This window comes from Zootoca vivipara, chromosome 8 (assembly GCF_963506605.1).
Source record: "Zootoca vivipara chromosome 8, rZooViv1.1, whole genome shotgun sequence".
Lineage (NCBI taxonomy): Eukaryota > Metazoa > Chordata > Lepidosauria > Squamata > Lacertidae > Zootoca > Zootoca vivipara.
In genome coordinates this window covers 53,816,458-53,960,636 of record NC_083283.1, presented here as the reverse complement: position 1 = coordinate 53,960,636, position 144,179 = coordinate 53,816,458, and the positions used below count along the sequence as shown (strand labels likewise).

The 144,179-nt window shown below is 41.5% G+C and overlaps 5 protein-coding genes across 6 annotated transcripts in view; 3 read left to right on the top strand and 2 right to left on the bottom strand.

The window, feature by feature from the left end:
• The window catches only part of DIPK1C (divergent protein kinase domain 1C), a 19,940-nt gene extending 8,160 nt beyond the window's left edge, over window positions 1-11,780 (top strand). The window contains exons 2-4 of the mRNA XM_035126365.2: window positions 1,978-2,655; window positions 7,585-7,749; window positions 9,683-11,780. Coding sequence (XP_034982256.2) covers window positions 1,978-2,655; window positions 7,585-7,749; window positions 9,683-9,925 — 1,086 coding nt within the window. The 3' untranslated portion in view covers window positions 9,926-11,780. The remainder of the gene's footprint in view (window positions 1-1,977; window positions 2,656-7,584; window positions 7,750-9,682) is intronic.
• Window positions 11,781-34,804: 23,024 nt separating this feature from the next.
• Window positions 34,805-46,665, bottom strand: C8H18orf63 (chromosome 8 C18orf63 homolog). The gene is made up of 11 exons (XM_060277926.1): window positions 46,532-46,665; window positions 45,399-45,477; window positions 44,463-44,519; window positions 42,622-42,733; window positions 41,284-41,325; window positions 40,247-40,323; window positions 39,735-39,844; window positions 39,020-39,116; window positions 38,848-38,924; window positions 37,431-37,614; window positions 34,805-36,795 (listed from the first exon to the last, which is right to left on the bottom strand). Exons 1-11 carry the CDS (start codon window positions 46,663-46,665, stop codon window positions 35,656-35,658), a joined length of 2,109 nt encoding a protein of 702 aa, XP_060133909.1. The 3' UTR covers window positions 34,805-35,655.
• A 3,868-nt stretch (window positions 46,666-50,533) lies between these two features.
• LOC118090027 (cytochrome b5) lies at window positions 50,534-69,775 on the top strand. Its single transcript, XM_035125309.2, has 5 exons — window positions 50,534-50,821; window positions 61,413-61,541; window positions 63,212-63,241; window positions 65,612-65,646; window positions 67,463-69,775. Exons 1-5 carry the CDS (start codon window positions 50,663-50,665, stop codon window positions 67,539-67,541), a joined length of 432 nt encoding a protein of 143 aa, XP_034981200.1. The 5' UTR covers window positions 50,534-50,662; the 3' UTR covers window positions 67,542-69,775.
• Window positions 69,776-84,972: 15,197 nt separating this feature from the next.
• Window positions 84,973-95,272, bottom strand: TIMM21 (translocase of inner mitochondrial membrane 21). Its single transcript, XM_035126205.2, has 7 exons — window positions 94,391-95,272; window positions 89,781-89,843; window positions 89,578-89,675; window positions 89,014-89,087; window positions 87,700-87,805; window positions 87,571-87,604; window positions 84,973-85,534 (listed from the first exon to the last, which is right to left on the bottom strand). The coding sequence occupies exons 1-7, from the start codon at window positions 94,686-94,688 to the stop codon at window positions 85,476-85,478; spliced, it is 732 nt and encodes a 243-aa protein (XP_034982096.1). The 5' UTR covers window positions 94,689-95,272; the 3' UTR covers window positions 84,973-85,475.
• A 668-nt stretch (window positions 95,273-95,940) lies between these two features.
• Window positions 95,941-110,310, top strand: FBXO15 (F-box protein 15). 2 transcript variants are annotated; one of them, XM_035126239.2, is made up of 10 exons: window positions 95,941-96,231; window positions 97,466-97,573; window positions 98,716-98,820; window positions 100,328-100,570; window positions 101,537-101,746; window positions 102,792-102,921; window positions 103,904-103,983; window positions 106,131-106,276; window positions 108,795-108,919; window positions 109,866-110,310. In XM_035126239.2, the coding sequence occupies exons 1-10, from the start codon at window positions 96,086-96,088 to the stop codon at window positions 110,133-110,135; spliced, it is 1,563 nt and encodes a 520-aa protein (XP_034982130.1). In that variant the 5' UTR covers window positions 95,941-96,085; the 3' UTR covers window positions 110,136-110,310. The 2 variants fall into 2 exon arrangements, with proteins under 2 accessions (XP_034982130.1, XP_034982133.1); XM_035126242.2 differs by lacking the exon at window positions 101,537-101,746.
• Window positions 110,311-144,179: the final 33,869 nt, after the last annotated feature.

Below are 144,179 nucleotides of genomic sequence, written 5' to 3'. Positions count from 1 at the left end.
CCCCTTCAGCACAAGGATTTTCACTTGCACAATGGGATTCCCCTTCCTTCCCCTGCATGTGCCCTGCACCCTCTGCTCCAGAGCGTTGGGGGAACCCCTAGAACTGATTTAGGGGTTGCACAGGGGGAGAGCATTCCATTGCACAAGCAGAAATCCTTGCACTGGCAGAATGTTTCGTGAACCCTGTGCTGGATTCTACCCTTATATTCTGTACATAATCTGTGCCGTTTGGAACTGCTCCAGATTTTGCTCTCTCCATCCCTTGCATGCAGAGTCCACAGCCAATAGAATGTAAGCTGGCAGAGACCTGGGAATGGGATGAACTGGCTGGAGAAATATGAGAGAGCCTCACGGGGCTTGCATTTTCTGGGGTCCAACATTTCTCTCATGTGAAAATATATTGTGGGAAATGCCTGGCTTGAGGAATGGGGTGTGTGGAGGGGAAATTAACACAGAAGTTGGTATCAAGCCACTAACTGTCTGTCCGATTTTCTTCATCTTCCACCCTAGCCCACGTCGGTCATCTTCTCCTCCAGAGAGTTGCCTGGAATAGACTTTGCAGCTGCACTTCTGGAAGGTCTGAATGGACACAGTTATGCAGATTGCTTACACTCCTAGAAACAGAGGGATGGAAACAATTATGGCTGGAGGAAGGGACTGGCAGGGGAAATCCTGTTTATTTATTTATTTTGGTGCATTTGAGATGACCACATAACTATAGAGTCCTGATTTCTTTTTTGTCTCTTTGGTCATGAACTTGCAGAATTTGCAAACCACAGAAATATATCCCGTCATACCTTTTGTCAGTGGACATCAAATGATTTACCAGCAGGTCTTGATTAAGAGACTGTCCAGCCTTGCTGTACAACAAGCATGTGGTTTTTGTTTTGTTTTACAAGACCCTGCATATTTTCAGCTTGGTAGATAACAATTGCTCTAATGCCATCACATTTTAGGATGAACAGAGGCAGATTGCAGCATTGAATTCTGTGTGGTCACAACTCCCCATGCATTTCAGTTGGTCCCACAAAATGTTTCCATAGCAAGTTTCTCCACCACCATAAGAAAACCAGTATCATAATGCCTTACAGCTGTTTTATCTTTATCACTGCTTTTAATCACTGTGTAAATTTTTAAGCTTTCCGGCTGCCAGTTTTATGTGTGGCAAAAAAGGTGGATGTGTGTGTGTGTTGAAGCAACAGGCTTCCTATTGCTCTCTATTTGAACCCTCAACCACCATCTGGGTGTACAGCAAAGGTGCTAGGCCCAAACCAATGAGGCACATTTTTATGTGTCTTTACACATGTGGCAGAGAGAAGGAGAAAAATGTTTCCAAAAGTACAGACCAAACTCACCCTTGGCATAGCATCCAAAGGAACCTGAACTTAGGGTGCCTCCTAAGGGATTCAAGTGCATACTAGAACTTTAGAAATGGACTTTCTGCATGTAGGAATGTGACAGGGAAATGCATTGAAAATTTTGGGTTGAATGAATGGCTAACGGGTAGATGTCAGCCCATAGAATAATCTGAATGAATGCTTAATGAAGTTCGGATATAAATTAACCAATACACAGACTTTGTGTAAGCAAATTGGGATGAATGCTCAATAAATAGGCCATCTAGAGGGAATCCTTAGAGCAAAAGTACAGAGCTTAAACAACATGAGATACAATTTACTGACCTTTGTGGGCTGTCTGTTTATGAGCTTGCCACCCTCGAAACAACAGCTAGCAAGAGTTTCTTGGGAGTTTATGACCTGTCAGGTCTGCAGGAAAGATGGAACAGCAAACATGAGCAAACATCTCCCTCAAACTTTCCTGACACCTTTGCTGTGGGTTAATTTTGTCTGTGTCATGGAGAACTTGAGTATGCAAAGCTCCTTCAGGGATCTGTCCTCTTCTCCTACTCTTGATGTGACTGGAGATGGTGGCTTTCTGCTGTCAATTGATTCTTTCTTTCTTTCCACATTTCTCCAGTGCCTTGACTATAGAAAAGGAGCCTTGACAGGAGACCTTTGCGAAGACTTGTGTGTGGCACAGAAGTTGATATACAAGCGCTGCCTTTATTACGACAGAGGTAAGAAGGTCATCCAAGCTGACTGGAGAGGCCGCCCAGTGATCCTGAAATCCAAAAATGAAATCTTCTCTAGCTACCACCACCTTGGCTTTCTGGAGGAAATGGAACCGCAGGGTATTCCAGAGGCAGAGCTCCTCCTGATGGTCGCTTTGGAGATCAAGAATGTCCTGGGTCTACAACTTCCTAATAACACTGTGGTGCCTTTGTGGACGAAGGGGAGGGGCCCGCACTGGAAAGCACAGCTGGCTAGCATGTGGTCCCTACTCCAACAAGAAGAATATATTTACTTCAGTGTGCTGCAAGACTTCAGTAAACATGTCCTAAGGGTCATCGGCTCCTGTGGCCACTTCTATGCTGTGGAGTATCTGACCGCTGGGCATACCTGGCACAAAACTCTCTTTTCTGTGGAAGATGCGGTCGGCGTTTCCTTTTCTGGGATTAAAAGCAAGGCGAAGGCCATCACTGAAATTGCCATCAGCTTCCTCGATATGGTAAAACATTTTGACAATGACTTTTCTCACCGGCTTCATCTCTGTGACATCAAGCCGGAAAACTTCGCCATCCGAAGTGATCTGACGGTAAGTGAGGACCTCAATGTCATAACTGTGTACGCCGGCTCCCTTGGCCAATAAAGCGAGATGAGCACCGCAACCCCAGTGTCATCCGCGACGAGACCTAATGGTCAGGGGTCCCTTTACCTTTACCTTCTTTTTTTTAGCATGCAACTCATAACCAAAGGAGGTCTTCTTCTCCATTGATATACCATATGCAGAGCGCTGTGTGGCACAAGTGTTCCCAAATGTTGACTGGCCTTGGAAATTTGGGCTGGCTGCTCGGAAACATTCATACCATTCATTTAAAGCACATGGGTCCTGTCCCCCCCCCAAAAAAAATTGGAATTGTAGTTTAAGGGTGCTGGGAATTGCAGCTGTGGGAGGAATAAACTACAGTTTTCAGGATTCTTGAAGGGAAATCATGTACTTTAAATGAATGGTGTGGGTGTTAGCCAATGACTGACTTGATGAATCTATCACCTATTTTGTTGCTGGAAATCACTTGCCTTCTGCAAGTGGGTCCTGCATTCTTGAAAAACTGCCTCTTTTGCAACAATATGTTCTGAACAACACAACAAGATGTTTTTTGACCATACGAGCTATGTACCAAAAATCAAATAACATATAGAACAAGTGGGACTTGCAACAAAATGTTGCAGTGTGAAGTATTCCTGTTCAGAGTTCTAGCCTTCGTGGGATACTTTCTTCCCCCCACTCTATTTTTCCCAACAGAGACTTAGTTTCCTTTGGTCACTGAGCACACTTGATTTGTTTCCCTCCCTGTTCTTTAGTGTTTCCCCCCCTGAAGGTTTGCGTGTGTATGTGTACTTCTGCTAATTTCCAGGTTCCCAAGCTGATATCTCCATCTCTACTACCTGGTGCTGTTTTAGCTACAAAATGGCTAGAACTTCCATATCTTGGAGAGTCAAGTACTTGCCTTGAGCATCTTCTAGAAGTCTGCTGGCTTATAGCTGACATACAACATAGAGGTTGGCGACAGAGGATGCTTTGAAAAATTTTGTTATTGATTTGATCCATTGTGAGCCTTTGGTGAATAGAAATCCAATTCAGTACTGGGCCTCAGCTGATATTTTTGTGTGAAGTTGGAGCCTTCTATAGAAGGCTCTTCAAATCATACCCTCAGTTTAACTTGGAGCAAATTAATTTCCTCCTGTAGAGTGAAAGTAGAATATGTTCATTAACACGGCTGCCAGCAGAGCCAGTATTTATTAAGTATCCACACAGAACTAGAATGTGCTGTGCAAAGGTTAACCGTGTAGTGATTTAAAGGCATAGGTGTGTTTTTACTCTCCAGTTTATTTTTGTGTTTGTTCAGGTGCGTAATTAGAAGCTAGGGAATGGGGTGGGAAGCAGCAAAAAAAGTGTGAATTATTAAGTGAAAGAGATTTTGTTCTTGTTTTTAAAAAAGCTCTGCTTGCCATATGTTAAATCAGATTCAGCACGGTCACTATATAGCGCCACTTCATTCATTTGAGGACCTCTTCTACCTGATCTGATTACAACAGCATCCTTCACCCATAGGGATCTGCTAGCTATTCACCAACATGGTGCTGACAGTCCTGCCCCCTGCCTGCCCACCCTGTCATGTCCCTCTTCAAGTCAGAACTGTTAATTTGCTGGCTGCCAGTTAATGGTGGTAGCCAATGACTGCCTCCTGTTCCATGCTGTGCTGGTTGCATTGCTAGTATAGTCCTATTGATTAGACCCAGACTGTGATTCATTGCTTTGTAGGTCCGTTTCTGAGACTGCCCCTGAGTCATCGGGCAAATGTCAGCCTTGGTGCCATCACACCTCAAGCTTATTCATGGGGAAATGAGTGGTGGTGAAGTTAGGCTTGATAGCGCTGCCAAAAAAGTCCCAAAGAATAGTGTGGGAAAGCAACCAGTCTCATGAAAAACGTATAACTTATTCCAGCAAGTGCCAATGCCTCGCCATTTTCATTAATCTAATACACATCATCAGGCTTTGCAGTTGGAGGGCAAACATGTAGAGATCGCTCTTGATTTCTGGATACGCCTCCTGGGAATGATACCAAACTACTGATGACTTCCTTGTTGCATCTTTGTTGTGTGTGTCTTTTGTTGACTGCTTTTTGGCACACAAATTGGCCCCGAGGCGGCCCCATGCTTGGGTAGTCTGCCAGCATGAGTCTTCTGTGTGTAAACTAATGGAAAGGCTGGTATATAATCCCGTTCTATTTATTTTCTTCGGCAGCCTGTATAAAGCTGAGTTTCAGCCAGGCCACCTCACGTACGGAAAATAAAAGGCAGGCCACACACATTAAGAAGATCTGGCCCATTTATGTTATGTGCGTAATAACAACCCGCCAAACAAAACCCAGTAGCTGGAATTTCTTTTATCAGTGGACCCACTTAAAAAATTAGGAACTCGATGAAGTTAGAGCAAGCTGCAGAATGCTACATACTAGATATGTTTCTGATATTGCCTGCATGAACTTGCGAAAGGCCCCAGGGTGTGTCAGTCTTCTAATGCTTTCCAATAAGTCTTCCAAAAACGCTTCAAGCTGTACTCTCCTTGAGGTCTGCTCAGAAAATGAGAGGGCCATTTCAAGTTCAGTACTTTCACCCCGTCACTCAGACAACTGCGGGTTTGAAAGCTGCCTTTTCTTCTCTCACTCCCCATTACTTTAAATTTTGTTGTTTTTCAAATGAAAAGAGTGTCCACTGTAGAAAGTGTTGCATTGACAGCTTGGAGACTAGAATTCACAGTTCACATTATCCACAGAATGAACATGAAGTTGGCAGGCAAATATCATTAGAAGCATTATTATCAACTCCTTTTGCTTTAAGGGTGTAATCCTATACTGAAAATCTGCTGGCTGAGGGGCAACAGGATTTTGCGGAAACCCTGCTGTGCTGGCTGAGTGCCAGGTATGCCCCTGAAACCCTCAGAACAAAGTCATAACAAACATCACCACTACCCCTCCAACCAGCTGAACTGAAGGCTTCCCAGATTCTCAATCTATTTGCAGTTTGTGGTATATTCTGGACACATTTAAATCTTTTTCTCCCCTTTTAAAACCAAGAAAGGTATGTGCAGAACAAAATGTGAATATCAGTTTTGTGAAGGATGGTTATCCCTGCCCTAGATACCTGACAAAGTCTCTGCAAAGTGGAGCCCTTATTCCTTCTATTGTTTGCAAGCACACACTCATACACACATTGTCAAAAGACTTGGCTTGATGAGGCTCACAGTTCAGCAGCAGCCCCACTTCAGCAAGTTGCACTTCAGCAAGTTACATTTCTAAAGCATTAAAACAGGTGAGGAACCCTTGGCCCTTTAGATGTTGTTAGTCTACAGCTCCCATCATCAGCTGGCTGGGGCTGATGGAATTTCCAAGCCAAGATTATCTGGAGGACCAGGGTTCTCCTATATCCCTGCTTTACAATTATCCCAGTTCAGAAGAGCAGCACTGATGTGGGTATGTGTTTTCTAGGGGATGTTAAATTCAAGTTCCCAAGTTCTCACTATTCCTGGGCCACTCACAGTTTCTCCTTCCTAATCTCCCTCACAAGGTTGGTAATAAAAAAATGGGGTCAGGGGTATTCTGCTTTGAGCTCCTTGGATTCCTTGGACTATACATAAAATCTCTGCACAAACCTTTGCTGATCTAGAGGGTGGAAATAGCTTACTTATTTGGATATTAAATGGTTTTCTTCTTGTTGCCCCACAGCCATGGAGAGTATCTGGACTTGGGGATTCCTCAGCAGTTGATGCCACCAACAGTGGAGAATGTAGCATCTCAGAAATAGGTTAAATGCATGTACTTGAAAAACAGACGTAATGGAGCAGTTCGTGAAGCAATTTCATTTTTTCATAGAAGGAATGAAAATATTTTATCTTGATGAGTTGAAAATGACCGAAACACTAAGTTTACCTGGTGACTCCAGAAGACCAAAAGGATGAGGTCTGTGCTATAGATGCGCCAGAAAAAGAAAGTTAAAAACCCACCCATAGTTGTCATGGGGACAGTGGAAATAGTTTCACCGACAAACACCCCCAGGCAAACAAACAATAGCTGCAGCCACAGTAAATGATTGAATTTATAACATGAAACTCTGCACATGGTCAGATGTTGACTTTATTTTTATTTTTTCAGGATTGCCAAGCTTTATTTTAACGTTTTTGCTCTAATGTGTTAGGAATGTAGCAGATGTAAAGCATGGAACAGTAGGAGCCGGGGGGAAGAGAAGGAGAGAAATCAGCACAATTGGAAGCAAATACCGTATTGTCTCAAGGGGGTTGCTGTACGTCCACTAAGTTCAGCATCTAAAATTACCGAATTGCACACAATGGGTGTGCCATTTGGTCACATGAACATAGGAAATTCTTTGATACAAGGTCAGGCTATTTGCCCATTGAGCTAAGCCTCTTATTTTGTCTCCTCTGGCTGACAGCAGGACTCCAGGCCTTAGAGAGAGGTCTTTCTGATCCGTTTAAATAGGAATATCAGGGATTGAACCTGAGACCTTCTGTATGCAAAGGATGTGCACCACCGCTGGGCTATGGGAAGGGTCAGCTTCCTATTGGATTGCTAGTGTTATACCTCTGAGGGTGGTGGGGCTTGCTAGAGCAAATGGAACAGAATTTATGTCATCACAGAAACCACTCCCCTTGTTAAGGAGAATTGACCTACCTTATTCCGAGGCTACCATTTTCTCAGTGATCTCCGAGAAGAACTTCCCCTCCTGTCACGCCAATGTTGCCTGTTACTCGTGCCATTCTGTTTCCAGCCTTGGTGTTGCAGAGCTAATCAGGGAAAGCTCTTCCACTTGTAATTTCTAATTTTCTCTTGCATTCATCTCGAAATGCTTGATTCAGCAGTCTTCAGGGCTCAGGAACAATGAGAGCAGAAAAGTGGCAATTTGCACGGACTGTTGTCACCCTTGAATGCATTATTCTGGTTTGCAGGTGGTGGCTATTGACGTAGACATGGCTTTCTTTGAACCGAAAATGAGAGACATCCTTGAGCAGAACTGCACAGGCGATGAAGACTGTAATTTTTTTGATTGCTTTTCGAAGTGTGACCTGAGGAGCCGAAAATGTGGAGCAGAGAGAGCTAATAACAACCTCCAAGTGAGTGGCTACGGGCTTATTTGTCTCCCTTACTGGGTGCATGTCTTGACTTTAAAATACCCATGAAAGTGCAAGTTTAAAATAAATGATGCTGCAAGCGACTGTCACTTAAGGACTTATTCACACATGCATGCACACCGCTCAATGACTGCAGCTCCAAGCAGTAGCTTCCATGGATGAACAAGCTTTCACAGATGTCATCAACACAGGGAGAGTTTCGCATCTTGCCGCATCATCGCCTCAAGCAATGTGTGTTTCAGTGAAGATGAGTGACATCTAAAGTGGCAGCGTTCCATGGCTGGTACAGGGTTGCTGCCAAAAATGGCACCCCCCTGGCAAATTTTGCTTGCTGCCGTAACATCAAGTGATACCACATTGATGCAGCGTCACTGCTTTGTCAGGATAGCTAACTTCCAACAGTAGCCAAAGGTGTTGCACAGAGGGTAGGAAATCTCACATTGTAATGGCATTGCATCACTTGTCAAGTCCTTCTAAGTCCCTTTCACTCGTTATAGTAAAGCTGGGTGATATCTCATTTTCAGCATTGTGATATATCATCTGCTAAATATCACAATATATCAATACAGCACGATGTCGGAAATAAGGATGTAACTATGTAGAGGTGAACGGGATAATGTGGCGGCAACTGCTACTACTTAGGGGTCTAAAACTGATACGTTTTTTTACTTACCTTTAACATATTGTTACAACTGTTATTTTATAGTACAGAGCAACAGGGGCAGCAGGAATCATGAGAGAAGCAATGGCCAGTTTCACGGTTTTCCCCACATCACAATATTTTACATAGTACCCACACTCACATTGTGAATCACGATATGTCACCATGTAAAATATTATGAAACCATTATCACAAGGTGGAGTTCAAACTGATTTTGGACGATGCACCAATACATTGCCCAGCCCTACATCATAGCTCCTGCATTGCTCTACACAGAAGGGGGCCCCCACCAAGCAGTGGCACCCACAACACTACATGGTAAGGATGGACCTTCACAAGTGCAGCTCTACATGTTCAAAGGCACAATTGCTACCTAGAACCCTGCATGACTGCGGTTCTGGATTGCATGGAAGCCTTTGCACATATCAACTGTACATTCATAGGCTCCAGATGCCCACACTGTGCGGATAGCAGGGGGCTTCCTTGTGTTCCTTTGCATAGTAATAGGGGAACGATCGGGAGCGAAGAGGACTCTAGACAATTATGCCATGGAGAAAGAAAAGCTTGCCACAGGAGTGCTGCTTTGGGTGGCATTCCCATTGTAGGTGTACCATGTAGCCTAGCTGTCAGCTGTGAGATCAAGTGATGTATGGACTTGTGTGTGAACTGGTGACTCCAGCTATGGATGCTTTTTTGGAGTGGAAGAAAATGGGCTCTTATACCTATCATTCTGAATGAATTAGAAGCCTTTGTTGTCACTAGGGATGGGCAGCCTTTGTCTGTCCTCTTTTAGTCTTGCTGGCACTCAATCATAGGTCATAGGAAATAATAGAAAATGAATATTCCCCATGAGACCTTCCCACTCAACATGGAAAGTTCAGAGGGTGATGGGGATGGGCACATGGGAGGCAGGGATTGTGTGTGTGTGTGTGTGTGTGTGTGGCTACAACACACCTTGTGTCTTCATGCATTGCTTAAATGCCAGGAGAGAGCATATACACTCCTTTTGCAAGTAAGGTGACAGAGTGCACTATAGTTTGCAGTTGGTTTAATCAACCATAGAATGCAGGTTTCCTGCTTCCAAAGAGCCAAAAACATTAGAACTTATTACTGAACTTAGATAAATTATATGACTTAACAATAGTCCAGACACATCCGCAAAATATATTTTGCGTGAAGATCTTAACCTTAAAGTTGGATGGGAATAAAAGATCTTGTGTGTGAATTACTGCTTCTCTCTCTCCCTTTCCACAGGTCATCTGTGAAAAAATATTCCGTCCCTGGTTTTCTCTCAACTTCATGGGATCTGCCGTCTCCTTTCCCCTACAGCTGCAGTTACAGAAGGCAGTGCAGGATTGTGCAGAAGCCAGCACCAAGGACATTGGCCATCATCAGAGCCATTCTTCACATTCTCTTTCAGAGTTATACCATTTGCTTCGAGCCAGTCAAAAGGAACTTCAGAAATCTGGTAGCTACCCTCATCAAATTCACCAATGATTACTATTCAGGGAAGAAGGACTTTCAGGTTTTTTTTGCTTCCATTCAGTAGAATTAATTTCCACTTAATGACTTCTGACTGTGCTTTTCAAAACTGTGATTGAAGAGGTAGCGTGTTTATTATTAATTCTCTTTGAAATGCAAAATAATTTTTTATTGGACTCTGCTTTTGCTTCGTTCCTGAACCCATGCTGCGTCTCCCCTGCTGTTATTTTGCATTATATTGTTTATCCAAAAAGCAGCAGCACCCATCCAAACTAATGTCTGACCCAAGGGTGGAACAACATTTAAATTTCAGATGTGCTTTGGAGATGGAGGAGGGGGGAGAACAGCCTGTGGAATGCCCTCCCACTAGAGGTCAAAGAGAACAACAATTACCAGACCTTTAGAAGGCATCTCAAGGCAGCCCTGTTTAGGGAAGCTTTTAATGTTTGATGGATTTCTGTATTTTAATGTTTGATGGATCTCTGTATTTTAGAATTTCTGTTTTGTTGGAAGCCGCCCAGAGTGGCTGGGGGAACCCGGCCAGATGGGCGGGGTATAAATAATAAATTATTATTATTATTATTAATTCTAGTTTGAAAATAAAGAGCTGGGGTGGAGTGGTCACCTAATTAATGTTTTATTCAATAGAGATTGTGTAGACTAAGATCTTTGTTAGCAAGAAAGGGAATAGATGTTGGAACGAAGGATAGTTTTCTCGCTGCCTGCCACCCATCACTATTTAAGTCAAAATAAACCAGCAATGTTTAGCCCAGTGGTTACAATAAAACTGTTTTGCCCATTGACTACAATAAAACAGCATCAAGCTTACAAAGGTTGGGATTGCAAGCCAGGGGTAAACTACCCTGTGCCCTCTGTTGGACTGCAACCCCCATCAGCCTCAGCTAGCATGGCCAATGGACAAGGATGATGGGAATTGTAGTTAGATTAAGCACAAAATTGGCTACCCCATGTACCTCATCCCAAGCTCAGCCTGGGCCATTACTTCACTATTTCAGTGAAACTGCAGCACTGATTGAACCAAAGGAATTGGCTCTTCCGGAAGGACTGGGACCAGAGTCAAGAAATATGGTGCCTTGCACTTGGCTTGTCAGGTTATAACCCAGAATGGTGGTCTACCTTAAAATCCCTGAAAAGGTGGGACACTCAGCGGCTGTGGTTTCTTTCACCTGTTTCTTTTCAGTCTTTTTAAACCCACCTCTATTCCTCCTGCTGTGGATTATAAAGATTAAGTCCTGATTATTACAGTAGGTGAACAAGAGGTTTGGTAGGGTTGAAAATCCAGACAAAGTTGTTGAGCTTTTTGGGAAAAATAGGAAAAATAAAGTCCATTTTTGAGCTTTTTAAAAAAATGGAAGATAGGCAAAAACGGCACTGCCGGCATGGGCTGCCATGCAATCCAGATTTTCCCGGACATCTGACACTGCTGCCGACTGCAGTATTCAGGATATGTCTGGGAAGTTCTGGACGTATGGCAACCCTAGGTTTGGGCAGAGGAGAAGACATGGCTACAGAAATGCCTCTCTAATTTGGAGTTAAACCATCAAAATGAATTTCAGCCTCCTGCACCCTAGTTAGAATTGTCTGAGACAGGAGTTCATCAGAAACCACCTGAACATCACAGAATTGCCACCAGTGAACCTCTGTCCAAACAACATCAAAGGGAAGTTTGCATCATTATATTGTTCCCAAATCGCCTCAGACCTCCAGCAAACTGGAGATGCGTTCAGCAGATACCTGTGCACAGGGTTTTAAAGAAAAATGAATGAAAGCATGCGTCATGACTGTGTGGGTTGTTTGGTAGAGAGGAAGGATTGAGAACTGTGTCCCACCATGTTTAATTGTCAAGGGTAGGCACTGATTGTGCATTGCACTAACTATCATCTTGATGGCATTAATCTGTGACACAAATGAGGGTGAAAGAGGATGTCTTGGACTGTGAAGGAATATGTTGCTGACACAACCTAACAATATTAATAAATGTACAGATACTGCCGTCTAGGGAAGGAAACACTACGTTTTTGGACAGGCTACTGGGGAAAACCCACAATCCTTTCATATTCCTATAATATACAGAGTGCTGTTATTATGCATGCTACATCTCACATGAAGAATAGATGGAAATGCTATTGTGTCTAATCTAACTGTGGAATTTGGGGAGAAGAATGAAATCTGTGCGCATCTAAGCACATTTAGTCAATGTCAGTCGCTCTGAGTCAAATGGGGCTTACTCAAAAGTAAGTGTGCCTGGGATTGTAGGTTAAAAATACTATACCAAAAAAAGAAAAATAATAATTGAGCTTTGGAATAAATCTTCTGTTTTTCATAAGATTGCCAGTTCTTGACAAGACTTAATAAATGTAACTACATATGGCAAATTTCTTCAGTGCCCTGAAGCTGTAAGCTGAACAATGTCACCTCATGGGTGTAGATTATGGTTCTGCACCACAAATTCTTTAGGTGTATTATGTCCACTCCATCTTGCCATTTGTTTAGTCCAAGAGCACGGTAATGTTAAACTATTCCTCACAAACTTTTCATTAGCAAAGCAAATTAATTATTTGTGTGTACCTGCAATACCAAACTGGAATTCACTGATTTTTAAAAAGGAATTATGCAAGTTCCAATTGTTGAAAATGTGAGCTCCATAAAAGCAGAGCTCTTGGCTCAGAAAGCACTCTGTTGCCTGGTGGAAAATAATAGAGCAACTCCAGGCAGCTGCCTGGAAGACTTGGCTGAAGAGAGGGCACTTGTCACACTTTCCACCAGACGAGGGATTGTTTCTTGAAACTGATTAGTTTCTTTGGCACTGTGCACTTCTGTGAGTAAAGATCATCATAATAGCTGCCAGAACCTCATTGAACCCAGACGCAGGTCCAAAGAAGACATGGAATGAATGTTTGTTTTAACCAATATCAGTCTCAGTAACCTTTGAGTTTGAGCAGACAAATAATGGGAGTGGGTGGGGTTGCTTAACCCATCTCCCCTGCCATTTTTTCACTCAAAAACAACACACTCCAACTGTTTTTCCATCTGCAGAGGAAAAGATATGCAATGGTGTGCTTGATTGTAATATGGGCCTTAGGAGATGAATTTCATAGAATCTTAGAGTTGGAAGGGATCCAAGGGGTAATCTAGTCCAACCTCCTGCAATGCAGGAATCTCAGCTAAAGCATCCATGACAGATGACCATTTTCATCCTCATACTTAGCGCATGAGCCCTTGAACATCTGGGGCTTCAGCCAGCAATTGACCAGAGCTGTGTTTATGGTAGAGTCAAGTAGCGGCAGGACTCCAGGGAGAAAAAAAAAGTGAGAAGTGTCTAATAAATCTGATTTACTTGGAGAACCGGAAACAACCAGTCTAAGCTTGGTAGTTGGATTGTGCTGAGTGCTTTTTGTTCTAAACCAGGCATCCCCAAACTGCGGCCCTCCAGATGTTTTGGCCTACAACTCCCATGATCCCTAGCTAACAGAACCAGTGATCAGGGAAGATGGGAATTGTAGTCCAAAACATCTGGAGGGCCAAAGTTTGGGGATGCCTGTTCTAAACTGTTGAAGCCTTTGTTTGGTCAGATTTAGCCATACAACTTTTTCCAGGGCTGGCCCAAGACATTTTGACACCTGAGGCAAACCACAAAATTCTCCCACAAGCAGAAGGAGGAAAGATCTACATCAGGAATGTGTGTGTCCTCTCCCAAGGACAATGAAACCTCCCCGGCTTCTGTACAAAAGTAAACCTGTATGCACTCTTATTCCAATATGACTTTCCCGCTGATACAATCACAGGTTATTGAGTACATTAAATGTTACATTGGAATAATCTCTAAGGGAGAATTAACTATGTTTACCCAATGGATTTATAGATGACATGAAATTTGAGAAAGGTATTTCCCAGCCAACAGCAATCTCTCATTTTGCTCATTCAGGTACATATATCTGGGTTAAGACAGCCTGGGCTTGTTGCAAGATTCCATCCATTTTACTGTCTAGGTTGCAGTGATGTCAAAGTTCCAGACCGCAATCTTGATTTTCAGGTTCCTATTGACGGTCTATAAAAACAATAATCATCTGAAACTGAACTGATATTCGATAGCAATGAACTTTGTCACTGCTGGGTAATTGAACTCTTAAAAAAATAAATCACAGTGCTTCAACACACAAATCTGCAGAGTGAGACAGGTAGACAAAACACACAACATTCAAATTGTGCTTGCCTGCCTGCCTATCTAGCTGCCTTGCCCTGGAGAAAAGCTCAGGGGTGTGTGTGTGACATTTTTAAACAGGAGCCCAGTTTGGATATGAACACTTTCCAAAGCTGGCTGCAACACTGTTTATTTCTGTTAGGATCAATCGCTGTCCTCGTTACTTCTTCCTCAGGCATCTGGATAAGATACAGTGGAACCTCGGTTTATGAACACCTTGGTTTATGAATTTTCGGTTTATGAACGCCGCGGACCCATCTGGAACGGATTAATTCATTTTCCATTACTTTCAATGGGAAAGTTCGCTTCAGTTTATGAACGCTTCAGTTTATGAACAGACTTCCGGAACCAATTACACCCATGCTTCATTTTATGAACATTTCAGTTTAAGTACTCCGCGGACCCGTCTGGAACGGATTAATCCACTTTCCATTACTTTCAATGGGAAAGTTTGCTTCAGTTTATGAACGCTTCAGTTTAAGTACTCCGCGGACTGTCTGGAACGGATTAATCCACTTTCCATTACTTTCAATGGGAAAGTTCGCTTCAGTTTATGAACGCTTCAGTTTATGAACAGACTTCCGGAACCAATTGTGTTCATAAACCGAGGTACCACTGTATGGCATGGTCTCTGTTTATGACCGCGTTAACTGTAAACATGCCCCAAGAAATCTTGCAAGAGATTGGTCATAAATGGTTTTGTTGCCACTGAATCACATGTTAATCTCTAAAGTGGGTTGGGGAACCTTTCTCATTCCAAGGGCTTCCTTCCCTCTTGGCCAACCCTTTGGGTGGGGGGAGGCAGATTCAATTAAGAGCCCCACTAGCAGACGCCTGTGCAAGGACTTCTGCTAACAAAATGGGCTTCCCTCCCCCCGCCGCCTCCTTTTGCACTTCCCAAATTGGCTATGGATGTTTTGGGAGAATTTCCAAAAGAGCTTGGGGAGAAGAGAGGGGATCGTCTGTCTGGCAAGCTGAAATGGTTGTCCTCACGGAACAATTGCCATAGTGCTACGCTGAATTCCTTCCTGGGTGTCATATGCCAATGGTGATCAGGGCCAAAAAGCGATGAGTGTGGCCAAAATGGGCACAGCCATCGCCACACAGAGACACACATCCTATGAGTTTATATGACTATCTAAGCCGGATGCACATTTATTTTTTGTCTATCAGTTATATATGTTTTCTGGAATAGCATCTCCTGACCCTAAAGGGGGATTTCTTTCCAAATGCAAACAGCAGCTTCAAATGAGGGTTTTTGGTTAGAAAAGCAACAGAGGAAGAAAGGGTTAAATTACCCTCCTTGCTTTCTGTGATATTGATAATTATAAAACACCCCCACCCCAGCTTCAATTTGCATAAAGCAAAGCAAAACAAAACCAAATGCATGTTAACTGCAAAGGCATGTTTAATGCTGCTTTCTATAGTTTGATCCTCGGAAAGGCCTTTAAAAATCAAACAGAAAAGTGCAAGATTTGTTCTGCTAGCCTTGGTGCTACAGGGACTTCTCAAACCGCTTGCTCAGATGGGGCCCCACGAAACTGATAGATCACATCACATACCAAGTGATTCAAGAGTGCAACCTAAATATAGCAACACATTTTGATGTTCAGACCATTGAGTTTTTATCTCACTCGTTTCATTCCCTCTTAACCCAATGAACTGTGGCTGTTTCCAGCTTCTGGGCTGAATCCCTTGACTGTAAAAAACGTGCACACAGCTCCAATATGAACAATGCCAGCTAGCAGCTACTTACCAGTAATAAAACTGACTCTGTAGAAGGCAACTTTATATGTTCATGCAAGTTTTCGCAATACCTGTGTCAGGATCTTTTAACGTGTCCCTATACTTAACCTGTATCCATCTGGTTTGAGCTGTTTAAAAATGTCTGTGTTGCAAAGGCCAAATCCAGCATGCTAGGATTTAAGCAATGACTAAACACCCTGATCCTAAACATGCTTTTCATATATGTCTGTCGAAAAAGCCCAAAATGGTACCGGTTTTTTTAGGACTCACCCTAAGCACTTGTATATGCTGTGGCAGAAGAATCAGGCCTCCTACCAGGTTAAAGTTTACTTCAGTCCATCTTGGTTGTAGATCAAGAAATTCCACAAATGGCCAAGAGTGCTGCTCGATTGATCTATCGTCCACAACTGGTGACCCCGAGAAGAAATGTGTATCCCCATTTGTTAAGGCCCAGAGCAACATAGCTATATGCAGGGCGAGGGTAATGATGATCATGGTTAATACTAAAGTTTTATGTAGTGCTTCCAAGTGTTCAAAGCACTTCTAATGTATTCTTGAGTTATAATCTTCTGTAACAGTCCCATAAGTCAATATTCTTATCTTCGGATTTGCAAGGGAGGCTTTGAGTGTGGCTTACCTTAGACCACATGCTATGTTCATTGCAGAGGTGAGATGTGAACCGGTGCAGGTTTGCTTCCCCCAAATCAACACATGGGAGACCTGCTGTCATACCATGGATCTGCCTTCTTTGGCCAGGCAGATGAAGGCTGCGATCCTATGCTTACACCTGGGAGTAAGTCCCATTGAATTCGGTAAGGCTCAGTTTTGAGCAGACGTGTATATGCAGTGCAATTTACATTAATCCTATTTGAAATCAGTTGGATTATTATTTGCACAGATGTGTGCTCTGCCACTGAGGTATGATTAGCTGAAACCCAGAACCTTTAAAACAATGAAGCCATTCCATTCAGCAGGATGTAGATTATACCCTTAGCGAATGCTAATACAAAAATTCATTGTTAGCAGCTTTTAAAAGGCTTTTCACAACACCTTTTCTACAGAAGATCTGGAAGAGGTAGTAAATTTAAAAATAATACTGCGCATGAAATGAGAAGGAGCTGCTGACCTTGAAAAACAGTTTTTCCTCAAGATGAGAAAATAATTGATTTTTTTTGAAAAATATGTTGTTAATCTTTTTTTATATAGCATTTTGTGGTAGTGAAAGCACTTTTATAGCACTTACAGCATTTATCCACACAAGCAACCATCCGAGCTGGGGTAAACTGAGAGTTGCAGCCCACCCAAGTAAGCTTTATGGTTAAGCAGGGATTTAAATGCAATGGAATTAATTTCTGTGGGAAGCCACAAGAATTTCAAGATGATTTCTTTCAATACATTATTAGGGTTACTAGGACAAACTGGTGCTGTTAATCCTAAGCATCAAAAATGTCTGAATGCCAGGCATTAATGAACGTTAATTTGCCTCCCCACATTTGTGAAGGTAATGACCTGCCCGTGAGAAAAACGCACAGATTCTTGATGTATTTCATCTATGAATGTACCTAAACAAGCCCATTTAGCACACCAGCACCCTTGTGCAGGCCCACCTCTCTCTGTTATATTTATGAATGTTGGGTTCAGCCCTGACTCTTCAATGAATTGCAATAGAAATGAGAGCAATTGAAACACACACACACACACACACACACACACACACACCCTTGCAAAAATGCAATGGCATCCTTCCTACTGCTCTGGATCCAACTTGTTGGCTTTGATACCTGCTCTATGCCCGCTAGCCTGCTTCCCGTTGTCAGTGTTCAAGTGACATTCAGGTGCCAGGTCTGGCCAGTTTCTGTATGTGAAATGGGGAGGGGGGGCACCATCTTGTCTGTCTAAGGCAGGTGGTGCCCTTTTCACCTGTCCAATGATCCTGTGACTTGCTGAGTTAAGAACTGCAGAACTCTAGAACCATTGCTTTGAAGGATTGTTGTCAGCCACCTAGTCCAATATGCTGGTCCAAGCAGCAGATCCAGAGGAAGAGAACCCTCAATAGATCTCTCTAGCAGCCTCTAAGGGTGGCCAAATTTGCCAGTTTGCAAAAGTCCTCGTGAAAATTCATCTGCATTGCAGTGTGAATTTCTCCTGATATACACATTTTTGTATGCACTTTCCCCTACTACAATATAGTTCTATGTTATTTTTCCACAAATATATACACTTTGCACTAGTATATGCATTTTTGTACGTGCAACTTGGGCTAGAGTATGGCATTCCAAAATATGGAGAAGTGTAAATTTTGAAGGATGGCTGTGTTTTGCTTCCCATATTATTAAGTATTTTTTCAGAAAGTGTATGCTCACCTGCATTATATATATTTTAGGTGCCAGGCGAAAAAGTTCCTCTTCAACCAGGCCTTTGGCTGATTAGTATCCTACAGCCTTTTAAATGTGTCTGTGGCAATAAGGGAGGTTATTGTTTTTCTGTTTTGTTTTACTTATTTACTTCTTTTTATCGTGTATTTTATTCTGTGAACTGCCCTGAGATCTTATGATGAAGGGCATTATTATTAAAACAAACAAACAAACAAACAAAAATACTAATACTGTAGTAATAATAATGTGAACCAAATCAAATTTCTCCTCCATCTCTAACATCCTTTGCTTGAAGACCACCAGCAAGACAGGAGACTGCTCTTTCCTTCAATATGTTCCTTCTAATGAACTATCAAAAGCTACCCTCCTGCATGTACAACACACAATCAGTGGCCTTGTTTTCCCCTGCATCTACAGCTTGTGTGATTAAATGGCAAAAAAGTGGTCTTTGAGACTGCTTGTTGTTGCTTTTGATACTCCATAATAATTGGAGGCAAAGAAGTTCCTGAAGAAGAAAAAGTGACACTTGTTCCTCTGGTCATCCCTAAATAGTGACCTCAAAGAAACAAATGGCCACTAAATTGTGGTTGCCAGGATTTAGCGAGGCATTTGCTTGAATGCATTTCCCATGCTGAAAAGCAGATTTCTGCACCATCCCCAGTGGAACTGATGCCTTCACTGCAGAGGCTGGATCTAGATACATGGAAAAAAAACATTCCAGAAAAACGCATTGTAAACCTCAAAGTGGGAAATCATGTTGGCAGATGAAGGGCCCCAACAGCGCCATCTGGTGTCACAGTATTATAACACATATAAAATGCTTTTTTAAGAAAAACTAATGTAGCTCAGAAGCAGCCTCAACACACAGCAAGAAACTAAAAGCAGCCCCTGACCAATGGAGATGGCTTGTGCCAGTGCTCAAAATGTTAATATAAAACAGACATTGATTTTTATAGGGGTGTTTCTCTCCATAAAATTCTTGCCAAAGAGTGTTACATTTTATTAAGAGGCGAGGGGCGGTGGTAGATTCTGCTATTACGTGTTTGCAAAGGCTGCTATTTATTGTGATATCACTGCTGTGTGATTACTGTGCCATAAAGCCCAACGACAACATTTAAACACCAATATGAAAAGAGTGCTGAACTTTTTGAAGCAATAAATCTCATGGAACCTGCTCTGGTTTCTCTTCATTGTGTTTTCCTTGGCTTCTTTCCATGCCTTTGAATAATCTGCTCTGACAACTCCCAAACTGGCTTCCTTTAAAGTTTTCCTCTAATAAGTCTCAAATCCCTCACACAGTCTCTCTGGTACTGTATCTGGTAATAGAATCAATATGGGGTTCCTTGCTGCAAATGTGCCAGCAGAAAAGGGGAGAAATGTGCTTCCGATTATTTCTAGGGTTTCCTGTCTTGTTTTCCAGGTCTGTATTTTGTTGAATTACAGGTGACCTCATTAGCAGATGGACAAAGCTGTCAATTTGGGTTTCTCATTTTCCCCAGTCCTAAATTAAGTTCCCCACACTTCCACACCAGTTTGCAAATCCATTTTAAAAGCTCCTCATGAAAATTCATCAATATTTCCCCTAATATTGTGTGTGTGTGTGTGTGTGTGTGTGTGTTCCAGTAAAGAGGAGGAAAACTCCTATGCTTAACAGCTCAGGAATAACCAACACACAAGGGGGGGGGGATCCCTACAAACGAAGAATTTTTTGCATGCTATTTTACATTTGCGTGTGTGTTACTTTCACTCGTACTTAAATTTGTATGCACTCTTTTTCCTAACATTTGCATTTTTACACGTAAGAGAACTGCATTGTAAAAGTCAGAGAAGTTTGACTTCTGAAGGATAGTTGTGTTTTGGTTCAAATATTGTTTCAGAAACTAAATTTCTCTTCCATCTTTTCAGGATGCATACCAGCAGAAATAAGGGATTTTCCCCTCCCCTCCCTGGCAACCCCTGATACTTACATATGCTTCTCTTCCTTATGAGAAGGCAGGAAGAGCCTGATGCTATGAGGGGGCAAATTCAGACAAGTTATTGATGGAAGGAGATGAGGAGAAAACAGATTAATTTATTGCAGTGCAGTACAAATTCACAAAGCTTTAGTGACTGCTATTGCTTGAACGCCATGCTCAAACTTAGATAGTTTTGAGAAAAAACTATCCTATCCTATACCATCAGGGACCACCTACATGGTGTCTATGGAGGCAAGTGTGTCTGCCAATACCTTCTATGGTATCTGAGAAAGGCCTCAGCAACTATCCACTGTGCAGGAAATACTATTTGCTCTTCCTGCAAACAATCATGCTGTGCCACATTGAACATGTGCTCGCATTCATGGGCTGCCAGGATCAGACACCCACCTTTTCTTCCGTTCTGAACAGGTGAGAGGTGCTGGCAACTTTTCTCCATGAGTAAGCACAGTGGTGGTGCCTTTTCCTACTGATTTCGGGAAGTGGTGTGATGTGTTGCATGCTTGCAGCTTTTTGTGGTCCTCTGCTCTTTTAGATGTGGCTGCCATTTTGTATCACGGCACACCTCCATGACAGCCATTTTGTGACTGGTCCCACTGGCCCCAAATGGTTGGCGATCCCTGTTCTATTATGACTAATGACAGGAGGCGAGAAAAGTCAGCTGTTTTAACTATACAGCTACTCCTGCAAGGGAATCCTGTGCTTTCAACTGTAATTTGTATCCTAGTTCCTCAACTGAGGGTCTTGACTCTCTCAATAAAACCATGTTATTATGTGCAAGGAACCTTGCTGTGTATTTTGAATATTTGCTTGCCTTTGTCTGCTCATCTCTGAGCCCATTAACTTTGGACTCGCTACCTCACAGGAAGGTCTGCCGTCAAAACAGCTGCTGAGGTCCACCTCCAAGGGCCTTCTGGCGGTTCCCTCACTGCGAGGAGTGAAGTTACAGGTAGACAGGAGGGGGGCCTTCTTGGCAGTGGCACCCACCCTGTGGAACACCCTCCCATCAGATGTCAAGGAGATAAAGAACTACATAACTTTTAGAAGAAATCTGAAGGCAGCCCTGTATCAGGAAGTTTTTAATGTTTGACGTTTTATTCTGTTTTTATATGTGCTGGAAGCTGCCCTGAGTGGCTGGGGAAATAATAATAATAATAATAATAATAATAATAATAATAATAATAATAATAGCACAATCCCCATACACAGATTATGGCACTCATCATTCCTTTAAATGGCTAACAAACTTGATAATTTGAGAAATTCGGATTCTAAACTAATACTCAGGAATGATGCATTTGGCCAGTGCTTATACTGACTTCATTTTTCTTTTTTTTAAATACAGTACAGTGGTACCTCGGTTTATGAACACAATTGGTTCCGGAAGTCTGTTCATAAACTGAAGAGTTCATAAACTGAAGCGAACTTTCCCATTGAAAGTAATGGAAAGTGGATTAATCTGTTCCAGACGGTCCGCGGGGTACTTAAACTGAAGCGTTCATAAACTGAAGCGAACTTTCCCATTGAAAGTAATGGAAAATGAATTAATCCGTTCCAGATGTGTCCGCGGTGTTCATAAACCGAAAATTCATAAACCGAGGTGTTCATAAACCGAGGTTCTACTGTATCAAGTTTCTTTACTGACTTCCCAGAATACAATACTGTAAAAATCTTAGCAAGAAATCAATTCCTCATTTATTTATCTATCTTGCTGTATCATGTTTTTAAACTTTGCATTTCAGGCTTGAACAGCAACCCATGGGACTAAAAAAAAAGTGTTCTAAAAGGGATATATCTTGGAAGAACTGCTCATTACTGAATTAAATAGTACTTTGTTGAGTAAATGTATCTCTTGACAGTCTGGGCCAGGAAGGGACTCAGGAAATCAATTTATGGTATCAGATTACCTGCAGCATAATCCCGTCTCTGGGTTTATGGTCACTAGGCAGGGTAGGAACACAAATAACTTCTGCTTTGTTAACAGAATGACGCTGCAGTGGCACAGCAGAGATATACTGACTTTGCAACACAAATGCCAGGAGAAAATCTAAGCGAGGATGTGAGTGTTGCAGGGGTGCAATGGAGCAAAGTGCAGGTTTTGAGCTTGGTTCTCACCCTGACACTGGCAGAATATTAGACCTGCTAAAGAGGTGGCATAGCATAACACTCCACTAAAGTTAATGCAGAAGCCTAGACTGAAGGGATTACAGTAGGGCACATAGTTCTAAGAATTTCCACCCCACCCACCCCCAGCAAGAGCAGGAGAGATGCTAGCATCATTACTTGGCATCCTTAGGCATCTGCCAGAACCCAAGACCCTGACAGCGACCACAGCATTGATAATTGCCCCACCCTGTGCACCTTGACAGATGGCTAGCAACCATTTTCCCACAATGTCTTGGGATAGTATTATTCCTGGGCATTTTAATGGCAGCCCATCCTGGAACACACTGGGGCATTATGGGAAAATTTAAATGGTGGTCTCCACTCGGGGACGGCGGTGGCGGCAGCATTATAGGAAGGATTCATGGAGTGCACTAGGACTCAAGCATCAAGCCTGGCTAGGAGAAGCCACAGCAATGCGGTCTTCCAATACAATGAACATATTAAAAGACACAAGGAAAATCTAACAATTTAAGAGAGATGTTAAGAACAGATTTTTTTTAAAAAAAATGCAGCCTACTACCAAAGCCAACTTTTTTTTTTTTACTTAATCAGTAAAAATCACAGCATTCAGAAAGAGTTTAGCCCCCTTTTTATTGTGGGAGCACCTTTAGCTTTTCGAAATGGACTTCTAAGAGATTAAATCATACTTGCATTGCTTTAAGAAGGCTTATCAGTCCCGGGAAATGGAATGAGATTTCCCATTGAGAAATGTTAATGCTTGCTAATGCTAGTAGAGTTCATTGCCACCCAACCTTTAAGCCATAATTTGGTGTCTCTGCCCCTTTTTTCCTCTTGGCCAAGAGCTTTTTCTCTCTAAATACTGACACTGCTTTTGGCTATTACAACAGAGACCCCAGTAAGTAAATGAACTAATTACTACCTCCAAACCTCGACTCATTTTTCATCTGAAGAACTGCTTTTTGTGGTGCGCACACACTACTTGAGCAGTACAGGAAAGTTGAAACACTTATTGTTTATAAATATTACATCTTTTTTTTAAAAAAAACACACCCAAGTATCTTTTTATTGCTCCCCTGTCCTCCAAACATTATTAAAAAAATAATATTTTGCAACATCTTAACGATTTGTACTTGATATACAATTTCCCTCTTGACGCCAGAGTGCTTCAGGAACCTATGTGATCATGACGTGTGGGAAATTTAAGTGAGGCTCCTAATTACAATTTCCTGGCAAAAATACAAAACTTATGTATGCATGGTCAGACAACCCTACTTTCTTTATAGAGAGAACAAAGGACATATCTACTGCCTTTACTTCATCCTGAGTCAGGCCATCTACCCATGGATGAACATTTTTTTCAGAGCTTCTGGAAGGAATCTTGCCCAACCTGCACACTGAGATTCTTTTAATTCAAGGAGAATGTGGAGAAGGACCACATTCACTCATAGACAACCACAGGGGGGGGGCTGTATTCCAGAGATGAGTGGCCCCAGAGGTAAAAGTGTGTAGGGCAATGGAAGTGAGAAGCCTGGGTATATAGTCCTCTCTTCAACTACCCGCAGTAATGAGGATCAGACCAGGTGTGGTGCAAACCCTCCAACATTTCTCCAATGAAAATAGGGACACCCTATTCAATAATAATAATAATAATACCCCATCCATCTGATTGGGTGGTCCCAACCATTCTGGGCGGCTTCCAACATATATAGAAACATAACAAAACATTAAACATTAAAAACTTCCCTATACAGGGCTGCCTTCAAATGTCTTCTAAAGGTTGTATAATTACTTATCTCCTTGGTTCAGGGTCGCATAACTCCATACCCTCCAACATATCTCCGATGAAAATAGGGATGTCCTAAGAAAAAGCGGGACATTCCAGGATCAAATCAGAAACCAGGATTGCTTTTGTAGATCTGAGACTGTCCCAAGAAAATAGGAACACTTGGTGTGTGTGTTTGTGGTGTGTGTGTGTGTGTGTGTGTGTGTGTGTGTGTGTGTGTGTGCTGTGGTGGGTCTAGAGCAGTGGTTCCCAATTAGCTAAATACTGCTAGACCCCCTACATTTTGACATTTTGATATCTCTATGGTTATTTTTGCTATGTGAATGGTTTCACGAACCTCCTGGGACCAGGGACCACCAGTTGGGAACCACTGAGTAGAGGAAATGGGTAGAAAGAGCCAGGGCCACAGATTCAGAAGCAGATTTAAAATAATTTGCTGTAATTTGCTTTAGACTGTTTTTAATGCTGTATTTTATATTGCTGTAACCCACTCTGGGACTTTCTGGTGAAAGGTGGGTAATAACAATAACAAAAGGATGACCAGTGGGTGAAAACTGATAAGTGGCACAGAAGGTTCTGTAGCTTCTCTTGTTTCAACATAGGTACAGTATTAGAAAGACAAGCACCACCTCTAGGTTGTTAGATGGCAATCCTAGGTGTGTATAAAAGACCCAGATTTTAAAGAGCCAGGGGCTGGAAAGAAGCAATTTGTATGTTAATAAAAGAATTGCACTTCTTCCTGAGAGTGCAATTGCTCATTGTCATGGCTATCTTGCATGATAAAATTAGCTCTTTAGGTTCTGTGAAAACACAGGGTGACCTTCATTTCACTCCCTTTCTGGGAATGCTGGTTGCATTAAACACTCTTGACAGAAGTTTCCTAAAGGATGCAGAGGAAGATAAAACAGATGATGGTTTGTGAAACCAAAAGGACATAAGAACTGGCCATATTTGTGTTTACATAAGCTGTTGTAGCCTGGCTGTTCCATATCCCAGTTTAGAAACCTGTTAGGTTAAAAGTTCCTGGTTTTAATTCCACTAAGAAAGCAGCTTCAGCCATTGATAATCCAAATAACAATGACTTTTAATAAGAATCTCTACTTTGTTGAAATGTCAAGCCAGTTCAAATTACCTAAGAACATCTCTGCCAGCATATCCTCTCAAACTCAGCAAAGCCCCCAAAACAGATGAACAGGAATGGATTCCTAAGACTGTGAGAGAGCATGTTTTGAAACATGGCTGTGGAAAAATCTAGTATAGCCCTATTGGCCTATGTTAATGACTTTTAGAGAAGACATGGGGGGAATTCCTGCATTCCCAAAACTATCAGTTGTTTTGAGAATTACCTAAATTAAGTCTAGATGAATCCTGTAAAAATATTCTCTCTTTCTTTTTCTCTCTCTTCCACCTTTTCAGCATTTAGCCCTCCCAAGGCAGCTAAAAAAATTAAAACAGAACTAAATAATGAAATTCATTAACACAGCAGCACAACACAGCTTTAACCCAAGGAAGAGTAAAACAAGAATCTATTTAGGCATACGGCCAATGCAGATTGGGCCAGGCATACGCTCTAGAGAAAGAATTCCATTCGTGTGAGGCTACCACCAAAAAGGCGCTGTCTATGGTACTTGTTTAATAATGATTAACCTTATCAGAAAGGCAGAAAGGAAAGCTTAAGAATAGGTTTGGTTTGTATGAGTGCAGGAAGGCCCTCAAGCAACTGATAGCTTAGCCTTAGAACTTCAAATGTTATAACCAGCACTTGAAAGTGATCTCATAAATGAATAGACAAGCAGTGCAACTAGCAACAATGCCTCCTACAAGCATTCTAGCAGGTGCATTCTGTACCAATTGATATTGCTGCACTCATATGTAGACATAACAACAACGTGTATAGTTGATGCAAGATCTGCTTTCTTCAGATAGGGCCACAACCCAAGCAGGAAACAGACAGTCATACAGCTCCATAGATAACACTGAATCCAGAAGAAGACTCCCAGACTCTATGCTTTGCTTTTTAGGCAAACCCCTACCCCTTTCAAAACCACTTGCAAACTTCATACATCATATATTGTGCAATGCACCAAAACACACACTTTCACTGAGCCACCAAGATGGGGGAGCCTTTTTAATTAAGAAAATAAACAAGATTAATAATTCATACATCGTTATTATATAAATATTTCATCCTTTCTGTATGCAATAACAAATAATGACTAATGTGCTTTCCCCTTCCCCAACAACTCTGAAGTGGCAGGGGGAAAGAGGATGAGCACACCCCAACACACACACATTATTAAAAAGGAAGCTGTGCAGAGAATCCACTTCTCTAATATGTGGCATTAAGCATTCTCAGCGGCTCTAAATGAGATGAGCTTTGTTTCATCTTTCCCATGGGCAACATTCAGAGCATTGTAGTATGTTAACAATCGTGCATCTTAAAAAGACACTGGGTATTCAGAGACTCCAGTCTCTGTGATGTTAAAATTTTGCTTTGGGTGATCTAGTTGGATGGGCCAAAGGTCAGCTGTGTGTTTTGTTTTGTTTTAATGCTGCTGGTCTTAAAACTTAACAATGTATATTCCTAATGTCAACTTGTTTCTGTTAGAATGATTAAGCACCAGTAAGGAGAACCTTACACGGTTTGGAAGGAGAGCATTATGGGGTATAATGTTTAAGTACGAGGAAAGAGGCCACTGTCACCTTGAGAGCAGAACAAGTCTGTTTCACAAAAGTGTACATCTCTCTCTCTCTCTCTTGCATTCCACTAACACTATACTGTACTACTAGCTAGACAATATTTCAACTGTGTTTTCCCTGGACTGGTGTGGTTGCTGTTGTGAAATGTCATTTTGAGATGAGAACCATGTCACCATTAACTGTTTTGTTTAGATTATATTTACGTTTAGACAAAGCAGGGCATTAAATTTTAGTCCCATACTTTTCTGCTCCCCTTTTTCTATTCTGTTTTGACCTTCAGTGTCCTTACAACAGCACAGTCACTCTTGTTCCCAACAAAATAAAAAAATTCCTTCCAGTAGCACCTTAGAGACCAACTAAGTTTGTCATGGGTATAAAATTTCGTGTGCATGCACACTTCTTCATATACACTGAAACAGAAGTATGCACACGAAAGCTTATACCAATGACAAACTTAGTTGGTCTCTAAGGTGCTACTGGAAGGAATTTTTTTATTTTGTTTCGACTACGTCAGACCAACATGGCTACCTACCTATAACTAGAAATCTTGTTCCCAGTTTTTGTGTGAATTTTTGCCGCAGTCTTGTTGAGATTCCTTTTCCCTGACAGCAGCTGCATAGCTTTCCAATATTCCATGACAGACTCACTCCCACCAACAGCTAGAATATTCATGAGAATTCCACAGACGTCATTGAATGCTGGGCTTCACAAGTAATAGGAGATAATCAAACCACTTTGTAAATTAATATGTAGGATGTGTTTGCAGAATTTATATAAATATATGTAAATGTCTCTGTTAAACTGCATTTCAGTACAAACAAATTTGCCTTTCTGTTACTCAGAATGAAATAGGATTTACTTTAGAATTTCCTTGAGCAGTGTGAGACTGAAGTTACTGAACAGTGTAATGGTATCTACACTCAGACCTGTTCAGTTGCTAAAGCTTCTTTCAAGACACGAGGAACTTAGGAGTTGTTGCACTTAAAGTTCTCAACAATTTCTCAAAGCTACCATTTTGGTCCCTTGATTAAAGCTAAGCCCACTTATGTTACCACAGCGAACATTTCTATATTTTAAAAAGACACAGTACCATCTTCAGATGATAATCCTGTCTGCTGAGTCAATGAGTGTGTTATACCACACTTCAACAGAGCAAGGGAGATTGGACGGGTACACCATTTCATGACCCTACAAGCAGGGGCAGAGGAAGGGGTGCTGTGGGTATGGGGCGCCCCGGGTGTCACCACTGAGGGGGTGACAAAATGCCAGGCGGCACTCACCGCGGGGCCTGCAGTGTGCCCAAGCCATGCGTCTCTCCGCGTGTGTAGGCTCTGCGCTGCCCAAATGGTCTGTAGGGCGGCTGAGTGGGAGGAGGCAGGCAGACTCTGGAGGCCCTGCGGTGCTCCCCGCCCCTATGGGCAGTTTGCCCCACCCCTGGGCGCGCAGCCTCAGGCGCCCAAGCGGCTTCTTCCGCCACTGACTACAAGCCCAGAGCATCTGTAATTTTAAGAGCTTAGATATACGAAGGAATCTGGACATGCTTTGCTTGTGCAAGTCCTGCATCAGGCAAGTTGGCTGTCCAAGGACTTAGGAGAAATAAAAAACTGCTAGGGCAGCGAATGTTCTGATAGATCAGTCACTGGAAGTGCCTCGTGTAACACACACACACACACACACACGAGAGAGAGAGAGAGAGAGAGAGAGAGAGAGAGAGAGAGAGAGAGAGAGAGAGAGAGAGAGAGAGAACACCCCTATAATTATACCTGTAAGGTTTTCCAGGTCATGATACGCTCTGTAATTACTGTACAGCATATTAAAAAGATCAGCACAATCAGCTCTCTAATAGAGGTACCCAAACATAGAAGGTAACAGAAAAATCATTTCCTAAGCTTTCCTAGTTACAGATGGTAGATGATAGTCTTTGTTGCCATGTTGAGGATCTTCACATAGATGTTGTGGATTAGGGAATGAAAATGTTGGCTTGTTAAAAAGACTTATGGGAAATAACACCCCTCCCCAGGTTTAATGTCATTGCTAATGACAAGAGGGAAAGATTGGGGTGTAATTATATATTGGTTAATCATCTTGAGTGCAGTTAGTGACTACCCCAAATCAACAATGCTTTTGGAATTTTTCTTTTTTTAGATAGAGTTTTGAAATAATGCTACTGTTAGATCTGTAGCTCCAGGATTAATGGAGACAAATGTGTTTCATTTGGCATAGCTTGGAGAGATGCCCACATGTAATGAGCCATACATTTCCCATTATTGCAATGCATTGACTTGCATTTTTTTAAAACAAACCTGTAGACTCTGAAGTTTATTGCTCCTCTTTCTTATTTTAAAACCCCTCAGAGACAGACTATCTCATTAGTCCTATAAACCCAAAATTCAATTGGATGAAGTTTAATCGATAGGGCAAAACAAGGTGTGTATCTGGCAGAAAGGACAACATGTGCCTCAAGCAGCTCTGAGGCTTAAGAAAAAGTCAAATGTTGCCATTAGCCTACATTAGGCTTCTCCTACCCAATAACCTGCATATTTGGGTATGAATTATAGCTTCCAGGAAATATCTTTTTACAAAACCTAGTGCAGAATTGCTAAATGAGAAAGGTCAGTTTGTTCAAGTGGCATGACTTTAAATTTCTGGTTGATTAGTGGAGCAGATTAACAACTGTATTGGAGTTACAAACTTTTACTCTAATTCCCTGGTATAAATCTGTTTTTTATAGGTCAGCCTTCCCCAATTTGATGCTCTCCAGATATTTTGGACTACAACTCCCATCAGCCCCAGACATGGCCAATGGTCAGGGATGATGGAGTTGTAACTAAAACATCTGAAGGGCACCAGATTGTGAAAGACTGAAATAGGTTATTCAACAAACCTGACACTTAGGAAGATGAACTCCTGATGATACAACTGAAGCCAGGAGAAAGCTTGCCACTGACAATATTATTGCAGAGCAAGCCTCAGCCCTGAAAAGTTTACAGTTCAGATAGACCAAGAGGTTTGACGTTATGTGTGAAAGGAGACAGGGAGAAGAAATAACAGGAGATGAGATTCTATATCATATCTCTATCATTCTGTGTGAATGCCACTGGCTGTCAGTTGAGTATTTGTAACATAAAATGGTTGCTTCAGTTGCATAGACTCCACAGGTTGTATCCAATTAAGTTCTACATGGAGTAGACCCATTGAAATAAATGGACCTTTTCTTCATTTTTGTTTTTGTTTTTTAAAGCTGTTTGATGTCATTCCTTTTTTTCCCTTTTCCTTTTGTCCTTTTGTCCTTTTTCTTTTCTTTTTCTTTTTATTCTAGTCCTTTTCATTCTTTTTTGTCCCTGCAATGGGGGGATTTTTTGTTGTATAATGTATGGGGAAAGTTTGTATGTATGATGCTTGTAATTACATCCTTTTTAAAAACAATAAAGATATTTTCTATAAAAAAGAGAAATAAATAGACCTTATTAATGGACATGATGAACTTTCAATGGGTCTACTTTTCTACTTTGAATATGATTAGTGTTGGATACAATCTAGTGAGTCTATTCCAGCAACCCACTGAGGACTGCCTTGCTAATAGAAGTATGGAATGTACCCAGCAAAACATTGGTACAGTACATCTGTAAGAAAACCCTGCTCACACAATGCACTTCAGTACATCTACAGGTGGGTAACATGCAAAATAAAGTTGTTTTTTCCTCACTTTGTTGCCCACATATTGGGGGAAATCTGAATTAAATGAGGACAAAGTGTGGGCTGCCACTTGAATGAGGACATTGTGTGGACAATGTGAAAAACATGCATGCAGGTGATGCCTCATATTCACTTTAAACTGTTGTGCGTACACAGCCTCAATACCAGTAGTTGGGGAACAATGGTGGGAGGGAACTATTGTCTTCATGTTCAGTTTCTAGCCATATAAACATCTGGTTGACCACTCTGGGAAAGAAGACAATATAGGCCTGTGGTTTGATCCAGCACATCTCTCTTATACTGATGAAACTGTGGACCAATAGGTATTGTGTGTTTACTTGGAAGCCCCACTGCATTCAATGTGGGTAAGGGTTAAACTATATTAAAGGCATGCTTGAATCCCATGCTTGAGAGTCCCCAGTATTTTCTTTACAAAAAAAGAGAAAAAAGCAGTTGCATTGCCCCCTCATCTGACTGCAACCACAATATGGTAGAGGGTGGGAGTTAATATTTTCCCCTTGCTATTTTCCTGCTGAAACTCATATCAAAGGCTACCGTTTGTGCTTGCAGCCACTTGGGAGGCAAATAACAGCAAACTAGACCAGATTGAGGTGCCGTTAGCTACTTTTTAAAAATACAGACATAGAATCTTGGGTTTAGGATCTCCACATCTGACACAAATTTAACAAGTAGCTTGATGCTTTTTAGCAGGTAAGGATGGCACTACTAATCCTGTCTGCATCCTGTCTCATATTAATATTCTTGTATGATTCAATTGAGTTCTTTAAACTAATGTTTTTAAACAGTGGATCAGATTTTGTTAAAACATTCAGTGTGCTTTTTGGTTATATTACAGCCAAATCAGAAGTTGTGCCAACTTCTGATTTATTAAGGCATTGTGCCTCCTTCTTTTTGCCCACTAAATTGAAAGTTCACAAGACAGGGTTCCAATCCTTTTAAAACAGAAGACAATTGTTTAATTAGTGGAATATTCAGTACTTAATTACAGTAGACAATTAAAGCCAATTAAATTTTGGCAGCCTCTTCACATAAGCATAAATGGGTCTTTCTGTGATAGATTATGACATGGGAACCCATGATACAAAATGGAAATACTTCATACAGCAGCACTTTGTAATTTGGCAATGAAGTGTGACCCCAAAGTTACTAGCCATTGTGAACTGTTTGCTTTAAAACAATGTTTTACTCTTTTCACATATTCAGCTTTTTAAAAAAGTATAGCATATGCATGTATATAGCTATACTTGGAATGAACTTTGGCTGGAATGAGAATTAAGTTGTTCAGTAAGTTAAAGGCTTCAAAACAGGCTAAGAACTCTGACTGAATTAACAAGTGAAGGATTAATAATTCAAGCTTCTCACCACTTGGTGACGATAAGGACTCCAGGAGACATTTCAGTACAGTACGTCTATAAATATTTGATTCCATAAGCAGCAGGTGGCAGCACAGAGCCCCTACTCTATTTCAGTCAGTATTATCCCTCTGTAACTACTGTACCTCAAAAATATATACTGGGCTTCCACTCACACAGGAGAGCTTTTCATACCCCCTGAAATGTCACCACCTCTTAGGGTTGGGGGTCCAAAGCAGTATTATGAGGTGTGAGACACCACCACCTCCCCATATGCATGCAGATACTGTACATAATGGAGTTTGGATCCTGACCATTTATAACAACTATGAAAGCTGTCTTTTAAAATTATTTATTTAATGAGAATTAGCCTTAATATGTAATGTTATGCTGGCTCTGTGTAATTAAATGCAACATATACATGAGAAAATGCATTTATACAATATAAAATGATTTCAAAATAATCTACAGTGGAGATGTGCATTGCAACATTTATTACCACATATATCAATTAAAATTAGACACATATGAGACTTACATGTGATACAAAGGGAAAGAATATCACAATGCAGACAATATTTTTTTTAAAAAACCATTTTTTCAGATGAAACAAACCTTATTAATGGAACAGTTTTAAAACAGGTAAAAATCAACTAGGTAAAAATCAACTAGGTTGACTATTCCACATCTTCTGAACAGTGTCTTTTGCAATTTGATTTTTTTATACAATCACATGGCCTTGCTTTCACAGCTGTGGAAAAATAAAATACATAATATAACTATGTTGTGCTGCTCTTTGCAATTTAGAACTATCATAAAGATATGGTGGCAAAGAGAAAAAATATTCAAAAGTTGAGTAAAACAATCAAAATAAGAACTAGTTAGGCAGCACCAAGAATGTTTTGTGTGTTTCGTACTACCCCTAATACAACACTATTTCTAAACATATTCTCACATAGCCATACAATGCTTCACATTGCATAATACATACACAAAAACTGCAGCTTACAAAAAACAAAGAGAGTTTAGGAGTTAAAGCACAGATAACCCAATTCCAATATAGCTCATGAGCCTCTGAGGGTGAGAGGGTTCATCTCTACCATACTCTAGCCCTCTGGTTTGGTTGCTGTTCCCACATATTGTGGGATAACTAGCCTCACGTAAATCTAATTAAAGCATGAAGGAATTAATGCCATATTTTAAAGGCCTAACAGCTTACAATATATTTCCATGGTTTACTTTGCTGCAGATTTTGTGATTTTAAACTTCTGCTGGGGTTCTCTCACCAAAGAATAGTTGCTCCAACCTTGTATCCTGACATCCAGGAATTCTCCTTTTGTATATCTATATTTTCCTTGTAACCAACACATATTGTTCTACAAGGACCACACATCTGTTTACTTTTGTTTTGAATTGTGCGTAACATTGCTATTTTGAATATCCTGCTCATGGCTTTGCGTAAGCAACCCAGATCTCTCCCTGCCCCCCCCACAACCTCTGACCATGAACTTTGCAGTGGAAAGAAGGTAAATTCATGTGCTGCACAGGGGGCTTTTTTGTATTTTTGGGCCTTTGTCATATTAGATTTATTTGCACATCTGCGTAGAGATGGGTCTTTGCACTCTAACAAAAGAAAAGTACTAGGAATACTTGAAAACAAGGAAATACAATTCTTGGCTTGTGGTAAGAAGTGCAAAATAGCTGAGAAGCACCATATAAGTAGAAATCTAGTAGTAAATAAAAAAACCTTATGTGATATTTATTTCATCAATAGCTATGATCATAGGAAGGGTTATACAGTACAGTAATAAAAGAAAGTACAATTTAGTGCTTACCTACCCGTTTTTTCTTTCTTTCATCTCTAAATACTTATTCTAGTTTGATAGCTTACTGGTTCTTAGTTTCTTTGGCTTTGAGTAACTCACTTGTTTTTCCTGCCAACATGTTAAAGCATTAAAGCAAATTACATTTACAATTAAGAAAATCAAAATACTTTGAACTGAGTTGCATTCAGCCAAGAGCTATCCTAACAAATGTCATTCCTTCCTATTACATATTTTTATGCTGAAATGTTGAAGTAATGAGCATATGACATGTGACTAGCAAAATATCTAAGATATCATTCTAAACGTTTTGATTAAGTTAAAATCAAAACCAGCCACATTGTTTTAGGCCATGAAATTGAAAGGTTTTACTATAAACAAGCAAATATTTCAGTCAAAATTACCACGTAATGGAGAATCAGAATATGGGACTGGGAAGTATGAATGATATTCTAGAATAAATTAATTTGCTAAAAACAACAACACCCAAACCTCCAATAAACATTTCTGAATAAGACCTTGTTCTTAATGTGGTGCTTTTCATTATCTGTTTTATACATGAGTCAATATGGCAAATTTCCCTCTCCTTGTTCTTGCACTAACATGCCTATAAATGCTATTACTAAACCTTTAACTGCTGTCTTTTTCCACTTCTGTTTGATGCAGATGTCAAGTGTGTTTCCATCTTTGACAAAATCTGAATTGAGTTTGTATCTTTGCAATGGGATGACTTGTTTGTCTTTGGTATCTTTAAAAAAAAAAAATTCCGCCATTAATTTACAATCATACATGGTTACAAATGTCCTTGGAAATAGAACTGTAAAAAATACGGATAGTATGATGTGTCTTATCATTACAGTACATTCTGTGGAAAAAATTCAATCTTTTTTTACTATTAATTTTAATTCTTTTTACTTGTTTTTAAGTTCTCTTATTGATCATATTTCTTGTAAACAACTCCAAGTTTTACTACAAACAAAGTGGTGCCGTATATAATTTTTGTTAAAATAAATAAAAGGAATGAGAAGAAAACTGGAAAGAAAAGAACATGTCTTTGGCAAGCCAGTATATATGTTCAGTGCTAGCCCTGAGTATAAGAAGGCTTTGAATTTTACAGAACCCCACTGAAAGTCTGATCATGCCGTTTAATATACTTTTTAAATATACATTTTGTAATATGTTTAATTCTCTTTTAAGAGTGTCATGCTAATGTCAAAGACAATATGAGCCTGACCTCGCTTTGCCATCTAAGGAAACAAGTGGTCAAAATGTAATCTATGCAGTGCAACCTAATAATACTCTTACTGAAGTTAATGAAAAAATGTTATTCATTTGTCTGGGAGAAAAAGACCAGCAGCAAAATAAATGAAAAGGGTATTATCACTTATCCTTCAAAAAGCACATAGTGAAAAACTCCCAGGCACTTTCTCATTTAGGCACTGATCAGGTTGAGGCCTTAGTTTTAACCATGCAGTATCAGTATGGTATTCAAATTATTTTCTAATGCAGAAGTAGCTAAACTGTGTTGCCCTCCAGATGTTATTGACTCTAACTCCCATCATCCCAGCAAACATAGGTAACAGTCACATAGCTGCCAAGTTTTCCCTTTTCTCGCGAGGAAGCCTATTCAGCATAATGGAAAATCCCTTAAAAAAAGGGATAACTTGGCAGCTATGCAGTCAATGATGATGTGGTTTGTGGTCCAGAAACATCTGGAGGACCACAAGTTCCACATCCTTTTCTAAGGACACATCTGCACAGATTTGTTTTCTTTTCTGTTGGGCTCAGCAGTGCTAATTAAGCCCATATGATTCCCACAGGCCATACAGCAAGCACACACAGCCTGAGCTAAGCACCTAATATTCAGATAGGGAAGGAAGGTATTTGTAAGAAACTGTTGGCTAAGCATGGGTGGCACAATCAATACCTAAGACATATACCTGAAATTTGACACAAAATGATCCCCCCTTCTTTCTATGCTGTCTTTGTATGAAGACAGTATGAGGAAACTCCTATGCTGAAATGGATTAAATACCTTTATTACTTGGTATACCTGTAGGCAGTTGCCCTGCAGATGATGACTAGAAGTCTTAATGGTATCTTGATGGGATATTCCTAGTGATTCTTTCTGACTTCCTTGTTTGGCCCTACTGTGTACTGAGCTGCATAAACTGTAAGCATTCATTTTCTCTTCTTCAGTTGAGCTTTGTATTTGATTGTGAAATATTTTGGGATTTCGCTCATCCACATCTGAGTGAGACATGCAGGGATGGGATTTCTTTGACTCAGTGGTCAGGGTATTCTGGCTTGTTCTGAAATTTGAAGGTGTATTCAGATGCTGATGGACAACTGATACATGATGCACCGCAAGGTCACTAGGTGATTTCAAAGAGGAATTTAGTCTTATGGATTTGAATTTACTTGAATCCCTGTCTAAAACTGCTCCATTAGCTAAAGCATAATTTGCCAAGTGTCCATAATTCTCATTTTTCTCTTTTAATGCAAGTTTAGTAGACTTAACATTGGCTTTTCCAGTCTGTATCTGAAGAGCACTTCCGTTTGTAATATTTTTTAATGATGCATCACGTAACAATTTGTTAACTTGATCTGTACTAGGCTTGAATACAGCCAATTTAGCAGCTGTGTTCATTACTTTAGAAGCATTCTGCCTTTTCTTTTCATGGGTGGCCTTTGTGGTTTGCTTATCCATCTGCAACAGCTTTGCTTTAAAGATGGGTATGATTCTGGTAGAATAATTTCTTAAAGTATTATTTGACGTTTTAAAAGATACATTTGAGTTTAGCATTCCTGCAGATTCTTCTGAAGTTTTTTCTTGTTTCCTACTGTACACTTTTCTCCCTGGCACCCCAATGTTCTTGTCTTCTGCTAGTGAACTGAGATTAGTAAAAATATCTGTTTTCGGTTGGTTGACTTTAAGCTCCATCTTGTGGCTATTTTCTATAGCACATGCTGAAGGACTGAGCATGCCTTTTTTTGGAATTACTTGAGTCAAAGTTACCTTGCAGTTCCTTTTTCCAGTGAGATTGGCTGGTTTGGAGCTAACTTTCTAAAAACCAAGAAACCACAGAGTAATTTGAAATACATTATGTACCATTAATAGGTTTTGTATACAACAATTTTGGGGGGAAGTGTGGGCTGCTACTTGAATGAGGACAACATTGTATGGATGAAGTAAAAAAACAAGCAAGCATGTGAGGCATCAAATCAAATAAACTGCATAGTTTAAGACTGCTGGGTGTCCTGTCATGTTGGGGGAGGATGCCATATAAATAGCACAATGATTAGTTTCTGAAGTTATTACTAGCTATTTCCCACAAATAAGTGGAAAACTGCTCATAATAATCACAGGTGCTAACTAGGAAGACCTGGAATCATTTTAGGCACATAACTATTCGCAGGTATCATGCCAGCAACAAGAGCAACCATCACATCTCTGGTTTTCACAGTAAAAAATATGTGGCCTGCTTTGGTTTCCACATGACTGCTGTGTCTGCTTTAGTTGTTCGCCCTCTTACTTCAGCCACTTCATATATTATCCCACTGTTATAAAAGCAGAAAGCATGTGTCACAATGGCAAAAACCAAAGTACAGTAGCTGTCTTCCAAAGTTTCTAAAACTATTCCCAAGATCCATTAACAATACGTCCAGGAATTTCAACAAGAATATTTAAATAGCCTTTACCTGTACAGATGATTGGGTAAGATCTTTGGTGGCATATAATGCTTTACTTATCATTTTAAGAGGAAGCCCACAAATGTGTGGAATGACAGTCTTCAGATCAGCAACAAAAGCACTTAGAACACCTCCTAAATCTACTCTAGGAAAGTACTGTACTGGCTGACTTCGGATGCAACTGAAAGGATATCTGAGTTGGTGTTAAGGACTGAAAGAAATTGTTAGAGAAATATACATAGAGAAGTTGTTGCTTCGTTCCTTGTGCATTGTGTATGATAAAGACAGGGGGTACAATGTACCAGGATGTTCTCCTGCACAAGGTCTACTGAAATGAATGAAAGCTGCACACAAGTGCCCCTTTCCAGCTCCTGTTTATTGCAACAAGGCTTTCACTGGGAAATTTTCCTTGATTAAGGCCATGCTATATCTGTACCTTAGCAAGAATTGTGAAGAATGGAATCACTTGGCAGTTAGCACCAATGACACTCAAAAGTGTGTGCAGACTGCAAAAAGGCAAACACATTACTAATTGTTGACACTGACCATTTAAACTTTCATAGCAATTAATGCAATTGACGCATCTGTGGTAGCAACTGATGCATCTGTGCTGATTCAACTTAAAACTGAAATGGAGCACAAATAAAGTGAAGACAATTTAAATCAAGATTTAACAAAACAAAACAAGTTATGTTCATATTTATTTCAGTTATCTAAAGAGTAGTGGTTCTATTCCATGCAGTGCTCTGCAGCTGCTGCGATTCTACATAGAACGTTACAGTGCAGCACAAAGAATTCTGTTTCTGGAAAAACCCAGCCTTTACTTACTTTAAAAAATAAATTTTGGGCCATTATGCTTTTTTCAAGCATGTTTTAACAACCGTATGGATTCTGCCTGCTGAAATATCAGAAGCTGGGTAAAATTTTCTAATAGTTGGGATAATACTTCAGTGTCCTTCATACCTCCTTCCCCCTCCCAATGAATAGATAAACCAGGATAAATTATGCAAAACGAGAAAAAAAAATCTAAATTTGTACAGAATTTAGGTTGCAGAATTTAGCTTTTTGGTGTAGAATTTGGATTGTGTGTTTATGTGACCATTTAAAAAATTATTTATAACTCAAAAAAGATGAAATTATATGTAGTCAAAGTGGTGATAACTATTATTTGCACTGAACAAATGCTGAATGGGAAATAGCCTTTTTAAGAGAGTGTTTTATGTTCTCACTAAAATCAAAGAGACTTAAAAAGGGTTTATGTTATATTATGACACTTTCATTTACTATGGAACTACTTGATTATTTTAACTACCGAGCTTGATTATTTTATGAAACTTTGTGTATAGCAGGCTTGGCCCATGATCTTACGTAGGTGCCAAAAAGGAGAAACAAATTAATACATAAATTTAAAGTATATAAAAGATATGTGAAGAGTTGCTCCCCTATCAGTTTGAAGTAAACGTTGCAATAAATCCCAGGATCCTCCGGAAGAATATAGCCATACTGAAGATAAAATATATACATAAATACAAGGAGGTTAAGAACTTGCTATATAAAATAGTCAACATTGAACAAATTATGTATTTGCATTCACTTACCAGATTTCCCCAGTGCAGCTGCAAATCACTATATGACTGGAATGGAGAATCGGGTGGAATTATGTGGCTAATGCTTATGATCTGACCCATTTTCATGCTGTGCAGAAGTAAGAAAAGAAAACTAAAAAATAGTAATTCCATGCCATATAATGAGATAGAAAACATAGTTACTTTCATGACAGATATGAATTGTGCTGGATGATCCTACAGTCCACCCACACCAGTGAGTGATTTATAGCATTGTAACTTAACTTGGCTAGTGAAACAATTTGCCTATTTTACAGGAAGTAGATCAGAAACTGAACTGTACTCTTTGTTTATGATTTAACAGTAAAATTTTATCTGCTACAAAGCTATGACATTTTCGACAGTCTCCCATACAGAAAGAGCTGGTAATGCAAATTTATCTGTAGATATCACCTACAGTTTGATACAGGGAGAATAGATAGAATGGATTTTCCTATGGAAATGTGTAAAGATTAAAAATAGTATGCAATAAAAATAAAAATACAGACTTTGAAAAATTCCTTTTCAAAAAAATATGAATACAGTATGCCAATTGAATTTGTATGAACACTTATGAAAAGTCCACATTGGTCATGAATTTTTTTTCCTTGAGTAATCAATTTCCAAACTAGTCACAATTACTAATACATATTGCAGGAGATGTGTTGTTCATCTCATTAGCATTTCTTGTTGAAATATAAAAACATACCTTGGCAAAACATAGCACCAGTTACTTAAAATAGAGTATTGTTGAATGATGGCATTATTATCACTGTCAAATCTCTTTAAGATGTTTGCTGAAATATTAAATTCTTCGAGCTGAGAATAGAAAAAATCAATAAAGTAATTTTTCAAAGTATCTGCAAACATATAAGGAAAGTAAATTTTATGCATTAAAATAATTAAGGTACCATAAAAACCTACATGGCATTCATCTACTTATTATGAACTCAAAACTTCATGAGTACATTAGCTTATAACCAACACAGCACTAAGCAACAGTCCCACCAGTACAAATATTTCTCCTTGCAGAATGGGACTCTCCATCCTGCACACTCCCTAAATCTGTTCTGCAGATTCAACCAACCTTCTGGAGCAGATTTGGAGAAGACGTAGGGTAAAGAAGGAGAAAGTGTCATGAATAATAAATAAACCCCCAATAGGATGCAACTTGCAGGCCCAGTTAAAATGCAAGTTGAAAACATTGATTTACTCCTGTACCTCAGGTGGTGGCAGACGTACTGTGAAAACTTCGATACTAATGCAGAGCTGAGTCTCTGATACATTGATGTCCATAACTAAAATAAAATTCATAACGTTCAGCATAATTATATCTTTTCACCACATGTACATATAGGCAAAAACATTGTGCTTAATTTTAAATGAAGTTTCCAACCAACAATGTACACTATAGGAATCTGGCAAATGCAAGAGCTTAAGCACGTAGCAAATAGCAAATAGCCACCCCGCTTTCTCTGTGTAGCCCTAGCACTTTTCCTGGCAAAAGGGTTGTTTGCAGCAGCTACAGTTGTTTGAGTTATAAGGGAATTTGAACCCTTGCTTGAGGAAAACCATAGTGCTTATGGTTCCAGACATGAATTGTTCTCCTAAAGGTCACAGAATTAGTAGCAGTGGAGGGGCACTCTAGGTTTTTCCTGGTAGTGTACTTGTGCCTTGTGTTGGGGAGTGACATAGGCATTCCTATCATCACTGCATGTTGACAACTGTCTTTCATGCACACATTATGTGCAGTCATCTTATTGGCCTCTGGTTGCCACTTGACAATGGGAAGTATATGCATAATCTGCCTTCATGATGACTGATATACCAGGCGTTTAAAGATACATGACAGGATTCACCTAATAAAACCCATCAGCAAGGGCTTCGGCATGCCCAATGTGGGGCTTTCTCCCCTCCTCAGCCCCCCCCCCAAATTGGCTCAAGGGAGGGTTGAGAGAACCCCCAGTGTGTGGCGGGAGGGGAGAGGGATTGTTCCATCTGGCAAGCTGATATGCTTGTGCAGCCTGCACATTTGTAACATTTGTAGCCTGACATAGCATTCCACCGAACAATATCTTCATCAGGTTCCAACAAAGCAAACATAGTAGAGGTTCAGCTGGTGAACCTCTGTACCTGGATTTGATGCACAAATGATTCCATTATTTTTCAACTACACTGACATGAGTACACATATCACCAAAATAATTTCAGGTCCTGAGAGGGCAACATATATTTTCTTCAATCAATATTGTACTTACCAACTGCATTTTGCTTTCCCCTTTGTGACAGAAAATCTTTCCCTTAACAAATGGAATTGGTACATATTATAAAACAAATATCCCTGCTGCCTTTATAAAGCCTTTACAAATCAGTATTTTGGAAAGGATCTGGTTTCTCCAGTCTAAGGCTGCCTCAAAATAGATTCCTTATGCAGTATAAAGCTTGGGTTCTCAAACATTTCACCCCCAGGGTCCACTTGAGATGACTAGAAGTTACTGAGACCCGCAAGACACAGAATGGCGGTACAGGAACAAAGCCAGTAAGAAAATGGTGCTAAATGGAAGCAGAGTTTGACATAATCCGTTGGCAATTATGGATATCATTTTCCACTGATATCTAATCCATTTTAGGAAATTCTTTGTCACAGTATTTTCCTTGTGGCAAGGTGTTCCATAACTTAGCTTTCCCCAAGCTAAGCACAGACACTTGATCTTGAGGTACTATGACTCAACGTCCCAATTTTAGACAGAATTTGCTGATCCAGAGAGTCTACTAAATCAGGGGTTGTCAAACCTTTTGGACCAAGGGACACATCTTTGATTTTCAGAGAGGGCTGAGGGTACCAGTCACAAAACCTTTTATCTCACTTTTTAATTACCTTCAGCACCTCCTCTGGTCCTTTGGGGGGTGGGAACTATTCTTACCTCTTCTCTGTCTCCTGGCCATCTTTATTCAGCATACAAGGAGTTGGTGCAGGTATTGGTCCCACCAAAAGGCTATAGCATGGCTAGAGAGTGGGGCAGGCAATTGAAGGGGCACTGGCTAGGCTGTGCAATTCAGCCCCACTGAATGAAAAATACAGTATCCGGAATGGTGTTATGGCAATTCAAACAAGCTGACAAACCTGTCTAGGCTTTTCTTACATAGGATTTTGTATGGAAGTGAATACGTTTTATTTCTCTGAGTTGTGCTTTATCTTCTTAGAACCTGTTAATGCACAACTGTCATGTCAAATACCATTTGACAGGAGTTCCAGTAGTGAACAAGCAGTGTGTGGTCTGATGAAATATGAACAAAAATTCTTGTTCTAGTCATGCTATGCAGTTTAGCTCAGTGCTATTCAGTCAGTGTCCCATGGGAACTTCATTCCTTTTTCTCAACTCTCCCAAACTAGTTAGTACTGGGGAGGTGACTGCCTAGATCAGAAGGAAACATGCATGGGTATTATAAGCATTTTCTAAAGTAACACTTAAAAATACCCTCAGAATTACTTGACAAAAGAAGATCTAAAGCTAGCAAATTGGCAATGTATGAAGAATAGAGCAAATATATAACACTACATAGGACTGTGATTGTCAAAGGTTCATAATAAATACCTTGTATCAAGAGATGACCAGCTTGGTTCCAATTAGGAGCAAGTTTGGCTATAAGTGTATAGGACAGGCAGGTTTGAAAGACAGCTGGGACAACTCTCTCTGGCATTGCCATCTAGTGTGATAAACCAAAAAGCAAAAAATAATAATTCTTTCAAAATATGCTAATCATACAGCATATTGACACTATATGAAGTTGATTGATCCATGCAGCTCAGTACATTCCACTCTGTCTAGCCACAGCAATTCCTTACCAAAGGACCAAACTAGATGGGGTGACCAACAATTGCAACTGGCAGTTGTGGGATAGTTTTCTGTTTGGTAAAACAGATGGTTTGGAGGACAGGATACAGATCAGGACCACAGTGTATGGAGAGAAGGGATATAACCCACTGCCTCTGCCATGGTTTTTATCTTGATTGCCTCCACCAGGGAGGGGGGGAGCTGTTATTTGCAGGAGGGAAGCTGCCATTGGCACTCTTTTGGGGGAGATAACAGCTGGGCAGGTGACCTGTGGTGGGGACAAAGGGTAAAATCTTATCTCCCACAATGTTGGTTCCAATCTGAGTTGTTATCTACTAAATAAAAAAAATCATTTAGTCCCCAGTGATGTGATTGAAATATCTAGTTTTGCTTTGGAAAGTGCTAACAAAGTGCTAACACGGCTTTCCAGTGTGCAGTAAATTACAAAAGTTATTTTTCTTGGTTCAACTTAATGTAGCAGTGTTGTATACTATTACAATTGTATAACATCTGTGCTAAAAAGTGAAGTGAAAAAGTGAGCTCTGTATTGAGGTACAGTCCCTCAATAGCCATACATTTTCATGTTTTCTAATTTTCTGTCATTGACTGGTTGGATCCACAGAGGAACAGTGGGAGAAACCAGCTGGGGAACCATGAAGGGAAGAAGACTCAGAGTCCGACTCCAGAGAGTGGTGATGGGGCAGTGATGAGTGGTCAGATGGAGAAGACTGGGAAGGGGAGGTGCTGGAAGCTGAACAGGCAACAGGGCTTAGTGAGCTGGGAAAGTGTGTAACAGAGAGAAGTTCTGAATCAGAGGCAGAAGCTGAAGCAGGAGGTGGAAGGAGAGAGGCCAAGAGGCAGAGATGAGTCAGGCTGGTGAAGTGTCATGGGTGTCTCCTGCTGCAACAAGCTGCCCTCCCTCTTGTCTCCCTGAACCAAAGGCAGGAAAAGGATGGAAGAGCGATTGGTGATGCACAATTACAGTCTCTGATTGCTTGAAAAAAAACCTGGAGAAGAGGGGACTTAGACATCTGTGGGAAGGCAGGGAGCTTCAGTCTCAGCAACTGCTTCATGGGGGCAAGACCTACTGGAGATAAGCTGCTGTACTCATTAGGCCTGACACTTCTGTGTCAATCGTGTTTTTTGCTAATAGAGATAGCTCCAACTTTCACTGTGTGATTTACTGCTGGCTCACTCCCGAAATTTGCCCTTTTCCTTCTCATTTTTTCTACTGAAAATTAGTGCTGTATTGACAGATAGCAGATCATGGGGCAGAAACCTACAAAAACAGTTTTCTGTTGATTTATACTAATAGCAAACTCATTATCCAAGTGCAGATTCTTTTGCAGCCAAAACAAGTTTGGGTGAACTGGTGAGTCATTGAACTGGTGATAAAAAATAATCAATTTGTGTTACTACAGGCAGTCCTAGGTAAACTCCCTTCAGCCACTGGACTGGGGATTATAAAGAAACGTTTTCAAACTTTTCAGAGAGCTAGGCTTTATGGGAGGTATATACATTTAGCAAATAAACAAAACAAATTAGTATATGTAATTGTTAAACAATGTAACCAGGGTTAGAAATAAATTTTTATTACTTACTATAGATCTGTTTTTCTCTATATAAGCTTGAAATTTTCCTGATTTATATAAGAGTATCTAAAACAAGCAAAACAAATATATCACAGATAGATACTGTTTGGATACATTTAATGAAGATAATCTTACATTTTTGGAGAAAAATGCAATTGGTCTCAGTCCCATATGTAGGAATGTTGAAATTTTCTCTAAATGAAAAAAATCACCACAAAGATACTATATCATTTGGTTTGTTCATGACAGTTGTTTGTCTTCAGAATCTTTCTAAACTCATGTATTCAAGGGAAAGAGAAGATGGGAAGGCACTATGTTTAGTCCCCTTGTGACTTCAGGATAAGACCTTTCCAGAGGGTGGCTGATAAAGGCAACTCTGTCAAATGCTAGGGTTGTATAACAAGCTTCTATGGACTGGAAAGTAAAAGTCTAATCTTAAAATCAATGTATCAATCACATAAATTCTGCTAACAATCTAGATTTAGATTTTTAGATTTTTATAATCTAAATAATTATTATAATTATAATTTTAGATTTTTATAATCTAAAATATAAACTTAGTTGGTCTTTAAGGTGCTACTGAAGGAATCTATATCTTTGTAAGCATGTACATTTGCAGCCCTGCTAAGGAGCCTCATCACTGGCTTGTTCTATGGTATAATATGAGATAGAAAGAATAGGGGGTTAATGTCGCAGATTTAGGGGAGCGCTACTGGTTCAGTCACTTTGGGTGCAGAGCTTTGGGGTTGTTACAACTAGGTTTTAGTTCTCCAGGTCTTGGATGGGGAGTGGCAGTTTATTTTAGTTCTCCAGGTCTTGGATGGGGAGTGGCAAACCCTGACTTCATAAGCTCAGACGTAAGTGTGCTCAATATCTTGTCCAGGGATTCTTGAACCATCTAAACTCTGAATTTATATATAAGTTACCAGAAATATTACTACTGACCGTCATAACCACTGAAATTTGATTCAATGTTCCAGGAACAGGTGAAGAAAGCACATCTTGATGCAGATGCAAGAGTTGCCTAGGTAAAGCATTCAAAATTTGTCACTAACCTCCATGATTCCATACTAGTAAAGCTACAACCCAAAGTACACTGTGCTCTACATTTTTTCCCCTTTTAGTAAACATTATTTAAGATGTTGCTTTACTGTCCTCTAAGTGTTCCTCAGAATAACTGGTTATTAACTATGTATATTCTTTAATTCCATGTATCTTACCATAGATATTACCCATGGAAGTGAAGCACAGTTGATAATTAGCAGAAAACAAAAATCCTAGCAAATGCAATTTCATATGTATGAATGCAACACCTGATTCTATGTGTAAATTCTACTGGCCCATTCTTAAGACCTGATGTGCCAGCAAGCACAGCAGCAAAACTGTTAAAAACCTGACAGGTGAGCCATTCTATTGCAAGTAGAGTTGCCAACATACAGTAATGTTAACAAAATTATAAATTGTGTAATCTCCTTCCTGGAGATACCTGGGGAATTCCAAAGGAAACTAATGTATATATATCTATTAGATTTGTAGTTTTCTAATATAAGAGTTGTATATGATTTCTTCATTCTTTGGTCCACGTGGTCTGAGGCTAGGCTACATTTTTTAGAGGGAGACTAAATCATTTGAAGTGATGTATATTGTGACATTGTAACAAAATCTTTATTGAGTCTTAAATACTTAATAATGTGTATTCATTATTGACTGGGTGCCTAAAACTGGCTTTAGTCAGAGGCAGCAAGTGCTTTATACACTCAGCTTCTTCTTATAATTTTGGCATTTATTAGTGTACAAAGCATCTGAATTGTGAAGAAAGAATATCAGAACTTGAGCTACAGCAACTCTCTCACAGCCACAACATAGTGTTCCTTGGCTCAGCAAGCTGCAATAGGGTTGTGAGACCCTCTGCAGATAGTTTCAGTGCCTGTGATTAACCATGATAAGCAACATATATGTAAAAACATCAATGCATGCTTTCCCCCCAGCATCATCATTACCCCTTCTGCCATGTGTCCACTATGAACTTCATTAGGATAGCAAAGGTGCGAAAAATACAACAAGCAAATTTCCTTTACCTGCACATCATCCTCTGTGCTGTTCTAATTTCTGTTGCTGCCAACTGAGAACTTAGCGTAACCTTCACGGCACAGAGTTTTCGCAGATCAGGCAGACTGATGAAAAACAAAGACTGGCACGTAACGTCATTCATATTGCTTTGCTAGCCAGAAGAACTGAGTAACCTCTGACCTATAACAAAGTGGAGGGGGGGATGATTATCAGAAAGGGTACATATAGTATATTCCTGCGTATAAGACTACTTTTTAATTCAGGAAAATCTTCTCAAAAGTCGGGGGTCGTCTTATACGCCGGGTCGTATTTCTTACACGGTGAGTCTATCCCAATTTCTATATTTTAACTTGGAAAAGTTGGGGGTCGTCTTATACGCCCAGTCATCTTATACACCGGAATATACGGTAGATAAAGGCAAATTAATATAAGAAAGAAAGAAAGAAGAAATGTATTTATTTATGTGACGGCAGCTGCAAGAATACTGATCGCTGCATATTGGAAAAAGCAGGAAATACCAGCAATTAGTGAGTGGCAGGAGAAATTATTTAGCTATTTAGATCTAGCGAAATTAACAAATTCAATCAGAGGTGGTAACAACCAGAAATTCTTGTTGACAGTTATGCTATTACAAAATGACAACACTAGCAGTTTAATTTTCTTGCTGTTCTTCCCCTACTTTCCCCCCTTCAGGCCTAATGCTGGCAGAAAGATGAAAAACTTGAAAAACGGGAATATAATCATGCAACCTTTCTCTTTACAGAAGTTGATTTTGGGGCAATCTCTTTATTCCTATATTACTTGTTCACAATATCCAGTGGTGGTTCTTATATATGAGTGGACAATCACAGATATTCCGCAATCCTACCAATGGGCATGACCCATGGCGTGGTGACTGAGGAAATACAATGGGCACCGAGGCTGTTAAATTTCAGGTGTCAACTACAAACACTTTTGCTCACTTGAGCTTTTGAGATGATTCTTTTCCTCAGTTTTTAACAATGTTGCTATTGCGCTGCTGTATAATGTTATGTTTAAAGTCATGCTGCTTGTAATTATTGCATCCAGCTTGTGTGCTTATTATCACATGGTTCCCTGCCCCATCAAGAGGAAGGTTGGCATATAAATAAAATGGTAATAATAATAATAATATATTCCGCGATACTCAGTTGTGTCCATTCACACATTCAGCTGCCAGTCACAAAGTGAAGATAAATTGAGGGATTCAGCTGCCTGTGTGAAGCAGGCCCCTGTGGCTTATGGATGCCTATTGCTGTATGTATGCCACATTCCTGTTGCCAGCCACCATTTGCCCAGAAAGTCTAGTTTGGCTCTGATGCTCGAGTTTAGCAGGGCAGCCTTTGAATCTGTTCCAAAGATCTGAGCGTCCTGAGGTGGATCTGGGAGGGCTACCTCGAAAGGCAGCGGGGAAGCAATCGTGAGGGGAAGAGCCCCAGTGAGAAGCCGAGCGTAGAAGCCACCTAGCAAGAAAAGCGCGGGAAACGTGAGGGGGGGGGGGGGAAGAGAACGTTACACAGGCAGAGTCCCCTGGAAGCGCCCTCTGTGAGGGGGAGCAATCACGATGACAGAAAGTTGGAGAAAATGGGAGTCATGAGGGAGGAAAGGGCGCGGTTTGGAGAAGGAACACGATATATATGGCGCGCGGGGGGGGAGAAGAAGGGGTTACTCGCCCCTTCGACTTTTCTGCTGAGAAGAGAAGGAAACCGGCTCCCCTCCTCCTCCTCTTCACAAGCTTCTCAACTTTCCCATCGCAACTCTCCCGCGGGGTTTAGGCGGGAGATTGTGTGAGGGGGGAAATGACTAAGTACTTTGGGGGGGTATGGGGAACAAGCCCCCGCTTCTTGCAAGGCAGCCTTGGATGTGTCGACATTTCCTGAATCCAAAGGGCAACCTTTAGTCCTGCGAGGAGGCGTCGTCGGAATGAGGAACAAAGCAGCCCAGCAGCAATGCGACTTATCTCCTGCAGATAACCTATAATAACATTACCGGGGCCTGCCTGGCAGGAATCACAAGAGTTCTCCTTGAATCGAGGACCCTTTCCTCGTGTTTGTGTGTATGTGTGTGTGAAGGTCTTCGCAATTGGTTAAAAAAAATACATTCCTTTTTACTGAGCCTCAGTAAAACTTCCAAAGTTTTCTGCTGAACTTCCAAAGTTTCCTGAGTTTCCTGGTACAGTATATTGTGCAATTTTGAGAGGGTTTATGTTGAACACCATTGTTTCCCAAGTAGACTTAATACCGTATCTATTGAGAACATAGATTCTCAAATTTAATAACCTAGAGACCACTTCAGATGGTTGAATATTAATGAGGCCCACTAGTTACAAAATGTACTGGGACTGAGCCAGTCAATATGGTGGCAGTTGGAGATAAAATTTGGCATTATATGGTGTCTTATATATTGCTTTCAACTGATACCTAATCCATTTTTGGCAATTGGTAAATTCTTTGCCATAGTCTTTTCTTTGTAGCAAGGAGTTCCATAGCCCAGCTTTTTTCAGGCTAAGTGCAAACATTTGCTGTGATGTATTGTGACTCCCCAATTTAGGCAGAATTTGTTTATCCAGAGGCTCTTTTATATTATCTCTTCCTATCACCACATACCTATCAATGTATTTAAAAAACAAACAAAAAACAAAAACAAATCTCTGGTAATTTATTCTCCCATTCTCCAATTTGTACCCTATTCTCCCTGCCCCACAACCCCCCCTCTACAAGTGTCTTTCATCCATCCTCCCTGGTCCTTTTCTTTCTGCTATAACAGCGTTCCTCTTTTATCCCTTTCCTTTCTATTCCCACTTTGTTTGTTAATAATAAATATTAACTTCTTATCTCACTTTCTAATTTCCTTCAACATCTCTTATGGCTCTTTCTCCTCAGAGGAAGCACTTCCTCCCCTTCTTCTGCCTTCTTTGGCAGGGCAGGCTGTGGCACTGAGGCCCACCTGAAAGTAGCCCAAGTGGCTGGCTCACTGTTTGAGAAACAGTGATATAGAAAACTCCTATCTTACTTGCAACAACAGTTATACCCACTCAACCGCTTCTTACAGGTACCACATAACACGTTCTGCATTTCTAAGAACTTGATCTTTTATTGTTGCAGCAGTTGCACTTGCCTACTGACATCTGGTAGGCGCCCTCACTGTAACTCTTTTAGGCACTTGCTAAAAGCATTTCAGTTTCAGCAAGCCTCCCCTGATGTTGATGAGTGTTTGAATCTATTTATTTTCATTCTGTTTGATTCTTTTAATGTTAATGTTTCTTATTGATGTTATTATTATTATTATTTTATTTTATTTTATTTGTTTTATAAACCACTTTGAGGGTTGATTTTACAATCAAACGTTGTAACAATTTGCTGGGCAAAAGATGCCTGCATTGCAGTGGGTTGAATTAGATGACCCTCTTGCTCCCTTCTTACTCTAAAATTCTATGATAATTTTTATGAAATAAAATAAATTTAAAAATTTAAAAAGCAATACAGTAATAAGAAACACGTTTTTTTAAGGTGTCAAGGGGCTCCTTTTTGTTGCATAATTTTTTTGTTTATTGATTTTGTTTGTTTGTTATACAGTATAAGGCTGAAAACCAGGTAGCAATAGTCTAGTCTTCATTTCGCAGCACTGCGCATAGCTGCCAAGTTTTCCCTTTTCTCGCGAGGAAGCCTATTCAGCATAAGGGAAAATCCCTGTAAAAAAGGGATAACTTGGCAGCTATGGCACTGCGTGACTGACTCAACTTCCCTATGTCAGCGTGGATGTTGTGCTTTGCTTTCCCCCTTCCTAGCTCTCTTTTTCTATCAGAAAATAAAGCCGTCGCCTTGAGTTCTTGGAATCTGCGGAAAGGACAAACACATAAACAAACAAACCTACGAGCCTCTCAATTCCCACATCCCACCCAATGGGCAGCCAGCAGGGCATCTTTCCCCGCCTTCCTGCCTTGAAATGGGCGGTGCTTCGTGATTACGGAGCGGGCCGCGTAAAAGTTCGATCTGCGCGTGCGCGACTAGGCGAGGCTGTCCTGGGTCAGAGTTCCTAGTTGGAAATCTGCTGCCGCCGCTGCTCCTGTGCCCAAGGGTCAACATCTGCCAGGTTGAGAAGCGAAGCTAATTGTTGGGGCGATGGCGAAGGCGAATGCTAGCGGCGACGGTAAGCCTGGAAAGGAGCCGTGGCGGGGTTGCTATTATACCCTCGAAGAGATCCAGAAGCACAATCACAGCCAAAGCACCTGGATCATCCTGCACCACCGTGTTTATGACCTCACAAAGTTTCTGGAAGAGGCAAGTATAAGGGACTGGAAAGGGGGGGGGGCTGCTGAGCTTGCAGGCGATTTCAGTCCCGTGGAAGAGACGAAGGGGGTCGAGTAGTTCTGCACGATCATGCACGCTGGCAACTTGCTCTCAGCGAAAAGCTCCTCCTCTGGGTGTTTTGAGACGAGAGATAGATTAGATAGATGGGGACCGTTCAGAGAGCATAGAGGTGCTTCCGTTAAAGTGCTCCCTCGTAGGCGTTTTGTTATTTTTGTTGTTCGTCGAAGTGACTTTCTGATCCTTTAGTGCTTTTGAAGATGAGAAAGTTCAGTACAGTACACATAGCACATATTCCAGCTGTATCGTTTGTTTTATTGTTTAGCAACGCGATTTTGTAAGAGACACTATCATTGTGGGATGAGATTGAACTGGAATAGCTTGGAAAAGCAAGGTTGCCAAATTTATGGCAAGCTTTGCAATGAAACTGTTGTAACCAGATGCTTACATCCCACTTCTTGCAAGCAATGTGACACTTTTCATCCATCAGTTGTTGAGTAATGTCTTTGTACTAATTAGCTGATTAGAAACAGCCCACGTTCACTTCACTTTCTCCCTTATTCATCAAGGAGCTGAACTATTGTATATTCTGCATGTATATTATGAATGTGTGGCTGAAAATGTGTTTTTTGTTTTGTTTTTGCTTTTATGGGATAGCATCCAATTTCATTGTAATTACACAATGACAATAAAGAAATCTAATCTTTTCTAAGATGCTGTATTTGGAACTTGTGTATCTGTACAGTGCTATTATGCTCCTGCTGCCCTAAGGTGGGGAGAATCCAAATGCAGAAAGTGCATTTGTTCTTCTGTTTCCGGGCTGTTAACAGTTTCCCCCCAACTTTTCCTATATTTTCCTTCCCACTAGAAATCATGGGAGAGAGAAAATGAGCTACACTCTTGAGCACAATTAGGTTTTGCACAGATTTGGGGGAACCCCGATGGTTTTTGGATCTTTTAGCCAGTAGAATCCTTCAGGGTATTGTGGGGGCAGGGAGAGGCGGGCACATGATCTGCTGTATCTTGAGCAGGCATCCCCAAACTGTGGCCTTGCAGATGTTTTGGCCTACAACTCCCATGATCCCTAGCTAAGAGGACCAGTGGTCAGGGATGATGGGAATTGTAGTCCAAAACATCTGGAGGGCCGAAGTTTGGGGATGCCTGATCTTGAGCCTGTCTTCCCATCACGTGACAGCAGTGGGCCCAATCTGGGCCTCTTCACTACATCAGTCGAGAACTGGCACAGCAAGGGGCCCAACATCAGCTCTGACTGGTGCAATCACCAGTGCTGCAGATGTGTCTGCCATCCCATTAAGCCCTGCTGCTGCTGCCCAGTGGTTTGCATTGCCTTCTTAGAAAGAAGTATGGTTGGATGACTAGCTAGAAGTTGTCACTTGTGGTATGTTAACACATCACAGGGCAAGTTGTTTCCCCAAAGGAGTAAAAGATCATATTGCACCAACTTGAGAGCTTTATCGCCTTATCGCCTTTCTAGCACAGTTATGTTAAGCAAAGGATTCATGTTGGGGGCTGCAGTGAAGGACTATGTCAATAGTATCTGCAGCACTGTAGTCCTGCACCTCTTGGCAATAAAGGGGTTTGGGGTTTGGGTGGGTTTTAAATAGCAAGGAGGTCCTTGGTCCATTCATCAAACATACAGAACCTTTGCATTGATATAGACCAGGAGTCGCCAACTTTTGGGCCTTCAGATGTTGCTGAAGAGCAGCTCTGATAATCCTTGGCTGTTGTCCAGGCTGGTTGGAGCTGCTGGGAATTGGAGCCCAGTAACATCTGAAGGGCCACAAGTTAGCCACCCTTGACAGAAACTTGCTTGCTAGTTCTTGGTGCACTGATAAGAATATGGTTTAACCTTCTAGCAAACTAATTTCTGATCTTGTTCTCTGACAGCATATCTTGGTTTCAATATTGCATGAAAGACACCAGTGGCTCTTTCGCCTGTGAAGTTGATTTTATGTAGCCATTTATTTCATCAGCTTATTCAGAGAAACTGATTGAAGATACTGTAGTATGGTATGAAGACACTTTCTCCTTTTTAGATATTGTCTCACAAAACTTACTGAAGTCAGAAAAAGGGGGAAAAGTTGTTTCAAGAATTTTTTTGCCACAGATAAACATAATTGCATTCCTCAGGAATTGTGTGCAGATAACTTGTGCTAAACATGAGGAAGCTTTTAAGTTTGGGCAAAGTGTAGTGAACTTCCTCTATAGTTTAAATTGTTTACAGTAGTAGGTAAACTATTGGGACCTGTAACAAAAAATACTGCATTGTTTCTTCACTTTCTGACTGGCGTGCTCCTGTTCAGGGTCTCAGCCTGTTCCAGTTGTACCCTTCTCCAGAGTAGTATAGGCCAAAGGTCCCCAACATGGCACCCATGGGCACCACAGATGGACCTGCCAGGCCCCACTGCCCCTTCCAGTTTTTTAATTGTTAAGAAAAACAAGGGGTTTTGACTTCTCTTTTGTTACATAATGTTCCTTGTTTGGGGCTGTATTTTATGTTTTGGGGTATGTAGGTATTTTGTCTTGTGGAGGGGATTCCAATACAGTGGTACCGCTACTTACAAATTTAATGCGTTCCGAATGCACATTCGTAAGTCGAAAAAAATTGTAAGTCGAATCCCATAGGAATGCATTGGGAGAAAAAAAATCGTAAGTCGAAGCAACCCTATCTAAAAATTCGTAAGTAGAAAAATCCTATCTAAACAGCATCCAAGATGGCGGACGGAGCTCTGTTCGTAAGTAGGAATATTTGTAAGTAGAGTTATTCGTAAGTAGAGGTACCACTGTACCCGTTTTTCTTCAGTGAAATGAGTATTTTGTGGTGCCCACAACAATTTCTTACATTTGAAAGTGTGTCCCAATGCTCAAAATGTCGAGCTCTTCAATGCAAGATCCCCATTTATGCTGTCGCACCTGCTGTTATCAATTTTATTTTTCAGCTGGCACTCAACATTGTGTGTCTACTGACTGAGCTTATTCTCCATTTAGCATTCTTAATTTTTTAAACATAGTTTTTAAAAGTGAAGGGTGAAAACTATTTGGTGTGCTTCTGCCCCCTAAGCACGCTGGCACCTCCTTCTTGTTTCTCATTGGGGCCCTTTTGAGTCCATTCCTGTCAGTGCTCACCACTGAAATTTGTTGTGGAATGATTATCTAGTTGGGTAGTTGTCCCAAGGCATGTGATAGGCATATGAGAGCTCCTGTTTTTGTGGTGGGAATACTGTTTCAAGTCTCAAATGTAAACGAGGACAAACTTGTTTGCTCACCCTTTTACCTACCAGGTTGCAATACCAGAAAGTTTTCTGACACCTGAGATCAATAAGCCATCAACACCATACCTACTAAGTACGAAATGTGCACCCTGTTGCAAGAACATAATTTTGACTACTGTATTTAGGTTTCATATTTGTGTTGAAACTGACCACATTTTGTTTTAATGCCCCTATATTGTACTGACAGAAGGGTTGAAGAGTGAAAGGTTGAATTTTTGAAGAAGGAAATCTGGCAGCTGCCCCCACTGCCATTAAAACATATGGTTAAATATGTGGATAAACTTTTTTCTCTATCATAACTAAACACATAAAATAATAGGAGAGCAAGAGTCTTAAAACACAAACTAAAATGGTCAGACCAACCCTCCCCCATCTCAAATTAGCTATATTTAAAAAAAAATTTAAAAAAATCCTTCCAGTAGCACCTTAGAGACCAACTAAGTTTGTCATTGGTATGAGCTTTCGTGTGCATGCATACTTCTTCAGATATACTGAAACTACATTTAAAAGGTAGTGATATTAACAAATCTTTTCCAAGGATGTCCCCTGGTTAGCCTGTTGCATAACTTCAGCACCAAGACTAAGGACCTTCAGATGTAACATTGTTAATTGGTCACTGATAACTGGCAACATCCAGAACAAGCCTCCCAACTCATTTTTGGGAACGAACAGGATTTGGGATGTGCTGGGCACAGATAATCTGCATTTATTAGGTATTGTCTTAATCTGCCTTTCCTCCTTCAATTCTACATGTGTTGCAGTGCTCTCTTCTGAGATCATAGTGCTCTCTTCTGAGTTTGAACTAACTGTAGCACGTGGTTATGTTCAGGTTCTTTGCGTTTTTTTATGCACTGTGGTCTGATTTACATGCGAACTTGGGGGGGGTGATACTGGATGGGTTGCCCTCCTTTTGAGCAAGGGTTTGGCCTAGATGGTTCCAAAAGTGTTCCCAGATCTACGATCCCACAACTCTTTATAGAGTTTGATGACATTGCATCTGTACACTTGCTTAAAAATAAATATTACATTTTGTCTTTACGGGGTGGGGAACATAGGAAGCTGCCTTATACTGAGCATTAGTCCATTAAAGTCTTGATTGCATTCACTGAGTGGCAGTAATTTAATTTGGGAGCTTCTTCGTGCAAAGCAGATGCTCTACCACTGAGCTTCTGCCATTTCCCAATTCATTCCGCCATGGGATCAGTTTTCTTTTGTTGGATTTAACTGATACGTCACTCTTAAACAGTTCCTACAAAAACTGGGTTCTCCCAGAAGCTTACCTGAAGTTCTTCACTGAGAAAATAGGTATTGGAAGACAGCTTGCTTCAGAAAGAGCAGTTCCAAATGACTAATCTTGATCTGCATCGTGTAACCACAGATGAATGCTGTGTTTTAGGGTGCATCTAGTTTGCATGGGACAGCAACTAGGCCTGGTAAGCAAAGGCTTCAAACCTGTGTAAACTGAGACTGTATAGAGTTTGCCACGCTAAAGTAGACTTCCAGACTAATCAATATAGACCACAAAGCTTCTTGATAGTAGGAACTTTGAAAACCACTGGAGCAAGCATTTTTATTTCAGCTTGCATACAGAATTCATTTTTAATGATGACATCTAACAGAATGCTTTAGATCTGTGCAGCTGTGGAGGAAGCCGCTTGGGTGCCTGAGGCGATGTGCCCAGGGGCGGGGTGAGCCCACCCATAGGGGCAGGGCGCACCGCGGGGCCTCAGGAGTCTGCCTGCCTCCTCCCACTCAGCTGCCCTACAGCTGGGAGGGGAGGCAGTGGGTGGACCATTTGGGCAGCGTGGAGCCTACGTGTGCCCAAGCCACTGTCTCTCTCCCATGAGAGACGTGTGGCTTGGGCGCACTACAGGCCCCGCGGTGAGTGCTGCCCAGCATTTTGTCACCCCCCTCAGTGGTGACACCCAGGGCATCCCACACCCACCGCACCCTCCTTCCTCCGCCCCTGGATCTGTGCATCCTGGCTTCCACTTGCTCAAGATCAAAGACTGGAGTAAGAGTTATTTTGAAAGGCTTTAATGCTTAGATTACTGCAATACATATGCAAATTGCTGCATTCAGGCAATACACATGGTTAATCCTAAATAGAACTTCAAGGAAAGGTAGGTGCTGTTACTGGCAAAGCTTTGGAAATTCATCCACCACTGTCACTGTTGCACCCCTTTGCTAACCTGTACATAGGAATGGGGTGGACTCCTCTGAAGGCTAGTTACAGGTAGGTAGCCGTGTTGGTCTGGTATAATCGAAACAAAATAAAACAATTCCTTCCAGTAGCACCTTAGAGACCACCTAAGTTTGTCATGCATACGAAAGCTCATACCAAACTTAGTTGGTTTCTAAGGTGCTACTGGAAGGAATTTTTTCCTCTGAAGCCTGTAAGTGTTTCTACAGTCTTTATCTATGCCTGGTAGGTGGAACCCTTTGTTCCCTTCTCTTTTGATTGCTTCTTTACTTAGGTGATGGGGAAGGTGCCTCTGCCTCCTGAGAGGTGGCCAGGACTTCTGAAACTTCCCCCTCTGGGCAGATAGAGCCACTCCTAGTATCTGACAGCTCTGGAGTGACTGCGCCACAGAGAGGCTCTGTCAAGCTAGGAAAGGGAGGCAGGGACAGAGAGGGAGGCAGAACTCACAGCTTCTGTCTTGGGGACAGAGAAGACAAGTGAGAAGATTGAGGAAGCTGCCACCCCCGCCCCCAAATCCTCGCTAGCAGATTCTTTGGCATCTGGCAGAGGCTTCCACATCCCGCTGGAGCTCTTTCCTGGGTCCTTGGCCAATCCTCCACCTGATTCAGACAGCCCATTACACTGTTGCTATTCCAGCAACATAAGATCTTCATTTGTGATGTAAGGAACATATTTATATTTCCCAAAGAAAGTGAACAAGCTGAAACAGGCAGGTTCAACTTGAGCAAAGGTTATATGAAACTGAAATTACCCTGATGTCACACGGCTGGTTGCTACATTTCAATTTGAAAGGCAGCTTTCAGTTCATACTCAAACAACTCTAGAAGTCTGTGCAGGCTGCAGGCAAGACTTGCAAACTGCAAGTGCTTCATGGTTCCTCCTATTAATGTGTCTTTATTTATTTATTTAAGGTACCCATTTTACTGCGGTCTCACTTTACAAATTTGGTCTTTGACCTGGGTATGACTTACAAGACCACTCCCAAGTTTTGTGGGAAGTGTAAACCCATTGGATGTACATTAGCACTCTTGGATAAACCCAGAAATTTTTACACAGAAAGCAAATAAAAAGGAATTAGGTTGTCATTAAAGACTGTGAAAGTCAACTGGTGTCTATGATGCTGATGGAAAAACTCCAGCTTTTGGAGTATTCTGCTTTTGGGTAACAGGAGCAGGGAGCTGTGATCTCTCACTGCTCTGACCTATGGACTTGTAGGCTAAGATCTAACATTTAAAAACAACTGCTACAACAGTGTTGTAAAACATGAGTGCTGGCTTGCAGACTTGTGCACCATCATTGCATTTTTTTGCACTTGTGGCTCTCATAAAAGGTACTTGTGTGTATGCAACCAGGATTTTAAGAGGTATGTATCAGTCCTTCCTCCTCTCCTCACAAGTTTAATGCGTTAAAAGGTAGCTTCTATGCTTTGGGAGAAGAGTATATAGTATGCTTTGAAAAAAGAACGAAAAGGAAAAACTCTTTGTGTAGTAATATGACGTTGCCAAAGTCACTTGTTTATTTGTTACACTTACACCCTTGAGATTTTAGTTGTATACAGTGGTACCTTGGTTCTGGAACTTAATCCATTCCAGGAATCCGTTCGACTCCCAAAACTGTTCGAAAACCAAGGCGCAGCTTCCGATCGGCTGCAGGAGCTTGCACTCGAGCGGAGCCGCGTTGGGTGTTCGGCTTCCGAAAAACGTTCGCAAACCAGAACACTTACTTCCAGGTTTGCGGTGTTCAGGAGCCTATTTGTTCGGCAACTAAGCTGTTCGAGAACCAAGGTATCACTGTACTTAAGACATTTTATGATCTTTTATTTGTGAATTGGCCCACATACACAGCTGCTTGTTGAATGATGTATATCAGGCAAGCACAAGAATTAGGATGGCTAACCTGTGGCCTTCAAGATGTTGCCTACAACCCCTTTAATCCCTGATGATTGACCATGCTGGCTGGACCCAAAGGGAGTTGTAGTCCACAATTGCTGGAGGGCACCAGGTTGGCTACCCCTGCCCTGGAGGCTGGCTCCTGATTGGTTTTAAAATGTGTAGAATGGTGGTATTTTTGAGAACATGGTGTTTGTGTGTCAAGGGGGTGTCTTTGTGCTCCTATTTTCTTCACCTGCTTTTTTCACTGTAGCGTGGAATGAAGTGAACAGAGCTCACATTTGTGTTAATTGCTGAAAGAAGCCATTTATCATCCTAACAGAAATAAGTTTCTTATCTTTCCATGTACATCTAGTGAATACTTTCAATTCCAAGGTGTAGCAGGTATGTGAATATTTTGAAGAGATAAGAAACCAAAACATTGTTTCTACACCTGGAAAGTTTTACACATGCAAGAGTCTGGTGGGATGTTTTTGATATTGTTTTGCTTTTACTTCACTGCTTTTTCTCCATGGAAAATATGTAGCTATTCTGCAGGTTGTCTACAATATATATAATCTTTATCAGTACAAATCATCTAAGGAGGCAGAGGTCCAAACCTTAGTACAGTTCTTTGTACTAAGGAATGATGGGCTCTTGGTTTGTGACTTTGAGATCTTCTCTCAGTTTAGAAGAACATAGAAAGAGGCCACTGGATCAGGCCCATGGGCCACATATTCCAGCATTCTGTTCTCACAATGGCCAGCCAGTTGCATTTGACAGCACAGTATATTTTTGCATCTTTACTTGTGGGCTGACCTAAAGATTACCCAGATGAATGTGTCTTGTGCTGTCAAAAGAAAAACTGTTTTAAATCTGACCACATTTCTCCTTTTTAGTATTTTTAATTTTTAATATTGCTCTGTGCCTTACAATTCAGAACAGGAACCTTTCTGTCTCCAGTTCATGCTCCATTAAAAAATGGGTCACTTCATGAAATGACATTTCATTGCAGCTATTCACCCTTTTTTCAGAATAGATGTGCTAATAGGAGTTTGGGCTCATCCTCTCTGAAGAATTGTGTAAGTTACGCTTTGTTGTCCAACCTGTTTTCTGGATTCAGTTTGCTGAACGCTCTGTGAATCTCACAGCAATCAGCTTCAGCGTCGCTCAAGACCTTTGCTCTACTCCTTTGCTTGGATATTTATCAGTACTGATTCAAGGGCAGGATTTTGTCTGTCATAGTTGCACGTTCGCTTTGACTTGCATAATCTCTCTCCAGCAAGCATGCACTTCCTTAACCTTTTTGGAATTGACGGCCACATGTAATCTTTGCTCTACACACTTGTATAACTTTTTGCCCCGTTTTGCTTAGTCACTGTGCGTAAGCACTGTGTACTTTCTTCACCCCATTTTTTTTAATGCAAAGAAACTTTGAAATTTTTACAAGTTTATCACTTTTAGGCAACAAATAATGCCTACGTGTGTGTTTTTAGAATGTTGCCAGGGCATCTCCAGAAAGGAGTGGTTTCTTTTGAATGGTTTGCTATGGGCAAATAGTCACATTCATGTAGTTTCTGCTGGAAACTGAATGCTAGAGTAGATGGACCTTGGTCCTACAGGGTCTGGGGTATGCTTTGCCAAGAAGGGTGTATATTTGTGAATACTGCATAATTGAGAAAGTTGCCTACATGTTCACTGCTTTGCATATCTGCTTTCTTTCCCATTTCTCTCGAAGTCCTGAAATGACAAGACTAGGAAATGCAGTTTTGTTTTGTTAGTGTTTTCAACTGCTTTTTGATTTAAGAGCTGCAGTGTCGGTTATGTGTGAAATTAATTCTGGAACAAGATCTTGGCTAAACAAGTGCTTCAAAAGCCTGACTCGTATGAGGTGCTCTCAGGGTTAAAAACATTTTAATTTTTACACAAAGATTGTTATAGTACTTAGGTGGAGCAGCATTTACAGGATCATATAACGTGGATTAAGAACTTCACTCATCCCCTTTTATGCAATAAGAATGAGTAAAACACAGGCAGATTGGACTTCTGCACTGGCAGAGGGCCCACTGCCAGTGGGGGAGGCTGGGTCAAACTTCACAGTAGGAGTGCCAGAGAGTGCATATTTATTTAATGGTGTGTGTTTTAAACCCTGCCTTTTAGGAAAGCTTTAAGATATTTAAAACATAAAAGACTGATAAAACCATAAAATGACAGAGTAACACCACAGAAACTGCAACCTGATTTTTTTAATTCTTCAGATTATGAAAATGCAGTTACAAATCAGTTTTAATGCCCACATAAGCACCTGCACAGTTGGGGCCTGCCTGTTCCCAACTGGAATGGAGTTACACAAATATGGTGGCTTGCCAGCCAAATTGGTTTGGTTTTACTGACAACAAGCATGCTGCTGGCAGTAGGGCTGTGGAACCTCTTCTTAAAGTGCCATTAGGCTGATATGGGTGAAAGTGAGGCTTCAAGGAAGCCGGTCCCAACCTGTGCTTCAAAGGAAAAAGCCTCTTCTTTGGGAGACTTGATCAAATATTGCAGTTGTAAGACATGTTTGTGTAAACCAGCCAACAATTAAAAACACATTTTTTATGAAGGACAGTATAACGCTGAATGATTGAACTTCTTTGTTTTAATCACAGGCACAAATATATTCTAGTGGTATTTTCCTTGTGGGTGGGTGGGTGTGAAGACACACACACACTATCTACAATACTGATGGTAGTTGCAGGGCAAAATAGTGTTCTTGTGTGTGCTCAACATTTCCAAAAAAAAGGAACCATGCACATGAAAGCTCATACCAATGACAAACTTAGTTGGTCTCTAAGGTGCTACTGGAATGAATTTTTTATTTTGTTTTCGACATATGCACACTTGTTATGCATCTAATATTAGAATTTAGGGGTCATTCATTGATTGTGATTGGCAGCCAGTCTGGCTTAGAAGTATACTTTCAGTGGCTCAGGTCAACATTTTGTGCATCTAATGAAGTGGACAGTGCATGAAAACTCATGCCATAATACATTTGTTAGTTTTTAAGGTACCACAAGATTCCTTGTTGAGCATGCAATCTGCCGCAGTTCCATTTGTGAAATTGACGGCTTTAAGATGTACTGATACCTATTGGGACAGAAAGCTTTAAAAAACTATTTGTAAAGTTCATGGATACTTATTCATATGTTGTTTTCTTACAGCACCCAGGAGGTGAAGAGGTTCTAAGGGAACAAGCGGGAGGAGATGCTACAGAAAGTTTTGAAGATGTTGGCCATTCCACAGATGCCAGATCATTGTCGGATACATTCATTATAGGAGAACTTCATCCAGTAAGTGCACTTTCCATGTACAGAACGTGTGTTTCTTTTACCTGTATATTTCTCCATATTTTAAAAACCTTAATGAACATATCAAATTGGATGCTGCGGTGCAGTGTTCTGTGTCAAGTTGTAACTTTGTAATTTGGGATTAAAAATGTTTGTGCAGTGAAGCAGGTTATCAGTATCTCCTCCCATCAGTTGATGACTTTTTCCAGTGTACAGTTTATTAGTTCTTCTCTGCAAGTTTTAAGCTATTTTTTAGGTTTTAGGTTTTTTGTTTTAAAATAGTTGGTTCCTATGTTGAGGATGGCTTGGGAAAGTGAGAAATAAATAACAGTTAAGAAGCAAAATAAATAAATAAAACATAGCAATAAATTGGCACAGTGCCAGCAGAAGTTTAAAACCAAGCTTGTGATTTGGAAGAGGCTGATCTGAACACTGTGTCCAGAGCAACACATTTGTGTCCAGGGCAACAAATGTATGCCCTTCAGCAACACTTAATGTTATATCTGAACCAATAACTCATTACTAAGATCCCACCAATGCAGTTCCCTTAGCTAACCACGGTACTTATCCTGGTGGCTGTTCATTAAATTCTAGCACTAACTGAAACAGTCTTCACTTTCCTAAATTCTCTGCACATCAGAGAACATGCGTGCATGCACAAAGGTGCTGTCTCTTTTGGTTAGGTAAAGGACAAACTCTACCCAAGTCCTCTGACACTTAACAGAGGACCTGGGGAATGATCGGGATCATTTATGCGTTTTGTGCAGAGAATTAGTAATGTTGCCAAGCTATTTCTGCCAGGTATGTCTACATGGCACTTCCTGCATTCTTCCCTTGCATCATACTTAGTAAGATACAGAGCAGTATGGGGTTTTGATATTACTTCTCTAAAGCTTGCATCCAGGAGTGTGTCGTTATGAATTGAGCCCCTTCATTCAGTTACCAAACTAAAGTTTAGACTGGTGCATTTGATATTTCTAGAGCTGGTACATAAAGAAATTTGCTTTTGTTTAGCATGTGATAAACTACTGTAATGGGTGTTCAAAGTGCACTGATACTTGCTGTGTTCCATGCAAAAGTAACTTCATGACTTTAGTGCTGGAATCAAGATGCAGTTACAAAGCCCACTTTTTCAAAAGAGCCAAACAGTTCCTCCAAAATGGTTCCAGCCAAAACAGTTTCATAACACCCCTGTGTCTAAAAGGCATTAGAAGCTTTGTAGAAAACTGATCTTGGCATCAAAATATTGCTGCAAGATTTATTTTTAATATTTTTGTTTCCTTTGCTTTTTAAAAGTCTTCCACCCACACTTAACTGTTCTGTTGCTATAAAAGATCTGTTATGCTGGAGGACTTGAAAGTAGCTCATGTGCTACCAGGGAGCATTTAATCAAGGTAATGTTTATCTCTTGTGGAGATAATGTGGAGCAACTTTTCTGGAGGCAAACTGAAAATAAGTTTGGTAGAATGGAATTGGATAAGGAAGCATGTTGAAAATTATCAGCAAACACTACAAAGAAGATAGGTTACGAAATGCTTTTAGAATGTATGTGTGTCCATATATTCACTAACCGCTAGGGTGAAATTTACTGTGCTAGTTTTACTTGTATAAATAACTCTTGGTATTTTGGGGCATTCTACATTGTGTTGCTTATCACTGTTTTTGTGTTGCAGGATGACAGGAAAAAAGTTCAGAAACCAACGGTAAGCATTCCACTTTAAAGCCATCCCACCATGTTAATGTTTGGCAGCAGTGATCTGTGTTGCATGCAGTGCTGGCAGGGACTAACTAATGTTAAACATCTGTTTCTCCTTCCTGTATCAGCTGGGGAATAACAGCAAGAAGGGTGCTGTTGCTCTTGTGTCCTACTTGTGGGCTTCCCAGAAGCATCTACTGTGCCATAGTGGGAAATATGAGACTGGACTTTATGCGAGGGTGGTCTTATGTTCTACAAAATCTTAAGCATGCTAAGTGGCCTAGAACCAGCTGATGTAAAGCTTCACACAGTGTGCATTAAGAAGGTTCTGTAGCCATTCTCATGTTTCTGATTGTGCAAAAGTCTATGCACTAGTAAAAGTCTTTGCACAAGTGGAAGTGGAAGAACATCTAATTTCACTCTCCTTAAGCAACATTCTACCATGAGGCATACAGCAATCCTTCCATGAACAAGAAGGTCCCTTGGGTGGTATTCAACTAAATAATTCAGGGATTTCCCTCCTCCATGCCCCTGCCACCCCCAATTCTACTTCGAAGGGTTGGGCAAACCCTCAGGGCAGATTTAGGGGGCCTGTGGGGGGAAGGAGAGGGGAAGAACTTTTTTGCTGCACAAGGATAAACAATTGTGCTGATGGAACACCCTCCCCTTAGCGATGCTTTTAATACAACCCCTTCCTTCTGTGCACAGAGAGGCACATCTGGTCCAGCTTTTAGCACTGAAAAAGGAGTTTGAGTCAGGAATTCTTGCTTGAAAGCTTTTTCAGATATGAAAATAATACTGTTCAATATTGCAAAGTATTCTAATGCTTACCAGTACTGAACAAGGGCTGACATTCTTCAAAAGTAGAGGTCTGACCGATGAGACTCAAGTGCTGTGTTGTGCACAATGTCAAAAAAAAAGGTAGATGCCATCTAACTCAGAATTGTCCACATTGAATGGCAGTGGCTCTCCAAGGAATGTCCCCTGCCTTGAAACCCTGAGCTAGTCTGATGTGGTACTATCTCAGTATTATATCAGCCCCTTTATTCAGAATCATGTGGACTGGAATCTGAAATCGTGGAAAAACCCTGCTAGTCAGTGTGGTTAAAATTGAGTTAGGTAGACCATGATTTTGACTGTATATAATAAAGGAGCTTCCTGTGGTCCATGAAAGGTGATAACCCAGAGAATGCTGATATGGTTTACGTCTGAAGATTTTTCAACAGTTTTGTTCTGCTATCAGGGTACTTTTTCAGGCCTTGACAGATAAGCAGTTCAAATGTGAGCTGAGTGGAAAGTCTCTCTCCAAATCTTTCTGCATAGCAGAAACTGATAAGAGGATGCAAAAACTGCCCTCCTGGATCAAGATTGAAGATCCACTAAGACCATCATTTTCCCCCTGAGTCCTCTGGAGTCAAATACTTCAGAGATGCTAAGAAGCTGGGGATGATGGTGACAATTAATTCCCTCCCGTTTGTCTGCAGCGTGTGTTTTCCATAGGCATTTCTATCTCTGAACATGGAGATTGCAATTAGCTTGTAAGTGAACAGTCTGGTGTCAGTAATTGGCATGAGTTAACTTTGTGACAAGAAGTATGGGCAGGAGAATGAGGTAACTGTGCCCCTGAAGGAGCAGGTGCACAGCATGGGAGTCATTTTGGACTCACAGCTGTTCATGGAGGCACAGGTTAATTCTGTGTCCAGGGCAGCTGTCTACCAGCTCCATCTGGTATGCACGCTGAGACCCTCCCTGCCCGCAGACTGTCTTGCCAGAGTGGTGCATGCTCTAGTTATCTCCCGCTTGGACTACTGCAATGCGCTCTACGTGGGGCTACCTTTGAAGGTGACTCAGAAACGGCAGTTAATCCAGAATGCGGCAGCTAGACTGGTGACGGAGTGGCCGCCGAGACCATATAACACCGGTCCTGAAATATCTTCATTGGCTCCCAGTACGCTTCTGAGCACAATTAAAAGTGCTGGTGCTGACCTTTAAAGCCCTAAATGGCTTTGGTGGTGTATACCTGGAGCATCTCCACCCCCATCATCCAGCCGCAACACTGAGGTCCAGCGCTGAGTGCCTTCTGGCACTTCCCTCAATGCAAGAAGTGAGGTTACAGGGAACCAGGCAGAGGGCCTTCTCGGTAGTGGCGCCTGCCCTGTGGATTGCCCTCCCAGCAGATGTCAAGGTAATAAGCAACTATTTTACTTTTGAAAGACAACTGAAGGCGGCCCTGTTTAGGGAAGTTTTTAATGTTTGATGCTGTACTGCTATTAATATTTAGTTGGAAGCCGCCCAGAGTGGCTGGGTATAAATAATAAATTGTTGTTGTTGTTGTTGTTGTTGTTAAGTCTAACTAATGTATTGCTTTGTTTTTCAGGAACCTTACATTACCACTCTTGATTCTAATTCCAGGTATTGTATGGCTTTCATTTAACAAGCCAATACTGTTTTTCTTTTTTTAAAAAAAGGTATTTGCAGTGCTTTTTTTCTAGAAAAATACGTGCCGGTACTCACCATGAAATTGTTACAGTAGGTGTCACACTCTTTAACAAAACAAAACAAAACAAAACAAAAAGAGGTGCTGGTACTGTGTACCCTTGGGTTCCCCCTGGGGAAAAAAGCCCTGGGTATTCAGTGATATTCATTGCTTGTGAAAAATAAATTCACTCAGTGGAATTCTGGTTTCTCTCCGCCCCCCCCCCCTCCATTCCCCATACACCCGCAAAATCTGCTTGGAGGCGGTGCCACCCAACCCTCCTGACAAGATTTGAGGAGCAAGGGTGTGAGGAAAGAGAGGCCATGTTATGCAAGTGGAGGTTTACTCGCTCCGTGTTGGCTTTCACCTTTACTAAGTAATTTTGTTACATTTTCATGATATATATTTTTTATTACCCTGCTTTACAAATAAAAACAAGAATAGCTAAAAACATAGAAAAAAATCATTAGAAAACATTAATATATACATAAAAATCTGAAGACGATGGAAATGGGGTCATATTTGAAGTCTAATGCTTGCATGTGTGTAATTGTTTATTAGCAGGACTAGGCCACATTGTGTTTCTTGAAAGAGCATCCTAACTCTGCATCTGGCACATATTTATTTGTTTATATGAAATGTATAGCTTGCCTTCTGGTGCCTGCCTCACTGCTTCAAGCCCGCTGTCTGTAACAGACTCATAGAAACTTTCCAATGCTTGGGTCTTGGGAATCTTAGGTTGCATTTGGAAGGCCACATATTTTGGAAATGTTTACATTATATTTGCTTTTTTCACTCTTACTTCAGGATAACATTTCCTAACATTTTTTTAAAAAAACAACAACACTTGTGTATCTAACTAATTCAGTCGACCTTCTGGATAAAAAGTTCATTTTGGTCTCAGTCTTTTGTCCTAAAGTCTTCAATCCAGCTATGTATTTGCTTGCATTTCCACCAGTAGTTCAGTAAAATATTCCTTAGTCCAGGTCATGAATATGAGGAAACCTGTGGCCTCCAGCTGCCAACAACCTTGATAAATTGACCATATTGGCCGGTGCTGATGGGAGTTAGGAATCCAGCAACAACTGGGGGCCCACAAATTCCTCATCTCTATCTTAGCGCAATGTGACTAAATATTAATTATAGTTTGCCAAAAATCATATACAACATTTACTTAGTTGACTTAACTATATTATCCATTGTATTTCACTTCAAAGTTTTTATGATCTGCTGCTGTCAGACCTAGGATAAAGCCTTAACCAAAAGTTCAGTTTTTCTGAAGGCCATTTTATAAAAGCTAATGGATATTTGTATCAAAGTAACTTTATTTTATTTATATTTATTGAGTTTTTTAAAATACAAAAAGAAGAGCCAAAAAAGTACATCCTACCCAAACAAAAACATACAAAAATACACTATTATTTACACAAACATAAATCCTTCCCGCCCCCAATCTCTTCCCACCACCACACACCTCGACTTCCCTCCACATGCACACCACGACTTCCTTATTGTTTAAGTTCGATATAATCATTGCACTCTTTAGATTTTGGATTTTTATCTCTTTATAACATTCCTAGATAATGTTGTTCTTTCCACTTTACTCCTTTAATCTAAACATAACAACATATTCTTTATGGAACAATATTTGTCCATGTATTCTTCAAAGCATTGCCATTCTAGTCTGAGTTTTTGGTTTGTCTGCATTCTGATATATCAGAATGTATCAAAGTAACTTTTTGTTTCTTCTAGCACATGGTCCAACTGGGTGATTCCAGCTATAGCAGCAATTATTGTGGCCCTTATGTACCGTTTCTACATGATGGAATAATCAACATATTGAGAAGCTATAATGGAACAGACTGTTTTGGGAAAGAGAACCAAAAAATGCATCCGAACCTTCACATCAAGACAGTATCTGAGAACAACTTTAAAATTCCATCCTACTCTTTCCCAGAAAGCCAAAATAGGTTGCTTCAGCAATGCACTTTTTAACTCTGCCTTTTACGTAACTGTTTTTAAGTGCTAAAAATTCAGAGGTCTCTTTTATATCATAATGTTCATCAATTAACTATCTGATATTATCACAAGGTTTCTTAAGAATAAGACCACTGATTTTATCTATGTTATCAGTATGAGACAAGGACACTAATGCTTAAGGCTTGTCTGGGTTTTCTATGAGTTTGTTGGACTTCTTTTGCTAAAACAGTTAGCAGGAGGTTGTGTCTATGCAAATTCCTTCCATTTTTTTTTGCCTTCATTTAGAATTTTCTAATGCAAGGACCCACTTTCCATCAGTTTCATAGGTATAATTTGTATATTTTCTTCTCCCCCCAAAATCATAGTAAGATTTTGGTATGGAAATGAGACTTAAGGCATATGTATATTTTTTCCATTTAAAACACCATATTTTTCCGTGTATAAGACGAGTTGTTTTTATTTTTTTTAAATGCTTAAAATTGGGGGTTGTCTTATACACCAATAGTTGAGATTTTGGATGGGCAATGGTGACTGCGGCAAGGTCTGCAGGCAATTGGGCGTGCAATTGGGCGTGCGACTGGTGGGCAGACGATTGTTGGCTTTGTCGATGCGTGCGATTGTCAGCCGTGGTCAGGTGGGTTAGGCCCCCAAAAAGCTCAACAACTCTGGGCAGTCTCCCCCATTTCCTCAATTTGGAGTCCCCCAAAATAGGGGTCATCTTATACACGGAAAAATTATGGTAGCATGATTCCACTAGGTAGCATGGCCAGTTCCAGCCCCACAATCCGTAAACAGACCCCTGTGTTGCAATATAGACAAGCTGAACAATATAACACAACACAATGACCAATAACAATGACGCTAAACACTATTTATAGACTAATACAAATGACCAGAAATTACAGCCAAAGTCTCTAAATCTTCTTCACCAGTCGCTGTAGAATAATTCAAAAGTTCAATATATACATAATCTGTCACCAAATATTGCTGGAGCAGAGTTTCCAGATAACCAATCTGTTTCGTTCTGTGCTTCATCAGCCAATCTTGATCAATTCTTCATCAACCAGACTACAGTATCATATGAGCACTGATCCAGAGCATATTTTATACAGCGTTTGTATTTGCTTACGTGTAAGATTGGCTTGTTAAGAAATTGAACTGCATCCTTCTCATATTAATTCTTACAAGTCTGGCTGTACGTATATATCAAACTTTTGAATTATTCTACTGCAACTTTTGAATTATTCTACCGCAACTGAAGAAGATTTAGAGACTTTGGCTGTCATTTCTGAGCATTTGTATTAGTCTATATATATCTGGTTGTACTAAATGCTGCTGATCGGCAACAGATTTCCACTCATCACAATGGAACTTTCCCCTCTACTGTCCCTTTGCAGCCCCTTGTGCACCCTCAAAATTTGCTCCATAAGGTTGGCTGGACCCTGCAGAGCAAATTTTAAAGATTCACGAAAGGGAAATCCTGTTGTAGGAGTAAATCTTTTACATGCAGCATTGGAGACAACCCATAGCCTGGCCTACCAGAAATTTTGTTAAAGGAATAAGAGAGGGAGAAAATATTCAGGGAGGAATTCCACATAGCTTGGCTGAAGGAAGGATCTACTCACTCCTCCCTCCACCTTGCACTGTTTCAGGGTGGGCAATGCAAATGGGGGGGGGCATTGTGCTTGCGGAAGTCCTTGCATAGGTTTCCACTGGTTAGATTAGTTAGTTGAATGTGGGCCCTGTCTTTGATTTTCCATTGCCTATGTAAATTGCTTAAGTCTAAATGAAATAGAGCTATTTTAATCAGAATCCACATAATTGTGCAACTCTTGCTTAATTATCCTTAATTAACTTGATACCTGTCTCTGATTTCTGTGTGATTTCCAAGTCCTGCGGAATACAAGTAAAAACATATGTGACCTTCCTGTGCCTGTTTATTTTGATGAAATAAGGGAGTGAAAATCGGTAGTTTGCATCATGTGCCCATTTTTGTTTTACTTACCTGTGTGTATGTCACTTGCTAACAACACTTGCATTGGTCACATGGAAGATACTCTGAAATAAACTCAAATGTTTACTTTATTTTTGTTATTGTCCTTTATCACCAAGTTGTAGCATCCATCCAGCCTCAAGCTCAGTTGATAGTAATGTAGTAGTTGAATGGGTCATAAAGAAATATGAACTGTAGCTAAATCAACTGCTGTACGACTCCGAAATAATATTGAATTCGCCTAACAATGCATATCTAGATTTGTACTAACAAATGTTTTATGGAAGTGCTTTCTCTACCAAAATCTAGAAAATTTCTATTTAATAGCGATCTCAGGGGATTAATATTTCTAAACCGATCATATAGTAGGAACACCATTCATAGTCTTGCCGATTGAAGGCCTTTCTGACCATACCCACAGGCACCTGAACTGTCCCCTTGTACAAACTAGTGCTTCCACTTTTAAGTTCAACCATTTCAAGAATTATCCCTAGATGACCTAAATGCTATTACCGCTTGGCTGGTATTCAACTCTCATTTAAATTATGGAACATGACTAAGTTAGGTCTATTCATTTCAATGGGTCTACTCTGAGTAAAGCTTAGTTGAATACCACCTCGTATGTTTACAGTATTTCATATTAATTATCCAGAATCTTCCAGCCTACTGTTTTCATTACAATTACTGATAATGTTATGGGAAACGGCCCTTCATCTGAGAACATTTTTAATATAAAAGCTCAGAGAATTGTGGGAACATGTACAGTAGTTCTCCACTACTGCCAATGACACATTCATGTTTCTCCTGTCCCCTTATGTAATAACATACTTTGGCCTTTTATGAGAACTTGGTGCGCACCCAACCCACTTGCATTCATTAAGAGCACTTCCACCCACTTCTTACTGGAAAACTTTAGTGTTGGGTTATGTCTTTGAATGCAATCACTAGTCAAACCTGTTTTCAGTCTCTGGTTCCAACAACCTGATAGCAACAAAGCCAGCGTTTTCTCCTTGTACTGCATTATTTCCCACAGCTCAGAATAGAAAACAGAACAGGTTTCTTGGAGCTGAAAGTATGTACTGGGAAGTTTTTTGATGTTTTTTGATGTTTTTATATGTATGGAAGGCATCCAGAGTGACTGGGGCAACTCAGTCAGAGGGGTGGAGTATAAATAAAATTATTATTATTATTACCCCGTATTTTCATTGACAGCAAGACCAAACATCTTGATTTCAGCTATGTTCACACATTTATTCTGCGTCTGGTGCGTTCCCACTAGTTAGGGAGGCAGTGTACACACAATGTTACTCATAACCCCTATCTATCCTATACCTATTCTATTCTTTCATAAGAAATACTGTGTTTTCCGCAAACCAGCTTTGATCAAAACTGAAAGGGGGGGAAAATCTAGCTACTTTTTAATCCAGTAATGTTTCTGCATAGGATTTCTGGGAAGTATGAATGGGCTACCCTAAAGTCGTTGAATACTTCTCAAATAAATAGGCACTTATATACCGCTTAATATTTTAAAAATCTCTTAAGTGGTGTCCAACATGAATACAAAAAACAATGTCATTAAAACAAACATAAAACCCAAAACCAGTAAAACTAGTATAAAAGGATATGAAAACACAAATCCAGATAATTCAAATAAATAAAAACAGAGCTCAGTCTTCTGGATCATGATATGTCTCTGCAAGACATCTGAAGCAACTGATGGTTGCTTCACTTATTGAAGGGCATTCCACAGGGGCAGATATCACCTCACAGATATCTCTGAAATGGGGCAATCTCCTTTAGGTCAATATAGAATTTGTTAATTTTTAAATGTGCCTGTGCCATGCTTCCAGGGTACCTTACAACAGAGTAATAAAATGAAAGTGATGATGATTGAATAGCCATATAATCCTAAATCTTGATAATATTTCAAGAGAGGTATGGAAATGCTAACCCATGAGGTACTTTTAGCATCTTTTTTGATCTGTGGTGGTCCAAAGGCACTGAGAAGATTGTGGACATAAAACAGGGGTCAGCAAACTTTTTCGGCAGGGGGCCGAGCCACTGTCCCTCAGACCTTGTGGGGGGCCGGACTATATTTGGGGGTGGTGGTGGTGGAAATGAACGAATTCCTATGCCCCACAAATAACCCAGAGATGCATTTTAAATAAAAGGGCATATTCTACTCATGTTAAAAACATGCTGATTCCCAGACCGTCCGCGAGCCGGATTTAGAAGGCGATTGAGCAGGATCTGGCCCCCGGCCCTTAGTTTGCTTACCCATGACTTAAAACTTCCATGCACGTAACTTTCCTTGGCCAAGGTAATAATGTACGTAATTTGTTTTGGGTATGAAAATGTCAAACCCCAGAAATAACACCTCCCCACCCCCTCCCTCCCCAGCCCCAAGAGAAAGAGGCAGACAAACAACACCCCACAGAAAACCATGCCCAACAAAACATTAAAATAAGGCAAGCCCTCACCGTTGTTGCACCCCAATGAAACAGCCCAAAAAGACTGGCATCACCCCCCCCCCCAATCAGGCTGACCTTTATATCCTCCCTCCTCTAGCACCAAGGCAAAGTGGGCTGGTTTGGGGAGTTCCCTGAGCAGCTGCAACCATGCAGGTTGATGGTCTCTACAGACTCAATGGAGCCTAGTCCAGAGGAAAATGACTCCCAGAAACTACAGCCTCTTGGAGGTAGCTGGAGTCTTCATGCTAACCAGTCCCAGAATCTCTCTCCACTCCCTCTCTTCCAGCCAGATGCCTCTGTCCCTCATGCTTCTTGCATTCTTGGCTTTTGTTTTGGCCTCTACTGTAACTTGCCTGGAGGTTTATTTACTTTTGTAGATGCTAACTAATAGGTCAAATATTTAAATAACATGTGCACAGTTGCCTTGATTCCCACCCCCACCCCCAACGATATTTTCAAGTACATGATGCTTCTCAGTCATTGCCAAACAACCTCTGTCACCCCCTCAGAGCATACGATCCAGTATGTCGAGGCAATAAAACCACCAGGATACTATCTTCCGGTTGTGGGGGGTCCATGCTCCCCTGCAAGTCGCATGACCTGTGAGACCCTGAAAAAAGTGCTTTGGGGGGGCATTAAAGTAACAAAGGAAGTGGCTCTATGCCAGACAGCAAATGGGAGCCGGCCCTCCATCAACTTGCTGGTAGTTAGAAAGGCAAAAGCCAGCGCTTTGTGTATAATTTAAAAGCTGGAAGCAAGGCAGCAGGCTGGGAAAGCAGAGGATCAGCGCCATGCTTGATTTCTGCCTGATTCCAAGACTGTGGCTATGGGAGAAGCAAGACCCTATTGGGGTGTTAATGCTGTGAGCCCTTCCATTATAGGCTCAGGTTGTATATATGTGTAAATAGACCACATATCATAAAGGACACTACAGTCTTCACTGTCCTTATTCCGAGGGAAAGGAACCCTGGGTCAGCATCTGGAACCCCTGGAATCTTCCACTGCTCAGAGACTGGGCTGTTACGCAACAATATTTTGCTAGTACAGTATTTCCAAAAGCTATCTCAATCCTGTCTCAGCCAAGGACAGCAGCACCATATCATTAGCATAACACAATAAGTTTACTTTAGAGGACACGGTTGACACAGGAAAATATATATTACTTTGCAGTCCTGAGAAAAAAACCATTAAAAATACAAATTGAATTTTTTAAAAAGAAGAAGACTTCACCCTTCTTGTAATAGGAATTATCCTAGAAAAGCTTTATTGTAGTGATTATTAGTATTACAGCAGACATTATATGACCCCCCCATTTCTACCGGTTTTGTTCTGAGAAATAAAACAAACCACCCTCTCCCTCTTGCTTAAAAAACAACAAACAGAAACACATGAATGCAACTAATTCCACCCTTTTGTTATAATTACAGCTCACATTTTAGCATAACAATGAGCGCCCTCTCCTGACTAAATATTTAACTGAAGATTATAAATCAATGTGTGACAGTACTGTAGTATTTATTTTGGAAGTGCAAAGTCTTACATATAAGACAGAAAAATGTTGTGTAGAGGGGAAAGCTCATTTCCCCTCTACACAATTTTTAAAACTAAGAGCAGAGTTCATCACATATTTCATAATAACAGGGCTGTGCTACAGATCAGTTCTCTTGGGATGTATTGGGATGGTTTAATTTGTTGCTGATCTCCAGTTCTGACAAACCCAGAGCCATTTTCCTCCTCGCCATTCTTTGCATTCATACAACTCAGAGCATAATGATGCTTAAAAATGGTCCCTGTTAAAATGCTCATTAACAAAAATGAAAGTGTCCTCCAATCTGTTATATTTTGATGGCTTAGTTGTAAAATGGCAACATTCTCCCTCAAAAGCATGAAAGAAAGATTTCTCTTTACAAACCAGATTGGTCCCAAAGTACTATCCCAGATTATGTTTATGGAGAAATAGAAAATGAAGGGAAAGAAATCACAACAAATGGCAACCAAGATTTCCTTCAGCTTTTTTGGCAAAGAAATAGTGATTGCACAATAGTTATTAGTAGCCAGGGTTTTCAGACAGTAGTGCCAGGATGGTAGCCTCTTATTTAATATGAAGGTCAGGAAATGGTCTAGATTAATTGCTGCAGTATAGAGACAGCCAATTTCTGTGTCCTCAGGGGCTTACTACATCTTCTGTACTAAGTGCTGGGATTTTTCAGCTTGCTCATGTGTGGTGTGGTCCCGTAATAAAGTTGACCATCACCTCGCAATGAAGATGAAGCCTTGGTAGTACAAATCAATTGATCAGGAAGACAGAAGAACAACTGCACTTCTTTAAAATAGGCAGGTTGTCAGCGAATGGTCAGAACAGGAAGACTGGGAAGTGTACACTCAGTCTGATCAGCTTCTATCCGAAGAGGAGGCGGGGGAAGTTTCACTCCCCTTGTCTACAGCAGTTTTAGGAGAAAGTGTGAGAGAGATGCTATACCATTCAAGGAGGAATTGCCTAGTTACGAGATACTGGTAGTGAAGGAGGGGGAGGTGAGAGCGCAGCCAGCAGAGACCTCCCTGGAGAGTATGGGGGATCCTCCATCTCTATGCAGCACGTCGGTCCCTCTACATCTTAGAACAGAGGAGGCAGAGGGATGGGACTCCTGGGACTTCCTATTGGCACTCAGGATTTTGTTGGGGACGAAGAGGCGGGGCTCAGAGTAGCCAACATCTCTCTTTGTGTGGAGTCATGGATTCTTGTCGTGCAATCAGATGACTGAATAAAAAGGACTATAAAATACGAGCTGCTTGTTATTCTTGCCTTTGATGCTACCAAAGAGGGAGAGGACTCTCCATGCCTGACACAGACCGGCAGTGATCTTCTAGCTTTCTGCCACATGCACGAGTAAGCAATCCAATAACACCTGTATGAAATATCCACAGAGATGCCTTGCTTTTTATCTTTACAACTAAAACTGGGCAAAATGTTTTAGCACAACATAACTGAGATCTGGTAGGATTAGTGGGGTCAGATAAACAGGCTTCTTGTCCAGGATGCGTCTTCTGGACCAAGGCCTGAACATGTCCATCCATCCCTGTTCTAGGCAGATGGAACAATGGTCTGACAGTAAAAGGCCATTTCCTATTACTGTATGTGCATTATTCTGTTGTTTATATCTGTTGTGGATTATGTAGTCAACTGTCTAGTAGGATTATACATGAGCAAAAATATTGCGTTCCTTATTTTAGAATGGTCTGTTTTTCTGATTGGTAGAGAAAATAGCAATTGAGGGCCTACAGGTTCCACATCACTGCTTTAGCTGGACCAGCTATTCTGTCAGTCCAAGTGTCGGTTCAAGAGAATGCAAACTGCTGAGTTTCACGGGCCTCTTCATCAGGCTTGCATTCAACATCTCCCCCCCCCCAATCCTTTCCAATTAATTTGTTATACAAACATTTGCATGAGCATATGCTGTGTTGGAGTCACTGCACATGAAGAATGAAGGGGAGAAATAGTTTTGCATTTCTAACAGTTAGTCCTCATTAAATGTTTATGAAAATACATAATGTTTACAACAAATACATTCAATAAAGATAGAAGTGCTGAGGATCCTTGTGAATTTTTAATCTGCAAATAATGAAAGTTATTTGAATGCCTCATTCCATCATTAAATATTTAAACCATTTTCTTGTCTAAATGTCAGTGGTAATTAAAATCATGCTTGACTTTTAAATGAAGCTGTAAGGATGGCATCTTCCCTCTTGGCAATTAATATTATTCGGGTCTGAAAATCTAGGACCAAAGACCCAGAGCCACCTGTACAACTGGGATTTTCTGTACCTGTGTCCCATCAGAAACTTCTTTTGAATTTCAAGACATTTCAGGGGAAAGAGTCAGTGTCCTCTCATTGTGGGAGAGTGTGTGTAAAACAAACACGTACATACATTTTTTTTAAAAAATGATATTTATACTCTCTTTCATTAGGCACGAGAGGCTCTGAAGTGACTAACAAAAAGTTCTCATAATAAAATTTTCAGGAACAAAAATGTCCTTCAGGATTGTTCAGGTGGAGTTTCCTGCCCACAGGGCTGGTTTTGTCCTCCAAGGCAAGAGAGGAAGGCTGAGCAGCTGGATCTCACTCAGTCATAATATATCTGTGTATGCATGTGTTGTATCCAAGAGTATCACTCAGCTGACAGTAAGACTTTCATCTATGAAACAGGTGTAGCAAGTTTCAGCAGGTTCCCAGGCTCAGTCCTAGGCATCTTCAGGTAGGACTAGATACCTGTGAAAACTTCTGTGAAAGCCAGTGCAGATAATACTGAGCTAAATGGACTAAGACAGCTTCCTTTTATATAAATTCCAGCTCCCCGTCTTCTTATACAGCCCAAGGTACCTCTTGAAAGCTTCTTGTTTGGACCAAAGTTCTGCAGTGTCCTTTCCAGACCAATGTTCTGTTTCTCGTCTTTCATTACAGGAGCTTCCACCCACCCCCACCCCACCCCCTCACACACAGTGAATTTGTGTTATTGCATCTATAAATGCCTATGAACTTAGCCAACCAAAGCTCACAACCCAGTGATTTCATGGTTCACAAACATGGCAGATTCATAATTCCATATCGGTGTCCTCCTCTCTCTATTACTGGCCCCCTTTTGCCACATGACATTAAACATTGGGAAGAATATGGCCACACCTCAGTCACGCAGTTGCTCAAATTATATATGTGTACACACACGGGGCATACAATTCAAGGAGGAAATATACATGCATGCACAACGCATATACACTGAGCTGTTTCGGACATCGAAGGATAAAATGAAAATGTGACGAGAATTCTCGAATTCTGGAGTGGTTAATAGCAGCCTGACACAATGAAGAGAAAGGGCACACTTAGACACTTTTTAATTCCCACTGATATATATGGAAAATATTTAAATTCAAGGCTGCAGTGAAGATAGAGAGACTCGCCTTAAGCAGATTTTTTGATTAACATACTTTTGTAAACTCTATGGCAGAGTGCTGATCAATGACACCAGGAGTTTACCACATTTTAATGAAATTGTGACATAGATTTCTGTGGCCAGAAGGTACTTTGTGTGGTCAACTTTAACATTTATATTTGGCACAAATGTCTATTTGCCTTGCCTTGCATAGTATGAGAGAGAGAAGTAATTATTCTAGAATAAAGAGGCAGCATTTGGTTACAAGAACCAGTTGAAGGATTGTTGAGTGAAAATAGAACCACAGCACATGAAGAATTTGAGTCTAAACTAAACCACTTCAGAGATTAATGACTCTATCAATAGGTCTCCTCACAACATGCTGGTCCAAATGGGAAATAAAATTAACTAGGGCACACAATGTCCTGAAAGGATCTGTTATGATTAATCCTCTTGCGGAAGAAACTCCAGATGGAACTGTTGAAATTCACCTTAGATGGGATGCTTGAGATATATGATGGACTTCCCTTAGCAGGAGTTCTGACATTCCATCAGCATTGCCCTTCTGGTAAAAGAAACGTGCTATAAACTCTGTGGTCAGAACAGTGAAATATGTTTCCTAGCCTAAATGGCTCCTATCAATCAAATGCAGAAAAAATGGTGGCTAGCACATAGCTTTTTTGTTACCGGTTGAGATTTATTCCCTTCCCCCTCCCTTGGCTTGCTAGCAGCCCTCCTGAATCTTGATAAAGGTTGAGAAGATTGCTCCAAGTTGGCAAAATAAAAACGAAAGGATGTTGAGAGTGAGGATTTTGTTGGTGGTGTTGGGAAGGAATTCTATAGTTCTGGATACCATTTCAAGTGCAGAAGTAATCCACATTTACACAACAGAGGGGCTATGAAAACACACAGAAGCAAAATATTGCTCTTTATTCCTTTTGTAGCTTGCTGTTTGAGATTGCCTGAGCTTCTACAGGCAGGCTATAAATTCTAAAACAACAAAAGATTTAGTATGAGAGTTTAGTAAAGCCTAAATAATAGATGATGGGACTGACTGTATATACTTTATCATATGCTAGAGTGCTACAGCAGTCTCCTTTCTAAGCTGAATGGTTTGGCTTGGCTGAACATCATGCACCAGGAATGGGTGTTAAGTAGAAGAAGAGGCTTGTGCAAAGACTCCCTCCCTTGTGCCAAAGCAGCTCTTATCGTGTTGGTGTGAAGGATGCTGCAAGCACAGTAGATTACAGGGGTGAAGGATTTGTGAATGGATCTTCCTCAATCTGTTGCTAATAAAAACTAGATATGCCCATCACTACATAGCCCTATTCAGGCATTCAGAATCTTGGTTAAATAAAACTATGTGTTAGGGAGTGTGCACAAGCATGCTAGTTTCATCCTGTACAGTGTCTTCTATGTGCTGTAGAACCCTGGAAAATCAGGGTTCTATGTCATATATGACACCGTCACATGAATGAACTTCCCAGAGACCCTGCATTGGGTTAAAAGATGCCTGCTTTTCAGGTTATGAGAGTTTGAGGGTGTAAAGACAGATGAGCACTTGGTATTTTGATAAGGAAAGGGGGGGGGAGAGCACAACCTCATACCCCCCCCCCCTTACAAGAGGATGGGAGAGGGGGGAAAGGCAAGAACCAAATAGGAGACGTCTCCCTCCCAATAAGGGGATACTTCAGAAGTTGCAGATGTAAGAGGCGGCTTTGGTCGTTTGATGGGTAAATGGCAGAGGTGGGTGATGTATATTTCCATTCTTGTAGCATAAGATGTAGTTACTATGCCACAGCTAAATTTTAATGATCCATCTTGTTCTCCATTTCTCACCATCCTGACTGTTTGGGAATAATATTTAAGCGAAAGATAAAGTTTTGTGAGAGCAGAAACACACTGGCCTAGATCCGAAGATTTTACTCTGTGAACAGGAGTTTCCATTCACAGAAGGTGAGTTATATGCTCATAGAAGGATCTCTTCCGTGTGTAGAAGTCTTATTCAATTAACAGGCACTCTTCCCATTCACAGACGCAAAGCTTAGGATCCAAGCCATTATCTGCAATGTGAATTTATTAACAGTTTTACAGCAGTTACGTATTATCTGATGTATGTTATTTACTAGACCAGCCAGTACAACACATTGTGCAATGTTATATGATACCAGCCATTCTAGGATGATCTCGGCGGCACAGGGGATTGGAGGATCCCCCGTGTGTGTGTGTGCGCGCGCTCAGGCTAGGTAAATTGCATTATTGTTGTCATAATCTGAGCCTCTGAAAAAAACTGTTGCTCAACTGATGTAAAATGCAGAAATCTTGCATTATTGAGGATATGAAGTGGAACCATCTGTTACTAACCCAACCACAATTTTTTTGCATCTACATCTATTCTGTTCTATTACAACAAAATGCTGCTGTTTGTGTTCTTTTTTTTTTAATCAGGCACATAAAGTTTATGTAAAACAGATGCCCACAAAATGAAACTAGTTAACTCTTGTGCTAGAGGGGCATACCGTGAAGGGTTTTCTGGAAGCTGGTTTGGCAATTAAATAGTTTATTATACTTATTAGATCACATCCCACATTAGTCGAGTTAGTAATACATGCTGGGATTGGCAGGACGGCAGCTTTTCTCAGTTTATGAATGGATAAAACCACATTGGAAACTGTCCCCTGGAACTATGTTCGATTGTCACAGCTTGGCATTACAGCACAGCTTCTGTCCAAAATGGCATCCATCTGGCACCACAAATGAATATGAGGGAGGATGATTTGCATCCCTCAAACCAATCTCAGAAACATTGCTTGACTGCCAATTTTTATACAGTCTACTGCGGAATGAAAGCACTTTAGAATGAATGTCTCTTTGAAATGGCAGATTCAAACAATCCAGACCAGACTGTATTAGCGCCGAGACAGAATTCATGCGCTGGTGCAACACGGAGGGTGTTTCCAGTCTCTATATAATTCAATGCAGGTGAAGGTTGTGTGGGAAGGGTGGAAGCACAGGGATGAGGCAAACTATGTGGGAAAGACCAAACTAATCAAAGTGAGCGCTCGTGTTAGTGTTCCAATTCCTAAATGACCGAAAAAAATCCCCCAATCTCTGAAAGGTTCCACCCCTACAGGTTCTTTTGTGTGCAGGGGGTTATACTAGATGACACTTGGAGTTCCTTCCAACTATGCAACTCTCCCTCTTCGTAGTTCTGCTGTCCTCAGAAGAGTAGGAAGCAGAAACCCAGGATAGCACGCTCTGTGGCAGTCCCTAAGCTGTGGAATTCCCTTCCCACAGAGGTGCATCTAGCATGTTTACAATTTTTGGAAAATGCTGAAGATACACCTCTTTACCCTGGTCTTTGACACCTGAGATATGTATTTTTAGGAGCCACCCTATTCTGTGATTTTAAGTTGCTTACCATTGTTTCCAATGATGTATTTTAAATTGTGCTGGCTAGGGTTGATGGGAGTTGTAGTACAAAACATCTATATTATTATTACTATTATTATATTTATACCCCGCCCATCTGGCTGGGTTCCCCCCGCCACTCAGGCGGCTTCCAACAAATACCACCTGCTAGCCAAAGCAGCAGGTCCTTGAGTATATTGACACAAATTGGCAGGTGATAAACTTAGGTTCTTCACCGAGCCTGGTATTTTGCATTTAGCAAACCAATTTATTTTTGATGTGCCCTTCAGTTCCATTTACACTGCCATAGATTGTCTGCAAATTAGCAAGCCATTGTGCGTCCTGATCCCGCATGCTTGATCAGGACATATAATGTATTGCCGGACATCAAGTCAATAGGCAATGAAGGGGAAAGCTTAATTCAGCCTCAAAATCAATCTCAGAATCCTGTGCCGAAGCCAGCTCGGCTGTGCTTTATTCTGATAAATTAACTCTGCAACCAGCAACCTGCCCTGTCAAAGCGGGGAGAAAGCAAAAGTTCCCCAATGTGCTAGCGCAGGAATATTACAGAAAGATGGCACACAAAGCAGGAAAGAATTACAGCTGCTGTGATTTCTAGCTCACTTTCTCACACAAAGGGACAAGGCAGTCATCAGGCTGTATAAATATACAATACACAGCACTATATTCTTATGAGTTGGGAAGGGGGGGGAGTAGGCTTTGTGCTATACCCTTCTAATTCCTGGGTCCAGCAGATGTTAAAATCTAAGCAAGGATTCAGTTTCCTGGAACAGCCAGGCTAGCTTCTTGGTCATCTAAATGATTCATTAAGAAGGTAACAAAGAAAGTGGCTCTGTTCCAGGTAACAAATAGGTGGGCCCCACTGTCCCTCAACTGGCTGGTAGTTAAGAAGTTAAATGCCAGGGTTGAGAGTTGAGTTAGAGGTAGAAGCTGGAAGCAAGGAAGCAGGCTGGGAAGACAGAGGGAGAGCCATGCCTGATCTCTGCTTGAATCCAAGGCTGTGGCTATGAGAGAAACAAGACCCTCTTGAGGGGTCTTAATGCTGTGAAACACCCTCCCCCCATTGTAGACTCAGGTTGTATATATTTATAAATAATCCGTATATCATAAAGACACCACAGTCTCTGCTGTGTTTCATTCTGAAGGAAACACAAACCCTGGAACCCCTGGAATCTTGCACTGCTCGGAAATTGGGTTGGCGTTCAACAGTATCTTTAGACACCCAACTTTTCTAGGTGGTGCCTCAAATTCATCTTGCAGGTATATAAATTATACTTACTTTAAACCAGGCTCCCAGCAAGTTTTAGCAGCTAATTGATGTCAGCTGCAGAACTGGCCATTTATCACTATAATGAAAGTAGATCAGCATCTCAGCACTGGGCTGGTCCCTACGGAATGAAAGCTACAGAGCAAGGAAAGACCGGGACTAACTAGTCTTTAAAATACTGGGAGTTAACTTCTGGAAAGGCACTGTCCCGCCCCCATGTATTTCTTCAGTGCAAGTATTTAATTTTTTAAAAACTGTGACAACATAAAAGATCCAATTCATCCATGCTTTTGGAGAACCCATAGAGACTGTTGGTCTTAATAACAGAGACAGGAAGAATTGGATTCATATTTGCTCTTCTGTTCAAGGAAGGCACTCAGATTCAATGGAGGTTCCAGCTAGAGGAAGAAAGGGAGAGAGATGATGTTCACTGCTTCCCCCTTCGGCTTCTAATTCCACCTCCCATCTTGTTCCAGAGGTCCGCTGACTTGCTACATGAGGTTTTTTGGGGACACAGAGGGAATTGGCACAAAACAAAACAAAAACCCACCTCCTTTCCCCCTGAACAGCACTCCCTGAGCAGAGTTCCACCTGCTGGTTATCTGGATCTAACCCAGTGGCTGGCTCTGTACTCGACATTGCAACCCTATGCATATTTACAATAAGTATGGAATCATAGTTACAGGCAGGCCTGACACAATGAAGAGAAAGGGCACAAAAAAAGTAGCACCTTAGAGCCCAACTAAGATTGGTATGAGCTTTTGTGTGCATGCACACTTCTTCAGATACACTGAAACAGAAGTCACCAGACCCTTATATATAGTGAGAGGGTGGGGAGGGGTATTACTCAGAAGGGTGGTGGGAATGGGTGATTGGCTGATAGGTGTGGTAAACCTGTTGACGACTGTTTAAAACAACTGCAATTGATCTTACAGGAAAAAGCAAGGGGTGAGATGGCTAAAAATAGCTTTATCATGTATAATGAGATAAGAATCCAATGTCTCTCTTCAGATCAGGTCTCTCCATGGTTTTAAGTTTGGTAATAAGTTGCAATTCAGCAACTTCTCTTTCCAGTCTATTTCTGACATTCTTTTGTAATAAGGCAGCTACTTTGAGATCTTGTACAGAATGTCCTGTGAGATTGAAGTGTTCTCCTACTGGCTTCTGTCTTGTGATTTCTGATGTCAGATTTATGTCCATTTATCCTTTGGCGTAGGGTTTGGCCTGTTTGTCCAATATAGAGAGCTGAAGGGCACTGTTGGCATTTGATGGCATACACAATGGCATTTGATGGCATACACAATGTTAGAAGATGAGCAATTAAATAGTCCTGAGATGGTATGTTTGATGTTGTTGGGGCCAGTAATGGTGTTGTCTGGGTGTATGTGGCAGCAAAGTTGGCATATAGAATCATAGAACTGTAGAATTAAGGGAGCACGAGTCATGTAGTCTAACCCCCTGCAATGCAGGGATCCTTTGCCCAATGTGGGGCTCAAACCCATGACTCTGAGACCAAGAGTCTCATGTTCTACCAACTGAGTTATCTTCCCAGGTATCTGACTTGTGTTCATTGCAGTTTACTTCCAATCCTAGAAGCTATACAGTGGTACTTCCGGTTACAAACTTAAATCATTCCGGAGGTCCATTCTTAACCCGAAACCGTTCTTAACATGAGGCGTGCTTTTGCTAATGGGGCTGCCAGCAAGCAATTTCCACTCGCATCCCAGGGCAAAGTTTGCAACCGGTAGCATCTACTTCTGGGTTAGCGGAGCTCATTACCTGAAGCGTTCATAAGAAGGACAGTACGTAACCCGAGCTTCCACTGTATATTGGTTCTTATTTCTGTGTGCCATGCTTGCAAGTAAGTGTTCTGTGAGCCTGGCATGTTGGATGATGTCTTATAGTGCAAGCCCATTTTATTTTCTTATAGGAACTGGGCTGATCTGTGTGTTTATTGAGCACAGTTGGTAGAAATAGTGTCATATTGGTAAAGCTAGGTGTGTCCAAGACCGGCCAGTGTCCAAACAGAAGATTGCTCTGCAAGCTCATTTCAACATAGCAGAAAAAGGAAGAACAGTTTACATGAGAGTCCTGGGCAATCTTCTACCACCAACACTGATATCCACTTCTAGCATCCACAGGGTCCCACCGCCTTTGTAAATGAGACATCAGGTAAGGTAGAACAAACAGCAATTACATTAGTTAATGTGGAGCTTATATTTGGAAAACACAACAAGAAGGGGATATGTGCAGGCAAAATTCAATGACGTTTGTAGTATTATAAAGAAGATCTAGTATTCTAAATTGTTGACATTTTATTGTATGCATCTGAGTCTTCTCAGCATGGTCAATAGGCATAAGTCATGCCTACTGACCTCATTCAATTAACAAAATGAGGAATTTAATTCATAGAACCTTATGGTATTATAAAGCAAAACCTGAACGGCATGTGATTTGAATGCTATTATAAAAATCAAATGGTGATACCTAATGACTGAGATGGCTATCACCCTAGTTGGTCAGTAGCTCAACTCATTCACTACCAAGATTTGATGAATACTTGTAATACCGTGCATTTTATGTTAAATGAACGATGAGCTAGAAAAGGCTTATGCGATGCAATCTGTCAAAAAGCCCACTAGATGGCAATATTATTTACCTTTAGCCAAACAGAGAAACATACCAACTATTTCTTGGATACTGCAAAGTGTTCCCCTGCTAGGGCTGAGTTGAAGTTTGGAATAGTTTTTGCTAACATTTTCAGCCATATCAAAACATGTGGGGTTTATTTGGTGGCTGCATTAAGAATGGGTGAAAGTGTTCTGGCTCTTCCTCTCAGTGACATCAGCATGTAAGCCAAGTCCAACTGACTGCATCGAGCTGTGATGTCATCCTGTGCAGTGTGTGTTCCCTGACTGACTGTGATCACAACCAATCCAAGAGCCAATGAAATCTAGTTGGCTGATGTCAACCTGACTATTAAATGATACCTAACCTAATGGTATTGCTGATGTGATTGAGGAAGATGATGCAGCAGCAATAAAAAGGGGGGTGGGAGTGGCAGCAATGTGATGGCAAAGAAACCAAACTACAGCAGCGTCCATGCCTGAAAATAAAGGCAAAATTTTTCACAACGGAGGGGTATTCCTTTCAACCCCAAGATTCAAAGTAGAACATTCAGAGGAGCCCTAGATCCTACTAGGAAACAATTTATCTGTGACATTTTGCCTTACAGTCTGTAAACAATACAGAAACAGAAGCCACACACCTTTATATATATGTGAACTCTGTGCACGAAAGGACAAAGATATTCTGTACGTTTTGTATGTCTTCTTTATTGTAGCACTTGCATGAAATCCAAATCCAAACAAAGGAAATTCATCCTGAGAAGGCTGTGTGTATAAAACCGATTCACCACGACCAATCTTTGCTAAATCATATTTGCCGCTGCCACAGCTGGCTGCCAGTTTATATTAACTGCGTCAACCCAGTTTGCATTTTCTATTAACAACAATGATTCCCTACTTCCAGTATTTACTCAGCAGAATTACACATAAGCTCAGTGGCTCCACTGCCTTCGCACGGGTATGTTGTGAGGATGCAAAATGACCTTTCAGCCAACTTTTACTTCTTTACTCCCATTTTTGTAAACTCCAGTATCACAAACTGCAGTGAAAGGTCGCTTCCGCTGTTTCACTATCTGTTGTCTTCAACTATTATGGTTCTTCTAGGGTAGACCTCAATATCCACAAATACCGTGTTTCCCCTTTTTTAAGACACCGTCTTATAACTTTTTTTCCTTAAAAAAACACAGGGTGGCTTATTTTCGGTGGGATGTCTTATTTTTATTGCGTCAGCATGGTACGGTACAGCAATTTGCGCGCTGAACAGGCAGTGGAGAAGTCAGCTGAGAGGCACGTTTTTCCCCTGCGTCTGTTGCCGGTTTGCTGGCTCCCTGAGCACGCAGGAGGGGCTGAGGAGGTGACAGGAACAGGGCCGTCTTAAGTCTACCCAGCACTGTGGGAGGCAACTGAGCAGGAGAGAGGGTGGCACTGTAAGAAGGACTCAAGAACGTGGCCTCATACCAGATAATAACTCTGATCCATCTTGCTGAGGATTGACTGCACTTGGTGATGGAGGCTCGCTAGGGTTTCATGCAGGACCTTCGCAGAGCTACCTGAAGATGTGGGATCCTTCTGCATGCAGGACAGATGTTCTGCCAGTGAGCCACCACCCTTCACCAAAGGGACTTCTGATACTTCAAGGAGATGGTTGTGTGTTGCGCTCTGGATGACAGATGCATAGATCTGGAACTGGGCTGAGGTTGACTCACTGGAGCTGCTCTCCTGGTTCCAGGGTTTAAGGGCCAGAAGTATAAAGCAGCATCCTGTTTCTGAGGAGAGAGGGAGGGAGGGAGGGAAGGAAGGAAGGAAATAGGGAGTGGGAGAGAGGAAGGAAAGAGGGGAGAGAAAGAAGAGTAGGAAAGAAGGAAGGGAATAAAGAAGGAAAGAAAAAGAAAGAGGGAGAGAAGACAGAAAGGGAGAAAGAAGGAAGGCAGGAGAGGGAAAGAAAGAATAAGAACGAGGGAGAGGAAGAAAGATGGGAAGGAAGGAAGGAAGGAAGGAAAGGAAGGATGTGGAAAAGAGAGGAGAGGAAAATAGAATTTGGTAGGCGGGGAAAGTGGGGAACAAACTAACGAAGGCTGAAAAAGATGTTTCCGAAGGGGAAAGGGGGATGAGGAAAACAAGTGAACCGTAAAGAGGAGGAGAGGCAAAGAGGGGAAAGTGAAAAGGAACAAAAGGAGAAATCTGGAGAGTTGGGCAGGAGGGCAGGGGAGAGGTGGGCAGGGTCCTGCCTGCTCCCACGCAGGGCTTCCACGCCTCGTCAGTGCACGAGGCTTGAGACAAATTACAAAGGCAAACAGGGGCTTTCGGGGACGGTGGCAGCGGAGCCGGCAGCTTTCGCGCACTCGAGGCGAACCGCACTGACGGGAGAAAGGTGTCTCTCTTCCCCCACCTCCAGCACAGCGGCGAAGTTTGCTTTGTCTCCCTACTTCACGCCCTGAGGCGCCGACTTCCCCAGGAGCAGTCACCCGCCCCAGGATCGGTGCCTGGAGGATCGCTGCCTCTGCAGGACTCTCGCGTGGAGGTTTCCTTCCGCAAGCTCCAGGCACCGATCCGCTAACGGCGCCTGCAAAAGGGGCCTGCCCACATCAGGACGGAAGAAAGGGAAAGGCATCCCAGAAAGAGAAAGCCACGCCATGTCCCTTTCGACCAGTTAATGTCCCTCTCTCCCTTCGTGGAGGCTGTCAGAGTAAGCGCGGCTTCTCTCTCCCCGCCTGGGCTGCATCTCATTTGCAACAGTGTGCAGAGAGAAAGGCACCTCTCTGCTCTGTCCCGCCCCATTGTGAACCCAGGGGGCAGCGGCACGATCCCGGCTACATCCCCATGGCGGCCCTCCCTGCCTTCAAGACTGCTTTGCCAGAGGCACGGCGATCTGCACCCCAGGAGAGCACGGCATCGGGCAGCTGGCCTGGCTAAGTGGGGGGGCGCCGCCGCTCGATGGAGGCAGCTCCGCCGACACGTGGGCGGCTCAGTGTGCATGCCTCCTCGATGCGCCCCTGCTGGGCGGGCGCTGGGCTGCACCGTGCCATTCAGCCCAATGGGAAGGACGCCCCTGGGCAGGAGCAATGGCGGCTTACTTTCGGGGTACGTCTTACTTCTATTACTTATAGGAAAACCCTGCCATGGCTTACTTTTTGACTACGAATTAAAAAAGGGGAAACACGGTATATAACGATACTCGTATTTTCCACTTTCTGGATTCTGCAAAGAGAGGGGTGGGTGGGAATTAATTTCCTTGCACACACTAACCTAAGCATTAAGATTATGGTTGATGTAGGCCACAGAGGCTGTCATACCTCTTTCACTTCCAGATGAACTGTTCCCTGCTTTCCTTTTTCTGAGCCCTCAATGTAAAACTTTAGGCGCATGTATTTCAGTCCATCTTTTACATACTCAATGTGGCTAAGGAAAAAAAAAGAGAGGAAAGGTTTTGCAAGCCCTGAATGTTAATGCCAGAAAAATTAATACCGTAGTTATACACTATAATTCTAAGAAGCAAAAACTTTACATGGACAATCTTGTCTTCGTTCCAGAATTCAATTAAACTTGTCTGGTTACGGTTACACTTGGACCACCCTGTCTGAAAGTTTCCTAACCCACAAACAAGTGAATTGGGTCTAAAACTCAAATTACATCTGATCTTGAGCGTGTTTGCTCAGAAGGAAGTCCAAGGATGCATGGACAGGATAGTAGCCATAAATACGGAACCGAACAACATCATGAGCCATGTCCATTAATTTCAGCGGGTCTACTCTGAGTATGTCTAATGCTAGATACAACCCTATGAGATTAATCCTAGGTGTGAAGCAACTTTGAGAACATACTAACAAGGGGCAGCCAACATGATACACTCCAGATGCCACTGGACTACAACTCCCATCATCCCTAACCAATGACCATTCTAGCTAGGGTTGGTAGTAGTTGGGAGTCCAGCAACATCTGGAGGGCACCATGTCAGCTATTCCTGTGTTAAACCATGGTTTAGCACAAGCATTCCCAAACTGCGGCCCTCCAGATGTTTTGGCCTACAACTCCCATGATCCCTAGCTAACAGGACCAGTGGTCGGGGAAGATGGGAATTGTAGTCCAAAACATCTGGAGGGCCAAAGTTTGGGGATGCCTGGTTTAGCATAATGTGCATGGGTAATAATGAGCTGTAGTGACCTTAGGCTTGCATGCTCCCCCCTAATCCTCCCACAGAGCCAAGAGGAGTAATTAGGAAGCACTTGATTTTGCTTTTGGTTAATCCTGGTTTGTCACGTTACCTGAAGGGGCAAATCCTGGCTAACACAGACTATGGTTAATTTTAAACAAGCTAAGATGGTAAGATGTACCAGTGTCCCTTCAGCATCCTTATCACTCAGCATAAATGTATGCTGGCAATCGATACGACTAAGGTTTCTTGGCTATCAGGTGCATTTGTAAGGGTTATTGTAGTGCTTAAATTCAGGCTGCTAGCCTAGGCCCCAAGGTATTTCCCCTTTTACCTTCTTGGCAAGACAAGTGAATATGATACGTGTCAAGTGAGATGAGCAGAGTAAGTAACAAATCCACAGAGAATGTTAGCAGAAGAGAACCAGTGCTTCTGTAAGCGATGCATTCGCAGGTACCTGACCAGTTGTCTTCTCCCGCGGCGTGTTGCTTCACCGTAACCTTTTATGGGTTCACCAAAAACACCTATTACCTAATCAGTAAGGACAGGATAAGGTGCTTAGTGGTTCGTCTTCTATCAAACACTAGGTGCACAGTTCCCTCCGTTCAATCAGTAATACTATACGACCTTCTTCAACACATTACCTAGAGAGGTGGTGGTCTCTCTCTCTCTCTGGAAATCTTCAAGCAGAAGCTGCACAGTTATCTGCTGGGAATGGTCTAGCGCCAGATTTCCTGGGCTCAGCTGGGAGTGGATGGCCTACAAGACCTCACTCAACTCTTATGATTCACTGAAAGCTCACCCACCATCACTGACCTTTCCCTGAAGCATGCAGCAGCAGGAAATGTTAGAAATGTTCTAGGAATCTAGGATGCATTTCCAGTTAATATAGGGCAGCGGTGCATGGGCTAGTCAGTACCCAATGCAAAGTGAGTGACCCTTCCTCAAAAGATGCCTCAGAATTCTCTGTAATGTGCTAGGGCTCTGTGGTAAGCAGAACATGCAAGACTTGAAAACAAACCTCAGGGTGAGCTCTGCATTTCTCCAGGGCATCGCCATAGATTTTACTGGGGCTGGAGGAAGAGAACAGCTCCTTAAAAATCACATAGAATAAACCACCTGAAATGGAGAGGGAAAATAAAATGTAGGTGAAGTAAGAACCTTTCTGCTGAAGTGGTCAGCAATTAAAACAGTGAGAAATATGTTTTCCCCTGTCTCAACAACCTGTGACACCGATGCCGATCACCACCACGATTAAGTAGGTGAAATCTCGCCCAGCTTCTTTCACTGAAAGAGAAAACAAGACCAAAAAAATAAAAATTATGAAATGGTAGTTATACATGATCAGTCTCCTATAGCTCTGTTGGTTAGAGCAGGGTTTCTCAACCTTTTTTTGACCATGCCCCCCTTTCAACCTTGTTTCCTTCCTGTGTGCCTCTTATGGGCGTAGCCAAGGGGGGCAGCTGCCCCCAGTAAGTAAAAATACAAATCAATACAAATCTGAGGTTCTGCCCCCTAACAAAAATCGTGGCTACGCCCATGCCCCCCCACTTGTAGAAAGGTAGCTATTTTTTTAAAAAAAATTATAGAACATGTTTCATTTAATTTTTTATATAATTTACACAAAATACAATGACATAAAATGATAGGAACATAATGAAATATTGTTGAAGCAGAAAAAACATAGAATCATAGCGCTGGAAGGGACCCCAAGGGACTAGATGATCCTCAGGGTCCCTTCCAACTCTACAATTCTATGACCACAAACTACATTGTTGTGTTTTGCAGATATATCCAATAGCTCCTAAATGCTACCTCTAAAACTGAGAAAGAAAAAAGACTGAGACAAAACAGCTTTTGCTTTCAGAATAATGGAACATTAAAAGGACTTTACATCTGTTCTAACCCCTAGAGTCCTCGTTCCTGATCTTTCCATGGGAAATTTAGTGATGGTTTGCTGTCAAGGAAGAGCCAGGGTGTTTAACCTGTTGTTTGACTCCAACTCCCCTCAGCATCAGCCCGCATAGCCAATGGTAAGAGATGATGGGAACTGTTGCCTCACCACATATTGGAGGGCCACAGGTTTTGCTTTCACAAGGTCTATTTAGGCTAGATTTTACAAGACTTCCAGTAGCTTTTTAGTATTGATTGAGAGTTATTATTTATGCCACACGTATTGACCAAATCCTTTTGGACTAGTCAAGGGCCCAATTCTAGCCTGTCTCCAGCTTCAATTGTCTCCCACCACTCAACCTTTCACATGCTAAGCTAAAGTTGAATAAAGATTGTGGAGAAATCTTCCAAAACAGTTTTGTTTTAAATGCTATAGCCAATTGCATATATAGCAGCCAATTTTATGCCTTCGTTCATTAAATCCAGCCAGGCTTTTAATTTTTATGAAATGCCTTACAAAATACATTATTGTTCTTACGGTTGAATGGGAAACCCATAAAAATGTAAAAATGATCAATGAAGTGCTTTATGCATAACATTGAAAACTCCAAACATATAAATAATGCAGTGAGCACAATGTATTTAAATGGTAGAGCAAATACGCTGATATTTACAGAAAGGTCCTGTAAAGATTTAGGCATGAAGAGTCCTTTGAAATCAAGGGCTTTGCACAGGAAACTCTGCATAAGATTGCTGCCTGAGGAACTCATGATGAGGCCCAAGCCATAGTCCTGTCACACATTCTAATTAGGTGCTAATTTAACATTCAGCATGCAAGAATCTGTTTGTAGGGATGAGTGTGCTAACTTGGATGCCCCTCTTGCCATTCCATTTGTCCCAGTGGTGGACCCTGGAGCCTCAAATTTCAGTGGTGCCCTGTGCGATGCCAAAATTTGGCACCCCCTGCCTCTCGTGCGCTATTCTAAATCATAGTTGCTGCACCCCCCCAAGTCTCCGCGCTCTCTGTAACCAAACCAGTTGCGCTCCCCTAATTCCATCCCTGAGGCTCGCCACTCATTTTAGAACTCCCTTCCCATATTAACAAATAATCAGAATGCATGAAGAGCATTATCTGTACAGTAGTTCTGAATGCTATTGGTGGCATTCAAGCCACAATGACTTACAACTGCTTGAATGACTAGGTGTTTTCACAGAATAACTTAAGCTTTGAAAAGAGAAATAGCTGCAAGGACACTAAACCCAGCATGTAAATAATCACTCCCTGGCTTGACAGTGGCAAAAAATAATCGGCTATGGTGCAACAGGTTAGGATGGAAGCTTTATATGTCCAAGAAGGACTGTTCATCCATATGGCACGAATAACTGACATAGGTTCTTGTACATTAGTGAGTTATAAGTTCTGATGAACAAGAACTTCTGGGGTTCTTGAAAAGAGTTCTGGACTAGATGGGCCTTGCTATGATCCAGCAAAGCACTTCATATGTTAAGAAGCACAAGCACATATTCAAGATCACTTGATTTGTTGTGTGTTAATTGTCAAGAGATCTTGGGAGCACACTCTATAACTTAGGGGTCAGCAACCTTTTTCAGCCATGGGCTGGTCCACCGTCCCTCAGACCATGTGGTGGGCCGGACTATATTTTGAAAGGAAAAAAAAATGAATGAATTCCTATGCCCCACAAATAACCCAGAGATGCATTTTAAATAAAAGCACACTCATGTAAAAACACCAGGCAGGTCCCACAAATAACGCAGAGATGCATTTAAAATAAAGGGACACATAATCTACTCATGTAAAAACAAGCTGATTCCCAGACCATCCGTGGGCCGGATTGAGAGGGCGATTGGGCTGCATCCGACCCATGGGCCTTAGGCTGCCTACTCCTGCTCTAGCTTTATAAATTCAAACACAAGGATTCCAGAAAAACAACTACGTGTAGACCACATAATATTGCAATTAGGCCACCATGGTCTTAGAGCATGTGAAGACACCCCTCTCACTAGGAAGCAACCACAGCCAGCTTGATGTAAGGACTCCTGAAGCAGAAAAGGCCACTTTCACACAAATCTGAGTGCTGGGCACCTCTATTATAAATCAAACACAGCTAATGATATTGCACCACACTCAGGGTTGGCCCAAGACACTTTGCTCCGTGAGGCAGAACAGCAAATGGTGCCCCCCGCCCCAAACCAAAGTGCATGGTCAGGGATGGATTTAGGTTTAAAGGTAAAGGGACCCCTGACCATTAGGTCCAGTTGTGACCAACTCTAGGGTTGCGGCGCTCATCTCGCGTTATTGGCCGAGGGAGCCGGCGTACAGCTTCCAGGTCATGTGGCCAGCATGACTAAGCTGCTTCTGGAGAACCAGAGCAGCGCACGGAAACGCCGTTTACCTTCCTGCTAGAGCAGTACCTATTCATCTACGTGCACTTTGACGTGCTTTCGAACTGCTAGGTTGGCAGGAGCTGGGACCGAGCAATGGGAGCTCACCCCGTCGCGGGGATTCGAACCGCCAACCTTCTGATCGGCAAGCCCTAGGCTCTGTGGTTTAACCCACAGTGCCACCCGGGTCCCTAAATCCACATGGATTTAGGTTTAATGAGGCCCTAAACTACTGAAGGTAATGGGGCCCTTTATATGTCCAGCCCTTTGTCAACAACAAATTGTTGCTGTTTTTTGTGTTGAATATATGTTATATGGTAATTTATGGACCTAATCGGTATCTAAAGCCATTTACACATAACAAAACATGTATTTTCTCAAAGTAATTGATATAGATATGAGCAAACCAGTGATATTTCAGGGAGCAGGTTAGCAGGCAGGGCCCATTACTTACATCATGGGTAGGCAAACTAAGGCCCGGTGGCCGGATCTGGCCCAATTGCCTTCTAAATCCGGCCCGCAGATGGTCTGGGAATCAGCGTGTGTTTACTTGAGTAGAATGTGTCCTTTTATTTGAAATGCATCTATGGGTTATTTGTGGGGCATAGGAATTGGTTCATTATTATTATTTTTTTCAAAATATAGTCTGGCCCCCAAGATCTGAGAGACGGTGGACCGGCCCCCTGCTGAAAAAGTTTGCTGACCGCTGACTTACATCATAGGAGCCTACATAACACAAAACACTGTTGCTGTATGTAGGTTTTATTTTTTATTTTTGTTTTTTATCTTATATTTTGGAAATGTACTTCCAGGGTTTTTTTCCCTTTACATTTTTTTGGGGCCCCCAAGAGAGTGGGGTCCTAAGCTATAGCTTGTTTAGCTTATTCGTAAATCTGACACTGTGCATGCTATCCAAGGCTAATCAAGTTATTGGGTCATATGAGACAGAACTCTTACAAGCATCTCTCTCTTAAATGTAAAATTACAATAATAATAAAATAACACTTTGCTGCCCTTCCATGATAGCCAAAAGCAGTTGCCCAAGGCAGTCTCACTCTGCCCGTCCCATTCATCAACGGGCCTCCAGTCAAACAACAGTCAAACATTGTCTCAGAAACAAATTCCCAAATAATCTCACTGAGATCCCAGTAGAACATGAGACTCTTAATCTCAGGGTTGTGGGTTCAAGCACCACAGTGGGCAAAAGATTCCTGCTGCAGGGAGTTGTCTCGATGACCCTTGTGGTCCCTTCCAACTCTACAATTCTATGAGCAGTACAATCCTAGCTACCTCTACTCTCAGATGTAAGTCCTGCTGAAGTCAATGGCGGCTGACTCCCAGGTAAGTAGGGTTAGGACAGCAGTGCAAGTTTTGTAGGATATTTCAGATTATGGACTGAAAAAACACCACTAGGCTCAACAGAAACACGTCTATATATATGCAGATATACCTAAAAAGTTGGAGAACTGCAGTAGTTTGGGAAACGAATTTTACTTGCCAAGTAATCTTGGCAGTTGCTGGAGCCTCCCGTTCCTTACCTTTCTGAGCAGCTGACAGCGATGCTTCTTTCTGGCCTCTTTGCACAGACACTTGCCTGCCGCTGTTTTCAGTTCTCCCAGCTCTCCGGGCCCCTTCGGGAGTCCAGATGTGTCGCTTTGCGCTCGTAAAGGCTGCATCAGGGCGCGGTGTGGATCGCTCGGCTCTCGACCCTTGCCCGAGCCTGATGCACACGCAAGTCCTTAGAAGCGCCTTCCTATGCTGTGCATGGAGCCCCCACTTTGCGCAGGACCCCAGGAGCTTGCCACTGCAGGGGATTCCTCGCATGAAAGAAAGCATAGCGAGGCGAAGCAGGGTTTCACTCTATATAACCCCAAATACAAGGTCTATTATACACTAAATATTTTCCCGTCCTGTGCAAAGGATCGGATTCATCGTTCCGCAGTTTCCTCTCGATGCAAAACAACCATACCGTTAGAAAGATGCATCTTACTCAAATCTTTCCGTCGGGCTTTCACCTGTTGATGCACTTTTAACAAGCCCAAGGGGGACACGACCCCTTCACTCGCTGATGGCAGCAATTTGCCCCGCCATTACGTTTGCAAAGCCCTCTGGGAACTGTAGTTTGCAGGGTATCAGAGCTGCCAGACTACTCCGGTAAAGTACTACAACTACCACAATGCAAAGCGCCGCGCGCCGGGCCTTGCTGCTCAAAACTACATTGCCAGAAGCCTCCTCCTTCCCGAAAGCGTCTGTCTCTGTATTGAGCGTACGTGCTCTGGGACAAGTCCACCCTTTATCTATCGTTTGCATAATAAATAAAACGTTAGGTTCGTCCTGTATGCATTGCTCTGAAATAATTATTTGCCCTTTAAGCAGGTTCTGTAAAACTTAAGAGGGCTATCTTCAAATAGGCACTAGCCCGCAATCCGAGGTCAGACTCATGGTGTACAAGCATTATTTGTGCAGACGTCTGCAAGGAAGACGCGTGCAGTACCGTCAACTCATAATGGCGCAGCTCTCGTGTGCAAGAAGCAAACCGGTATCTGGACTGCGGATGGAGATCACTCACGTGGTAGAGTGCCCCTCCCTCACACAAAACACTGCCTTGCACAAGGAAAGCTAGCAATCCTATACATTTCTCATCATTTCTACTGAATTCAAAGGGGCTGAATTACAAGGCACCAGGAAATAATCTAGCCGGGTTTTACGGGACTGCGCTGTAAGGATGACATCCTTTGCATGTTTTAACAACACGCTTTCCTGCAAGAAAAGCCCCATGAGGGCACAGTGTGGGACTTGCTTCCGAGAAAACATACATGGGATTTCCTAAAGATTGAGGTTACCAGTACATTTGGTTGTCTGTGCACGTTTACCTAGGAGTGAGGCCCATTAAACTTCTGAGGAAACGTACACTGGGAATTGGGGTACATCAGGATCAGCTCTATCGGCAAACTCTCCCCGCCCCCAGGACAAAAGCAGCAAAGAACGAATCTCCAGCCTTCCCCTTTATTTTGGCAACAGGCGACCCCGCCCTACGCGCGTCCGTCTCGCCACGTCCCGCCCCTTAGATACGCTAGATTGAACCAAGTGCGGGAAGGAGGCTGCTTGTGGGGAATAAATTCAGGAGGGACGGCGGAAGAATTCTGCCCGGGGCTACTTTTTGTTCGGCTTCGTCGCGTCCTTTGCAGACGCGCTCGCGGCCTTGACTGGGCCCCGTTTTGAGGGCCGTCGCCATGGCGACAGGACGCGGTTGGATTCTGAGGCAGCACAGCTTAGGGGGTTCGCGCCCTCCTCCCGGCGTCGACTCGCGGTCGCCATTCCTGGTCGCTCCTCCAGGCGGGGGGAGCTGGAGTGCGGCTGGCTGTCCTTTGAGGGACAGGTAACGGCCTCCCGCTACTGCTGGGGTGGGTGGGGGATCACGGGGCGTCTCGTTTGAACGCCCTAAACCCAGATCCCCCGGTGCCTTTCTTGAGTCTCACAGGTTTTCTCGGAGGGAAGCCCCTCTCTGTTCAGTGAGGCTTGCTTTCTCTCACAGAATATACAGCCTAAATCTTTGCCAATGGAAAAGTGAAAAGTGGGGTTTTTTTTTGAGGGGGCACTTACTTATTTTTCTGCTTGTTATATGCCCATTATGTGTCCCCTTTAAGCTGATTGGTAGTGTTCCTGTTTCATTCTTGAATTGGGCTGGTTTTTTTTAAGAGGAATTATAGTACCTTGGTTTGCATACGTCTTGGTTTGCATATGTTTTGCATTACAAACATGTCAAACCCGGAAGTGGGTGTCCCAGTTTGCAACCTTTTTTTTGGATTACAACCCATTTTTTTTGGATTACGAACAATTTTTTTTGGAGGCCCCATTGGCGAAAGTGCGCCTTGGGTTACAACCTGTTTTGGTTTACAAACGGACCTCCGGAACGGATTATGGTTATAAACCAAGGTACCACTGTAATATGATGTAGCGGCTCATCCATAAATACTCCTGGAGTGGTTTTCAGACCAAAACCATGCTGAACAACAACACCAGCACAACAACATAATTACAATAAAGAAAGATGGCAGAGAAAACGTTAAACAGCCTATGCTTAACACTTTTTCAAATGTCACAAACCTTGGGCCGTAATCCTGCACTCGCTTGGGAGGAAGACTCATTTAACTTGGTGGGATTTGCTTCCATGCATAGGATTGTGTTTATAAGGGGGCAAGAACATGAAAAACCCAACAGCGAACAAATAATTTTGCAAGCTTATTGGGCTGTATTCCCCTTGCGGGCAATCTTCTGGGGACCCAGTGGTGGGAGTGGTCAGAGGTAAAAGTGAGTGGAGCAACGTGATTTTTTTTTTTACCTTTGGACAGTATGCTACTTTCTATCCATGCAAAAGTTAGATTTCTATATACACCCATGGCAGGCAAGAGGCATCACCACAGTACAATTCAAGGATGCATTCCAGCCTGGCCAAAATCACCCAAGGAGGGCATGAAATAGGGCTGGTGAGAACTGTGGTCTGGGACTAAAGACCAGAGAGAGAGGTTTGGAGGATCACATTTGACCTTGGGCCTAAGGTTCCCACCCAGATGATGATGATGATGATAATAAAAATATGTGTTTTTTTATAGTGCTATGTCGAAATACCCAGCAGCTATGCAACTCAAAAAGACACACACTTCCAGGATGTGTACGAGGTCTACTAGTATCAAGTCAAATTCTGCAATTGATTTTGACAGGTAACATACTCTTGATGCTTTACAGATACATGCTTACCTTGTATGTAAATCTCACTGAATTCAGTTGTACTTATTCTCCAGCAAGCATGCTTAGGATTGTAGCCAAGTATTTATCTTTTAAATACTTAGCTGGACATTTATGATTTCAAGAAATGGTTTAATTGTAAACATGTCTTGGTTTGTAACCACAGATTCTTTCACATGACCCTGAAGGTAAACTGAATTCTTTTGGGGATAGTACAATGAAAATGCTAAATTACCGGTAATTTTGTGTGTCTGAACAGCTCACGGCAGTGTCATCCCTAATAATGAATCACATATCTTTATATTAACAATGAGGCTTGTACCACTTCATAAATGAGGGTAGAAATGTGGAAGCTGCCTAGAAATCTATATGTTTGGTTGAGGCTCAGTGTAGTAGTCATAATGTATGAAATGAAATTGGTCATCCTATGTACAGTGCAGATCAGTGCTACATGATGCAGACAGCTGAGACCTATTCAAGTGTTTTAATTTATCACATGATGAGGGACAGTGGGATGAGCATCCCTATCACCCTACATGAATTGGAGGGATAACTTCTGGGGTGAGGAGCCTTTTCTACTTAAGTAGGTCCCCTGTGTAATTTATAACCCTGAGTTCATGTGAGGAAGCCTATATTAATAGAACAGACTCTGTGTTACAAATGTTTGCCTCCAACTTGGGGAGGTTGACAGGGATAGACACCATAGAGTTAGAGCTAGTGTGCTTGTCATATTTTCCCTCACACAATAGGGAACTTTTTTGCACTGACATAGACATAATGCTGATACATGTCATGAACTGCTGGTATATATTTCCATCTGCTAAACCTCTTGTGGACTTCTGTGTGCAAGCAGAAGTGGCACTAATTCTATCACTAGAATGAAAGGTTTTTCCACTTAAGTTCCTTTAAATGAGTGAGAAATTCCCATTACATTTACCTTCTTCATATTATGTTTGCATGTGATGATTGAATTCCACAGGTTATTTCTGCTTTTGTTTTCACGCAGACAGATTTTTGTGTTCCAGATTTATGAAGCAGGGATAGATTTCATTCTGATATATTCTGCATATTTCTTCCACTCAAATAACTGCATCACTTTTTCATCTTCATTCTCCAGAATGCCATCAGAGATACTTCTGAAGATATTATCCTACCTGAATGCAGAGTCACTGCTGTGTACTGGCTGTGTGAATAAAAGTTTTTATCATCTGTCCAATGACAAGTAAGGGACAGTAAAATATAGCCAGAGGTTTTTAACATGACAGTAGTCATTATAATCTAATTTATATTATCCCTTTATGTTTGATCGTTGGGAGAAAGCAACAAGTGCAACTTACTAATTTTTTCTCATGGTTACAGCAGTTTACATGAAAGAACTTATATAGTGTTATTAAGCTGTGCAGCAGTTTGAATCAGAATGAATGTGATTTGCTCCAGTTTGGGGAATAAAGCAAGTGCTGCCCTGCGTCAGAAACACCTCTGCTTCATCTACAGATTTGAGAACTAAAATAAAAAAATTCCTTCAGTAGCACCTTAAAGACCAACTAAGTTTTTATTTTGGTATGAGCTTTCGTGTGCATGCACACTTCTTCAGATACCTTCTTCAGGTATCTGAAGAAGTGTGCATGCACACGAAAGCTCATACCAAAATAAAAACTTAGTTGGTCTTTAAGGTGCTACTGAAGGAATTTTTTTATTTTACTTCGATCCAGACCAACACGGCTACCTACCTGTAACCAGATTTGAGAACTGTTATGGTAGAAATATGGTATATAAATATTGTAAATAAATACTACACATTTATATGCTCATAATATTTTGTAGTTTTTGTATACCATAGTACTTCCCTTTCCCATCATTGGCCTTGAGGATGTGGTTTGAAAAATGATTAAGGATAATAAGTGAATAAAAGTATAATAGTAAACAAGGACACATGTGTATGCCAATAAACCTTTGTTAGGTCTATAAATATCAGATGCTTAACTGCTTTTTAGGCACTTGTTTCCCCTCAGTGCATCAGAAAAAATTGCCTGAGTAATTCTTGGCCACTGGGTGTGCAGGGAGGTTATATTTAACAGTGATTATGTATGTGCCATTTGGATCTTAGTGGCTCCCAAGTTGTTCTGGGTACAATTCAAAATACAAACCTTATGCACCTGGAGCTTTTTACAGGTGCTGCTATGAAAGTACTGTAGTGTTGTTTGATGTTGGATTGGCTGGCAGAAGACATGGGGGATTCCCTTTGGTATAATTTGCTAAGAAACTGGGTTTTTAATTTAGTTTCTTAGATGGTCACTTAATATCTTATTCTAAGGAAGCCAGAACAATCATAAATAATTTGTAGTCATTTATGCTCTTTTAATATTGATTGTGTTTGTTAGCTTTTAAATTGTTGATGACTGTCCTGAGACTTGTTTTGAAGGGTGGTGAGATAAAAATTGAGTCTTTGAATAAATAATGTTGTGCGTTTATCTTCCAATAGTCAATTTTAGTGTTAATTTTAGTCTAACATTAATAGAGAATGACATAAAGCAGGATCATGAGTGCTAATTAACAAAAATTGTAGCAGTTCAGCTACATTAAGATCATTCAAAGTGTTGGCATTTTTTTGGTAGAAGATAGAATATACCTACTGATACTTAATGATGGCTTAAACTTTATCTCAGAACAGCATGCTCTTTAAATATTTCAGCAATTCTTATGTTATTTTATGTTGTATTTTTCTCCAGTACAATCTGGTTCAAAATATATTCTAAGTCTTTTCTGCCTAAAAGAAAAAAATGGAGGACTGGATCTGCCCAGGAATCAGCTGTTTCTCTGAATCTTCCAGAGTTGCAAGATAGGGAGTCAGGATATTGGAAGAAGGAGTACATCATGAAAAAGATAGCTGCTGGCAAAGCTGATCTGATTCAGCTTCTGAAGCCAATAAATACATGTACTGGCCTTCCACTGAAAACCAAAGAAGCTATCAAGTGAGCAGTTTTATAAAATGTGTAATACATGGACATTTTTTATATTTTAATGACTACCTATTTTCTATGTGAGTAAATGAAGAAAAAATGGATCATTTGATAAATATATGCAAAACTGATACTATGATTAATATTTAGTTACCAGATAGGAAGTTAATAAAATCAAAAGAATATAGATATTTTGTTAGCTTTGGATTTTGTTTGTGGAGCATGTTTTGGAGAAAACAAATAAGTTCTGTTTTAGAAAAAAAGGGGGAAATGTGGTTTTCTTCTATGAAATTCCAAACATTTTGATGATAGTTAATTTTAATGTGCTTTATCTGTATGTAGAAATGACAGTCTAAGGGAGGAATCCTACAGCAAGGTCAACTGTGATGAGCGGATACAGAAGCTCTCTGCATGAGTCAGGAGGTTCCCAGTACAGTACAGCCAGGCTACACTGGCTTAACTCCCTCATCCTCGGCGCAGCCAGAGATGTACTGACATATCTCTCCCATCCTGGCTTAGCTAGGACGCAGCCAGCTGAGCCATGCCTGGTGGCATGCCTGTGGCTGGACTAACCAGAGAGGATTTAGGCTCAGTTCTAAACTCGCCCACCTTGGTCATGTTACCTGACAGCCCAGTGTAAAACCAGCAAACGGGAGTGTAACTCAAACAGTATTTTAAAGGCTGGCTCAGCCAGCAGTAGCCTTGCTGTGGAACAGAGTTTGGATCTGTTGTACTTTACACCAGTTTAACTGATGCTGGGCTTATTTACACCAGTTTGTGCATAGGATTGTTACCTTAAACTAGGCATCCTCAAACTTCAGCCCTCCAGATGTTTTGGACTACAATTCCCATCTTCCCCAACCACTAGTCCTGTTAGCTAGGGATCATGGGAGTTGCAGGCCAAAACATCTGGAGGGCTACAGTTTGGGGATACCTGCCTTAAACTTTGCACTCTGCCTTTTCCTTTCCCAATAACAGGGTTTCTGGTTTAAAATGGATGGTCATACTAAAGGACAGAAATGGAAAGCAACATGTGCTGGAGCAGACAGACATCTTTTATAATGAGACATCTGTTACTGTGTGTTGGAATTACTTAAAGTGGCCTTGTTTAGACACTTTGTCAGGTTTGCAGCTATTTGGAGTGACACCTGTACTTCTAAGTGACAGTCAAGTTCAGCCTAAGAATAGGTAAGTTAATTCTTTAATTGTGCAATCCTAACCACATCTAGTCAGAAGTAAATCATGTTGAATTCAGTGGATCTTACTTCTGGATAATGAATTTTTCACTGCTTGTAGTAGAAGGACATTTACCACAGCACTGCACTTCGCAAATCAGTTACCCACCAGTGACAGCCAGTTGTGATGTAGTAGCAGACAGTAATACAGTCCAGGGCCATGTTAAGCTCCATATGCAGTGTGTTCTGGACTAACACACCTAACAGGAGGAAGGCAAAGAGATGTATGCATACAGCTATTTATCAAAGCAGTATGGTGATTGCTTATTATTGCTTGCTTAGGAGATTTCTGGATCCATGGATTTGGCATCAGATGGTGATTGATTCCAGTGTTCCTCATGTCCTCCATGTTCACATTCCTTGTGCAATAAGAAAACCAGCACAGAAAATGGCTAACTGTCGCCCTTCAGATGTTGTTGGATTATATCTCCCTTGACTATTGGCAATGCTGCCTGGGGCTGAGGAAAGATGTAGTCCAACAACATTGGGAGGCCATAGGTTTGACAACCCTGCCTTAGACTTTGAAGGTGAAGGGGACAGGAGTTGACATCCAACAAAGGGGAAGTTGGAAACCCCTTCAGTAATAGTTGCAGTATTGTGCTTATAATTTGTTCCAAGAACAAGATATGTGCAATAGCTTTTTAGTTGCTTATGTCAGCGTTTTGGAGAAGACAAAAAGTAATCAAACTTCCATATTAACAGTTACAGGTAGGTAGCCGTGTTGGTCTGAGTCGAAGCAAAATAAAAAAAATTCCTTCAGTAGCACCTTAAAGACCAACTAAGTTTATATTTTGGTATGAGCTTTCGTGTGCATGCACACTTCTTCAGATACACTTCTGTTTCTAGTGTATCTGAAGAAGTGTGCATGCACACGAAAGCTCATACCAAAATATAAACTTAGTTGGTCTTTAAGGTGCTACTGAAGGAATTTTTTTTTATTTTGCTTCCATATTAACAATACCTGTTCTTTTCTTCACTAACTTGATGTCTCTTGAAAGGCCTTTGCAGCGTTCTTTAATTTCTGAATATGATCTGGCTAACCTGACTAAAAATGCAAAGATGATTGGCTGTGATGCCCTTGTTGAACTTTACTCTTTTGATCAAGGACTCTTGGTGGGATTTTGGAAGGTAAGATTACTCCCCCAATAAGATGCTTTCAGTGGTGGCTCTTATTTTGTTTCCATATGTAAACATACATATCCCCCTTTACAAGATGAAAACAATACTGCAGGTCATAAAACCTAAACTAGTTTCAAGTTTCTTATTCCATATGCTAATTGGATGTTAATGCTTTGTTTTAAGATTATTCATTTCTTTATTTTCCGCCTCCTTCATCTGCTCTTTGGTTAATAGTATGGCTACTCCAAAATGAACTGATAAATTATACAATGTGGCTGCTGCTGAAAGGTTTATGAAGATTGTGTTATGGTAGATGGAATTACTTCTAGAAGTACAAGGAATTCAGGGACTTGTTTCCTTATACTGGGTTGAACAAAGCTGCTTGCCCTTCCTAGTTTTGTTTTTCCATTGTAGAATAATTCTGAAAAGGTATATTTTTAACTTTCTCAATCAGGATTTCATAGTTAGGTACCATTTATTAAGACAGTAGATTTTGGATCAGATTTTCAGTTTATTAACACAAAGAACTCTAGTATTTTCCCATTTTTAATTCTAATTTCTTTTTGAGTACCAAAAAAAGGACTATCACAAGAGGGGAGAGTGCTGTTGCACTCAATTCCTACTTGTGGGCTTCCCCTAGGCATCTGGTTGACCATTGTGAGAACAGGATGCTGGACTAGATAGACCTTTGGCCTAATCCAGCCAGGGTATTATGTTATTATGACACTTTCCCTCCTTCATAGGCTCCTTTTGTAGCCTGTTCGGGTGTTTAAATAATAGATGGGAACTGTGTACAGCAATAGGCATGAATTGTAGTCTGTTGCTTTTAAGTTATAAAAATACTGTATTAAAGTGCCAGTGATACATTGTTATAATCTGGAGCAGGACAAGTCTTTCTATGAGTTTAAATGGATTTTACTCTTCAAAAGTCCTTTTGGAAAATTAAATACTTCATGCTGAAAATATATGTTCTCTATAATTAACTTTTTAGAAAAGTGAAATTGCTTTCATTATGGCATGTCTTCATTATCATCAGCTCATTGAAAGAAGCACCCTTGGCTCTGCCACAGTGTAAGTACCAATTTTAGTTGTCTTATGGATGCCGAGTGTAGCTCTACCTCATGACTTAAGTTCTCTTGAAACATAACTTCCCTTAAATGTGATTCCTTTTCAACAAGAATGTGAATTATGTTGGGCAGGGCTGGGCAGTGTTTGTAATAAGTGGCTTACAAAGCACAACAATCTGTGGCTTTAATGGTGCATACAAAATGTTTAATTAAATTACTTAAATTATTGAAGTTCCATTAAACATTTGCCTGATACCTTTAAATATAAATGATTATAGAGTTGAGTTTTATATACTCAGTTCTCCCTTTTTCTAGGAGTATTTTCCTTTTTATTTTGGCAGAGGATTTGAAGAAATCAACCTTTAGAATGTGTTTGTTTAATATATAATGTATTATTTGGGGCTATGTGAAAGGCTAAGTTTGAAATAATGATTGTCTGTTGGTGGCTGGCAATTAATTGCATAAGACTGGTTTGGGAAAAGCTGGGTTCTATTTATACTGAGAGGATTGTAAAATTTCACTTCTGGTTGGCTTACTGGGTAGAAATTCTAGGTCACTCATTGGACTTTAAAAGTGGTCTGAAGACACAGAATTCTATGCCACTCAAATCTGATTGATTGACAAGTAGGCTGGCTGCAACATACAAAGACCAGTCATACTGTTCAGAAATAGTGAAACTGGCTGAGACTGTGACCCAGAAGAAGCAGTTGGGAGAGAAATCTGAAGTCTAGAGCTGAGAGAAGTGGAAGATGGACAGGAGGCTATTGAGGCTAAAGAAAGCCTGAAAGTATAGTCTCCCCCAATAGAGCTGAATCAATGGCTTAAGCGGAAGATTGGCAGAGAGGTTGGTTGTTATCAGTGAGAGAGAATTCAGCAAGGAGCTTCTGGAGCTGACCAGAGAGAGAACTGCCTGCATGCCCGGCTCATAGGAAACCAGCATAAGTCCTCTGTACCTGGCAGTGGTGAGAACTGAGTGACTGTGGGAAAGGGACTAAGGGTACTAAGTTTGATAAGGATGGGACCTATGCTTTCCAAGTCAGTCTTATGTAAGTTTCTGTATTTGCAAGCAACTGTCATTTATAAAACCTTATTTTCCCTTTATAGGTAAAGGTAAAGGGACCCCTGACCATTAGGTCCAGTCGTGACCGACTCTGGGGTTGCGCGCTCATCTCGCATTATTGGCCAAGGGAGCCGGCGTATAGCTTCCAGGTCATGTGGCCAGCATGACAAAGCCGCTTCTGGCAAACCAGAGCAGCACATGGAAATGCCATTTACCTTCCCGCTGTAGCGGTTCCTATTTATCTACTTGCATTTTGACGTGCTTTCGAACTGCTAGGTTGGCAGGAGCTGGGACCGAGCAACGGGAGCTCACCCCGTCACAGGGATTTGAACCGCTGACCTTCTGGTCAGCAAGCTCTAGGCTCAGTGGTTTAACCACAGCACCACCTGGGTCCCTTTATAGTTTATACTTAAAGGACATCTTGTTTTTATTTACTTAAAAGCATATTTGGCTGGTTTTGTACAATGTATAAAGTACGACGACTACTGGGTTATAGTTTAAGTATAGATGGCAGCTATTAGAAGGTTTTGAAATATACATACAGTAGTGTGTTGGGACGTGGGAGTAAAATAGGAACCCTTCCACATATAAATCAGCATGGGTAAATAGAAGCTGTTCTCTATATATAAGGACAAGTGACCCTCCACAGAGAATATGTTGTTGTCTCTTCCTGCTGCTTTACAGTTTAGTGTGTACTGGAATTGAATACAAGAACAACCAAACTACTGTAACAGACATTCAAGCAAAACCAAGATGACAGTACACGGGATAACACCATATGCATTTTGAAGCTGATTTCATAAGGAAAAGTATTTTAGAAATAAATGTGTGTAATTGGGATATTGTTATCCAGTTCAAACATGATTGAAAACTGCCAGAGAAATTCACTTACAAATATGCTTAAATCAAGGATGTTTAAATGTGCTAATTTCTAAAGGCTACTCAGATGACAACACATCCTGAGTAGGAATATTTGAAGCTGAAAGTAGCTATGAAAAATGGGAAGAAATTCACAACAAGCATTTTATTTTATGTTTTCTTAACATATTTTTATACACTATGCCTTATTTCTTTCCTATTCTTTGTTTCAGGAGATATGCTGCAGCCCCAGATAAGGCTATATTGGATGATATTGACCCAGAATATGGCATGCATGGCTATCAGCTACACATTGACTTACACAGCAGAGGAAATACTTACATGTGTGGCACATTTCGTAGTTTGTTTTGTAAAAAAGGTACTTTGATGGCATCCTTAAGATAGTTTCTTTTGATTTAATTTTAGTATTCCTTTCCCAGGGAACTAAGTATATATATTATAATTAATATGGATTTTGTAACTATATAAAAGGGTAGTAAATAAAATATGCTAGTTTCATCGGTAGCTCCCACATAATTTTTAGGGGCATTAAGTGGAGAATAGTTGTGTTCCTAACCACAAGAATGATCCTTGTCTGTAATTATCCCCCCATCCACCCTGGACACATGGTCTCTTCTTGGTCTGAGTGGAGTAAGATTGCAACTGCCTGGGGAAGCCAAGGGGATCCCTGCCCAAAGCAGGAATTGTAGATTTCTCTGGCTGTTCCCTGGGGGTGAACAGGATGGGACATTGAAGGTTAAGATAGATGTGACTTTGGCCAGGTACCGCTCATTTGATAGCAGCAGTTAACTATTTTTGTTTTACACTATGGCTTTTTAACTGACCTCTACCCCTTGATTGGTTTTATTGTAATTTTCAATTGGCCTTGCACGAAACCTTCTTGAATCTTGACCATTGCACATTAACAGTTTAAAATTCCTTAATTGTTTGCTGCATGCATCTAATAATTTGGAATGATAGGCCAAGTGTTCGTCAAATAAATTATTTTCCAGAACTACTGACTGTGCCTTCCTCAGTAGAGAGAAGCTGAGTGGAGATCTGAATGTCTGATACCACACCATTATTTTAGATCAGGCTTCCTCAACCTTGGCCCTGTTTTGAGACTACAATTCCCATCATCCCTGACCACTGGTCCTGCTAGCTGGGGGTCATGGGAGTTGTAGGCCAAAAACATCTGGAGGGCTGAGGTTGAGGAAGCCTATTTTAGATATTGTTTCCTTTCTTCACATGATCCCTCATCAAGCAGAATATTGTTCTGCTCCAATTGCTAAGGTATCAGAAAATGGTGACCAGTGCATTGGGGCTAGATGGAAGGAAATATAATAGGCAGGAGACACAGATAACTCTACATTTTGACATGTTATATTACCATATCTACTTATGGCAAATTCAATTTTGTGATTATGAATCTTTTATGTAGCCAAAATGGCATCATACATGCACAAGATGGAAGCATCAACAGGCTTGCAGAAACCTTCAGGTTTTCAGATATACAAAATAGTGCTGGAGGGGGCAACCTAGGGTGGGAAATAACTCCCAAAGCAGCCCAGTGAAAATTGAACTTTCTTTGCGGCTATCTGACTGGTGGTGGAGTAAATAATAGAAGCCTGAGGAGGAGAGGACATAAAAGAAAACAGAACAGGAATGCTCCTTACTGCACAGTTTCATTGTGGTCCCACTTACTCATGTAAGTCTGAGGTTGGCAATAACCTAAAAGATAAGGTTACATCTTAGAATATAAGAAGTCAGCCAAAAATGCAGCTGAACCTGAAACACTGTGGAAGTATCAATACTGATATTTATAATAAGAAATATTTTGGATAAGGATGAATCAGCTGATTATCATGCAGCATAACTTCTGAAAACTTTTGAAATAGACCCTCATCAAAGGTTATTAACAATTTAAATAGCTATAGCACAAATATCTGCTTCTTTGAAAATCAGTAGATGAATTGATAAAGAAAACTGAAGTGGACATAAATGGTCAGTTTTCATAGTGAAGAGGGGTGATTAGTGGAATTTCTTGTTCAACTTGCTATCCAAGAGCATTTAATATGATGTCTTGAGGTCATTAAAAGATGAACAGTGTAAAGATTATTAGGAAAGGGGTAGAAAATAATGTAGAAGATTGCATAATACAATTTGATCAGTTTAGCAGCCATAGTGCCATAGGAATCTTTCAGGCCTCAGGTCATCATCTTCAGCATCCCTGACCTTCACAGTGTTAACAGTTGGAATAATAATGACAACACATTGTTATCATCATCATCATTAACAATAATTTGAATGTGTTATTCGCTTTATCTTGCCCTAGGCAACCCAAAGCAATGGACAACCAACCAAACAGGCAGATGAAAATCCCAAACATAAATACATTAAAACCAAGAGGAAAAAAGAAATACATTAAAAACATCTCACCCACTTCTAAAAGGCTACAGATACTACAGGCCAAAGCCTGGTTATAAAGGAAGTATTTAATGATGGTGCCAGGAGAGCCTCCCCAAGGAGAGCATTCCAAAAGTGGGGGTGGGGTGGGGAGGCCTGTTATCATGTTGCCACCCTCCAGACTTCTTGTGGAGGTGTACACAAAGAAGGGCCTCAGATGATGATCAGAGGGTCCTGGTCAGTTTATTTTGGGAAAGGTAGTTCTTGAGGTATTGTGATCATGAGTATATTGTTAGTGTTGTCTTAAATTATACACTTTTAACCTCTGTGTCCATGTCACAATCAGAAAGCTGTCTGGTGGACTAGCTGTGTCTCATTGTGGATCTTGTATTCATAGATGACATAAATCTTATTTAGAGGAGAGAGAAGAATGTTCCACTTACTGTTAATCTGATATGAGGTATCTTTTTATGTCTTGCTTACTGTTACAGATTACATTAGAAATGGATACATGAGGTTTACTGTGATAAGTTACAAAAAAACGGCCCAACATGTACCTCTTGTTGGAAACATTGGCTTATCTTGGAGCACAGGTGTTTTTGAAGGCAATGTTCAGGTAAAATGTTTGTGGGGGGGGGGGAGAGAAGGGAAAGCTGGTAAAGGAATTTAGGGTTCCGTAATGAGGTAGATTGGGGTTCAGGGATATTTTTAGAAGTTAATCATTGGTCCTGCCACTGCTCTAACAAACACTGCTAGTTTTGTTTTTGGTGACAACTTTGTGTAGCCTCTACACATCTGCTTGATGGGAAATTAGGCCTTATTGAGTTCGCTGCCGCTGATTTATGATGTGATTCAGAAGGAAGATGTAAATATCTTCTGTGCTATTTTGCTGATAACTATAAACAAAAACAATAGGATAATAACATGATTGCCATAGCCACACCTTAAAAATATTGCTGTTTTAAAAATATAAGTCTTTGACCTTGGCTGTTACACAATCAAAGGAGATAAAGATGACCTACCTTAATTTTGTCATACTTAAATAATTGAAGTATATCTGAGTTATTAGGATTTTGTGTTAGAACATGGGTCTGCAAGCTTTTCCAGCTGTGGGTCGGATCATTCCCACAGACAATTGTCCGTGGCCCAGACATGTGCAGTGCAATGCCGGAAATTGCGCCTGCGCATGTCCGTGGTGCCGGAAATAGCTTCTGCACATGCCTGGAAGCCGAAAATTGCGCCTGTGCAGGTTTCTGGTTTAGCGCAGCGGGCGGGGGACTTGCCGAGCGGGCAGCTCGTGGGCCGGTTAAACGGCCTCCATGGGCCAGATCCAGCCGATGGACTGGAGGTTGCCAATGCCTGTGTTAGAAGGACTATTTTACAGCTAATCTTGTCTGCTGCATTCTGTGTAGCAACAAACTGGCTACAGCTCTGTGGGAATAAGGATTTTGTAGATGCACCTTTGCATGAATAATCGTTGTGTTATTGGTATCATGTGCAGAGTATGGAGACTGATTTTCTTTCTACTTTTCCCCCTTCTTGTCGTCTGTTGCCTGTTTTAGAATTGTTTCATTATGGATGTGACCCTTCTGGATGATTCACAAAAACCATATTGGTGTTTTAGTGCTCCAGTCAATATGGTGCTGTCTCCCAAGCCATCCAGTCTCTATCAATATTTGGGACCCAGCTATTATTTGAATTACATGGATTTGACTGGAAAAGTACATATGGAGCTGGTGTGGATGGAAGAAACAAATGAATACTGTATAATCAATCTGGTCCTTTATTTGAGCACTGAGAAAGTTAATAACTGGTTTGGTACAAATTACTGAATTTAGTTTTTTAAACAGAGTTGCTTTACATGAAGGTGGTTATTTTGAATTTTACCTGTCCCTAAAAATATGTACCATAATTTACATGTAACAAAAACTTATGTTAGCTGTCTGTGAATTAAAAAGAATAGTCAATTTTCTGTAAACATGTAAAATAAATTACTTTGTCTTTGAATAGACTATGTGTGTTCCTGCAGAAATTAAGCATTCTTGTTAGATAAGTATCCTGATAACAGGAGTGGCTAACCTGAAGCCCTCCTGCTGCTGTTCAACCCAAACTCCAAGCAGCCCCAGCCAGCATGGCTACTGGAAGTTGTAGTCCAAAAACTTATGAAGAGCAACAAATAAACATGAAACAGTATCTCATAATATAAGAATATATTTGTTTAGCAGAGGTATTAGTGGAAGATGTTACAAAGACTCTTGTGGGACCTTGATTACATTAGTAAAACAGGATGACTTCTGATGTACTGTTTACAGACTTTTATTTTTGTTTGTTTGAATACAAATCTAGGGATGTTTCTAAGGACTGAATCATTGTAAATCCAAAATGATTCCATCTAGTCCAACATTGTGGGATGTATTCAGCTAAGTCCTCCGCCTATTGAAATTAATGAGCCTAAGTTAGTTAACTCCAGGGGGCCTCCTCTGAATATGACTTGCACTGAATACCATCCTGTGTTTTCAACACAGGATGCTGCTAGTAGACCACCAGCAGGACTCAAAGGCCACTCCGCAACTGGTATTCAGTGGATTTTTGCCTCTGCACATGAAGGTTTGCATTTAATCAACATGACTAATAGCCACAGGTCAATAATTTCATAGAACCTATATCTAGACTCCACTTGGAGTCCTATAAGCCAGATAAAATCCGTACATATGTAATAGTTCTTATGCATGTACATTCTGTCATTGAACTTAAATTTAAGGACTAGTGAGAATTTTTTTCCAATTCAATGGAAAGATGTGTAAGCCATTCAGAAGCCATTTTGGAATGTAAAAGCAGTATATAAATTAATATGAGAAAAATGGAATGGTGGAGGTGAATGAAAACAATTGCAGATATATTCCAAGACAAAAATTCATATGGGAAAATATTCATGTATTTCCCTTTATATTTTGTATCTGAAATTGTTTGTGTTTCTATACTTTTGTCATAGCCTTTGGCTAGCACAATAAACTTCCTGACGATGATATTGATTACTATCCTGAGGATTAGTTTCAGTAGTGGGTGAGTGCATTTGAATTCAAAAAGGCAATGAGATTTAATCTGGTTTTTCATCTGCAGAACACTTAACAAACAGACCAGAATCTTTGCCTCTGTCTTAGTGCATTTTTCTCTGTCATTTTGTCAGCGGGAGGGAAATAGGCAGACCCTACAGAATGCTTCAGATCCTATTTGATCTCGTTCTTGAGTCGAACTGAATATTTCATAAGATGGCAAAGAATTCAAAACAATAGTGGACAGAGTGTTTGCAAGTTAGCCTAGTCCTAAAGGTGGAAATGCTCTAGTTATAGTTCTGCAGAATTGCAAAGCAGGTATGGCTTAACTTAAGCTTGATTAATCCTAGAATTTGTTTGTGTTGTTGAAACACATCCCTTAAGGTTTTGAAGTAAAAATAAAGGATAATGCTTTGTGCATGTTAGAAAACCCTTTCCTTACTTCTGAGCTGCTACAGTTAGCCTCCTCCAACCCTTTTTTCACAGAAGTTGCTATTGGGAAAGGAGAGGGCACCTTCTGTCTGTTTTGCCCAGAAACACAGCAATGGGCCATGCAAAACTGACATGAGGTATATCCCTTGAACCTGAAAGCTCGTACCAATAGTGTCAGGCAGGGCTTTTTTTCAGCCGGAACTCAGTTATGGCACCTCTAAGTTGGGCTCTATTGCCATTAAAAGAGAACAAGGGAAGCATTCATAGTGAGTTCCAGCACCTCTTTTTCTAGAAAAATAGCACTGGTGTCAGGTGTGAAAAGCAGCTAGAAACTCCTACACTACTTGCTGCATAAATGTATTTTGTACTTTGTTCAGCCTTCACAAGAGTAGCTGAATGACAAATTATTATTTTAATCCGGTGCAGCTTTTCAGCTAAAGCGGTTTGCTATTTTAAATGATAATAGTAAAGTTGCGGGACAAAAGAATTGAACAGCATAGCTGTTTCAGGACATTGGTGGGCTCTTCAGGAGCTGATGGCATTCACTCCCTGGTCTGAGCTTTTTAAAAGCAGCTTCTGGAAACTTAGCTCTTTCAATAAATGCATATCTTGCCCAGTGCTGCATAATTGCGTGCTAGCTCTTTTACCTGAAGCTACCATAGTGCTGTGCAGTTTCTTCTACTATGAAAAGAGCAGAGTACTTTGGCTGTGCTTCCTCCTCTGTCAGAAAGAGAGAATGAGAACACATCATCTACCAGCATCCATATCCTACTGTTCTGTATACACGCTACCAGGAAGGCTTACAAGAACGGGCATTTGAGGAGCTATGATCAGACACTTAATGGTAGGTCTCTTTATTGCTGTGTTGCTTTTACTAACCTCATAAGATCACAAGGCGACCCGGACGGTCGCCAGATTCTGCGCACAGATCTGTAGTCACAGACCATTCCCCGATTCAAACTAGTTTGTCAAGAAAATGCCCAAACTCGGATCCATGGGCGACTCTGGGTCATTTCTTTATGGTAGTCTAAAAATTTTAATGCGTTTATATGCCTACCTCATTTTTAAACTTAAAATCCATTGTTGTATATTGTTTTAAATGTTATTTTTGCCTAAGGGGTTGTAGTTCCATTTGTGTTTCACAAGCTAGTCTCCGACCGTAATAAATAAATTCAAATTCAACCTCATAATGTTCATATTCTGGTTCATCCTTGAAATCCTGTATCTAAACCCTGTCAATTTGTTGTTAAAATAGAAAATAAAAATCCTCAAACATGCAAATAAAAGCTTGCATGTGCATGCATTTTATCTTGCCTACTCACCAAAACTTGGGAGAAAGAATGGGAGATGAATGAAATAGTTTTTTAAATGCTACCATAAAAGGCATTTCCTCCCATCCCCTCAGTGAACCAAGAACTGCTTGAAATTTGTTCACCTCATTATAATTCATGCACCTTGCATTAACTGTGATCAGTGCCAAATGCTGTTAATTTTGCCAGTCTTCTATACAAAATTGCATGGCAGCAGTGCCAAGGGAAGGAAAGGTTTGTGCTTCCGTTCTGGTGGGAAAGGCTGCGATTTTAAGGCACACAAAACAGATTGGCAAAAGCTGTGGGACAGACACTGCAGCTCTCCAAACGACATATTATGGAATTGCTTACTCCCAAGGTGGCCACTAGCAAAAGGCCAAATAGACAGTGCAAGAGTCTCTGAGCTAGATCAGGACTATGACACAGGAGAAATGGGGGTGATTAACCCTTTGACCTCACAATCCTGATCAGAATCTTCTCCCCATGCCTATTTGCAGTGGGAGGAAAAATCACATTGGCACCCATAAAACTCTCTCCTCATTGTGAATAGCAGGTACCCTCAGTTATTGGGGGTGGGCATGGATGAAGGGTTTACTACCCACACCATGATCCCTATTCTATGTCCATTTTGCAGTTCTTTGAGGTGGGGGGCAAACTTGTTATAGACTGACATTCTAGGCTACCAGGCCAGGTTTTGTGTAACTCTTCACTGGTCTCTGCAAACATCTGCTGTAGCTGATTAGCTGTTATGGCCGTATCTTATGTTTGCCTTTAGCCAGATGGGTTTCACTTTTTTTAAAAAGCAAAACAATAAAGGGAACTTTGGATCTAAGTTGCTAAAGGCTTCATGTGGGCCTTGCCTCACTTTATTTTAACAAGAACTGTGCACCAGGAGCATTGAGTGAAAAGTACAATCCATTTGTAAGTGGCAAAGTCACTTTGAGCTATTGTTTTGACTAACATGAAAGGTCATTTGAACTACAATTCCCAGAACACTCTTGTAACTGATCCTGCATGTTCGCCAAACAAATGATGATCCATCTTTCAGAAGCCAGATTGATGGATTATGATTCCCTGAAGTTCAAAGGATTGACTCTGACTTTGCAGAGTCCTCATTACTGTATAGTTGTGTGCGGTATTCCCCCGCTCCTGTTTCAAGCCATCCATATATTATATTTTTCCACCCTGGAGGTCTGGTGGCTGCATGAACTCCTTGGCCTTCTCCGATGTTTCTGCTTTAGCAGAACAGTACAATAGAACTGGAAAATGCTTCTTTACTGTGAAGCATGTCATGATTAGGCTTCTTTTCAGCTTGTATTTGCTGCCAGGGCTAGCTTTGAATTACTTTTTAAAGTTCAAACAGCATTCTCCCCAACCCCTTGCCTCCCTGCCTTTTCCCCTTAGAGAGAGAGAGACCATGTATATTTAGCAGCTTCTTGGCAGACAGAAATTCAAAACATGCAATTCTTAGCATGGAGATAGAAAGCTTCACCTATTGACTTTCTCCTGTTCCTTAGGGACCAGAGCTTGCAACAAACAAACCCATTTCCCATCTGTTCCCATAGTTACTTAGAGAGCACCATTACGGGATCAAATAATATCCTCCACAGTGTCAAGATTACATTCATTTGCTTGCCTTCTAACATGATCATCTGCCAGCAATGCCTCTTGACAGTTGTACCCAAGCTACAGGGTCCATTGTAGGCATTTTGCCACTTTTCCTCCTCCAAAGCCAGTACGGTGTCAATTTTCTATCTCTTTCTGCCCCCTTGCCACCTCCCCTGTTCAGACTTGCTGTTTTAGGGATGTTTATTTGGTTTAAATTATTGTTCTGCACCTTTTTTGTTTTTATAAACAAAAGCAAATACATGCATTATTTTGCTGCAATTGGGAGGGGTGGTGTTGGTTAATATTTATTTATTATTATTTATTAAATTGATTGACCAAAACCAGGTATGTGTGTAGATGGATCTATCACGGGCTCACCATTCAAGTTATGTACATCTTGAATATATCCCCTTGTATGCTGGATGCTGTCCCTTGCACTTCCTGATTCCTGAAAGTGTGGCTCAGTTTTCATGCTGAGGCCCATACAGTTCATTTGGGGGATCTGCCATGTTCTACAGCAGTTCACAAGTAATCCTTCAGCACATCCACCATATGCATTTTATGTTATGAACTGCCCTGAGACTCATGGATGAAGGGCAGTATACAAATTTAATAAATAATACTACATAGAGGCTAGAGCAGGCATCCCCAAACTTCGGCCCTCCAGATGTTTTGGACTACAATTCCCATCTTCCCCGACCACTGGTCCTGTTAGCTAGGGATCATGGGAGTTGTAGGCCAAAACATCTGGAGGGCCGCAGTTTGGGGATGCCTGGGCTAGAGCAACCTTTCTCAAACTTGGGTCCCTAAGATGTTGTTGGACAACAACTCCCATCATCCCTGACCACTGGTCAGGGTAGCTAGGAATGATGGGAGTTGTAGTCAAACATCTGGGGACCCAAGTTTGAGAAATACTGGACTGACAGACTTGCCCCCTGGTATCTATGCCTCCTCCATCTGCACTGCCCATATGTGGTGCGTCGGCATGGAATGTATATGTGAGTAGGCTCTCCTTCCCAATTTTCTGAATTGAAGCCATTGGGGACGAAGAAGAATGGTGGAAGAATCCCACTCCCCTCTAAGCAGTTCTTTCTAGTTTGGCCTGAATCTCCTTGGTTTGTAGCTTCTTTGAAAACTTCCCAGGTGACCTTTGGAATCTCAGCATCATAAGCTTATTTTAAGATATATGTTGTTGCCTGGGCCCAGCAGTGTCTGCAATCTATTTTTCATTCCCAAAATCTGTCAGGACAACTTATTTTATCTAGCTAAGTGCGATAGATCTGCAGATTTGTCCAGAGTGTGATGTCTCTCAAAGCATAATGCTTGTGCAGGGTTTTAGCAGGCTGCGTGGAAACCAAGTTACTGCAGTGTCATGACAAAGTCACAGTTTATCCAGAGAATTAAATGCTGTGAGCAATGCTGTCCAGGCACAGTTGGGATGTTACAAATTTTACGATTGCTCTCACAGGACTTTTCAGATACGGCTGATGAAAAGCAGACAGCAAGGCTTTCGCCTCGAGAGAAGAGGCAAGAGGAGGAAGAAATATTACCTATCTTGACCTTCTTTTTAGACTCTCAGCAGGATGTCGGTGACCATCCTGGTAGGAACCCGAGAATTAAGCACCATGCTTGCGATTACACTCTCTGTACTTCCTGCCACCAATGGCAAACCTTGCCGTTCTAATGATAACTTGCAGCTTCAAATTCATGTGAAAAATGACAAGGTCTTCACAGTTTGAATAATAATCATGATGGCGCCTAGGTTTATATGCTTCTCCGAATGCAGTGCTTTCCCCAACATGTGATAGTCAGGCTACACTTCTTGAATCTTGCCACTAATTCCAGAATGTTTATAACTTAAAAGTAGGGATGGGTAAATATGTCAATTTTTACTTCTCTCAGTTGCTCATTTCCCCCATCTTAAATTCAGTTCTTAGCTTCTCCACATCACTGTGCACTTTTTTTGTATTAAACAAAACTTCCTGTGAAAAATTCATCAAGCTTTTTTGTGCAAATGTTTCCTACTATGCACATGTTTGCAAAGCAATTTTTGTATGTAATTTTAACTAGTACATGTATTTATGTGCACACTTTCCCTTAGTATATGCATTTTTTGCACCCATCACCTGGCCAGAGAAGTTTGCCTACTTGGGCAACACGCAATGAAATTATTTCCTCTATGTACCTTGTACTGGATGGCTGAAGAAACTGTGATTGTCCATATGTTGCTGGCCTGTAACTCAAAGTGCTGGTTTTGGCATTTAAAGCCTCAAACAGCTCAGGAATGCAATAGCTCAAGGACCACCACTCCCCATATGAACCAACCAGGAACCTGAGATCTTCATCTGAGGCCCTTCTTTGTGTGCCTTCTCTACAAGAGGTCCAGAGGGCAGCATCACGAGAAGGGGCCTTTTCTGTGCCTCCCCCCATTTGTGGAATGCTCTCCCCAAGGAGGTTTGCCTGGCACCTTCATTATACATCTACATGTATAATGTATAGGCGCCAGACAAAAATGTTCTTCAACCAGGCCTTTGACTGATTAACATGCTATGTCCTTTTATATGTGTTTGTTGGAGGTTGTGTGTGTGTGTGTTATTGTTCTGTTCTGTTTTTTCATGTAGTTTGTGTTTCTATTTTGTATTTTTATGCTGTGAACTGATCTGAGATCTTCAGACAAAGAGCTGTATACAAATTTAACAAACAAACAAACAACTAATAAGAATAAGAATAATTTCATTATTTATACTCTGCCCATCTGGTTGCCCCAGCCACAGTGGGCAGCTTCCTAGACATATAAAAACATAATAAAATGTTAAAGATTAAAAACTCCCTTGTTCCTGGCCAGGCTGACTGGGGCTGGTGGGTTGAAGTTCAACAGAATCTGGTGGGCTGGAGGTTGCCCACTTTTTGTTTTACTGCAACTTCTAATAGTAGGGCAGGGGAACAGAGCTTGTAAAACAAGTTTACTGATCAATTAACTATATGGCAGTGAATAATTGTGCAGGTATGATAAAGCACTTTGACTAGGTCATACTAATCTCTTCCTTCCAGGTATAGCTTGTAAATGTATGCATATGTATAAGTAAGTAGTGAGAAGTTGAAATATATGCAGGTTATATGCAGTAAATTATATGAGAAAGAGGGAGAGCATGAATCTTATGCTGAATTATTCAACAGAGATTTGCTAGGAAAGGAAATATTGCACATCTCTCACACTGGCCATTCTCTCCTCTCATTACTTTTGAGCACTTAAGCCATTTTTCCATGGAGACTTTCATTACAGAGGTAGTTAACCAAGGGGCTTGGCAATACGTTAAATTCAGTATGGGGAGCATTAATTGAGTGAAATTTGACATGATTGCTCTGTGAGGGAAGGTACCTTTAGTTTATTTTAATAGTGCACATTGATTTTCTGGCTTCTTCTTGTGAGCATGAACCCTAAAGCAACTGTGACTAATATAGTGATCAAGCAAATGCATGCATAAGCAAATATGCAATTCAATTAAAGTCTCTGGAACATCTTCCAGTCAAGAATAGCATTGTTCCCCCCCCCCCGAGTTTTCTGGATATATAACATCCCCCCCCCCGCAACTGTGAGATCAGAAAATCCTGCCTTCTCTCTCCCCTTCTACCTCAATTGCTTTGCTTCAAATTAGTAAGACAAATGCATATTATGCCACTTGGCATTTTGTTCCTCTGGGACTAGAACAGGGAAAGCGTAAAATATGCAATCCAGTGGTGGATTTTAGAGTACATGTGCACCAAGGCAAAAATGATCCATGGCCTTTATTCCCATGGCGGTTTCCCACACATGGTCAGTCATGGTGGCCAGAAAAGCAAAAGAGGACAGGACCCCGTAGCATAAATAACTGTGCTGAAAATGTGTGTGTGTGTGTGTGAGGGGGGGCAGGTTGGCTGTAGCTCTTTTCACCTTTAAACAAAAAGCTGCACCTGTCGTGATCCACTTTTCCACCTACAGAATTGCATCGGCAGCATTCGTGGAACCTTACCGCAGAACAGGGAATGGATTAGCTGTTGGTTATAAAATGCTTGGGAAGCCAGCTCTGTGCAACCACCTCAAAGAAGTCTGGCCTGCTAGCGGGCTGGCTGCAAGATTCCCACTTGGGTGCCTGGACCATAGCTGTCAACTTTTCCCTTTTCTTGCGAGGAATCCTATTCGGAATAAGGGAATTTCCCTTAAAAAAAGGGAAAAGTTGACAGCTATGGCCTGAACTGAGCCCTTGCAGCAAAAGAGCAAGAGAAATATGCCTATATGTTTGACGGTGAGTAAATATATCCCTTCCCCCTTGGTGCTATGCATGCTGGCAGCTTGTTCTGCTCCACACATTTGCAAAGCGGAAGGGCTGAGAGCAATGGCTGGAGCAGAGTGCCTGACCTTTGCCAATAGACTACTGACCTGCAAGCTGGCGATGAGCATCTTCTCTGTGGAAGCATAGTGCTCCCCACTGTAGGGAGCGGAGGGTGTTTCCTCCCACCCCTTAAATATTTTTAGGCTGCTTTTGTGACCAAGACCTCACAAAACTGGCTGATGCAAAACAAATTCATGAAATAACCGTATCACAATTACCATAAAGCAACCCTTTAAAAACAGCAGTATACTATTAAAATCAGCTGAAATGCTTGAAAAGAATCTCAAACAAGCAGCGCTGTAAAACCTTTAAGAGCAAGCAACTTGAAATAATTGAGTCTTCAAGGCCTGTTGGAAGGTCTTCATTTGGGGGGCAATTTGCTCAACAGCTGGGAGTTCACACAAGTATGGGCCGCCTTTAAAAAAGTCCTGTTTCCTGTGCCTGCCAATCTAATTAATCTTACAGGTTGGTCTATGAGCAGCAGAGCCTTCCTAGCTGATCTCAGCACCTGGGTAAATTTGTATGTATGAATCTGGCCCTTAAAGCAACCTAGCCACAAAACCATTCAAGGTTTGGGAGGTCAAGACCAGGGAAAGGGAACCTCAATGTGAGACTGAGCTCTTTAAAGTACTTATATCCCATGTTCCTGATTAAATGCAGAGCCACCTAAGAGGCCTCATACAACAAATTAAAAATACCATCATAGAAATGATGCAGAACCTATGGACTTAACAAAGGAAGGGAGGGCTAAAAATTGAGTCTTCTAGGCAATATTATCAAGTCAGCAAGCTGATTCCTGCTAAAGATTTTCTCAAGGTTAGTAAAGGAAGCTATTTCATCTGGTGGAATAAATCGGCTTTTTGTTCTCACTTTACAGTGCATGTAATGACATCTTTAACTGGAGCGAAGACTTCTTTGCCACTGAAGAGTTTAATATCTAAGATGAAATTAAATGCCTACCTTGAACAGTAAAGAAAATAGATACTTTCATGTGATTACATAATAATTTACCCAAATGCATGCACTCCTAAATATAAGCTGTTGCTCTACAGCTGAGGAGAAATTCAATTTGATTTCTTCTCCAGCACCACATGCTAATTTTCCAGAAAAAAAAATTAAATTATTCTCACTTATGAGGCTATAAATGAATTTGCCTAGCTTATTGCTGTCACCCATTCATTTATCATTATTCAGATTGCTTTCCACTCTCAGATAGTGTTGGCCTGACAAACTGCTTTTGGAGACCAGCCGGTATGAATGATTCAAGTGTAGCATTAAAAAACTTTTAATCGAGATTTCCCTGTGCACATAGAAAGGAGCTACAGAAAAGAGTGTGTGCTTCTCTCACCTCCACCAACATGTGGAGTCAATTCAAATGTGCAGAGTGACATGTAGAACAGTTTGCTGTGTTTCAGGCGGCACTCACCATATTATATTGCTATGTGCACCCCAGGCTCCAAGCAATGAGAAACTGAGGGGTTCCAGCATAAGCCTTGGGTTTGATTTCCATGGCATGAAGGTAACTGGAGACTGTGTTGTCTTTGTGATATATAATTTTATATACACGCAAACACACACAGGCTGAACATCAGGTGGAAGGGCTCACAGCATTAACACTCCAACAGTTTTTGCTTCCCTATTAGGTCCCCAGGGAGCAGGGCTTTTTTCCCCAGCCGGAACTCAGTTCTGACACCTCTCAGGTGGGCGCCATTGCCGTTATAAGAGAACAAGGGAGGCATTCATAGTGAATTCCGGCACCTCTTTTTCTAGAAAAAATAGCACTGCCAGGGAGGTCTCCAAAGCCATAGCTTTGGACTCAGCACAGGGAGCAACTTGCTGTGGTTTTCCAGCTCTGGACAAGACTGATTTTTGTTTGGGCCAAAGCTGCAAGTGGGTAGGGTGGTCCCTTACCCCACTCTCCTCCCTCCCTCCCTCCCTCTGTCTCAATCTCTCTCTCCCCAACAGACCCATCTTTCTCCCTCTTCCTCTTTCACCCTAACAGCCAAGCTACCAGCAGAGTGACAGACCACTCTTTCTCATCTGAACTGATTGCATAAATATAGGCCAAGTGCCACATTTAGCACGAGGGCCACAGGTCGCCCACCCCTGTTGTAAACATGAGATACACACAGCAGAGAGCCAGGACTTGTTGTAGCTCCCTGTTGGGTGTTCAACACTGAGCTCCAGGGCCGGCTCTAGGTAGACCCCCGGTGGTGCGGTGTGCCAGGGCGCCGGGCCGGTAGGCTGGGCACTGTGCGGCGAAGCCGCATGGAAACCATGCTGCGCCCTGCGAGGGCGGGGGCGCCGGAGCAATCTCTGCCCCTCAGCACCAGGGCGCTCGACCTGCTCGAGACTGCCCTGCTGAGCTCATTGGAGGAAAGGTGGGATTTAAAGGTAATAAGTAAATAAATGGCAGATCAAAGGAGATGTCATATGTGGGCTGCAAGCCAATTAGACCTATTCTGGTTGAACTAGTACCTTAGATTGTGCCAATGATGCCACAGGTAGCTGCTATTACAAGCATATTTTTTATTTAAAAATACCTTACCTTACTTTCTTCTTTCTAATATAGCCTGTTCTTCACAGGCAGGCAGGCAGGCTGATTTTCCCAGTAAAACAGAAGGCTTGTTAAGAACACACATTTCTCATTTATGTTTCTCTGTTGGATACACCTGATTAAAAATGAATTTTGCTTCAACCAACATGGTTTATGGACTTTGGATCGAGCTAATTCTATTTGTTGTTGTTTTGTGTTAAAAATGCCTGCACCCCGCCATCTGAGATATGAATTAGATGAGCAGTTATTATAAATATTGGGCATGGATTTATGGGCAGTTTAGTAAGTTTCTGACCAGGGCAGTCAGATAATGAAAACATGTCCCCAGGTGTGCCATAAACAGCCCGAAGAAATATAATACGAAAGGGGTTTTGTATCCATTTCCATAAAAAGACCAATTTGAATTTTATAGCGATCTGCATAATTCTGTTCAACTGGCTCTATGCATTCCAATTCTTTTTCTAACAAAGCAGTGAATATGTTCAGTAGGGTGAACAGTTCAATATATTTAGCAAGTGGGATTTAAGCTGTCTATAAAAATCTATTTTATTTCAGAGGGTTCTGGGTGTCCACTTTTATTTAAATTGCTGTTGTGCTAATCAGGCTATTTTACTTTGGATCAAGCATTTTTCATCCTTATGCAAACTAGTATTGACAAATTAAAATGATAAATTAAAAATATTTGTTTTAATTAATAGGGAGTCCTGGAAATATGGAAATAGGCTAGAGAATGTGAGGCAGTTTTTCCGGCCATATTGTCTAGAGACCACTGATGGTGATGCTTCAATTTATTTGACTGAACAAAAAAAATGTAAGAGTCAAAGGTAAAGCATAAAAACAAAAAAATAGTACAACACAATTATTACAATGGCCCATAAACAGACTCGGCAGAACAGTAAGTTTTTAGCAGCACAAAACAGCAGAACATTTATCATCTGTCAAATGCACAGGGGAGAACATATACATTTTTACTTGGCACTGAAAGGTGGTTAATGATGGTGCCAGGCAGACCTCACTAGGGAGAGCATTCCACAAGCAGGGAGCCACCACTGAAAAGGCCATCTCCCTTGTCACTACTCTGAACCTCCCTCAGAGAGGCAGGTGGAGAAGGTCTTCAGATGAAGACCGAAGGGTCTGGTAGGGTCATACTGGGAGAGGTGCTTTGAGCTATGGAAGCACCCATGTAAAGCATAGCAACAATGTCACAGGAGAGCTGGAAGGGCTTCCTGGTAAGTGTAGGTGGGGACAATGTGTTTCATATAAGCTCCCTCATTTTCCAGAGGAACTCCATCCACATGACGGCATGAAACAGTGCATCCTTCTTCATTATAGTGCCCGCCGATGTTTTGGGCTACACTTCCCATCATCCCTGTTCACAGCTGTTTTGGAAGTTGTAGCCCCAAACTTCCGGAGGATACTATATTCAGGAAGGTGGAAATAGTGTTCGGGGGAGGGGGGGAACCAGGGCTGGTGCTGTGAAAATGCTGACACTCATAGGACATTCTTATACTGTCTATGCCACCACTGGAGCCGATGTTTTTTAAATATATATTTAAAACACTTTAAAGCTTCGGGTATTTAAAATAATCTGCCGTGCTGCAATTTGAAAGTTCAAAAGCTTACAGTTCCATGAACAAGGTTTGAGAGAAAACTTTGGCAGGATAATGCTCAGTGCAATACACTTCATCTATTTGATTCAATATTCGGAATTAACATTGGCACGGCTTGTTTAGCTGCCTTTTGATGTTTGAATTGGGGCATGTAATGCTTTCAGTTGAAAAATCCTGATATATAATATTAATGAAGTGGGCCAAAAGTCAGTAAGGTAAATGCTGAACTTCAGGTAGTCCTGTTGATTTCTGGTTTAAAAATAATTGATACAAAGGGGCATTGCTCTGAATAAGTAGTAATATGCAGGGAGCCCCAGGTTCAGTTCTTGGCATCTTCAGGTAAGAGTAGGAAATACCTTTATTTCCTACTTCTTTTTATATTTCTTTTTCTTTTCTCTCTTACTATTTGTTAATGTTTATATTATTTGTTAATGTTATCTGACCGAAATTTTATGAATTTCGCTATTGTTTTTGTTATTGTTCTTATATGTTTTTGCTATTATTTCTCATTTTTCTGTATTTTTTCCTGTATTTTTCTGTATTTTTTTCCTGTAACATTTTAAAGAATCTAAATAAAGAATTTTGTTTTTGTTTTAAAAAGGGAGTCAATGCGAGCCTTGTTCTGTACATAGGAAGCCTTAACTAGTACAGCTGTATTAGCCTTCATATATGGATAATATAAAAATGAGACCTCTTTTTTTCTTTTTTGTGACAAGGTTAGTGTGATAAAAGCACAATACGCTATCAGCATGATTCATTTGTCTCCCCTTAGTGGCTTTATTTTCAAAACACCGTCTTGCTAACTGTGAATTCCTGCATTATATTCCTGCAGGCAGTTTACAGTTTTTTTATTAAAAGGACTCTTCATCGTCGGATAGGTTTGCAATTGTGTGTTCCTCCCTTTTGGAAAGAGTTGGCGCTTGGCTGTGCAATACAGCCCTCCGAAGAAATGGCTTGTTCTGCATTCAGCTTTGGCAGTCTATCAGGTCTTGTCTGATTTACTTAGCTTGTTGGCCTCTATGAAGTAGCCCAGTCCCAGAGATGCTGTATGACTCTGAGGAGGTGACAAGGGAGTAAGTCATTTTCACACACAACAAATGATCCACTCAGTTTGTATAGCAGACGACACACCTGAGTTTCCCCTAAATGCCTCCTTGAGGTTTGCAAACGGGCCAGAGATGAAAATACATCTGTCCTTGAGTTACGTGGGTTCATGCTGCACAAATTGTTTGAAAACTTCTGGAAGTTACAGCGTAGAATCAGAGTTGGAAGAGAACTCAGAGCTCACCTCATCCAGTTCCTGCTCATGTAGAATATCCACTCCAAAGAATCAGAGATTTGAAAGGGACTAACTAGGGACCAGTAGTATACCGTAATTAGATTTTAGTGCAAAATATGTTTTGCATTTAAAAGAATAACCCTGAAACAAATGTCGTTTTCTCTATTTAGGTATAAATAATGAAGTATATACAATTTAAATTGTCTGTCCCAAAGCAAGGTATGTTTATAAAACCATTAAAACAAGTGTGTGTGTGTGTGTGTGTGTGTGTGTGTGTGTGTGTGTGTGTGTGTGTCCCATCTTCCAGAGATGCTATAGATGTGGCTGGTTTTAAGAACACTCTGATAATATGGAATCATTATATCTTCTGCTTTGGTTTTATGGCATGGATTGTGGTGATCTTCTTCCTGCTTACTAAACCCTGTTAACCTCTTCAGCTTCTGACACCTCCTCCTCCCAGTCTGCTCCCTCTGACCACTCATTGTCATCCCACCACCAACCCCCAGGCTCTGAGCCTTCTTCCTGGGGGTTCCCCAGCTAGTGCCTCCCACCACTCCTCTGCATCCAGCCAGTCCATGATAGCATGAGTGCCCCTCCCTTTTTGCAGGTCCCCTGTAGCTCAGTGGAAGAACACTTGTATTGCATGCAAAAGACCCCAGGTTCAAACTTTGGCATTTCCTGGTAGGACTGTGGAAGACTCCTGTCTAAAACTCTAGAGAGCTGCTGAGTAGATCGGGGTCACCAACATAGCCCCTGCAGGTCCCTTCTGTCCATCACTTCCCCTGCTGAAATTGGGCTTGTAAGAAGCATTGTACTGTAGTCAATATAATAGGTTGCAGTATGTGTCAGGTGCGGACAACTATTTCCCATGTTTGCAAAGAGCTTGGTAACTCCTGCTGGCTTTAGACGTTACTGACCTTGATGGACCAATGGTCTGACTCAGTCTAAGGCAGCTTACTGTGTTATCTCACATTTCTTTCCCCTATCTGGGGAAACCCACCACCAAACTCCTGCACTTTTCTCAACTCCTTTCCAGCCGCATTTCCAAGTTGGTGGTGCTACAACCCTTGCAACCTGCAATTTCTCCACTAACTTTCCCCAACTTCCTTGCATTCTCAAGTGGGTCAAGGCCCGGGACTGATATGGCGATGTGGTAATAAATGCGCTGTGTTTGTCCTTAACGTGATTTGCTTTAGGGGAACACGACTGGTCATGGAGAACAGAGCAATTTGCTCAAGGAGTTTTGTACCAGAACACTTGCTGCTGCCTTGGTTAACTGCTCTGATCAGTTATAAAAAATTCAGAGTACCAAAGTACTTTTGAAGCTGAGATTTCATGTAATTTATAGTGGCTTCAACTTCATGTATAGTTCAACTCGGTCAGAGCATGGGCATGCTGTGCCAGAAAAATAATTTAAAGGAACTGCTGTGGGTGTCAGGTCCATTTGTGTTCTGTAGCGGCAGTTGTCCTTTACATTAAAGCACTCGCTTCAACAGATGGCCGGTGGAACTGTGCAGTTGCCTTTGTAAAGCTAAGTAGGTGACCAGCTTTAGCCTCCAGTGCAGGAACCAGCATGAAACTTGGAGGCTGAAACTTGGTCACAGCTGGGGTGGGATGGCAGCAGTTCCTGCCAGAGGGCAGGAAATCATGCTCTATCGACCCAGTATCCAAAGGTAGATGTAGATGCTCTACATCCCTGCTTTGGACTACAACTTATATATTGCATTTTATTCTCCTGTCCTTTTCTTCAAATGTGGTGTTTTCCTGAGATGGAGGCTGCAACTTCTGCTAAGCGATTCAGCTGCATGCAATCTAATGCCGCTCGGCTCAAAAAAGGTTGCTTGTGAAGTACTAAAAGAGTGTCCCCGTTGATTGATAGGCAGTTGTGACCATCTGGGGCTGAGGCATAAGGGAAATAAAATATTTTGCAACTGGCTGAAGTTACTTCTGGATGCAGAATTATGGTTTTACGCTGCGTAGCTTTATGGCTTTTATTCCCTTCCATAATTCACTTTTGACTCTTGTGATATGCTTCAGGAAATCTCCTGGCTATATGTATGCTTTTCCTGTGGCCTTCTAAGCCTGCTTGCTCGAGTGACTTGATTTAAATCAATGCTGCTTAAATCACCAAGAGGAAAAAAGAGACCAATTTAAATCACCGATGCACATCAAATTTCCCATTTTGAAATTAATATATCTCCTGAACAAGAATGCAATACTAACTGATTGCTCTAACAATTCAAACATGGTGTTATGCACCTAACTAGAACATTTACTCAAACTGGAAGCATAATCCTAGATTTCGTCATGCCACTGCAGAAGTATTTCTGTCTATTATTGACAAGAAACAGATTTCTGTGTTGGCTTTTTCTGGGCTATCCACACACTCCCATCTGCTCTGCATCCCACTGGTTTGGGAAGTGGTGTTCACAAGCCATTAGCCATAATTCATATTTATCCTGAATCTATCCTGTCATTTCTTATGAAATACTGCATTTTGACGCATTTTCTCTCAAGCCAGTTTCTATGCAAATTGAGAAAAAGAATGACTTGGCTGTATTTAAAGTTGTTAATGTGTACACAGCACTGTGTGCATGCAAGGATAGTAAGCAGGCAAGATCACATGCTTGAAAGCTGAAGCTGCAGTCTCATAGCTGTTTTCTTTTGAAGTAAATCTCATTCAACAAAAGCTGGGCTAGTTTTTGAGCAATCATGCATGTGATCAGGCTGTGTCTAGAACTTTGATAAAGAATGATAGGAATCGTGTTTTTCATAAGAGTACACATTCATGGTGTTTTGTTAGAATACCTACAAATAATTCCTGATTTGACAACTGAACACACTTCAGAGCTTAAGCAGTTGTATTCTTGTACAGTGGTGCCTTGGGTTACAAACACTTTGGGTTACAAACTCCGCTAACCCGGAAATAGGGTTGTGAACTTTGCCCCAGGATGAGAATGGAAATCGTGTGCTGCCGGCACGGCGGCAGGCCCCATTAGCTAAAGTGGAACTTCAGGTTAAGAACAGTTTCAGGTTAAGAATGGACCTCCAGAACGAATTAAGTTTGTAACCCAAGGTACAACTGTACTTCCCCCTCCCTTAACTTTTGTAGTCCCTTAACTTTGCAGAGGAGGAGGAGGGGTTTTTGTTGTACCTTTTTTTCCTAACCATGTTTGAAACTCAGGGAGAATGAAGGGAAATGAAAAGCAGAGGGATGCTATGACTGTGGACCAGAAAATTAATCTTCTGTTTTCAATTCTGCTACACTGAATCCAGTAAAAGCAATATCTGATGGTCCAAGCAGCATGTTTACCACTCTGTGACAGCAGCTTAAAGAAGATATATTTTCTCTGCAACAAAAAAATAATGAAAACACTGAATATTAATGCAAGGCTAAATTTTTATTAATAGGATTGGCTCAATATATTTTTTTGGTTGATTGATCAACTGGCTTGTATCCAGTTAATAAATTCATGATTAATTGATTACATTTTGAAAATATTTGAATATTATTTCTTATATTCTATTATGCCGAATCTCAGAATGGGAAGGGCAAGAACATATATGTACACTGAGCATTGCTGGGAATGAACTCATTTAATGAGGTTAACAGAATCACCTTAATTCAAAGATATCTAAGGTAGTTCCCATAATTGATGGTGAACTGAACGTGAATGAAGTTGGCTTTAAGGTAGAACTTGGAGTGATTTCCAGTTCATCTTCAAGTTCATTCTCTTACATGTTTTCATCATCATCATCATCATCATCATCATTTAGACACTTCGGGTCTTTAAGCTTAGAACTAATTCATTTTGTAGTGGGACAAATTTGAACTGGAAGTAGTTCCTTTTTGGACATGTTAGTTAGGTTATGGCTTATCAATGTACCACCTTCTGGACCAAATACCCCCAAAGCAGTGAACAGCATATTAATATAAAAAAGCCCCACCCCCAAACAAGACAAAAGTAATTTCAAAACAATATAGAATTGTACAATCACAAAATGTTCACCAATCACACTGGATGTGCATATGTGGGCTGCATGCGTGCTGTCACCACAGACATAGCTCTCCATCGTTGCATCTCTCATCTGGAAACCAGGTTAATTCATGCACACTGACTTCTCCAGTCGCTAATCCACAACTACTCACCCATGCTCTCATCCTCATTAGATCCTGGAGGACTGACCCAAAGGGGTTGTAGCAGTGACCCAAAGGGCCACAATTAAGGTGATAATGTAAATCCTTATAAATCTTGGAATATGCTTATATTAGAAGAGTTATGGTAACCTGATGCATTAAAGAAACTGATGATTTAGCAAGAAGCCGTCCCTACTGGGATAGAAGGTCATCTAATACGTCAATCACAAAGCTGCAATTCATAAGCTAGAACATAAGTTGTTACATGGTACACGTAACACAGGTCACAATGTAACAGGTCACGGTGGGAATCAACGTTTAGTTAGCAATGCCTATTGCGCATGCGTGTTAAACATGAAATGAGGTAATAATTTATATGATTGGTTAAAATTGAAATATGAAATGAAGTAATGATGTATTTGATTGGTTAAAGTTGAAATCCTTTGTCTGAAATGTTATAAATTCCTCTGCCCCACGTTGGGCGGGGTTGCAGTTTTGCGAAAAGATTCGAGTGTAATCCTATTGCTTTGCAATAATAAACAAAATGGACTCCTAACTCCGTGTCTCTGAGTTTGATTGGCCTAACTCAGAAGATAAGCCATTTTTTGGCTTCCAACACCACCACGTCTATTCTCTTCCACTGCCACCAACCAGGTTTCCCCGGTAATATATTCAGACTCAGTCAGGTTGTAACGTATTAACAAAGATTCCAGTTTATTGTGAACGCAAACAAGTTTTAAATACTTTGAAACACTGTAATCCGATTCACTCTCTCTGTCTCCCCTCTGTCTCTAACCCACTCTGACTCCTATGCCTCCCACCCACAAGAAACCAACCAAACTAACTGCCTCTCTGTTTCCAACTGCCTTCCCAACTGGCTAAGCCTTTTAAAAGCAGGTAGGCTTTTAAAAGCAGGGATGTGGGTGGCGCTGTGGTCTATATACCACAGAGCCTTGGGCTTGCTGATCAGAAGGTTGGTGGTTTGAATCCCTGCGACGGGGTGAGCTCCCGTTGTTCAGTCCCAGCTCCTGCCCACCTAGCAGTTCGAAAGCACATCAAAGTGCAAGTAGATAAATAGGTTCTGCTCTGGTGGGAAGGTAAACGGCATTTCTGTGCACTGCTCTGGTTCGCCAGAAGCGGCTTAGTCATGCTGGCCACATGACCCGGAAGCTGTCTGCCAGCTCCCTTGGCCAATAAAGCGAGATGAGCGCCGCAACCTCAGAGTCGTCTGCGACTGGACCTAATGGTCAGGTGTGCCTTTGGGCTTTTCTATTGGTCTACCTATTAACCCTTTCTCCAGGTGGCGCTGTGGGTTAAACCACTGAGCCTAGGGCTCGCTGATCAGAAGGTTGGCGGTTCGAATCCCTGTGACGGGGTGAGGTCCCGTTGCTTGGTCCCAGCTCCTGCCACCCTAGCAGTTTGAAAGCACATCAAAATGCAAGTAGATAAATAGGAATCGCTACAGCGGGAAGGTAAACGGCGTTTCCATGTGCTGCTCTGGTTCGCCAGAAGCGGCTTTGTCATGCTGGCCACATGACATGGAAGCTGTACGCTGGCTCCCTCGGCCAATAATGCGAGATGAGCGCGCAACCCCAGAGTCGGTCACGACTGGACCTAATGGTCAGGGGCCCCTTTACCTTTACCTCCCCCTGTACTGACATTTCCAAAAGAATGGGCAAACACCACAGTAACCAAGCCATTTTGTTCCATATTTCATTTTTAAAATATGCAGGAAAATGTGGCGACTAGAAAGAAAGTGTTGTGCTGTTAAAAACACCCTGGGATTACCTGTATGTATTAGAAGGCTGCATATTCAGCATAGCAATAGCAAGCTCGTGATTTTTGCCACAACCTGAGGTTTTTTCTGTTTGTGTAAACAAGTGTGATAAGAAATCTTACTTGCCCTATTGCAGGCATCCTCAAACTTCGGCCCTCCAGATGTTTTGGACTACAGTTCCCATCTTCCCTGACCACTGGTCCTGTTAGCTAGAGATCATGGGAGTTGTAGGCCAAAACATCTGGAGGGGAGGGCTGCAGTTTGGGAATGCCTGCCCTATTGCTTGGGTAAGAGCTGTTGGAGGACAAAAATAATAATGCTTTGTGCTAAACAGAAACCCTGGGAAATTGCTCTGGCACTGTGAGATAAAAGAATAAGTGTTTTCCAAGGGAAGCTGCCTAACCTGGCTTTCTTCTGAAAGGATTTGCTGTCCAGTAGTATTGTGTGTTAAGTGAAAACAACCACCAGCAATGTTAGTCTCTCACAATGAAGCCTGTAGGCTCACCCCTGTGTGTGTGTGTTTGATTATGGGGCGAACGGAAAGAGTAAACAATGAATAGCTGTCAGAATATCCGCATTCAGTCATTGGCTGCCTTATTACTTGGTAATAAGCGATGCTGGCATTACAGCTTCTGATGGCTCCCAGCACATGATTCTCCACACTACTCAATACGGTACTGAGGAAGTTTGTATTGATTTTTCTTTCTCTGCCCTGGGAACATCATTGGGTGATTATGGCTTCTTTATTTCTTTACACCTGCAGCCAGGCAACAGCAAAAACAATGGCAGCATGCTAAAGCAAGAGCATAAAAATCTCCCTTGGTGCTGTGTCCTTTTTGAAAACCTCTCCAGGAATTCAAACATTCCTGCAGCACAGCATGTAAGGGGTTCTGCATTCCTGCTGCACTACCTTATTCAGTGAAAGCTGTCTGTCTGGATCCGTAGTACAGAAGCTAGCCTGGTTTGGGGCCAGATCAACCAATTGCTCTCCCCGCTTTAGTTTAAAGCACCTGGGAAGGTTGTAATTGAAACCCTCAGCCTCACTGTTGTTTTATTCATGCCCATGGCTCCTCCTCCAAAATCTCTAGGATGCCCAACAAAGTACGTGAAACAAAAGCTTAGGTGCCCAGGCCAGGACAAGAAAGTTGCAGAGTGTAAGTGTAGACCAGACACCCCCAAACTGCGACCCTCCAGGTGTTTTGGCCTTCAACTCCCATGATCCCTAGCTAACAGGACCAGTGGTCGGGGAAGATAGGAATTGTAGTCCAAAACATCTGGAGGGCCGAAGTTTGGGGATGCCTGGTGTAGACCTTTATTCGCAGCAGTTTGTCATAATAATGGGTGGGTGGGTGGGAGCCCCTAGAACACATTTGTGGTTGTGCTGGAGGAGGAGAGCAAGTAGAAATTATTGCACGGATGCAACATTTACATAGCATTATGTTGAATGCAGTCTGCAGTATTTTCATGTGGATTCCTTCAAAGCTCATTTTTGGTGGTGAAAAATTGCAGCAGATTAATGTTTAACACCCTCCTCCTTGATTCCAAAATTTAATTATGATTTTTAATGCACCACCAAGAGCTTGGGGTTATTTTCTGCTATTAACATAATCAGCAGCAATGAACCCTTAATGATGGCAGGGCCTTTTATCTTCACACTTCTAAAAAAAAAGTACACTGTTCCGTCTCTAAAAAAGGGAAAAAATTATCTGGTTTATTAATTGACAGCTTGGATTTATCTGTCCTATTCCTAGCTGTTTTGATGGACAAATTACTGAGGAAGTTAATAAATCCTACCTGTACATAACAATAGTGATAATACAATGAAAGTTGGGTGGCAATACTTGAATTCTATTCATTAGATTAAGGTTCCTCTTCCCTAAAGACACTTGTCTGAGCAAAGATGATGTCTCAGCTGCAACTGAGGGCTTCTATTTAGCCAAAAGGACTTCTAGCTAGCTCCATGTTGAGTAGTGTGCAGTTGCTGTAAAAAGGCAAATCTCGTCAGGCATGATTAGGAAAGGAACAGGAAATGATGCTGTCATTATCACAATGCCATTACTGTATACAAACATATGGATACATCATGCTTGGGTGACTGTGTAGTGTTCTGGTTACCTCATCTAAAAAAGGATACTGTCAATTGGATTGATTAAGGGGGTTGGATAAACTGTGCTGTAAAGAAAGGTTACCACATTTGGGTCTTTTTAGTTTAGAAAAAAGGAGAAGGAAAAGGGAAATTCTTCAGGGTGTGTGGCATACAAGTCTATGTGCCTGGCTAAAGGGAACAGCTCTGTTGTGGTCCCTGTGACCCCCCCCCCCATAAGATTAGTATTCATGCTGGAAAAGACATATCAGTGTGCAAAGTAAGTGTTGGTCATACATCCTTGCTCACAATCCTTGCCTTCTTTCCCATATCATGCAGATTTAACCCTGTGTTTGTGGCTAAGTGTACTTTCAACTAAGAACTGCAGTCAATCAGGCAAATGTACCCGTATAACACAGATGTAAATGGAAATGTGTTTGTTGTTATCTGGCTTTACATATTTGGCAAGGTGGCTCTTTATTTTTTTTTATTATGCTTGCATTTCATTTCAGCGTGTCATTGCTGTTGACACTCATAGGAGAACAATGCCAGTGTTTTATATACCGTATTGGCCTGAATATAAGCCGCACCTGAATATAAGCTGCATCTATAAAATTGGAGGGGGGGAAAGAAAAAAATGAACCCCCCCCAAATATAAGCCACTTCATTCCTCACTGCTCCTGGCTTCATACTTGGGGTGGGGGGTGGGGGAGCCACACTGCGTTGCCAGCGGCTTTCCCCCTTTCCTTCCTATCTACCTTCCTAGCCTTGGGGGAGAGGACGGGGGACTAGGCGCGGGGCGGCCACCACTTTGCTGTGCTCCTAGCTGCATATCGTAAGGTTGAGAATATAAGCCGCACTTTAACTTTTCACGGTCAGAATTTGGGGAAAAAGTGAGGCTTATATTCAGGCCAATATGGTTGTGGCGTTTGCCCATTCCTTGTGATTATGTTTGTAGAGGGGGGTGGAAATGGTTAATGTAGATTGACCAATGAGAAAGCTCAGAGGTGGAGCCTACCTGGTTTTGAGGCTCAGCCCAGGGGTTTACCATGGGGAGATAGAGGAGTGAGGGTCAGACAGAGGAGAAAAAGTCAAACATAGCGGTTGTGGCAGTTAGAGTGAGAGACAGGGATAGAACTGAGAGAGAAGAGTGTGACAGTGTGAGATAATGCCACATCTAGTTAAGGGCGCACATTTGAGAAACCGTTCTGAACATATTTATAACTTGTTTGTTCTTCAATAAACTTTAATCTTCGTTGTTGACTTTACAACCTGACTGACACTCAGTATTTCTCCAGAAGAAACCTGGTTGGTGGCAGCGGAAGAATAAAGCAGTGGTGTACGGGTCAATAGTCTGTGAAACAACTGGGGGCTCTGTACAAATGCCACAATGGTAGTTAACCTAAACCAAGATTGTTTGGGCATGAATCTAGATGTCATATTAACATAACTGCCAAGTACCCCGTTTTCCCCGGGAAACCCCCGTTTTTACTTACCTTTTCCTGGTGGTCCCCCGTATCACTTCGTCTCCCGTTTTTCTCCGTTATTTTCTCCTGCCGGTGGCCATTTTTTTTGTTTCCGATTTCCCCTTCTATGGGCACCAAAAATGGCCGCCGCCGACACCGGAAGTCGCGTCTATGCACTTCCGGACATGCGTAGATGCGACTTTCAAAGCCGGTGGCAGCCATTTTTTGTGCCCATAGAAGGGCAAAGCGACACCAGAAGTTACGTCAACGCAACTTCCGGTGTCACACGGCTGCCGGTCCCGGATTCTGTAGTCCGGGACTCGGAAGGTAAGCATATTAACAGGCTTTACCATTAGGCAGAGTGAGTCAACCACCTCAGGTGGCAGATTTGGGGAGGATGGGAATGCAGCAACAGCAGCCTCAGTGACTTGTTCTCTAGAGCTCCCTAGCCATCCCTCTTTGATGTGGTACAAAGTTGAGTGTATGCCACCTGGTCCCTACCATGGGCCCCTAAACTACCCTGTTGCTTCAGATGCATTGGGGGATGCTGCCCCATCACCAGGAAGATCCAACTCCCAGTCTGGTTTGCCTTTATTTATTTACAGAAAAAACGCATATGGCGATTTCATTAAAACAACACCAAAGTGGTTTTCAGTAATTAAAATAAAATATGAGCAATACAAAAATGAGAAGAGATCACCAGCTGACTACTATGGCACATGTTTTTCTTAACTGTCTTCATAAGCCTGGTGGCAACCAAAAGTCTTCTTCAAACGTTTTAAGGTTGATATAGAAGGAGGCTGCTGAATCTTCATTGGAAGAAAATTCCACAGGAACGGGCCTATAACAGTGAAGGCTCCGTTTTGTGTTGATGTCAAATGAGCCACACCAACTTGGGGCAATGTATTGGGACTGTCTTTTGTTTCAGGCAGCAAAATATCTTGAGCTCGCCCTGTTTAACAGGACATCAACCCTTGCTTTAAACATGGCTCATGCTTTTTACTTGGGACAACTGCATAAAGTAAAAAGTGGGAAACTCAGTAGTGGGAATCTAGTGTGAAATAATGATGTTGCTGTTGTAGATGATTTTTTTGCTATGTTTTACTGCTGCTGATGTAATGTGGAAGGAGGTGACCGCAAGGGGAGTGCAGATCCATTCTGTTTTCATAATGTAAGACTTGACCCTTAAAGAGCTGCTATCTTTTTCCAGGGAAGCTGATTGACTAAGTAGGCCTCAGGAGGGGGTGTCTTCCTCTTGCAATAGCTATAGCAATATTTAGTGCCTTCTTCCCCTATTCCTTTGAATTTCACTTACATGACTCTAAAACAATTTTTTCCCTTTGCATTTCAAACTTCAATGATACTTTTCATTGCCTTGAGCTCGCTGTGTGAACAGATGCCATTACAGTGCTTTTAATTAAAACCTTAACTGCTACATCAGAAATTTATTCATATCCTAGCTTGCTGGCAGATTGACATCAGAAAGAACGGCCACCGATGAATGTTTTTGTATTCTGTGAACTGTGACTGCATAGCTAGTGACTAATTAAAGGACTGGAGCTTTAACTGCTATCAGTATCTGCTGAACAAGCAGAGTCTAGCCATTACTCCAAGAGAGGCATTCTGGTTCTTTTCGTAAGCAATAAATTACATCCAGGTTGTCCATCTGCAACCTGCAACTTGGATGCTGTGATATAAATGATAGAACGTTCTTCTGAAATGTAGACAATAGCATGGGTCATTATGTTAGGGTGGAACCAGAACTGGAATGGGGCGGGGTACCCATTCCCCCCTCCCTCTCTGTGCCATCCCCTCTACCCTCCATTGCAAATTTCATGGAAGGCCGCGTGAAATTCAGCCACAGCTTGCCACTCTTGTGTAGTGGGGTGACCATCAGTATGTCAGTGCACAATGAAGCATGGTATAAAATAATTTCTCTGTAGTTTCTTGCAGTTGCAAACCAGGCTGGAGCAACTCAGGGCTTGATATGGCAGAAGGCTAAATAAGTCTGCCTCCCCATTGAGTTGTATACATTGCCTTGAAAACTTTTAAGCAGCTTCTGCATAGAACCTGCACCCCCACCTTGGCAATGTATGAGGATCTGGCTGGAGTTCATGATTTACTGACAATGGTAAGCATATGCTGTATTACTGAAGAGGACTGCCTGTCTAAATCCACTCACATTTATTTCTTTGTGCAACTCAACTCTTTTAATCTAAAAAATTAAAATAAAGTAAAAATAAGAAATCCGTAGCGTCTTTGATCAATAAGGCAGGCACATATCTCTCTGCATTCTATAAAATGGATTAAAATGTTCTGTGATTAAATTTGTGCCACAGAGTAGGAGAGCACTGTGATGCATGAATGTTTGGAGAAGAATGGAAGGGAATATTATAATTTGATAATAATTCCTTTCTATGCAGCTCCAGCTGCATAGTTGTAATCTCCTTTGCAGGGCTTTAGAACCATCCATTTCGCTTTCGCTTTAGAATGCTTTTGTATTTTTATATAAAAATGAAAATAAGGTTGGGCTGGATCTAGAGAGGTATCAGCAACACTCTGCTGATGTAGAGAGTGTGTGTGGCTCTTTCCTGCCCCTCCTCCCCAATAACCACCTCCCACAACCACCTGCGTGGGTTGGGACACTCTCAGGGGTGACCCATCCCATTTTGCTACCTGTGCTGCCCCCTGCCTGCCCCACCACTTCTGCCAGTGGCAGAATGCCCTCTTTCATAGAAACTTGGCAAGTGTTCCACTGGTAATAGAAGTGGCCGGGCGGGTGGGATGCTGCTTCTTGTGCTTCCACTGCCTGCGGTGGCTGCTGCATCCCACCTTATGGGTGAGCCGGCTCTGCAGAACAACTAGAACCGTGTGGAATGTGCTGTGTGTAGTGGTGGAAATAGGAAAGGTACATTGCATAAGCAGAAATCCAAGCCAAAAATCATTACTATTTTTTATGCAGGATCCAAGCCAATGATTCCATTTCTTTACCAGGGTTTTATGAAAGCAAAACAAAAGAGGTTACTTCAAGTCATAGAAGCATGAAAGTGAAAGGATCCAGTGGATCATTTGTGCCCAGTGGCAGAAGCAAGCCCTGTAGATGCCTCTTCAATCTTCCTCAAGCCCATAATACACAGTACATGGCTAGCGGCTGGTTGTGTGTGTGTGTTTTTTTTTTTTGAGGGTCATATTTCACTTAGAGGAACAGGTCTCTGTTGTATTGCACCTTACAGCTGCAGTCTATGTCTCCTTCATTTTATACAGTTTTCAAAATCAAGCGGCAAAGCTTTTCCTGGAAATTCGCTTCTACCTGATTTCTACTATTTGAAGGAACTGTCCATCAGGTATGGAAAATCTGTGGCCCTCCAGATGTTGCTGAACTACAGTTCCCATCATCCCCGGCCCATTGGCCATGCTTGCTGGAGCTGATGGGAGCTGCAGTTTTGCAGCATCAGGAGAGCTGAAGGTTTACTATACCTGTCATACATTAATAGGAATGCAAAAGTGAGAAGCAGGCCTAATCATATTTTAAGCATTTAACAGAGGTGGGCTAAGAGTTCAAAGTACTGTGGGTTTCTAAGTGAGAAGTTACAGAGTGGAATGAATCTTCCATAATTGAAATGATTTTGATTTCAGTTCATATTCTCATTTTCTCTCTTTTACAATTTCTGCAAGATCATAGGCAACAGTTCAACAATGAAGCAAATAATACCAGGCAGACTGTTTCAAGGCATCAGGAATTTACAAAATTCATTTTAAACTGAAGTGAAATGATTCACTGAATATTAGGACAGAGACTTATGGCGTCACAACCAATCTATTCCCTCCATGTTTCTTGACACTAAGGCAGTATTAGAATCCTATTTTGCTATGGGAAATGGGGGGATGTGTTAAGCGAAGGGAGAAGTGGGATGAGAGATGTTATAGCTGCACACACTCTGGGAGCCGTGGGACTTTTAAGAGAGGTTGGAAGCACCCCCAGGGAAGCTCATGGGATCTTAAGGTAACCTAATAGAAGCATTCTATTTTCTGTTCATTCTTCCCACAGACTTTTAATCTTATTCACTAAATATGCCAATTTCCATTTTCCTGAAAAGCTTCTGGATCGCTGTTTCTTGTGTTTAAGTCATTTCCCCTACAAACTATCTTGGGTCAAATATGAGTTCTTTAATATTGCTATAGAGCTGTGAGTTTCCCCTTTTAGAGATAACTCTGCTGGTTTTTTTGGATTTTTTTAGTAATACGATTACATCGTCAGATGAGGGAGAGAGGGGGAGGGGGGGGAGAGAGAAATTTGAGCTGAAATATGTTCCTTCGTGTTCAGGTGAATTATCATTCCCCAAAGAATCAGCTATTATCTGTTTTGCCAAGAGTCAAGCGACCTTGAGTTGTGCGTTTCATCCATCTTGTCTCCTGCAATTCTTTTACCCCATCAAATCTTCCTGTTCGAAATAAGAGGCACCAATATTGCAAGTCTCCAAATATCTACAGAACGCATGACTAGTATTACTGTTTGCTTCTTGGACCCTTTGACACTTTCATTTTTTTTCCTCAGGCAGAGTAAATGTAAACAATGAGGCAGGAAGCCTTTCCCTTCTCACCTAGAGAGCCTTTTTTCACTGAGAAACCTTGAAACACAGTGGGACAAATTTCATAAGTTTAACCCCTCTCCGCCCAAAGAGAAGTCGTGTCAATAGTGAGAATAGCTAAAATTATTTTTCATTTTCCTCCTTGTGCTTTACAAAGCACAAAATTTGCTCCAGTTTAAACTGGAGGAAGGTGAGGGGATATGCCAGAAATGTAGAAGCGAAACAGGCAAGCTAGATGCAATCAAACATGCAAGTATTTTGTTTTGTGAACAGAACCCAAGGGAAAGCCGTAGCAACTTCAGGACCATGGGGGTAAAGGAAAGTTTTCTCATCCTGAAAACATTGCCTCTCCATGGCTGCTTTTTTGCATTTCAGGGGAAGCTCCTATTGGCGCCAACTTAGGGAGGCTTTCTTTGAAATGCAAATTGCAGCACTGGAGAGGTTACTCAGGCTTCCGTAGTGCCGCTCTTTACATAACAATGTGCATCTTCTTCTTCTTTCTTTGGCGATCACTCATAGCCAAGTAAGATTGTCTTCCATAAACACGATTTTAACAATGGGTCCGTAAGCGACAGTGGAGGCCAATTCTGGATCCACACGTCCTTCCACAGTGGGGACATTGGTTTCCAGGCGGGAGTTGATCACGGTGTGGATTTGCCAAGCGTTCCTTCCTCTCAGCACGTTTCTCCCTTGAGTCCTGAGATCGAGTTTCTTCAAGCCCATGACACCTTTGGTAAAGGCTCTTCTCCAACTGGAGCGCTCGCAGGCCAGTGTTTCCCAGTTGTCAGTATTTATACTACATTTTTTAAGATTTGGCTTGAGACGATCTTTAAACCTATTTTGTTGACCACCAGCATTACACTTTCCATTTTTAAGTTCGGAATAGAGTAGTTGCTTTGAAAGACGATCATCAGGTATCCACACAACATGACCAGTCCAACGAAGTTGATGTTGAAGAATCTGGTGATCTTTGCTTCTTCCACTACACTGATATTAGTTCGCCTGTCTTCCCAAGTGATGTGTAAAATTTTTCGGACACACCGTTGATGGAATCTTTCGAGGAGTTGGAGATGGCGTTTATAAGTGGTCCATGTTTCACAAGCATATAGTAAGGTTGGTAGTACAATAGCTTTGTAAACAAGCATTTTGGTTTCCCTGCGAATGTCCCGGTCCTCAAACACTCTGCACTTCAATCGGGAGAAAACCACACTTGCAGAGCTCAGGCGATGCTGGATTTCGGCATCAGTGTTGGCCCTTGTGGAAAGGTAACTGTCTAGGTAGGAGAAGTGATCATTTTCCAATGTTACACCACTGAGTTGGATTTGTGGCGCTGCAGAGAAGAAGAAGAAGAGTTTGGATTTGATATCCCGCTTTATCACTACCCGAAGGAGTCTCAAAGCGGCTAACAATCTCCTTTCCCCTCCTCCCCCACAACAGACACCCTGTGAGGTGGGTGGGGCTGAGAGACTTCAAAGAAGTGTGACTAGCCCAAGGTCACCCAGCAGCTGCATGTGGAGGAGCGGAGACGCGAACCCGGTTCCCCAGATTATGAGTCTACCGCTCTTAACCACTACACCACACTGGCTTCTTGTTTTGTACTTGTTGGTGCACCATGATTGTATTCACACAGTTAAGCTCACATTTAGCCCAGCTTCAATGCAACTGAAGAGATTGAGTGGTGATTTGGAAGAAACTGTTCTAATGCCTTCATAATCACCATGTGTTAGAAACACAGCACCACTTATTGGACCATAAAAGAGAAGGTTTGTTTTATGCACCTCTTTCTCTCTATATACAGTTGCCTTAAATAGACACAGTTGACTAAAGTGGAGTTTTTTAAAGCATTAGCATCTCCCAATTACTACTGCTTGGGCACTGGAGTACATTAATTTAAAGAAATGGTTACCGACGGAGGCTTCCACCTAATCTCAGTTTTATGCTGCTTGGTATTTTTCAGATGAGCTTGGAAAAATCCTTGCCACAAAGCAGTGCCTGATTGATCTGTGGGGAACGGCAAGTGCCTGCTGAACTGGACATTTTAGCTAGATGTGGCTTTGAGTGAAACGCAGCAATTTTAATCTCTTCATTGCATTTTATGTATTTTAATCTAGCCAACCAAGCAGAAGAAAGACTGAGCACCTGTTTCCTTAGAGCACTGGAGAGAGCAAATGAGATCATGCAAGCATTAATGCCACTTGGAGATTAACATTTCAAAATGGTGTTCCCATTTAAACAGGACTAGGAAGACTGCATCCCCCCTCCCCTAATTTCTTTCAGAAAAAAGAGAGTTAATTAAAAAGGGTTAGAGGGGATTGTCTCCTTTAATGGAACAGCACTTTCATGTCAGGGATCATTACAGTTAAAAGTTATTTGTATCTTCATAAGCTTTACAAACTTAGGTTCAACCTCCCAAAGCCAATTACTAGTGACAAAGTCCCACAGATAAAAAAGGAAGTTGTTTATGAGAAAACAGGTTGAGGACAGGCATGGTTGGATCTGCAAAGTTTCAGTTTCTCATTTCTCAAATCTTCAGTTTAGTTTGCTGCATTTTCATACCTGCTTGCAAATTCTTTTTTTGGCCCTCAGCAATTTTTCTTCCCATTTTTGCTTGCATACATGCATTTTTTGGTAGTGATATCAAGAAAATGTTTTTTAAAAGAGGAAGGGGGAAGGGGAAGCACACAGTTCATCTCCATAAAAAATGACTGCTGCATCCATGGGACTTCACTAAATGATATCTAATTAACATTTCCTGTCCTATAAATAGATTGCAAAGCCTTGCTGGAGGCAAAGAAAAGGCCACATGAAGTGTTGTTTTTAATTGTCTGCAGTGATCTATTTTTAATGAATCTTTGCAGAACATAAGCTGTTCTCTTTACATAAGTATAACAAATGTACACTGCTACTCTTGAATATAAATGAGGATGTGCTTCCCCCAGTGCTTTTGTGGAGGTTGGCCATGCATGGCTTTTTCACGGAAGTGAAATCTCCCCATGTGATTGATTGATGAAGCTTGGTACATTGGTACATTGGCTTTGCTCTGATGTGCAACCTAGGAATATGGTCCTCACAGAAGACCAGTGTGTGTCTCTCATGACTTACTCACCCACTATTTGTTGTGTCAGTGTAAGGGTACCGGGAAGAGCAGGCCCATTCAGAGCTATTGAGAGAAACAGGCGGAACTCCTCCCAGGCCTGTTCAAACATTTCTATCACAAGAGATGACAACCAAGCTAGACTTGTGCCATTTTGCTACAGGAGAGGAAGCACAAGGAAAAATGCTGAAGGTTTTAAAAAAGTACTTCTGAGCTCTGAAGCACGGGCTTGTAATTGATAGCTATGCTGGTTTCCGACAAGTTCATGTCCTAAGGGAAATTATTATTCCCACTCATTGATAAACAAGTGGATGTGGATTTTCTACACTTGTCTGCTGCTGGCTTCCCTTACTGCTGTTCCAGTTTCTCCTGCTTTCATTGCCCCCGTCTCCATGACATTTCTCTATGTTCTTCTCTCTTATAATCTTGCCCTTAATACAGAGCTTGTAGAATCAAAGAATCATAGAGCTGGAAGGCATCCTGAGAATCAGTGCTTTTTTTCAGGGGGGGGGGTATGCAAGGGTACATAGTACTGGCACCTCTTTTTGTTGTTGTTAAAAAGTGTGACACTTACTGTAACAACTTCATGGTGCGTTCCGACACCTATTTTTCTAGAAAGAAAGCACTGTTGAGGATTGTCTAGTCCAGGGGTTCCCAAACTAAGGCCCAGGGGCCGGCTGCAGCCCAATCACCTTCTAAATCCAGCCCTTTTATTTAAAATGCATCTCTGGCTTATTTGTGGGGCATAGGAATTCGTTCATATTATTTTTCAAAATATAGTCTGGCCCCCCACAAGGTCTGAGGGACAGTGGACCGGCCCCCTGCTGAAAACGTTTGCTGACCCCTGGCTGTAGTCCAATGCAGCTGTCCCTTATGGGGCTCAAACCTGCAACCTTGGCATTACCAGCACCACAGGGTAACCAACAGAGCTATCCAGGCCCTCTATCTGACTACCAGGGCTCTTCGGCATCCACACCCCTCTCCACCCCAGTCCCACAGCTTCCTCAAGTGCTTTGCCTGGTGCCTTGAAGTGTGCTGGTGCCTCTTGCTTGCCTGGATAGAGGTATGTGCCCAGAACCTCTGTCTTTTGTATGGCTGGAAAGTTGCCTACTGTATGAAGGTTAAGAATCACATCTGTTGCTCCACCCACTTTTGCCCCTGGCCCCACCCACAACTGGCAGGCAGCCCTTGGAAGGTTGCCCAAGTTCTTCTACCTCAGCCGTAAGGTTTGGAAGCTGCATGTTTCTCCACTCTGATTGCTTGCCTCACTCGGCACTGCCAGGAAGGCTGTCTACAAAGCTGCGTTTCCAAAAACAGATGGCAGGGCATGCTTGCTAATGGGACAAGTAGCCGTGATGCTTCCACATATCCAGTATTGTAACTAGTGGCAAAATGGATTCCCCCCACTAAATCACTAAAGCAAGCTATATGAAGGGTTGTTGGAAGGTTACCTTTGTGCATGTGTGCACAACAAGGTGCTCTGTTGACCCAGAAAAGAGAAGAATGTCAACATTGCTAGACTGATACTTGAGCATTTCTTAAGTGTGAATATGTAAAGGTTTATGTTGCATTTATCTAGGTAGGATAGCTATCTGGTTAAGCAGAAATTTTGGGGAGAAATGACAACCAGCTCCATGAGAGTTCGCTATAAAGTTTTGGATAGTAAGAAACACCTGAAATATTTAGCAAAGGTTGAAATTTTATAGTGCCTGCATACCATCTATGAAGTTCACATCATTCTGAGAATATCTTGCATCATCCCTTGGGATCGCTGCCTTCCACACCCCTCCATTTTCATATCAAGCAGGAAAAAAACCCAATCTGACCTTGATCCAAAGAATCATGAGTTTAATTTCCTGTGTCCAAGGGGATTTATGTTTCTGAAACTGCAACCCCCTGCCCTGGGCTATGTGGCGAGCCACTGTTGAAACTTGAGGTGGTTGTGTGACTAGGTGATGAGTTTGCTGTTCAAAGGGACATTTAAAAAAACGCCCTTGGGTTTAATCAATCCCTTTCAGCATGCCTCTCATAGCTCTTTGAATTTCAACCACTGCCAGCTCATTTGTGAAGAAAAAAATGCACCTTGTCCTCAATCCTCCTCCAATTAACTTTTGCAAGATGACCCATTTCACAGAAGCTTGCCCAGTATAAACCTTTAAGTTGAGGCTTGAGTCATGATTTGAACCCAGGCCCGAACACCTGACCACTCTGGTTGGCTTTTCAAAAAGCTTCCCCAAATTGGAGGTACAGTGACAGCTTGCTGCACTAGGTATCCTGAGCATCAATGATATCGCCAGCCCAGGGTAGTATTCTTACTGTCTTCCTTTGCATAACTATAACGATTGATCGTAGGCATTGAATAAACAATGTCTAGAGTGGCGTTAGCAAATTGGCATGTTTCATGCTTGTTGCTATCTCTTTCTAGGAATGATGAGCCGGGTTGTAAATGAATAGAAATAATATTCTGCTTGTGCATCCCTGTTACCATGGCAACAGCTATTGATGTGTGC

What these genes read in the sequence shown, in the direction of transcription:
- TIMM21 (XM_035126205.2), bottom strand. Translation starts at nt 94,688, where the DNA reads ATGCTTTCTTTCATGCGAGGAATCCCCTGCAGTGGCAAGCTCCTGGGG. An exon ending in GCTGTCAGCTGCTCAGAAAG is followed by an intron (nt 89,844 to 94,390) that starts GTAAGGAACGGG and finishes TTTCTCTTTCAG; the next exon opens with TGAAAGAAGCTGGGCGAGAT. An exon ending in TTCATCTGGAAGTGAAAGAG is followed by an intron (nt 87,605 to 87,699) that starts GTATGACAGCCT and finishes CTCTCTTTGCAG; the next exon opens with AATCCAGAAAGTGGAAAATA.
- FBXO15 (XM_035126239.2), top strand. Translation starts at nt 96,086, where the DNA reads ATGGCGACAGGACGCGGTTGGATTCTGAGGCAGCACAGCTTAGGGGGT. An exon ending in GGCTGTCCTTTGAGGGACAG is followed by an intron (nt 96,232 to 97,465) that starts GTAACGGCCTCC and finishes GTTTTTTTATAG; the next exon opens with TGCTATGTCGAAATACCCAG. An exon ending in AAAACCAAAGAAGCTATCAA is followed by an intron (nt 100,571 to 101,536) that starts GTGAGCAGTTTT and finishes TCCCAATAACAG; the next exon opens with GGTTTCTGGTTTAAAATGGA.
- C8H18orf63 (XM_060277926.1), bottom strand. Translation starts at nt 46,665, where the DNA reads ATGAATGACGTTACGTGCCAGTCTTTGTTTTTCATCAGTCTGCCTGAT. An exon ending in TAGAGAAAAACAGATCTATA is followed by an intron (nt 42,734 to 44,462) that starts GTAAGTAATAAA and finishes TTATCACACTAG; the next exon opens with ATGGCAATGCCAGAGAGAGT. An exon ending in TACGTCTGCCACCACCTGAG is followed by an intron (nt 39,845 to 40,246) that starts GTACAGGAGTAA and finishes TTCTATTCTCAG; the next exon opens with CTCGAAGAATTTAATATTTC.
- LOC118090027 (XM_035125309.2), top strand. Translation starts at nt 50,663, where the DNA reads ATGGCGAAGGCGAATGCTAGCGGCGACGGTAAGCCTGGAAAGGAGCCG. An exon ending in AAAAAGTTCAGAAACCAACG is followed by an intron (nt 63,242 to 65,611) that starts GTAAGCATTCCA and finishes TTTGTTTTTCAG; the next exon opens with GAACCTTACATTACCACTCT. An exon ending in ACTCTTGATTCTAATTCCAG is followed by an intron (nt 65,647 to 67,462) that starts GTATTGTATGGC and finishes TGTTTCTTCTAG; the next exon opens with CACATGGTCCAACTGGGTGA.